This window comes from Triturus cristatus, chromosome 5_2, assembly GCF_964204655.1.
Source record: "Triturus cristatus chromosome 5_2, aTriCri1.1, whole genome shotgun sequence".
NCBI classification, from domain to species: Eukaryota; Metazoa; Chordata; class Amphibia; order Caudata; family Salamandridae; genus Triturus; species Triturus cristatus.
This window is the reverse complement of record NC_140588.1, coordinates 812,216,009-812,360,187: the sequence shown is the minus strand read 5'-3', so window position 1 is coordinate 812,360,187 and position 144,179 is coordinate 812,216,009.

The following is a 144,179-nucleotide window of genomic DNA, read 5'->3' as shown; positions in this document are numbered from 1 at the left end:
CTCCACGGATTACATCCGAAATTGGTGCAATTTTTGACAGGGGGGGGTGATATGCATGGAATACCTCAGCAGAGATGTTATGAGGCTACAAAGTGCAGTATTGCATACAAAGTTTGGACAGTTTTGTGCCCGGTGATAAAAGGGTGAGCTGTGAGCTTACATTGCTAGATGCGCCTACATTTAAACTATGCAGTAGACTTTGTACCTTTGCTTGTTTTAAGACAGGAAGTGAGGTGGTGTGTTTTTGACAAGTAACCCTGCTTTCTTTCAGGCAGGCTCCTCCACTCCGAGCTGGCACATTGCACTTCTAGACAAGGTACCGTTGGGAGGCACGAGAGGGTGGGAAACTCGATACCTGCTTTCGAAATGGCGTGTCATCACTAAACACAAAGCGTTTCTTACGCAGTTTGTTTTTCAATACATTCCCTACAAGACCATGGCTTAAAAAGCAAGTGATAGAGCATTTAAACCACATGTATTTGAAAATATCAAGTGATGTTATACCCTTGTCTTCAGTTGTGTAAAACTACTCGGCAGGGTCCAGAGCATTTTCAGTAGATAGCTTGTGCCACGTATGTTATTCCTCGGATTATGTCCGACATAGTAGGACAGAAGTGGGTGGGAAGCATTTATGGTAGCTTCTCAGTGACGTCACGTATGTTCCACTTTTCTTCCTTCACACCTCAGTAGGTTGTACACATTTATAAAATGCTTCTTTCTAACAAAGAACCTTTTGGGTGACCAGTAGCAAACTCCCAGAGGTCGCTAGAATTGCCTTTTTTTTAATTAGTTTTCAGCAGACTCTCAATTAACATTTAAAATTGACACCTTTGCGTGCTTTGCAGGTAGGTTTGATGAATATCACTTGAAACGTACAGCAAATTCCGCTTGCAATGTCTAGCTTGAAATGCTTAGCGACAAGGATTGTTATATGTCGATCATTCAGGCGCACACAATATCTCCTATGCATCTTAGAGTCCTTTGTGCCGATTGGCGATTTGATAGTTGTTGGGCGTCGCAAAGGTGTAGGGTCCTCCGTTGAACTTTAACCTGTGAAGTCTCGTGCTTCTGAGAAAAAGATTGCTGTTTCATGAGATTGCAGATACACTTCTTCGGACACTCTTTTTGTGATAACTTTATGGCCTCTTAGCTTTTACTTTCCTTCGTCTGTGTTACTGTTTCACAGTGTGAGTTACCATTGGATGCTGCATGCTCTGAAGTCTTTCTTTGAGGAATAGATTCCCGAGTTTATCCTGAACAATGTATAGGAGATTTGGGATAGCAAGCAGAATGGGTATTAAGATTTTGTGGTGTCTGTAGTTTACCTCTGTTTTGTTTTTGCCATTTTTATCTTTATATAATTTCGCTTGCATGTATTGTAGAACTCTGAAATGTCATGCCACCACTTAAGAGAGTCCTTTTTATTTTATTTTATTTTAAAGTCAATTGACTTATAATTATAGACTCTCTGGGGCAGATTTAAAACTTCTGGCGCATCTCTGCAAATCAGCAGGGATGTGCCAGAACAGATGCGTCACGCAATTCCCCCCTTGCGCCACCACAGATGCGTAGCATTTACAATGCGGCGCACCATGGTGCAAGGAGGGGCAGTTGCGTAACACATCTTGTGGCGTACGGGCGGCGCATTGCTGGAGTCGCATCGCAAGTGCGATACAACTCCTGCAATGCACAGGGGCCACCCATACTTAACGTGGTGCGTCACTCCTTACGCCTGCTTCAAGCAGGCGTAAGGATTTGATGTAGCAGCGTTGTAAAACTCAGTGAAATCTTGTAGATTTCACTGCGTCAGTTTTACGGGGCTTTCCTGCGAGGGTACGCCCACCCTGTGACAGAACGCCCACATGAAACCTGCCGCTAAAACAAAGATGTACATCAGTGATAAATCCAAAGTAACGAATTCATAGTGAGTTTTTTTATTTTGCTTTAAGTTGACAAAAATTACCAATCCTTGATAAAAAAAAGATGCCATAAGGCAGCAACCCTACCACAAACCTCACCCTAAAGCAGTGTTTCCCAAGCTTTAACAAGCATTGGCATAGCCAATAGGTCTCGCCTTTGGGACCTTATAAGTGTTTACCCATGCAACAGTTAATGTTGTTGCACCAAGGATATTGTGCTGCATGACTAAATACTTATAAGGTCCCAAAGGCGAGACCTATTGACTATGCCAATGCTTGTTGTTATAAAAGGGAGGGAGGGAGGTGCAATGCTCCCCTCTCCGAGCCTATAGTGGTCCTGAGGACCCCATCCCCTGGAGCCTATGGTGCTGGTTGTTGGGTGCCCTGGGGCCCAGGCACCCAACAAACAGTAAGTCTTGGGCTGCATTAGGAGCACCAGTTCTCCCTCGGCCCCAGCCGGGTCCCCGCACGCGCCCATCCTGGATTCTGTTGGAGCCAGCATTACTCCCACCTGACGTGTAAAGGAAACAAAAGTCTGCTTCCACTCGGTGGGAGCTTCAAAAATACAGACATGCCTTCCCTGCCTGCGTTCCTGCTGCTTTTTTGTGTTGTTTTGTTTCTGCTTTTGTTTGCTCCCACCGGGCAGGAGCAATGTGTTTTTCCCTGTATGCAAGAGCATGGACAGATAAACGAAAGCCTGCTTCAACCCTGTGGGAGAATTTTTAAAGCTTCAGCCAAGTGGAAGCTAACATCCCTGCATGTGTTCCAGCAAGCAAGAAAGGCATGTCTGCTTCCACATGGTGGGAGCTTCAAAAATGCTCCCGCCAGATGGGAGCAGACATATGTTTCCCTAGTGCAGGCAGAAAAATTGATGTGTACCGTGTGTGGGTTTGCCATAACACAGTCATTGAGCTGGCCCTGGGGTCCCCAGGACCTTTATAGGCCTGATAGGGGTGCCCTGTAGCCCCCTCTGCTTTTGAATGCAATTCGGCCCCAGAAGGTGGGATCTTCGGGCCTATTAAGGCTTGGGGATGGGTCTGTGTGCCCCTTCCCTTTTTTAACGGAACTCACCCCAGAGGGATTGTGTCCCAGGGTCTGTTCAGGCTAGGAGAGGGGGGGTCATGCACCCCTCCAATTTAGAATGGTAGTAGACCCTGTGGACTGGAGACCCATGGGCCCAGTGAGGCCTGGGGAGGGGGGATGCACCTCTGTCTCCTTACTTTTCATGACAGCCACCTGGGATGGGGTGTGCAGGGCCTCCTAGAGGATCAAGGAGGTGGATCATGTGCCCCCTCCCCAAAACAATGTTTTGTACCACCCCTGGGCTATGGCCTACACCGAGAGGTGTTTCTAGAGTAGCGCAAGAGCCTGTCTTTTTTTCATTTTGCAGTGGGTTAATGTATCCTTTGCAAATTTGCGGCAATATTGAAAAACAAGAAAACCTCTTGTCTCCAGACAGTGCCACTCTGAGTCCGCCTACCAGGTCCAGCGGGTATTGGTATCCATACCTTGCTCCCTTATGTCTTTTTTTAACCTTTTTTTAGGACTCAGGACTGAGTCCAGAGTCCTAAGTTGGCTGCTGCCACATCTTTGTTCATGCGGTGGCAGTCAAATAGATCACAGCATTAGATTTGTCAGATACCTCAGCAGGAATGGCTAGAGGACTGAGTAGAAGTTTTGCTGCTTGTGAAAAGAATATACATATATGTATAGATATATATGCCAAACCCCAGTTCCTCAATCGTAGAAACAAGGACGGCACTCCAGGCTGTGAGCAAAGGACTAATTTCCAGGCAGAAGTGAATCATCAATGCGTTTTGGCTGTTCAAGCCTTTCTCACGATCCGGCATGTTTGTTTCATTCCGATTTAAATAACCACAGAAATTTAGCAGTTAAAGTTATCTCAAGAAACTATACTCGTGCCCTAAGATAACTATAACTCATGCCGCCACGATGCAGAGTTTTCTCAGCAATAATTCCACTGCAAATGTTGCAGATACATTATCAATGATGCCATTGATGATGTCATGAGTGATGTAATATGTGGGATAATTAGCAGTGTATGGTGAGGGCACAAGTTATAGTTTCCTTAGGAAACGAGTTACAGTTGCTTGAGATAACTATAACTGACGAATTTCTATGGTTTTGTGTGTTTGTAAAATCTGATCCTAATAGCTTCACTGTAACTTTTGATTTTTTCGTGAATTTCTACTGTTTTTAATCCTATTCCCTAACTATAATTTCCCTGTAACCTTTGTTTTTTTCAGCGAATTTCTAGGATTTTTGAAATGTAAACTAATATTTAATTACCATCAGCCCTGGGAGTAGTTTGTGGTGTTTCGCTACGTGGAACTCCAAGTAGTGACAAAAAAACTCAGCAGAGTTCTGCAAGTGCAGTGCAAACTGCCGTTGACGCTGATCATTATGCCACTCGAGTAGAAATTCTACCTGAGTGGCAGCTCGCGCTCACCAACATACAGTTTGTGAGAGCGAGTGGAGAAAAAACTCTGCTGCACTACATGGAGTGGAGTTTTCTGCATTCCGTTAGCTCTGCAGAGTGCAGTGTGCAGAAAAATCCACGAACAGAGCGGAGCTCACTGCCCATGCCTAATTACCATATGTTAATCCAACCAATACCACGCACAGCCTTCATCTGTATGTGTCAGGGCATTGTCCGCAGGTCCTGTGCCTAACCCCCTGCATGTAAGTGCATGTGGCTGTGTGAGTGAGTGTGTGAGTGCCTGTGTGGGTCTGTGAGTGGGTGTGTGAGTGGTTCTCTAGGTCATTGTGTGGCTGTATTAGTGACTGTATGGGTGTGTGAGTGACTGCATGTGTATGTGAGTGGGTGTATGGATGTGTGAGTATGTGTGTGAGTTGGTGTATGGATGTGTTAGTGGGTGAGTGAGTGGTTGTGTGGGGGTGTGAAAGTATGTGAGGGGTGTGTGGGTATGTGAGTAGGTGTATGAGTGGCTGTGTAGGTGTGTGACTGTGTGTGAGTGGTTTTGTGGGTCTGTGAATCAGTGTTTGAATAGATGTGCAAGTGGGTGTGTAAGTGGCTGTGTAGGTCTGTGATTGGGTTTGTAAGTGGTTCTCTGGGTCTCAAAAGTAGATATATTAGTGACTGTATGGATGTGTGATTGGGTGTTTTAGTGGCTGTATGGATATGTGATTTGGTGTGTGAGTGGTTGCGTGAGTGTGTGACTAACTGTGTGGCTGGGCCTGTGAGTGGGTGTACTTTTTAAAATTGGGCTCCCGATCTGTACTGAGCACTGGGGTGGCTCCATGGACCCACACCCCAAAAACGATTTTTGGGGCAATTTCTGGCCTATGAGGGGTCCCTTACAGACGCGTGGTATCAGGGTACCTCTACCCTGACCCCTTCGTTGAAGTACTTCAGTCACTTTTGCCCCTGGGGACCATGTATCAATATCCAACACAGCGGCCGCAACTTTACTTTCAGGTTGTGGCCATCCAATCATGCATTGCTGGGGATGCATGAATCCAGAGATCCACAGCGGTGGATCGCGATTGATCCATGTCCCTAGCTTTACATACATCTTTTTTCTTTAAAAACTCCAAAACTACTAATTGAATTTACACCAAATAACAAAAAGCACTCTTTCTGGATCAAGATGTAGCTTTCTGACACATTTGGTGTGATTCCGTGCAATCGTTCAGGCTGTAGACATGTCTAAAATCCCTGTGGGAAACTGCATGGGGAAAATGTGTTTTGGGTCCCCCTTTTTTGCGGCCCCTGCTTGACGATTCACCCCAAAACGTTTCACACAGCAGCTGAAGTGAGTGGCAAATTAGTTTTTAAAGTTTTGGAAAGATTCATCAAATGGCACCAAGGTTATTATCAAAACAAAAAGCACTTTTCCTATGGAAACTAGATCCTTACTATTACTAACTTCTGGTGACCGCCAGTACGTTTTATAAATATAGTTTCACTGAGAATAGCAAACGTTAAATTGATGTTATAGTTTGGTGATAATGTCAGTTAAAACGTAATGTTTTAAACTAAATAATTGACACAAATTCACCAGATATAGTTAACTAAAGTAATTAAAACCTGAGCCCCCGCCATGCACAGTATTGTCATCAGTGATTTAATTTCATGTGTCATCAGTGATGTTATCAATAGTGTTATAGAACATATCATGAATGGTGTACTAAGCAGTGCATAGTGTGTGTGAGACTTATAGTTACATCAGTTAACTATAAAAGGTGAATTCAATGCTTTGTTCTGGTTTAAAATGTTATGTTTTAACTGACACTATCACCTAACTATAACGTTGTGAGAATGTAGATTATTATATGGTGTGGTTGTGCAACCTTACCATGTAATAATGGCACAAATCTTTATCAGGTCGTGTCAGGTTCGTTTGTAAAACCATAGCTCAGTCCTGAGTAACTGTGACTCAAAGCAGTCAAGCTTGGTCAAAGGAAGAAGTGCAGTGTGTTAGATGTACAGAAACAGTTGAATAAGAAGAAAATGCAACACAATAAAAATCCAAAACCAATTGATAAGAATAGGTTGTATTTCTATCTTTATATAGACATCACAACAACAAAAGTCCACCTGATGGTTCTGTAGATAAGAATGTTTAAAGAGATAATAAATCACAGTTTCAGTAATGCAATATATCTTTTAAATCTACTGCGTCTCGTGGTTTAGGGTTAGGCATGACAACTGACTTGAAAATGGCTATGGAGGCACTCGTGTGGGTGCTAACTCTGACAGGGAATTAGTCACAGGGACCAGTAATGTAAAACAGAACAGTTACTTCTCAAGGAAAGCAGCCTCCAGTCCAGTTCTAAACTCTATGTGCGAACCACCATAGGACTCAATGGAGTGGTTCCCATGTAAGGGATGCAGGATGCTGAAGATGCTCAGCCGATGTCAGTAGTCTTCTTGTGGCCACCCCAAAGTCCTTGAGAAAAGGGGGGGCGACTTTGGCCTCATGAGTTGATGTCCCATGAATTCTTCTTGAGGTCCAGCACAAAACCAGTTTCCCCTGGTCTACTGGTCTCTGGTAACAGCAAAACCACTGGTTCTCTTTAATATACAGTAGCTCCTGTGTTGGGTAACCAAACTGCACTCTGGTGACTCCGAGGTCCAGCAGACTCAGGCACAACTTTTGAGGGTCAGGACTTGGTCTCCAAGGCTACACCTCAATGTCTTGTTCCCTGCGCTGGAGAGTTCAGGGAGGGAACACAAACCTAATCTCCTAACTGTCTTTGGTTTTTACTGATAGTACATTGACGTTAACTAAACACATGTCTATCCTTTTAATATAATGTATACTGCTTGCAGGGCTCAGTAGGTCTGCCTTAAGAGTAACTTATGAATATTTGAAAAGGAGGTTTGGGACCTGTCGTTAGTTTAAATGGCAATGTCTGGTTATCAGTTTTAAACTGCTCTGCCAGCCTGCAATGGCGAGCTGGTAGTCATGATTTTCTTTGTTCCACTCATGGTATACAATGAGTCCTGCAGTCCAACAGGGACACATTAACCTACCTAGGTACCTCTAGTACCAAATATTAGGGGCCTATAAATTAACTTATGCCAATTGGGGGTAGATCAAATATACATATAGCTTCTAGGGTCAGAGCACTTGTCTGTTTGGCAGGACTCAGTTCGCCCTCAGTGTTGAAAAACCAGCATCAATCTAAAAGTTAAGGGGTGATCATGCAAAAAGAGGAATTTCTTCACAAATATCACTTTAACCTTTGTTATTTCAGTGAATTTATGGGTTTTGTTTAAATGTAAAGTAAGATATTATTACCAGATATGATAATTGCGTCACTAAGCTTTGTTTTGTTTTCCAGTGAAGTTCTGAGGTTTTTTTCTAAACTTAAACAATATAGAGAGATGCCGTTTTAAGTTAGGCAGACCTACTGGCTTTGTTAAAGGGTCAAATCACCATAATATAAAAGGCTGGCCTATTCACTTTAGCAAGAGGTCAGAACATCAGCCTATAGAAAGCAGACCTATTTGCTTTGTCAAAAAGTCACCAAAATCATTTATCAATAGCCATTATCCAAAGTAATGCTTATACATACACACAAGGCATAAGAAGTATTATCACACAAAAATATTTAAAATAAAGTATTTTTATTTAAAAGAATATGTTTTTAACATAGAACCAAACACAATAAGTCCCTGGACTCCAACTCAAGAGTATACTGCTCCAGTTCACAGTGCTTCAAAAAATTGGTAAGCTGTCCTGGGGTCATGCTTTCAATGACACAAGAGACTTCTGATTTTTTTTTTAACTTTCTTGGGGGGTTGCTGTGCTCCTTTCACTCCCCCACAATACTTTTGAAAATTGTAGGTGGTGTCCCAGCCCCACCTCGTGGTACTATGGCAACTATAATGTTTTAGAAACAGACCAAGCAGGGCATATGTGGCGATCCCAGAAAGGAGCAGTGAATACTTTATTAGCAGTCTCACCACATCGATAGTGAAGCGGTAAGGCTGTTTTTTTTAGCCAACATTTTTTTCAAATGATCATGGGGAGGCCACTCACTCCTGGGCATTCACAACATAAAAAATCTTTGGGAACTGCTGACGGAGATGCATAGCTCCGCTGGCTCCTCCGCCAGCCTTCACCGAGCCCGACGGGAGCAGGTTTTGTTTCTGCGCCCACTGGGAGCGAGCACAGCTATGTTCCCTGCTCGTAGAGCAAAGGCAGGCAATTAGGTTTGTGTTCCCTGCCTGCAATCTCCTGTCTAGGGAACAAGACATTGTCCATATGGCCGTTCTCTGTCTCTGGGAGGGCTGCCCAGGCCTCCTCTACAAATAACACATTGGGCCCTGGAGAATATGGTCCCTAGGGCCTTTAAATGGCCCAGAAAGGGGGCCATGACCCTGTTGAATTAACTTTTTATTGCAGTGACCCCCCACGGTCCTGGCCTTCCCTGGAGGGCTTCAAACTGAAAAGGGCAGGAGCAACTTTTATTTTCTTAATAATTTTTCTTTTACCACAGTACCTTTACAAAAAATTAAATCAGTTTTTGGTTGAGGGTATAGCAGGCCAGCGTTCCTGCTATCCGAAGACCCAAAAGTACTTGCACCACATCCTCTGGCCAGGTGTGGGCAGAGGCTTTAAATTAAGGGTAGTGAGCAGCACAGGTTCACTCCAAGACTAATGTAGTACGTGTGTACAGTATTATCACATGGGGACACCGGAATACCAACAACACCCCATCACCACACTGGCGATGAGAGCGGGACGACCCCTGCGCACCCCTATCACCAAGTACATGGAGAGCAGTGTCCTAACGATTCCCTGTTGCAACGTGGGCTTGAATCTGCGGCATTCAACACCGCCGCACGAGGTGCAGCGAAGGCCTGATGCAGAGTGCAGCTGTCGTGCTACCGAAAGGACTGCACCTGGAGCGGGCATCCTCTCCCTACCGAACCCACCTTGGGCCGGCGAGGCAGCTGAATCAAATCCTGGACCAGCACGGGTTAGTGTAAAAGCACAGCAGGGAAAACTCCAGTGAGTGGCGAATAAGCCCCACCCACCGCACATAGAAAAACGTGCACAAAGGCTGTTTCCAGTGCACTGAGGAGCCCGCACAAGACAGAGTGCGATCCGCACACAGCAGGCTTGCCTCATCCAGGCTAACAATAAGTGGCAACTGCAAATAGAAAAAAAACAGACAGTGGAAAGAGAAGAAGGAAAAAAAGTCTGCCAGAGAGAGGGGAAGTCTATCGATACCTTCTACGCAATAAATGTGTGAATTAGCGAGCACATGCACAGAAGACGACCAACTTAAGGAAATCTGGGCCCAATTGATACAAGGGTACAAGAATAAAACCTTATGAAGTCTAATCCTGTGCCAACCAAACATCAGCCTTGACAACGTCCTGATCTTGGCATGGTAACATGACCTGTCGGCAGCCAGGGCCACTGAAATGGACCCGGTCATCAAAAAAACTCTGGAGAAGCCACCAAACATCAAGACCAAACAGGCTGATGCTATTCAGACCAAAGGCAGGGGAGACACGACCAAGGGAATGAGGCCCCAGCAGACCAAGCAAAGATGCAGATATTGTGGCCGCAAAGAAGACCCAATCAGTTACTGCTTGGCACAGGGTCGCACCTGCTCCAATGTAGAATCCAAAGCCACTTTGAGTCAGTTTGCAGGAAGAAGCTTAGGAACAAAGGTCGTACAGTCAACCAAACACCATCCAAGATGGTATGCCAACTGTCTCTCATAAGTGTGACATGGCCAAACAAAGTGAAACCTCCAACAAGACAGAACTACCAACATGAACACTCATCCCCGAAAGAAGGGGAGGAAGAGGAGGTGTTTCTGATGTCCTTAACGAGAGAACTGAGGCGCCGTCAGAGACCACAACCCACCTGCACCATTCGAGTAGCGGGATCAGAAGTCAAAGCCATCATTGACACTTGAACATCAGTCAATGTGATGGGAATGCAGCAATACAACCGCCTCCGACCCAAACCTCAACTGGTGAAATCTCATGCCAATGGGAGACAAACACCACTACCTCTCCAAGGACAAATGTCAGTCCCCGTACGTTTTGAGGACCAGGAGATGATGATGACATTTCACATCAATGACCAGGACGCCCACACGCTGATTGGCAGCTACACAGCAGAGGACCACAACCTAGTTTCTTTCACCAAAAAAGTAAAATCACACCAAGTGGATGACTTGTGGGACAAATTCCCAGAGTTGTTCCGAGGGCTCGGCTTTCTCAAGCACCCCCCAGTGAAATTGCACATCGATCCTTCAGTCGAACCTGTGGCTCTCCGGTATTGCGATGTCCCATTTCATCTGTGATTACTGGTGGAGAAGGAGCTCAAAAGACTCGAGGACCAAGTCATGATAGAAAAAATGCCCACTCCCTGTGTTTTTCCAATGGTGCCTGCTGAGAAACCCGAGCAACACGGAAAAATCAGTCTGTGTATTTACATGTGACTCCCCAACCGTGCCATTAAATGCGAGCGGCATATCACACCTACCATGGACGAGCTCTTAGCATATGTTAATGGCTCTCGCTGGTTCACAAACTGGACCTTAATGCTGGGTACCACCAGCTCCTACTCACAGAAGAAAGCGGTATATAATGACATTTAGTACGCACCTTGGACTGTGGCGATACTAGCGCCTAAACTTCGGCATCTCCTCGGCTGCTGACGTATTTCAGAATGCATAGGTAAACGTTCTCTGGCCTGCCAGGCGTCCTGAATGTCAGTGATGACATACTAATCCATTCACCCACTGCTGCCAAACACCACAGGCACCTAAAAGCTATCCTCAAATGTCTCAAAGAACATGGAGTGATGCTGCACAAAGACAAGTGCTCTTTCTTCCAATGAATTCTTTGGATATGTCTTTAACTAACAAGCGATACAGGTTGACCCTCGTAAGTCACAAACAAACAATCAAACTCCCACCATAGTCCCAGAAGTGAGGAGCTTCTTATGAATGGCCACATATTGCATAAGGTTCATCCCTGACCTGGCAACTCTTGCTGAACCTTTGAGGTCCCTCACGAAGGCAGATGCAAAATGGGCCTGGAGTCATGAGGAAGTAAGCTTCTTCCGGAAAATCAAAGACTCTTCTGGACAACACCACACTCATCTACTTCGATCCGGGTAAGCACACCGAGCTGTTGCTCGATGTCAGTCTGGTGGGACTGGGAGTGATACTAGCTCAAGAACAAGACCCAGGTCAGAGGGCTGAATTAGCATTCACCAGCAAGGCTTTGACACCTACAGTGACACAATACGCTCAGATCGAGCGGGGAGCTTTTGCGATCAAGTTGGCCTGTGGGCATTTCCATCTATACTTGAGGGGCCAACCTTTTAAAGTAATTATGGATCACTGGTCCCTTGTACCTCTCTTCTGAGGGTCAGCTCTTCATCCAACCCTGTGCATTGAGAAGTGGGCCATCCAATTGAAGCACTATCATATAGAGGTTGTGTATCGGCTGGGATCAAAGAACCCCACCAACTTCCTGACTCATTGACTAATGCCCTACAGTATCCCAGAGAGCCCAGGCGATGTGGAGGACTATGTTAGAATGATCACTGATGCAGCTTGTCCCCATTAGGGGTGGGCGGAATTTGCGGAATTAACCTTCGAAAATTATCGCGAGAATGTTTAAAATTATCGCAAACAAGCAGAAATATCGCGAAGATGCGGAAGTTTTTTTCCGGCATGTTCGCGAGATTTTCTGCATGGTTGCGGGTCGCCAACTTACCCATGTGGTTGCTTGCGGGCGCGGCCATCTTGTTTTGAGTTGTTCTCGTGGTTCATGATCGCGAGAAGAAAGACGTGATCGCGCGACGCATGACGTCACTGCGGGCGCGAACTGTCGCGAGACAGCGCAAATGGCTAAAAACAATACAACATCTCATGGAGAACGCGACCGGATCAAGAAAACTTGTCGGCGAACGCAGGGCTTCAGGTAAGGCGATCGCGCGCGCGCGAGAATGTATCATTTTACAGCGCGAGCAAGAAACAAATTATCGCCAAGCTGCGGAAACCGGAATTTTTGACATTTTCGCGCTCTCCGCGGAACGCAAAAATGTCAAATTATCGCAATTTCCGCGAACGGAACGAAATTTTTGCCCAGGCCTAGTCCCCATGCCCGGCAGCTAGATGTCATACAAGAGGCTGCTGAGACAGATCCTGTCCTCACCCGAGTACAAACAGCAGTGCAAGGTGCCACTTGGCAGGATTTCCTTTAAGATGTGAATGACTGGCCAGGTGAAGACAAAGAGAGCCTGACAAAAATGTGGCGGGTGCGCGATGAATTCAGCACTACCCCAGAGGGACTCCTCTTATGTAGGTTCCTTATCATAATCCCAAAAGCACTAAGACACCACGTTACACAACTAGCGCATGGAGGGTACCAAGATGACATGAAGATGAAAACTAGATTACTGTAGAAGTTATGGTTTCCAGGATTGGAAGAGATGGCTGAAGACCTTATTCACAAATGCCTCATATGCCATCTGATGGGCCAACTGACAGGCTAGCCGGAGAGGCCAGCACCAGTAATAACCGAAGAACCCTGCTTGACCCCTTGGGCTAAACTAAGCATAGATTTCGGGAGCTTCCCTGATGGAAGGACAGCCCTTTTCCTGATGGACATGTACTCCAAATACCCCATTGTGGAGGTGACAGATAGATTCACCAGCTTTCGTTCATGTCTCCCCTGTCCTTGAAAAGGTATTTGCCATTTTTGATTCCCTACCAAAATCAAGAGTGACAATCGGCCACCCTTTCCATGGCACGGAATTTGGATAATTTCTCAATAGGTTGGGTATATGCCACCATCGCATCTGCGCCCCCCAGTGGCCATAGGCCAAAGGGGAGGTTGAGAGATTTATGCGGACAATGGACAAGTCACTTTGAATTGCCACCGCTGAGCAAGTGGACACAGAATGACACTTGCAATTGTTCTTGAGAGAATATCAGAGCACTCCCCATTGCGCGACTTAGCAGGCACCATGGACTATAATGTTTAATTGACCACTTTCAGATATGATTCCTACTTGCCCAGGGTGGGCTCCAGCCCCCCATGACATCCAGTGGAACTCAAACACGTCGTGAGCGAAGAAATGCTTGCCAGTCAAACCCGGTGAAATAGGATCCAGACGCTCTAACCCGGTGATCATGTTATCATCAAGGACCGCAAGCCAGGATGGAAGTTCAGGACACCATTCAAGACAGGTGTCTTGACTGTCATCACACGTGACAGAACAATGATTACAGCCAAGAAGGGACAAGAAGTAGTCTTGAGAAAGATATCATGGTTCAAGAAAGTTGACAATTCATCCCAAGAAATCCCTCACAGAGATTATGAAGAGCACACAGAGCGGTCTGAGTATTGAGACGAGAACAGGCTGGGCGATAGACCCCGGAGTCAGAGTCAGGTGGACCACGAGGAATGCCAAAAAGACGATATGCAAGCCAGACTTCAACCCAGTGATCGGCCTACCAGCCCCATCAGTACAATATCCGACTCAACCCTCAGCCCAACCAATGGCTCAAGAACTTTGTGTGTCAATTAAAAGGACTCTGACTTTTAAGACCAAGTTGGGGATGGATTTAGAAGGTCAGCAGGCCTGCTATCCGAGGACCTGGATGTACTTGCACCACATCCTCAAGCCAGGCGCAGCCAGAGGCTCTAAATAAAGGGGAGATAACTGCTCAGGGTTCACTCCGAGGCCAATGTAGTAAATGTGTATTGTGTCATCATTAGGGCCAGGGAGTGGGGCCTACACACTCGGGGCACCGGCATTCCAACAACACAGCAGCACCACAGCGGGAAGGGTCCCTCTTGGACCCCTCCTACAAGGCCTGGGGGTTATGGTGTCCCAAGCCTGCCCCCCTATATATATATAGGGGGGTTTTATATATATATAACTTACTTGCGGTTGCCAGTAGGTAGTTATAGTTAGGACCATGTTTTCATAGGAAAAGCTTTTTTAGATTTGCTTATATCTTTGGAGTTGTTTGAAGACTCTTCACAACATTTTCCCCAAAAAGTGTGATAGTGAGTCTTGCTGTGCATGGAAAGTTTCAGGGTGGTCCGTTGAGGGGGCCAAGGAAAAGGAAGGGGGTACAAAAGTGTGTTTCCCATGTTAATTCCCATAGGAGCTTTGAACATGATTACATCCAAAACGGCTGGACGGAATTACACTGAATTTGGCAGAAAGGCAGATTTGGTTATGCAAATCACTTATTTGGTGGAAATCCATTCAGCAGTTGTTGAGACGTTTAAGGAAATCCAAATGTGAATATCTGTAATCTTGGCTAATTCACGAATGTTAAGGAACCACTCACTCACCCACAGCTACTGACACACCCACTCACTCACCAATACAGTCACTCACACAGCCACTCACACACCCACACACCTCCACACACCAACTCATACACCCATACAGCAACTCAGACAAGCACTCACACACAGATATACACAGTCACACACCAACTCACATAACATATGTTAGAAGTAGTATCACTCATTAGTATTACACCTAGTATACTATTATTAATTTTGTAGTACCTTGGTATATTTGTTTAACACTCATAAACTTTTAGAAAACACTCACACTAAGATGCCATCAGTGATGTCATCAGTGATATAATTTGAGATGTCATGAGTGAAGTCATCAGTGTTGTCACTGAGCATGTCATGAGTGATGTAAATTTGCATATATTCGTAAATATCACAGTGAATTAAAAAAACAAGCTTGTTATAATTTAAATTTCACTTTTTTTAAATGGAGGGGGTCTCCAATGGCTTAATATTACCCCGGGGGCCACCACCCCGGGGCTAATGGTAATATTAGCGGAGAAGGGCGCATGAACCTCCAGGCCTCGCGGACCACCACCTTCCTGGGGCTATAAATAAACAAGCATTTACAATGCAATGGTCTCGGCAATATTATAGGTAGAGCTATTGGTATTGCTCATTATTTTTTTATTATTATTGTATCCCTAAATAAATGGCATTGTCATTTCTATTGGCATTAGCTTTTTTTTGCATATGTGATACCTATTGCATTAGCAGAGAGAGAGTGAGGTAGTGAGATAGAGAGAGAGAGTGAGGTATTGAAATAGAGAGTGAGGTAGTGAGAGAGAGTGAGGTAGATAGAGAGTGAGGTAGTGAAATAGAGAGTGAGGTAGATAGAGAGTGAGGTAGTGAGATAGAGAGAGTGAGGTAGTGAAAGAGTGAGGTAGTGAGGGAGAGGGATGTTGTGAGATAGAGAGGTAGTGAAAGAGAGAGTGAAAGTGAGTTAGTGAGATAGAAAGTGAGGTAGTGAGATAGAGAGTGATTGAGGTAGTGAGTGAGAGAGAGTGAAGTTGTGAGATTGTGAGCTAGAATGTGAGGTAGTGATGTTTTGAGAGAGAGAAGTTGTGAGATAGTGAGGCAGTGAGATAGAGTGGAGTAGTGAGGTAGAGAGTTATGTAGTGAGAGAGAGTGAGGTAGTGAAACAGTGATGTAGTGAGGGAGAGGGATGTTGTGAGGTAGTGAGATGTAAGCAGAGTGGTGTTGTGATGTAGTGAGATAGAGAGAGGTAGTGAAAGACAGTGAAAGTGAGTTAGTGAGATAGAAAGAGTGAGGTAGAGAGATAGAGAGTGAGTGATGTAGTGAGTTAGAGAGAGAGTGAAGTTGTGATATAGAGAGTGAGGTAGTGAGAGAGTGAGGTAGTGATCTTTTTAGAGAGAGAAGTAGTGAGATAGTGAGGTAGTGATATAGAGGGGAGTAGTGATGTATAGAGAGTTATGTAGTGAGAGAGAGTGAGGTAGTGAAACAGTGATGTAGTGAGGGAGAGGGATGTTGTGAGGTAGTGAGATGTAAGCAGAGTGGTGTTGTGATGTAGTGAGATAGAGAGAGGTAGTGAAAGAGACAGTGAAAGTGAGTTAGTGAGATTGAAAGAGTGAGGTAGAGAGATAGAGAGTGAGTGATGTAGTGAGTTAGAGAGAGAGTGAAGTTGTGATATAGAGAGTGAGGTAGTGAGAGAGTGAGGTAGTGATCTTTTTAGAGAGAGAAGTAGTGAGATGGTGAGGTAGTGATATAGAGGGGAGTAGTGATGTATAGAGTTATGTAGTGAGAGAGAGTGAGGTAGATAGAGAGTGAGTGAGGTAGTGAAAGAGTGAGTTAGTGAGTGAGAGGTATTTTCTGACGTAGTGAGATAGAAACAGTGAGTGATGTTGTGAGGTAGTGAGATAGAGAAAGATTGGGGTAGTGAAGGAGAAAGTGAGGTAGTGAGGGATGTTGTGAGGTATTAAGATAGAAACAGAGAGTGATGTAGTGAAGTAGTGAGATAGAGTGAGGTAGTGAAAGAGTGAGTGTAAGTGACAGTGTATTTGAGAGAGAGAGTGAGGTAGTGAGATAGAGAGAGTGAATTAGTGAGTTAGAAAGAGAGAGTGAAGTTGTGAGGTAGTGAGAGAGTGATGTAGTGTGCAGTGATGATGTTTCTTATGAGAGCACCTTGGGATGTGCAGCCTATGAAAACCTCTTGTGCTTGATTTATTACACTATAGTGATGCTGCATGATAATAAGAATCTGGGACTCACGTAGAGTGCAAATGACAAGTGATTTGCCTCATAGTGAACCAGTGGCATTGTCGTCAGGGTGGGGAACATGAATATGTCTAAGTACATGTTTCAAAACTATAACTTTTAATAAATGCCTATCAATTTATTAATATAATCTGATGTACTATAGTTTATGATATTTTTATACAAAGTTTGTTGCATCATTTACATGCAGGACAGCAGTGACAAAGAGAGAAGGCAGGTGTAAAAAAAAAAAAGGTGTAAAGAAGAACCTGCAGAAGTTAAGAAGAAGGGGGTGAAGGGTGGTGGGAGAAAGAGGCATGCAGTGTAATCAAAACCAGGTGGTATTCAGTTAACCAGCCTTTCGAGGGTTCTGGCACCGACTCCTATTGAAAACATCATGCACGCAAGCCAGGGATGGACTGGAACAGAAAATTGACAGTAGAAACCGGCCCAGCAGACCATAAAATCAGCCACACAAACAGCCAAGAACCGACCCACACACTGACCTGTCAGCCCAACCATGTCGAGCGCTGCCTGATTGCCTTGCAGGCCAGTCCGAACCCCGCTCGTATTTTTTTTGGGTAAATTAATTATTCCATCGGCCTGTCTAATAAGCTCACGCTTCCAGTATAGCTCTCTATTTTCTTAGAGCCTTGTCCAGGCAGCTAGTGATGGTGAAGGGCCCTTCAATATATTGAGTTAAACCCCCCACGTGTACTTAAAGCTCCTGAAACAAGGAAAATAATATCCAGGCTATTCAGCTGCAGTGTGTCGTGTGCACACGCAAAGAATCTAGCTGATAAGGGTATCCTTATGGACTGTTGGCACAATACCTTTAAAGTGTCCGATTAAGCCAATAAAAAATATTTTCATAAGTTTTAACACGCATGTTTTTTTCCCTTTCATTTCCTGTCCGTATCCCAGACACGAACAGTCGCAGCGCGCGCTCAAAGAAGGCCCTTCCGTCCCTGTCTGCGCGTTTATGTTTCAGAGAGAGAAGGACCGGGCGACTGGCGTATGACGAACAGCATCCTGACACAGAGGCCTGCCTTCATGCCCGCCTTGTGATGCGCAGACCGGTCAGACAGGCTGGACCTGGCCCCGGGAGGTAACAGGGATGTTGAGCTGGATGTGCGTAGGAGAGGCGGGACGGGTAGGGGTGGGGGTTGCTTTGCATATATTAAATACGCACCTTATCCCACTACCCCCGAGGGCATCCGGGAACATGCGCCGACTGGCAGGGGCATACCAACCGTCCTTCACGAACCTCAGCGAAGAGTTGCCGCCACATAAAGCGCCAGGGAAGGGAAGTACTGCCGGTCACTGCAGCATTCAATAGTGGAAACAGAGTAGGGTTTCTGCAGGTGTTTGGAGAGCTCGCTAGGCTGATCAGCCTCAGACGACTGCACGTGGCTGTGCCGGAGAAAGACAAGCGCATAGAGACTTGGATATGTGATGTTGGCCAGACGATAGCTAAAAAATGGCGGATGGAAGCTGCCTGCAAAACTTTTTCAGCTTCGAGGGCGTGTTCCTGCTGTTCTAAAAAGGGCGTGGCTAAAAAGTGGAAAGAACAGCATGGAACAGGCCCCTGAATCTGAAAAAGACGGAGCCTATTTGGAGGGACGGCTCTCTCCTCCAATGGCTGGCCTCCGTTTAGGAAGCCAGCCAATGGAGGAGAGGCAAAAAGAGAGGCGGGCTAAAGAGCCACTCTCAGAAACATAAGATCTCCGGACTTCCGGTTCTGCCTTCGGCAGACCGGACGGTCCTCGACCTAAAAATGTTGTGGGGGACTGGATGAATCAGTGGGTAGGTTTGTCAGTGCTTATAGGATCAATTAATGGGTGTGTCAGTGGTTGTGTGGGAGTGGGAGTAGGTGTATGAGATGTTCCATGGGGTGTGTGTGGGTGTATGAGAAATTCTGTTGATGATGTCATCAGTGATCTCACTGACCATGTCATTAGTGATATAGTGCATTGCAGAGGCCTAAGTTATAGTTAGCTCAGTTAACAATAATTGCTGAATTTCACTGGTTTTGTACACATGAAATCTGACCTTAACTATGTGGCTGATAAGGAGTGTGGCGGTAACACCACCAGCCCTCACTAGTCAGGAGAACGCCGCTAAGCTGCACCATCCCAAACGAGACATTACATCACCATGTGGCTGACGGTGTTGCAGCAGCGCAGCTGAGGTGGCAGCGTGCTGCAGCTGTACGAGAGAGCCTGAAGTTAATACCAGGTGCACTGCTGCACTGCCAGCAAGTCAGGGGCATCTGTTGACATGTATCATGTTGTGCATGGCAAACAGTGTGCGCAGCGACATAGGTGTAATACCCACAATGGTGCCAAAGCAGGCACCACAGCCATTGATCGTTGATATCCACACCACCACAATCGTGGAACCATAGATCCTGGCATTGGCAGCGGTCCTGCAGTGGTCCACCTGGACGCACTGTAATCCAGTTGCCAGACCACCAGGGTAGCAGGAGGGCAGACAGCCAAATGAGGATGGCGGTCTCTGGACCCCCAAAGTGGTAATTAGAACCTATAATGTCCCTGTAACCTTTGTATTTTTCAGTGAAAAAAAAATATATATATATATCTGTGTGTGTGTGTATTACCTACTTGCGGTCACCAGTAGGTAGTTATAGTTACAACCTAGTTTCCGTAGGAAAAGCATTTATTGATTTGCTAATAACTTTGGCGTCGTTTGACGAATCTTTATGAATTTTTCCAAAAAGTTGCACTTTTTAGGTTAGCTCTTATCCTGAAAGATTGGGGGTGATTTGTCAAGCGGGGGCTGAGAAAAAAGGGGGGGTCCCAAAACACATTTTCCCCATGTTAATTTCCATAGGAAATTTTGCAACGAGCTACAGCCCAAACTGCTGAACGGAATTACCTGACATTTGGCAGAAAGGTAGAGCTTGGTTCAGAAAGCGACCTTTTTTTAAATGGTGTAAATCCATGTAGTAGTTTTGGAGAAATTCAAAAAATAAGAGTCAAAAAATAAATTTCCCATAGGAAACTTTGTGCAAGGCTACAGCTGAAAGTACTGAATGGAATTACCCCAAATTTTCACAAAGGTAGTGCGTGGGTAAGAAAGCAACCTTTTTTTAAATGGTGTAAATCCATTTAGCAGTTGCTGAGAAATTAGAAAAATAAAAGTTTCGATATCTGGGCAGAGCCTAAGTCCCATGCACGAGCTTTACTGTGATTGGCTGTCAACACTCAAAACCAGGAAGTGTTGGCAGCCATCTTGTGGCTTGGTAAAAGCGAGTCGCTAGAAAACAGAGAAACAAAGGTAGAAAAGAAGAGAAGGGGGCAGGGTTGAAACACCCTGACCCCCTAGGCCTGCTCAGGGGGTCCCAGAAGGACCCCCAGGGCCAAAAAAAACAGTAAAAAAAAACAAAAACGGCGCAATTCGCGCTAGGGTCGCAGGTTCCCGTGTTTTATTTTAATGAGACCCTAATGAGAGGTGGGCTAGGTCACGGGGGCATTTCTTAAAAAATAATAGCGGGGGCTCGCTGGGGCTGCGGGGGCCTGCTGAGGCCCCTGCAGTCTCAGGGCTTTACTCATGTTGGGAGGGGGGTTGCGCGGCTCCTCTCCTGGAGCCCTCCATGCACTTATAACTTTGGTGTTGGTTGACAAATCTTATCGAAATTTTCCAAAAAGTTTCAAATTTTCAATCAGCTCCTATCTAGAAAGTGTGGGGGTGATTGGTCAAGAGGGGGCTGAGAAAAAAAGGGGAGTGTCAGAACGTGTTTTCTCTATGCATTTTCCATAGGAAACTTTAGACAAGGCTACAGGTCAAACTGCTGAACGGATTTACGCCAAATTTGGGAGGGAGAAAGGTTGAGGTCCAGAAAGCGCGCTTTTGTTGAAATTGTGTCAATCCGTTCAATAGTTTTTGAGAAATAACAAATTTCACAGATATCGATATTTGAGAATTCCAACATCTGATTGGCTGAGGGGTTACGAGCACGAGTTTGCTGCTCATTGGCTGTGAATGATTGGAACTAGGAAGTGTTGGCAGGCATTTTGTGACTTAGTCCGTCAGCTCATATCTCTCCGTGTAGAAGCCATTGGGTCTATAGTTTTACCTCTGCGAGGCACCTCTACCGACATCACCAGGTTGCGGCTATGCCTTTTGAAGCCAGTCCGTCAGCTCGGAGCTCTATGAGTCAGTCCGTTGGCATGACCCCCTACACTACCCAAACACCACTGCACTACCCTAAACACTAAAACTACTCCCAGCACGACCTCCTATACTACACTATCCTAAAACACTACTTCCAGCATGACCTCCTACACTTTCCAAACACGTCTGCACTGCCCTAAACTCTAAAACACTACCCCAGCACCATCTCCTACACTACACAAACACCAGTGCACTACCTTAAACCATAAAACGCTATCCCCAGCACAACCCCGTACACTACCCAAACACCACTGCACCCTCCTAAACCCTAGAACAGTAACCACAGGATGATCCCCTACACTACAGATACACCACTGCACTACTCCCAGCATGACCTCCTCTACCACTGCCCTATCCAAAAACACTACTTCCAGCACAACCTCCTACACTATCCAAACACCTCTGCAATGCCATAAACTCTAAAACACTACCCCAGCATGATCTCCTACACTACACCAACACCACTGCACTACCGTAAACCGTAAAACTCTATCCGCAGCACCACCCCGTACACTACCCAAACACCACTGAACCATCCTAAAACCTAAAACAGTAACCACAGGACGATCCCCTACACTACAGAAACACCACTGCACTACCCTAAACACTAAAACTACTCCCAGCAGGACCTCCTATACCACTGCACTATCCTAAAACACTACTTCCAGCACGACCTCCTACACTATCCAAATACGTTTGCACTGCCGTAAATTCTAAAACACTACCCCAGCACGATCTCCTACACTACACAAACACCACTGCACTACCCTAAACTGAAAAACGATATCCCCAGCATGACCCCATACACTACTCAAACACCACTGCACCATCCTAAACCCTAAAACAGTAACCACAGGACAATCCCCTACACTACAGAAACCCCACTGCACTACCCTAAACACTAATACTACTCCCAGCAGGACCTCTTATACCACTGCACTATCCTAAAACACTACTTCCAGCACGACCTCCTACACTACCCAAACACCTCTGCACTGCCGTAAACTCTAAAACACTACCCCAAACATGATCTCCTACACTACACAAACACCACTGTACCATCCTAAACCCTAAAACAGTAACCACAGGACGATCCCCTACATTACAGAAACACCACTGCACTGCTGTAAACCCTAAATCTACCACTAGCTCGACCCCTTACACTACCCGAAGAGCACTGCACTACCCTAAACCATAAAACACTAGCTGTCCGTCGGCTCACAGCTTTACATTTGGGAGCCGACGCCCATAGCTCTCTGTGTGCGAACCGAGCCCACGGGCCGCAGGTGTCCCTCTGCGAGGCTGCTCGATGGCCCGCAGGACTCCCTGTGGTAGCCGGATCACAGCTGTCACTCTGCGAACCAATATTGGGAAGATAAGACGGCTCAAAAAAGAGCCTTTGTGTTTATTAGTTGGAACTACATATAAGTGCAGATGCACAGCTTCTGGTTATTCAGAAAAACTCGATTTCCCTGATCTGTGAAGTGTACTTCATCACTTCTGTAAATATCAGCCATATGAAAACGTATGTTGTTGTTGTAGATCGATCCCATTCTATGGTCTCTGAGGTATGCTGAGACAGCTTTGTTGACATTCTTCCTAGATTTTTCAATCTGAGGACAAAATTGGTTTGATAAATTCCACTTCTGTCTTTGGCATATATTGGAATATACAAAGACAGTTTGAGGCAAAAGCAACATCAATTGTCTAAAGGTGTCCTTCATTATCATTTCCAAACCTACCCCAGTCAATGTGCCTAGGTCGTTACCACCACAGTGCACAATCATGAGGTCAGGGTGTTGGAGATGCAAAGAGACTTTAACCAAAGGGAGCAATTGGTGCCACTTTAATCCTCTTTTCAAAACCGTTTAATGTCCACATTTTGTAAACCTAGGTCTAAGTCAATATTTCTCTGTTCTGCATACCTCTTGCACCAGAAAACATAGCTATGTCCTACGATCCACCCAAGCATTTTGAAGCTATAGCTGGAATATATGGATAGATGTCTGTAGCTCATGCAGTCCGTTCGTAGAATAAGAGATATGTTTAAAGATGCAGAACTAGTTTTTAGTCTCATACAAAAGGATAACTGATTGGGTGATCAAAAGCATTGTTTACTAAAAAGTAGGGTGCATATTAGTTTGTCGAAAAGCATCTTTGTCATTGGTTAATAAAACACAGTTCCAACGTGGATTACATATGATAGGATAATATTTGCTCAATTCGACCACACCTACTACTTGCATTTGGAAGGCTCTGTTCGAACTTAAAACAATGGTGAACTTTTGACCTGCAGGTGCTTAAAATGTTCGAGAAAATGTTGGAAAAAAAATCGGTAGGTTTGAAAAAATTATGAACTTTTAACCTGCAGGTGTCATAGAATGTTCTAGAAAGTGTGTTGATAAAATATGTTCAGTCTCATCTGTATATGTTGTTACATTTTTTAAGAAACTGTTAATATGGAAAGTTGAAAAATAACCAATACAGAGAAGTTTTTTCAATATGAAAAAATCAAGGAACTATTCCGATTTGTTCTTTACACGTATTTATGTGTGGAGCAACAAGGAAATTGTGCCATTACTGGATCCATTCTTGATGAGAGCGGTACATTACATGTACTGTTTGACAAAGAAAGAATTACATTTCTTTGTGACTTTTGGAATCTGCATACCAACTACGAACGTAAGTTGAATCATGCTTAGTGTGGAAATAATGGGGAAGGGGTAAGAGTAGAAAATTCATATGTTATTAACTTAACAGACATTGAACAAAAAACAGAAATTTAATGTGCGCAATTTGTGGTCTCATTTTTTATACTGAGAGATAGATTTCAATATCAGTGAAGACTGGTGTGTTACTGGGAGGCTTTGGATTTTGGTGTTGTTATCAAATGGAATTTGTTGGGGAGCGTTTCTTCAGAAGACATTTTTTTGTAAATATGCGAGAAATAAAAAATAAATGAAAATGTTCTGTGTATATTTTCAGTACGATTTTGTTCAGAGTGCTAAAGTAAATGTGATTATTAGTGAAGGTAATTGTCAGAGTGGATCCTACGAATGTTCGAATCGATTGACATCTGCAAATTTTTATTCAAAGTCAAGAGGAATCATCTAGGCCTTGCTGCAGCATGAAATCGAGTTTTGAAATCTGTACAAGAAATTGAATACTTGGCTCTGAATGAACCAGAAAGTACAGATATTCTGAAATCAAATATATTGGATACATACTATCCAAATAGAAGTCCATACCTGGAAAACATATGTCTATATGAAATACTACAACATTATAGTTTTAAAAAAAATGTTACAGAAGAAATAAATGAAGGGAAATACGCTGTAATTGGATATGAAGGATATTTGGTAAAGCATGACAAAGGAAATTTGATTAATCACAGGAAATTAAGTTGTGATACTCCAGATAAAAGAGAGTTTTTCTATTTAGCTCTTCTGCAACTCTTCAAACCTTGGTGGACTGAAATGGAATTACTTGGAGATTTTGATTGCTATGAAGATTCTTTCAATGCATGTAAAGATAGCATTGAATGTACAATGTTTCCAAATTATCTACAAATGTTGAATGATGAGACTAATCAAGAAAGAACTATTGCAGCTGAAATTGCTAGAGATAGTTCTCAAGATTGTCAGAGTTCTGCTCCACAAAGTCAGGATCCACTAGAAGAAGCCATACTTTAAAAATAAGCGGCAATAGCAATGATTGAAGTGGAAACGGTGATGCAGCAAGCACAACAGGAGAATATTGATTTGGAAAATTTGAAAGAACGTTTGAATTCTGAACAGAAAGAAATATATCACCAAGTTGCACAACAGATACAACATGGATTACTGCATGAAAAGAATGATTGCCAATGTACATCATTTAGACCTATTATTATGTACATCAGTGGACAAGCTGGAATGGGAAAAAGTTTCTTGATTAAATGTTTGTCAAGTTATCTACAGAAAACAATGGATTCACATGTATCTTGTGTTGTAACTGCTCCAACTGGGTTAGCAGCACACAACATTAAAGGGATTACATTACATTGTTTACTTATGTTACCAGTAGAACATGAAAATAAGTTGGAATACCACAAGCTATCTGGAGAAGCTTGTTTCGAAGTTTCAAGAGTACTGAAGAAAATGAAACTGCTGGTAATTGATGAAGTAAGCATGGTCTCAAATGTAATGCTTGCGTTTGTACATTTGAGGATGCAGCAGATTTTAAAAACAAATTACGATGTTTTATTTGGAGGAAAACATGTAATTGTATTTGGTAATCTACTAGAACTCAAACCTGTGAAAGACCAACCAGTTTTTAAAACCCTTCTTCATGAAGACACTAAAAAATCTTTGTGAAGTATTGGAAATGTGAACATTTGGAGTTATTTTGAATATAAGGAGCTTATCAGGAACATGCGACAAGCAAATGATGAAGATTATGGAAATATTCTTCAAAATATTAGAATTAGTGTCTTAACAATGGATGGAAAAATGCTTTAGAAAGTCAGCTACTAAGAAACTTGTTTCCAAAAGAAAATATTGCAGCTGAAACAATCTATCGAAGAATTGCAAAAAAAAATCTATAATTTGCCTTATGTCAACACTGAAAGAATGCTCTACATTAAATGAAGAACTATTGAAACTGGAGAATGAACCGATAATGAAAATGGTAGCTATTGATAAAATAGAACATGAAGGAGTAACTGTTCTTTTGTCAGAGAAATTGCAGTTAAAATTAGACTCTTTGGAAAAATCAATATCTAAGACTGGTGGTTTGGAAAAGACCTTATATGTATGTCTATACTGCCGGGTAATATTAAGGCGTAATTTAGATGTTGGGAAAGGATTAGCAAATGGAGCAATGGGGGAAGTTGTTGAATTTGTTAGTTATGCAAATAGAGATGAAATTGAATTTTTGAAGATTAAATTTGATCAGATTGAAGAGGTGAAACAGATTAGACGCTGTTCTGTTAGTTTCTTGCTTGTAAAAGATTTGTATGTTCGTAGAAAAAAAGTTTCCTGCTGGTTTAGCATATGCAGTGACTATTCATAAATCTCAAGGTTTAAGTGTAGACAGTGCTTTGGTAAATATTGGAAGTTCTGTGTTTTAGGAAGGTATGGTATATGTTGCATTATCTCGAGTAAGAACGTTATCTGAATTGTATTTGATTGATTTTGATGAAGAAAAGATTAGTGCAGATGTACATTTTGTAAAAGAGTACAATAGGTTGAGAAGACTCTATGCTCCTAGCTTAGGTGAATATCCTATTTATGAAAAACGTTTAATACGTCCAAAACGAAAATATGAGAAAGATTTTACTGAGGTTGAAAAGAAAAAAAGAATTGAAAAGAATGATGAGTCTGGAAAGAAAATAGAAGGGAACACGGTTGCTAATATTGAAGGATATCAGTTTGAAAATAGTTCAGGTATCAATTGCTATGCTAATGTAATCATCAACGTTGTGTTTTTGTTTAGAAAATCTACAGCATGCAATTATGGAAAAGCGAGAAAAAAGATTTTGTTCTTTGTTACACTATGTTTCTGAGAAGTTGAAAACTGATAAAACGAAAATCCATACTTTTTCTGATTTTTTGGGGGGGTTGTGTGACTATGTGCATAGATGTCTGACTGGGTGATTCACTCGTTGTATGGATTCAAAAGTGCATCTGGGAAGGGATGTATGGGTGAGTTTGAGTGTGTATGGGTGTGTTGGTGAGTGAATGAATGTCTCAGTGGTATATGTGTTTAACTATGTATGTTTTAAGGCAGTATATGTGAGTGTTGGAGTATATAAATGACTATACGTGAGAGTAAGTTATTTGAAGAGTGGGTGTATAAATGAGTGTCTGCTTGTATCAGTGATTGTATAAGACAGTAAGAATTTGTTAGTATCTGCATAAATAAGTGATGTGGTGTGTGTATATATAACGGAGTTGGTGTGTATAAATGTATACTTGAATAAATGGGTATGTAATAGATTATTTGCATGACTGACTAGGGGTGTGAGTAACTCTATGGATGAGTGGTGGAGTGTGACTGTATGTATAGGTGTATGAGTGCATATTATAGTACTGTATTGATGAGTAACTGCATGTAATAGTGACTGGATGTGTGTGTAGACCTAGGAAATAGTGGGTGGTATGTAGTATCTGGCACTGTTGTGTGTATGGTTTCAAAAATGGTAGTCTGTATTTTAGAGTGCGTGTATCAAAGTTTATATTAGGGCATCAGTATGTGCATCAGATTATCGCGTGTATGATGTCATCGGTGACATCATCAGTGATGCCATTTGAGATGTCATCAGTGATGTCATCAGTGATGTCACTGACCATGTCATGAGTGATGTAATATGTGACGTCATCACCAGTGCATTGCAGGCGCACGAGTTATAGTTAGCTCAACTAACTATAACGTGCGAATTTCTCTGGTTTTATATGAGTCAAATGTCCAACTAACTATAACATCCCTGAAACCTTTTTTTTTCAGTGAATTTCTAAGGTTTTTTAAATGCTAATTCCTAATTATAACGTCTGCAAAACCTATGGTTTTTTCAGTGAATTTCAAAGGTTTTTTAAAAGTTAATTTCATATTTTTATCTTTATAAAACCTATATTTTTTCATTTTTGTAAAAAATATTTTGGAACTCTATTATCCTTTTTTTTATTTGAAAAATCATGTAATTTTTTATATCTTCAAAAAAAAGTATGTATATCTTTTTTTTTGTTGAGAAAACTGGACTCCTGTACCGGTAGTGTACCAAGCTCCATCAGCACGCGAATCCTATCCGCCATATTGCTAAACTTGTACAGGATGCGCATTTCGTATCCGATGGATTCGCAGCACCACGTCCTGCCTAGCATCATATACGTATAAGGTCGCACCAGCTGCTAGGTTGGTATGCGATGGGTGCGCGGTACCAACCCATGCGTTACGTCATATACGTATGAGGTCACTTCAGCTGTGCGTTCCGTATGCGACGAGTGCCTGCTGCCAGGCCCTGTGTTACATCATAGACTTATGGTATCGCGCAGGGTACGCCATTCCCTCAATTTTTTTATGCCTCAAAACTATATCTAAATAAGTTTAAAGTGTATATGAGAGCAAGCGATAATCTAAAATATTTTGAACATTTATATATTTCTAACTGTATTAAACTTATATTATGGTAAATATATTTTCTCAAAATCGGGTCGGGTGCGGCCTCCTTGCGCGCTCGTTGCACAATTGCCATGTGACCTTAAAACAAAGCATTTGATTGGTTCATAACATTTCCCATTGTAACAGTTGGAGGATCCCCCCCATTTTAGTCATTCTCTCTACAGCATTTGATGAGATACACCTCTTCTGCTTAGAGAGGTTTTTTGAAAAGTTTTTTGCTGTGTACACATATCTTATAGTACACACAACATGCAACGATCATCTTGATCATCATTCATGCTCTGTACAGCAGCCTTCCACGTGTGATGGCCATGCATCTGAAATGTTACATCAAAAAACAAATTTGTGTTACACCATGCCCCTCGCTTGTGTGTGTGTGCACATTATTGTGCTGCCTTTCGTCCTGGGTATTGGTGGCTCGAAGGGGTATCATCAGCCACGGGTAGAGTGCACATCCTAGATCACATGTGACAAACAATAAAGAGTAATGTGTAGATTTGTGTTGTAGTATGCTCTGTTGTCAGGCTTTACCACTATAGTAGTGTGTCATATGTGAGACTTTCAGATTCACATTTGACATGCATTGCTTGACTGTAATGAGCGTTATCACTGTGTATGACGTAACCTCACTGCTGATCCTCCCTCCATCCGAGCACATTCACATGTGTGCGCTTTGCGATAGCAACACTTTCAATAATACCGCACACCATTGAAATGCGTGTCTGCGCATATCCACAAGCTTGACAACGACATGTGATGTTGTCCATTCAATGTTTTCAGACAGCATCTCATTAGCGATAGTTGCCACCCTCCCGGTACATGCTACATTAATGTAAATTGCGGATTGCGCGACGTCAATACTGCAACAGGGACACACACATAAGTACACTTCCTGTCCATGCAGGAACCTAACAACAACCAGGTCCCCAGAATAATTATTCACACCCCTACGCTGGCATGGCGTACGCAAGCCCAGCCCACTTTGCGTACGTATCAATAGGATAACGACAACGCCACATGTCCTAGTTCTTTCACACTGCTTCAGGTGATATGGTCGCATCCACCTCGTATATCACAATGCGAAATAAAAAAAAGGAATCCATGAGGTGTACACCATCCTCGCAATCAAAACAACACCTGAATTGTGAACCCTGCTGGCCGTCGTGTTTGGACACACACCAATGACAGCAGGTGAACAGTGGGGCCTGGGTGCACAGGGGCTGCAATTGAGTGCGATGAGGTGGGAGGGGTGGGGTGCATCAGCCTGAGTGCGCAGGTGTGAACAAGCGGTGTTGCTGTGCGTAATGATGTGATCTCTGGCCTCATTCAGTCACATCTCTGTCTCATTTTAACCCCTTCGCTGCGGCGGAAATTCCACCGCAGCGCTGGGGGGTGCGGGGGGGCAGCACTGTGGCGCGGTGCTCATGACGGAGCCACTCCGTCATGAGCCACGGTTGGGCTGTGCTCATGACGGAGTGGTTCCGTCATGACTCCGCCCACAGCGCTAATCGCCCGCACAGGCGGGGAATTAGGGCCGCGTGGGCGGCGCGGCCGCCAACGGCCGCAACATGACGGAACCACTCCGTCATGAGCACACGGCAACCGTGGCTCATGACGGCGTGGTTCCGTCATGAGCACGGAACAAGTTAAGGACCTGCTGCACCATACTGTAGGCCTGAGCCAGCGGGCAGCGCTGCCCTACAGACACGTGGTGTTGGCTTTTGGGGCAATGTAGTGAGCTGACTACTAAGTGTACATGCACACAGGTTTGCGCCACTGCATTGTACGCGCACAATATGCTTCTAGCATGCGCTCTGTTCCTTTGTATGTGAACGTTGGCATAACATATTATTATTTAACCTTGTGTTTTCTCGTGCACTGCAACTCCTCTTTGAACCACAATTACGCCTAACAGTTGGTAGATCTTACTTCAAGAAGGAAGGATGCACTCAACTGGTGTTCTCTATTAAGCTTGAAATAAACCTTCATTTACCTCTAGACGTTTCCACCATTATATTATTTCTCCCTTTTCAGACACTGAGTTAGTGGCACCAGATGAAGCCCTGCGCATTCAGACACCTTCCATTGTGGTACCAAGACACCGTCCCCGACCGGAGACCTGCTGTGCCACCTTGAGAGCGGCACCCCGAAGTTGGAGCTCGAACCGGCCACACACCGGTCGTGGCAGGTGAGCAGTGAAGCCTTGGTGTGCAGGAGCTGCAATTGAGCACACTGTGGGGGAAGGGGCTGGGTTGCAGCAGCCTGGGTGCACAGGTGCAGGCAAGCGATGTTGCCGTAGATAATAATGTAATCTCTGGCCTCATTCATATCTCTGTTTCATTTTAATGACTTGCTGGACCACACTCTTTCTCGCGGACCCCAGCCTCCCAGACACACAGGTGACGGGAGGTGAACATTGAGGGCTGGGTGCAGTAGGCCGATGCTCTGTATCCTCCTCCCTCTGTTCTTTTGACTCTCCCTCCCCTTCTCCCTTCCACCCACTCGCTCTCTGTCCCATTCTCACTTTCTTCCTTTCATTCTGACTACCTTTCTTTTTCTCTTGGACATGGCACACATACTTATGTTTCTTTTTTGTCTTGCATATTGTGTACGCTGCTTCCGGAGGAGTCCCACCCACTTATTTCATGTTTTACTGTTGTTTGTTCGAATAAAGTTGCGTTTCCATTTATTTGTGTTGTTTTAATAAAAGTTATTTTTTTTTACCAATAAATAAGTGAGTGTATGGGTCTTCTTTTTCTGACAACACTTGTCTGTAGTTTATTGTGAAAATCGGCAGTTGATAGGAGGTTATGAGGGAAAACATTTGTAATTTTGCGGTGCACCTACCAAATATAAGCCAACAGACTATTACATAAATGAAGCCTAGGTAATACTACAACTGCAAGGCTTCTATGAGTGAATCACTTTATAACACCATGAGTACTGCCCGTATGATTACAGAACCAATAAGGCACTGCGTAGGGCCACCGAGGCTTCAGGGACAGGCGACGCCCACCCTGCATAGTTAAGTAAAGTCCTGGAGGGTGGCTATCCCTGGACTTAAGTTTGCCTCGAAGACCCCTGAACAATTACTAAACAATACCCGGGGAGGTGGCGATCCCCTAGGCTGCGAAACGTGTCTGTGTCCTCCCGCCCCTAATTTACTTGTGAGATTAAGGTCCCCAGTGCTGCAAAGACCCCGCAATATAATAATAGGATTGGCCCCAGAACATTACCCACCAAGGGGCTCCTTTAAATGAACGGGTGAGACCCCGCTTCATTTTTTTTTCTCCATTTTTACCATCCGGATCCGCTTTACTGAAGCGATACAAGGTTTTCCTCCTCTTACTTCAACAAGGCAAACAAGGATTTTCTATCACAGGGTGGAAGCCATGCTCCTGCACTGTAATAGCAAACATAAATGTCACACCCAGGGACATACGATGAATTGCGCCTAGGAGGTGGTGCTCTATAGGGCCATGATGCATTGGTTACTGCATAACTACAGAATTAGTATAAACGCATACTAACACTACTTGCACACATGTTGTACAGCGACCAGAGTGTAGTGGAAGCTGAGGAAGCCCAAAATCCAAACATTTAAATCCTACCAGATCGGATGACATAGTTCCATGAGCCCAAGACCCTGGGATGAGTAGAAACAGCTTCACCAAGAAAACAGGTCTTCAGCAGAACGCAAGGGAGCTCAAAATATTGGTGAGTCCTGCCTTCTTTTTACCTTCTCCCGCTCATCGCCAAATTTATGTAGTGAAGAGGAAGACAGCAGTGGATCCGATTAGTAGATTTATTGCAGGAAAAGAAGACAACTTAAACAGCCTCCAACAGGAGCAGACAGCAAGGCAACCATCTTCTCCAGCTCCGTGTAAAAACTCCCCAAGATTCCCCTCATGACAGCCCTACATTCTAACATTACATACTTACATTCTAGTAGCATTACATACTAACATTCTACTGTTACATACATTGGAATACTACACAGAGCACATGAATTTACAGCAATGAGCTAATGGTTTCATCCACGAGTCTTGAGACCGGTAGGGGTGAGTAGTTCGCTTCCCACTCCCTGTATTGTATAAATGCAAACTAACACTACTTCCAAAGGTATGCTACAGCGCCCAGAGCACATCACTTTACAGCAATGAGCTCACGGTTTAATCCCCGAGTCTTCAGACCAGTAGGGGTGAGTAGTTCGCCTCCCACTCCCTGTATAGTATAGATGCATACTAACACTACTTATACAATTAAATACAGTGGCCAGTATGGACAGCGCCCAGAGCCCATCACTTTACAGCAATCAGCTCTGTATGATCCCCAAGTCTTCACACCGGTAGGCGTAAGTACTTCGCTTCCGACTTCCGGTACAGTATAAACGCACGGTAGACGTCAGTAATTGGCTTCCCACTCCCTGTATGGTATAAACGCCTACTAAAACTACTTGCACAGGTATGCTACAAAGACCAGAGCACATCACTTTACAGCAATGAACTCACGGTTTAGGCTCTCGGTTTCATACCCGAGAGTAGCAGCATCTCATCTCAGCACCAAGTCATTCTGAGCAACACCGCACTTTCAGACTGGTAGGAGTGACTGCTTCGCTTCGCACTCCCCCACAGAGGTTCCAGTGCTCCCATCCTCCTGTTTCCTAGTCTTTTCGCCCTTTTTTCCCCTTACTCATTTCAACGGAATCACAAAATGGCTGCCAACACTTCCTAGTTGCAACTGCTTGCAGCCAATAAGCAGCAAGCTAGTGCTCGTAACACCTCAGCCAATCAGATGGCAGAATTCCCAAATATCGATATCTCCAAATATAGATATTTCGCCAAAACTACTGAACGGATTTACACCAAATAAACAAAAGCATGCTTTCTAGACCAAGACCCTTCTCCCTGCAAAATTTGGGGTAATACCGTTCACCCATTCGACCTGTAGCCTTGTCTAAAGTTTCCGATGGAAATTGCTTGGAGAAAACACGTTTTGGGACCCCCCCTTTTTTCTTGGCCCCCTCTTGACGAATCACCCCCAAACTTTTATCATAGAAGCTGATATGAACAAAGAATTAGTTTCGAACATTTCATGAGGATTCATCAAATTACACCAAAGTTATAAGCAAAACAAAAAATGCTCTTCCTATGGAAACTTGGTCCTAACTATACCTACCTACTGGCAACCACCAACTGGTAATATATATCCAAACACAATTCTCACACAGATATACATTGACGCCAGTGTTAAAGGGATTCCAAGAGCCTTATTTTAGCACAAGAAACAGGCAAGCAGTTTGTCATACGTCTCTGTGTGAGAATTATGGGGGTCATTACGATTATGGGCAGACCATGGCTGTCCCGCAAGTAGAATCACGATGCGACCGCCACTGTGGCGGTTGATTCCTGCACCTTCACAATTTCAGCGGGTGCTGCTGGCTGCAGCACCCGCCACAATCTGAAAAATACATGTAGTGCGTATCCCTGCACTACGTGTCAGGCACCATGCGGTGGCTGCCACTTAGTACAGGGAAATGTATGGGGGTGTGCACTACCACCTCCCCCAACACAAGGGGGGCCCATCACAGGCCCTGAATGCATTCTCCGCCAGCCTTTCAATGGCGGTTTATCCACAACAGAAAGGCTGGCTGCCGGCAGCATCGTAATATGGCAGACGATGCCTGCTGGGCACTGCCACCATTTTACACATGCTGACTGCTCCACCAGGCAACCCGAACGATTGCCTATGGCGGAACGGTGCTGGGCAGTCTTTACGACCACCACTGTACCAGAACGATTCCACCCGCCATCGTAATATGGCGGGGGGGAAATTGCTGACCGATGGCGGTGGGCCCGCCACCTCCAAGCCTTCCATCACAATCAGGCCCTATGTTTGGAATTAATAGTAGGATTCTTTGTTCCCACACGTCCAAGCCGCCCTGCTTGGGTCCGAGTCTCCTAAAATGGAGGAAATAGTCTTGCATTGTTTGAAAAGGAGCCTGAAACGCCTGCCTCCTTCTATATTAAAAAAGGGGGTTGTGTCCAAGTAAAACTGTTGGAGAAAGTGGGCAAGGGTTGCGAGGTGCATATATGGTCATTCTCCTTGCTGGTGTTTTTAGGATCCAACTGCAGCCTACAGATGGAAAATGCAAGTGGAAAATTTGCTTCATGATTTAATTTTGTGTATTTTTCATACATACTGCAGTGTGAGCATTGAGAAAATTATAAGGTTTTATATGCTGCAGTTGAAATTTAAATTAACTTTAATGGTTTGAAAATCCACACGTTGAAATTTGGACACAGTAATTGGCAGACTATAGACATGTGATCTGTGTAACATTCTGAGACGCCTACCTGTGATCAAGACTCGGGAGAGTAGAAACGTGTTTATGGCAAATTAAGATCTATGACAAACTGCTTGCCTGTCTCCTGTGCTAAAGTCTCCTGTGCTAAAATAAAGCACTTAGAATCCCTTTATCACTGAAGTCGACGTATCTCTGTGTGAGAATTGTGTTTGACTTAATAGCAGGATTTTTCATTCCCCCACATTGAAGCCACCCTGCTTGGGTCCGGGGATCCTCAAATGAAGAAAGTTGTGTTAAGGCTCTGTACCTTGTCCACAGTGAAAATTAATTCGACGAAGTATGGCGAGAAGCAAAAGTGGCACTATGGGGGCTTATCTTAATGATTTTATTTTATTTCATATCACCAGTGCATACAGGTGACAGTCTATGTGTTTCGGCGTTTGTCTTCCACAGGACCATAGAGCCCAAGCTTTTGGCTAGTCCTTAAATAGATTTTAGGATCATAGTCCTTTTACAGTGTCAACCATTACAACCAGACTAAACCACACTTGTTTTTGTTGTTTCATTTTGTAAAGTACACTTTGTTAACATACTGCTTAAATAGATTTCTTGCACTTAGGCAGAATTACAGGCAGACATCATAACATTACTTACATTATAACAGTAAAGTACTAAAATCGTATAGTATGTCTATACACACAATCCAAGAAGTTACTATTTTACTGTTTCAAACATTGTGAAAAAGTGAATTACAAGGAAAAAAACCAATACATATCAAGGTAGAATTAACTATGGTCAAAATAGTTGTGTGGGTTTGGGAGGTTTAACTCTGAGAATCAACATATCAAAAGGAATACATTGAAGATTATGTTTACAATAAATGTCAAAGATGATTGAAAAGGCTTATATCAGCCATGTATAGAGGAGTAGAATAGAAACCTCATTTGAATCTTTTGTAGACCATATTTAGAGGATTGTTAGAGGATTTTTAGATTATTTTAGAGGATCTCTAGATGTTATTAGGACTCCCCCATGGCAGTATTATAAGAGCAACATAGATCTATCCTGATAGGTAAAGTGCTAAGTGCATGTTATGCTCGCTATAAAATCTATTTGAAGATCAGTGCCCATTAAGGTTTGTGGTAATGTGCATATCGAGTGTCCGTTGTCAATACCAATGGACATTTGTGCAAATAGCAACATTGAGCTTTAATCATTAATCACATGTCACTGTGAGAAAGATTTTCTAGGGATTTCGATCATAGACGGTAAAAAACCTCCTTATGCACATACCTCATGTATATGTGTATATATCTGTATGGCACCAGTCATTTGGCATGAATAACCAATGGTAATGATTAAAATGCTTTATTCGTTTTCACGAATTTTAAATTAGGTCTATAAATATGGCCCAACCATCGTTTAGCGATTGTACCCCAAACTGATGACTAAAGTGCTAAGTGCATTTTCACGCATTATGTGTTGGAACTGTTGACGTGACCAGTTGAGATTAAGGGTTACATCAGGGTGTCTTTAGCAAAGATATTAACCCAACAATTAATGAGTATAATATGCCTGGGTAGTAGCATAGACGTATATCACTGTAATTTACATTCTCGAGTAAAGTGCTGTGTGCATCCTACAATGGATTACTTCACAAGATATTCTCCTAAAGTGCTAATTCTTCTAAAGTGCTATTGCAAGGGTGTATCACACTGCCAGGAGCCATCAATAAATCAGTAATCTCTTAATTTTCATATTGGATCAGATCAAGACACTTCATTGTATATATCTATGAAGGATACTTCAAAATTGCTAATGCATATGCATACAGTAATGCTCAGAGTCCTCAATAAAATAATAATCCTCTGAGATACTAAAAGCAGACATGAGTTCAATATCCATTATGTCTAAATGGTACTAAACTGGTTGTTGCCAATAATATGTCCAAAGTCCAATAAATAAGAAAGTGCTAAGGTGCAACAGCCAAGTCCAAACTGTTTGACATTTCACTAAGGTGCAAATAAATACATGATTATTAAATCAAAGTTGAGTTGCACATATTACTTTTTTTTCATAACTTAGTAAAGCGAAAATAAATAAGGCTCTCTCAGTGTTTTGTATTCCTGTTGCCTCTAACCTGAGCTATATGATTTCTTCAATTATTTGGGATTTGTTGGATCATAGAGCTTTCAAACCTAGAGAGGGGGAGAAACAAGATAATACAGTTCACAAGTGTACATACAATTCTGCATCTAAGTTGTGTCTCATCAGTATTTCAGTTCCCATTGATACAATAAGTCTGGATTCCATCCCTCTCAGCTGTAGTTCTCTGTCACCTCCTCTTTCACTTTTCTTTATCTGTTTAATCCCAAAGTACTGGAGTAGTTTCGTTCCATCTTAGTGTTCTTTCCAAAAATGCTTGGCAATCGGATAAGAGTAATCTTTGTTTTCAATCGCTCTCAGGTGCTGCAATATCTTAAGTATCACCTTATTGAGGGTGCTGCCAACATATTGTTTCTTGCATGGGCATTGTAGAACATAGATTATAAAGTCAGTATTGCAAGTGATATGCTCTTTTATCTTTTCTAGTTTCCCATTCCGCAATCTGTAATCCTTTTTTATCCCGTGTGCACAAGCCTTACATTTAGCACACTTCCAAAAGCCTGGTTTATGCTTGTCTTGGGAGAAAGGTGACTTCTGGTCAGAATGTTGGTTAAGGAAGCAGCCTTTCTGTATGTTATGCTCGGGTGTTCTAGTAGGTTTACATTCAGAATTCTATCTGGTTTTAGAATACTCCAATATTTTTGCATAATCTTTTTGATTTCTTTATGTTGCTGATTGCAATCAATGCGGTACAAAAGGGGGTGGTGATGGACGGAGCATCAGAACCAATCAAACACTCACACCCAGTCAACAGATCTGGGTTTGATCCATCACCGTTCTTTAGCCCACTCTGCCACCCCAGTCCAGACATGGCCATATGCAAATCAGTCTGACCCTGTGCCTTATGGGAACAGTCCAGCCTGAACTGCCAAGCCATGCCTTCCCTGGACCGGAAACAAGCTTCCTAGGACCGGTTTCTGGCATTTCAGCCGTCTTCAGCCAGGCTTGCTTGAATCCAGTGGCAAAGTGAGCAAGGGACTCACGTCTGAGCACACCCTGCCAACTTATGGCGAACAAAGCGGTACAAAAGGGGGTGGTGATGGACGGAGCATCAGAACCAATCAAACACTCACACCCAGTCAACAGATCTGGGTTTGATCCATCACCGTTCTTTAGCCCACTCTGCCACCCCAGTTCAAACATGTCCATATGCAAATCAGTCTGACCCTGTGCCTCACGGGAACAGTCCAGCCCGAACTGCCAAGCCATGCCTTCCCTGGACCGGAAACAAGCTGCCTAGGACCGGTTTCTGGCATTTCAGCCGTCTTCAGCCAGGCTTGCTTGAATCCAGTGGCAAAGTGAGCAAGGGACTCACGTCTGAGCATACCCTGCCAACTTATGGCGAACAAAGCGGTAAAAAAGGGGGTGGTGATGGACGGAGCATCAGAACCAATCAAACACTCACACCCAGTCAACAGATCTGGGTTTGATCCATCACCGTTCTTTAGCCCACTCTGCCACCCCAGTTCAGACATGGCCATATGCAAATCAGTCTGACCCTGTGCCTCATGGGAACAGTCCAGCCCGAACTGCCAAGCCATGCTTTCACTGGACCGGAAACAAGCTTCCTAGGACCGGTTTCTGGCATTTCAGCCGCAGGAGCAGGAGTGTTTCTCATCCGTTGGCACTCTTCTCGTGCAAGATTGTTCGGATGAAGGGTCCTCATGTGCTTCATCATACTTGCCGTGCCGCACGAGTATTTCTTGTTAGGATCCCCTTGCAGGACTCTTTTGCAAATCTTGCACGTGACCAAGGTGGCATTGGTCTTATTCTGCCCCTCGGGAAAAGTAAAAAATGTCCACACCACTGAAGAAAAACGTTCTTTGGGTGGTGCCTCCTCCAAAAATTCATCCTCAGAAATATGAAGAGATGCAGGTGATGCCTGCTGCCCTGAAGCCATTTTTGGTTGAAAAAAGTTAGAGCTAAGTGTAAACTTAGTCTAAAAAATGTTCTTCTCTCCAAAGAAATGGTCCTCTAAAGAAGGTCAAAGAAGAATGATTGAAATGGGTGGGGTCTTTCAATAGTTAGAAGAGGAAGTGTAATGAACCAATCAAATCTCTTTTTTTGCAGGTCACATGGGATCCGCGCACCCTGCGTGTACGCAGCACACACACAGCGCGCTTCGCGAAATTGAATTTAAAAAAATTATAGGATTAGATGTAAAAATATATTACTTTTAAGACTAGTTCAGAATTTGTCTTCAATTAATATTCACATGAAATACATATATATGCTTTTTTAAATGTTAAATACTTCGCGGGATCCGTGCACCTACCGCGTCATAGACGCAGATGACGCATCGTGAGAGCACGTAAACGTCGCGTAACATACATCGAACGTGTCGCGTATAGGCTGGGAGTCGCGTACCAGTCGCTTTGGAATCGCGCACTAACCACGTACCCAACGCATACCATGCGCGGATGCTATCGCGTAGGGATCGAGAACGGTGCGCATAGGGTGCGCAGATCCAAAAACATTGAAAAAAATATATAAAATAAAGTTTTGAAGATATAGTTAAAAAAATATTTTGAAAAGTATAAAAAAATATGTTTGAAAAACCCATTAAGTTCAAATATTATTTTTTAATTTTTAAAAGAATTAATTGAAAAAATAAGTTTAAAAAATGGTGATAAAAAAGTATTATGTAATTAATGAAATTGACACACTGAATTTGAAAAATATACAAATCCAATCAAAATCATTAAGCATGATATCTTCAGAGATAACTTATAGATAGGAACTAGCATTTAAAAAACCTTTGAAATTCACTGAAAAAAACATAGGTTTCATGCACGTTATAGTTAGGAATTGGCATTTAAAAAACCTTTGAAATTCACTGAAAAAACCAAAGGTTTCAGGGGCATTATAGTTAGGAATTGGCATTTAAAAAACCTTAGAAATTCACTGAAAATACCATAGGTTTCAGGGGTGTTATAGTTAGCTGGACATTTCCTTCGTACAAAACCCTAGAAATTCCCCTGTTATAGTTAGTTCAGCTAACTATAACTCGCGCCCCCGCAATGCACTGCTGATGACGTCACATATTACATCACTCATGACATGATCAGTGACATCACTGATGACATCACTGATGACATCTCAAATGACATCACTGATGACATCACTGATGACATCATCCATGTGATAAATTACTGCATCTTCTCACACCCTAATTTAACCGTTGATACACCAACTCAAAATTTCAGACGTCCATTCTCAAAACCATAGATACTCCAATACCAATAACTACATACCCACTCATTAACTCTTAGGTCTACATACACCTCCACTCACTCACCTGTACAGTCACTCATACTTACAGTCACTCCGTACAAGACTATCATATGCATTTATACACCTACATAGACACTCACACACCACCAATCATCCATAGAGGTACTCTCACACCTAGTCAGTCATGCAAATAATTAATCACACTCCCATTTACTCACCTATGCAGTTATACACGCTCAATTTCACTTACACAGAAAAATAGTACCACATTCTCACGCTCTTATACAATCATTGATACAAGCACACACTCATCCATACAGCCATTCTCACAATCACACACTCTCACATATACCCACTTATATACTCTTACACGCATATATACTGCCTTTCACATATGTAGTTAGTCACACATGTACCGCTGAGATATACATTCAATCCCTAACACACCCATACATACACTCACTCAACCATACAGTTCATCACAGATGCACTCTTAAAACCATGCACCCATAGAATCACGCACTCACACATCTATGCATAGAGTCACACACACCCTACCCACACAAACACTCAGGCACCCATACAGATACTCAGACAACCAATCAATAACCCATATAGACACTCATATAGCTATTCACAAAACCATGCAGCCATGTATACACCTACACACAGACACATACAGACATTCACACAGCTTAGTCACTAGTCTGCAGTAAGAGACATTTAATGACTCACTTATAGAGTCAGTTACGCACCTAGAAAATCATCCAATCACACACTTGTACACCCACTCATTTTTCCACAGGCCTTTCACTATAAATATATAAAACATATTTAAACTTTACAGAAACACACAGTCACTGGATGACGTCGTCAGTGATGTCATCAGTGATGTCATTTGAGATGTCATCAGTGATGTCATCAGTGATGTCACTGACCATGTCATGAGTGATGTAATATGTGACGTCATCAGCAGTGCATTGCGGGGGCACGAGTTATAGTTAGCTGAACTAACTATAACAGGGGAATTTCTAGGGTTTTTTACGAGGGAAATGTCCAGCTAACTATAACACCCCAGAAACCTATGTTTTTTTCAGTGAATTTCTAAGGTTTTTTAAATGCCAATTCCTAACTATAACGCCCCTGAAACCTTTGGTTTTTTCAGTGAATATATATATATATATATATATATATATATATATATATATATATATATTACCTACTGGCGGTCGCCAGTAGGTAGTTATAGTTAGGACCCTTTTTCCATAGGAAAACCTCAACATTCTATTTTGAATAACTTTGGCGCCGGTCGATGAATCCTCGCGAATTTCTCAAAATAGGTGGGGCGCTACGCTCCGCTCCTACCCTGAAAGTCTCGGGGGGATCCGTCAAGCGGGGGCTGAGATAAAAGGGGGGTCCCAAAACGCGTTTTCCTCATGCATTTTTCCATAGGACCTTTAGAACGAGCTACAGCCCGAACGGCTGAACAGAATTACTCGAAATTTGGCAGAGAGGTAGTCCCTAGGTCAAGGAAGTGCCTTTTGTAGGTTTGGTGTAAATCTGTTCAGTAGATTCTGAGAAAATAGCCTTTAAATCAATATATATATCTGAGCCCGCTTACGGTACGCTTACCGTACGCTTACCGTAAGCGTACGGTGGCGTGCGCGAGCGCGATTCTGATTGGCTCTTAGATCTTAGTAAACATTCGAATCGGCAGAAACCAGGAAGCGGCGGCCGCCATTTTGTGTATTTCACTCAGAAAAAAAAGAGTGAAAACAAGAAAAGGGGGGGAATGAGGAGAGTTACAGACCCCCTTACATTTGTGAGGGGGTCAAAGAAGGACTGTAAAGTACAAAGAAAACATTTATTGATTTTAAAAAAAATCACGGGGTACGCGTACGGTAAGCTTACGGTAAGCGTACGGTAGAAAAAAAAAAAAAAAAAAAAATGAAAATCAGATTTAAGTGTTTAGATATTAGGGGGCTCTAAAAAGAGCCGTTGTGTTTATGAAATGATTTTTTAGTGGTACCTACAAGTAAGTACCGATGCAGAGTCTAAGGTTCAAGAGGAAGACTCTGTTCCCTTCATCATTGAAGAGCACACCATCTCCTCTATAAATGTCTTGCATGTCATAACGCAAGTTGTTGTGGTAAATGGCACCCATACCATAGTCACGGAGGAAAGCAGAAACAGATTTGTTGACGTTCTTTCTTGCTTTGTCATCGCACCGCGTGCCCACCGTGCGTGCACGGCACTAACTGCGTAAAGTGGGCGCGCGGTGCGCGAAGCGCACCGCGTGCTCACTGTGCGCGCACGGTGCGCGAAGCGCACCGTGCGCGCACGGAACGAACTGCGTTAAGTGGGCGCGCACGCCACGAATGGCGTAAAGTAACTTAGCATTTAAAAAACCGTACAAATTCACTGAAAAAACCATAGGTTTCACACACGTTATAGTTAGGAATTAGCATTTAAAAAACCTTGCTAATTCACTGAAAAAACCATAGGTTTCACACATGTTATAGTTAGCGGAAATTTTACTGATAAAAAACCAATGAAATTCCCCCGTTATAGTTAGTGCAGGCAACTATAACTCACGCGACCGCAATCTTCTGCTGATGACATATGTGTCTTTATGAAAAAAAAATATTTGTAATATATGTATAGCTAAAAATGTATGGAAGAAGACATGGGCAAATAAGTGTCTAAATACAGTATTAGCATCAGCAGAAGATTGCGGTCGCGTGAGTTATAGTTGCCTGCACTAACTATAACGGGGGAATTTCATTGGTTTTTTATCAGTAAAATTTCCGCTAACTATAACATGTGTGAAACCTATGGTTTTTTCAGTGAATATATATATGAACAAACACCAGAGTTCCCACTGTTGTCACCTCCAATTGTAAAGGCAAAAAAATCGGGAGACGGACTCCAGGATAGGTGCGTGGTTTTCTTCTTTTATTTAAGTAAATAGACGCTTCAGCATGGCGGCATGACGCGTTTCGCCCAACAAGTGGGCTTGATCACATGTATATATAGCATTTATGCCTGAGTTGCTGGTTTCCAAAACAGGTACGGACCACTAAAAGTTTTCAAAATAATAAATCAATCCAAGAAATGGTGGTTACTTCTTAATGCCAGTTTATTAACATCACCGAAGTAAGTGCAGATAAGTGTCCACCCCGGACGCGTTTCGATCGCGATATATATATAGTAACCACTGTCCTGAAACTGATCACAGTCTTGATTCAAAAAAGCAGGTACGGACCACAAATGTGGTAAAGAAATTCTTCTTTATTTGCAGATTTCAAAGTGCGAGTGCATAATCAATCCAAAAGCAAGTGCCCAGCCTTATATGTATATATCTGTATATATTCCAAAACAAAGTTACCCAAAAACGGAAGGGCCCACACAGGTAAATCAAGCTTCAAATCTTTAATGAAGGCTGTTGAGTGAGTGCCCAAGGCATGTCGCAAACAAAGTACAATCCAGCCGCAAGCCGACGCTATTTGTGCCCTTGCACTTCTTCATGGGCTTGGCTGGTCTGGGCGTGCTGCAACAGATTACAAAGCTCCCGGATTACCCCTTAATACCTGCCACTGTAGGTGTGGCCAACTGCTTAGCCTGCTGGTATATGTAGTGCTTTGTTGTTGTACTCCAGTGAGTCTGCAGTACCACCCAAACAGCACCTAAGTCCATGAAACCACAGTGGGTGTTGTGCATCCTTTTGCAACTTCACCGACACCGCCATGCCTCCATTAGTCAGCTCATGTCCCTCCAGCGGTTCAGCCGGTTGGCGTTCACCGAGGGTCTGCTTTCACCGCAGCGGGGCTCCTTCCAAGGAGTAGGCAAGCTGTTCAAATTCCACAACAAAGTTACCCAAAAATAGAAGGGCCAACACAGGTAAGTCAAGCTTCAAATCTTTAATGAAGGCTGTTGAGTGAGTGTCCAAGGCATGTCACAAACAAAGTAAAATCCAGCCACAAGCCAACACGTTTCGTGCCCTTGCACTTCTTCATGGGCTTAGCTGATCTGGGCGTGCTACAACAGATTACAAAGCACCCGGATTACCGCTTAATACCTGCCCCTGTGGGCGTGGCCAACTGATTAGCCTGCTGGTATAAGTAGTGCTTTGTTGTTGTACTCCAATGAGACTGCGGTACCACCCTAACAGTACATAAGTCCATGAAACCACAGTGGGTGTTGTGCATCCATTTGCAACTTCACCGACACCGCCATGCCTCCATTAATCAGCTCCTGTCCCTCCAACGGTTCAGCCGGTTGGCATTCACTGAGGGTCTGCTTTCACCGCAGCGGGGCTCCTTCCAAGGATGTCAATGTCATTTGAGATGTCATCAGTGATGTCATCAGTGATATCACTGACCATGTCATGAATGATGTAATATGTGACTTCATCAGCGGTGCATTGCAGGGCCGCGAGTTATAGTTAGCTGAACCAACTATAATGGCTGAATTTCTCTGGTTTTGTACGAGTGAAGTGTCCAACTAACTATAACGTCCCTGAAATCTATGTTTTTTTTAGTGAATTTCAAAGGTTTTTTAAATGCTCATTTCTAACTATAATGTTTCTGAAACCTATGGCTTTTTCAGTGAATTTCAAAGGTTTTTTAAATGCTATTTTCTAAGTATAATGTTTTAAAAATATTTCTTCCTATTTTTTTAATTGTTAGGAAATTTCTGTATTATTTTCTGGTTTGTAAAAGATAAATATTCATGTAATTTTTTTTAAATAAAAAATTGGAGTCGCGCAACCCATCGTGTACCTGTCTCGATCGGTGCGCGAATTCAAGCCGCCATTTTGGTAAAGTCGTGTAGGACTTGCGCTTCGTAAGCGACGGGTACATGAATTATGACCCCACGTAACATTACACACGGAGTTGCGGACCTTGCGCTGGGTGCACGAATCCGCCGTGATTTTTTGAAACTTTTAAATATATATATATATAACTTTTACATATATATTAAAGCAAGGGATTATTTACTTTTTTATAAAAATGATATCTTTGTAAGTAGAATAAAGATAAATTACTCGTAAATATTTGTTTTTGAATTCGCGATGGGTGCACGCGGGGTGCATGCATGGTGCGCGACTTCAGGTGAGTTTTTCAAATTTAAGAATTTCATTGGTTCATAACTTTTTCATTCTGGAAGTTTCAAGACCCCACCCAATTCTATTCTTCTTTGCAGAACCTCAGCAGAGAGACTGCAGCTTTGATTTCTCTGTACTTTTTTCAATTTTTTTGGTGTTTTTCAAAAACAGCAAGAACAAATGGCTTCTACCAGCATCCCACCACAGGTTCATCCAGGAAGAAGATGATGAACCAGAACCAGTCAAGAAAAGGTTGGAAAGTTTTGTCTGGGCTTACTTCTCCATCCCTTAAGGCCAAAAGAAAGTAAGTGGATGTACGCAAAATTACGTGCACTCTGTGCGAAAGAGCCCTGTTGTATGGGTTGTACAAGAATTATTCATGTGGCACCTCATCGATGGTGAAGCATCTTCAGACTATTCATCCACGAGCGCTTGCACGGGAGCAACACCGTCGTGCATTGGCAAAGCAGGCTGCAGAACAAGCCCAATCTGGAGGACCAAGCACATCATCTGGTTCTCCAACTGGCATGACAACCAGCATCAAACCTGAATTTGCGAGACTGAAGCAGAGTTGTATAAATGCAACAAAGTTCTCTTCATTGGAGAACAATCAGTGGATGCAATTGTGTTTGCAATCTCAAACCACTTTTGTTAATTTTTGTTTTTTGTTTTAGCAATGTTACTAATTGCAAAATGTTGTGAAAGTTTTCACAGTTTATTCTGTTTATTTTTGTTTCATTTTTGAAAAAACACCCCAACAAATTAAAAAAGTTAGAAAATCACAAAAAAATATAAAATAACAAAAGAAGAAAAAAGCAGTTCTTGTTACAACTACGTATTCTGGTTAAAAAAGATAAATTTGTATGTGCTATATGAACTGCACGGATAATATCTGCATGATTACATGGGTGCATGAATACTGCCTGAATGAGTAGATAATTGCTTGGTTCATATAAAAGTGATTGGATGAGTGCATAGGTACTGAGTAGATGGTTGCAAGATTGCATAAGTATTGCATGAGTGATTGCATGAGTACTACCTGGGTGATTGCATGAGTGCATTAGTAGTACGCAGGTGCTTGCTTGAGAGTATGGGTAGTGCCTGCATAATTGGATGAGTACATGGGTAATATCTGAGTATTGCATGAGTGCATGGGTAGTGCATAAGTGATTGCAGCAGTGCATGGGTAGTGCCTGAGTTATTGCATGAGTGTATGGATAGTGCCTGGATGATTGGATAAGTGCAAGGATAGTACAGTGTTATTTAATAAGTGCATGGGTGATTGCAGCAGTGCATAAGTAGTGTCTGGGTTATTGCAAGAGTGGATCATTTGTGCCTGGGTGATTAGTGAAGTGCATTGGTAATGCCTGTTTGATTTTGTAACTACATGCGTAATGCTTTCATGAGTTTTTAAATTCATGGCTAATTGCAGAAAGTTTGCATGAGTGCAGAGGAAATGTATGGGTGATTGGAAAAGGGGAAGGGTAGTGCATGGTGAATTTATAAGTGCTTGGATATTGGCGGAGTGATTGTATAAGTACATAGTACTGACTGGGTGATTGGAGGAGTGCATGGGGAGTGACAGGGTGATTGCTGGACTGCATGGGTACTACCTGGGGATTGGAAGGAGCGAATGAGTAGTGTGTGGGTGGTTAGAGGACTACATGGGTAGTGCTCAGGGGATTGTAGCAGTGCATGAGTTAGTGCCTGGGTCATTGCATAAGTACATGGGTAGTGACTGGATCATTAGAGTGCTGCAAGGAGAGTGCATGGTGAATTTATAAGTGCTTGGGTTGGGGCAGAGTGATTGGATAAGTACATGGTGCTGGCTGGGTGATTGGAAGCGTGCACAGGGAGTGACAGGGGGATTGCTGGAGTGCATAGGAAGTGCTCTGGGGATTGTAGCACTGCATGAGTTAGTCCCTGGGTCATTGCATGAGTACATGGATAGTGACTGGATGATTAGAGTGCTTGGATAAGTACATGGTGCTGGCTGGGTGGTTGGAGGAGTGCATAGGTAATGACACAGAGATTACTGGACTGCATAGGTAGTACTCAAGGGATTGTGGAAGTGCATGTTTTAGTGCCTGGGTAATTCCATGAGTACATGGGTAGTGACTGGATGATTAGAGTGCTGCAAGGAGAGTACATGGTGAATTTATAAGTGCTTAGGGTTTGGCGGAGTGACTGAATAAGAATATGGGGCTGGCTGGGTGATTGAAGGAGTGCATAGGTAGTGACAGGGAGATTGCTGGACTGCATGGGTAGTGCTCAGGGGATTGTAGCAGTGCATGAGTTAGTGCCTGGATCATTGCATGAGTACATGGGTACTGACTGGATGATTAGAGTACTGCAAGGAGAGTGCATGGTGAATTTATAAGTGCTTGGGTTTTGGTGGAGTGATTGGATAAGTACATGATGTTGACTGGGTGATTGGAGTAGTGCATAGGCAGTGTCAGGGAGATGCATGGATTGTATGGGTAGTGCTCAGGAGATTGTAGCAGTGCATGTGTTAGTGCCTGGGTCATTGCCTGACTACATGTGTATTGACTGGATAATTAGAGTGCTACAAGGAGAGTGCATGGTGATTTTATAAGTGCTTGAGTGATTGAATAAGTACATGATGCTGAATGGGTGTTTGAAAAAGTGCACAGGGAGTGACAGGGGGATTGTTGGGGTGCATAGGTAGTGCTCTGGTGATTGTAATACTGCATGAGTTAGTGCATTTTTTCATTGTATGGGTACATGAGTAGTGACTGGATGATTAGAGTACTGCAAAGAGAGTGCATGGTGAATTTAGAAGTGCTTAGGTTTAGGCAGAGTGATTGCATAAGGACATGGGGCTGTCTGGGTGATTGGAGGAGTGCATAGGTAGTGAGAGGTGGATTGCTGGACTGCATGGGTGCTACCTGGTTAAGTGGAGGAGTAAATCAGTAGTGTATAGGTGGTTAGAGGTCTGCATGGGTAGTGCATAGGGGATTGTAGAAGTGCATGTGTTAGTACCTGGATCATTGCATAAGTACAAGGGAATTGACTGGATGATTAGAGTACTGCAAGGAGAGAGCATTGTGATTTTATAAGTGCTTGGATTTTGGTGCAGTGATTGGATAAGTACATGACGCTAGATGGGTGATTGAAGGAGTGCATGGGTAGTGACAGGGAAATTGCTGGAGTGCATGGCTACTACCTGGCTAATTGCATGAGTGAATCAGTAGTGTGTAGGTGATTAGAGATCTGCATGGGTAGTACACAGGGGTTTCAGACACTGCATGTGTTAGTGCCTGAGTCATTGCATGAGTACATGGGTACTGACTGGATGATTAGAGTACTGCAAGGAGAGAGCACGGCAAATTTATAAGTGCTTGGATTTTGGCAGAGTGATTGAATAAGTACATGGTGGTGACTGAGTGATTGGAGGGGTGCTTAGGTAGTGACAGGGAGATTGCTGGAGTGCATGGGTAGTGCTCAGTGGAGTGTTGCAGTGGTTGTGTTAGTACCTGGGTCATTGCATGAGTACATGTGTATTGACTGGATGATTAGAGTACTGCAAGGAGAGTGCATGGTGAATTTATAAGTGCTTGGGTTTTGGTTGAGTGATTGGATAAGTACATGGTGCTGGCTGGGTGATTGGAAGAGTGCACAGGGAGTGACTGGGGGATTTCTGGACTGTATGGTTAGTGTTCTGGGGATTGTAGCAGTGCATGAGTTAGTGCCTGGGTCATTGCATGAACACATGGGTAGTGACTGGATGATTAGAGTACTGGAAGGTTACTGCATGGGAAATGTATAAGTTCTTGGGTTTTGGCGGAGTGATTGGATAAGTACATGGTGCTGTCTGGGTGATTGGAAGAGTGCACAGGGAGTGGCTGGGGGATTGGTGGACTGTATGGGTAGTTCTCTGAGGATTGTAGCAGTACATGTGTTAGTGCCTGGGTCATTGCATGAGTACATGGGTAGTGACTGGATGATTAGAATGGTGCAAGGAGAGTGCATGGTATATTTTTAAGTGCTTGAGTTTTGGCAGAGTGATTGGATAAGTACATGATGCTGAATGTGTGATTGGATGAGTGCACAGGGAGTGACAGGGAGATTGCTGGATTGCATAGGTACTTCCTGGGTATTTGGGGGAGTGAATCAGCAGTGTCTAAGTGGTTAGGAGACGGCATCGGTAGTGCAGAGGTGAATGTAGTAGTGCATGGGTAGTGTTTGGGTTACTTAATCTTACCTTTTCGATAGTAGATATGAAAGTCTTTGAAAACTATTTTTTCAGCTGCTTTTATAATCTAAATTTTAAAAGCTTTCAAACTTTAGATTTTTGGTCTGTAAAAGAAAAGAAAAAATACAGTTATAATATATAATATTATAGTTTAAAGTACACAACATAATTATACAATTACATAACATATTCAGTTTGCCTTTTTGCTGTTCTCAGAATCTATTGAATTTCACCATAGACAGAGATTTCAATGTTGTTCATCATGTTACAGCAGGCAAAGAAATACAATCAATAAGATTGTTAAAAAGAAAAAACCTGTGTTCAAAATATTTACAGCAAACCCAACTATCTGTTCGCATTTCCTAAAATAAACATCCTCAAAACATTGCATATAATAGAATGATGAAATATATAAAATGCTTCTTTCTAAAACAATTTTCTAAATACAATACCAAAGAACAGAAATGATAATTGAATCAGCAATTCTTGATATCTTTCCTATAGTCTAAATGAAGTTCTTGAAATCATTTGCAGTGAGAATACCAAAAATAAACATCTTAATTCATATTGACATCTTCCCAATAGGCCGAATGATGTTTCTGAAATCGTTTGTATTGAAAATATCCACAATAATCTCATTAATTCAAATTGACATATTCCCAATAGACCGAGTAATGTTCTCAGAACTTTGGAATCAAAAATATTAGGTATGAACTTGGTAATTCATTAGGCAACCGATATTTGAAAAGCAAATGGGCATCATTACAATGTGTCCATCCTTAATTGCATTTTTAATACATAGTGTAGTGTCCAGATGTTGTAGAAGGTCCATTGTGGAAAATAATTGCTACTGCTGTGAAAGTTCTTCCTGATATTGATAGTTGACTTGCCAAAATTTTATAATTAAAGTGTCCAATTTTCTTCCATCTGCTCTACAACTTTGTATCATTAAAATGATATATTGTCCAAATATTTCTAAAAATAATGTTGATAACATTTCTGATTTGCAGTGACTACACTCCATATTTTGATTAGCTGATTTAATTAATTTGTTAAAAGACACTGTTTTACAATCTGGTATTGTCAAATATATGAATCTTTCAGTGTCTATGTTAGTGGTAGACGTAAATGTACAATATTCACATTTATGTTCCCATCTGTAACGAACTCCAAACAGATTTTCAATTTGTATTCCATCATCTTCTAATACTGCAAGCATAAACATAAGAAATTCCTGAGCATCTTGCTGTACATTCTGTGTAAATTGCGATGAACCAGAACATATATTCAGAAGATTCCAAATGCCAGAAACACTTTGGATTTTAGTTATATCAGTTCTCAAGTTTTCAAAAATAGAATGCAACAAAACCTTTTTTCTCGATTCTCCATAATTTATTGTTGGAGATTTTCTAGAAAAAATATGACGTTCATAACTACATTAGCATAGCAGTTGATACCTGACCTATTTTCTAACTGATATCACACAATCTCCTCAACAGTGTCCTTTTTCTTTTTCTTCGGAATCTCAACATTCTCTTGATTTTTTTTCTTCTTTCCAACCTCACAACAGAGTTTCTCATATGTTCATTTTTGACATACTACACGCTTATCATATACAGGATATTCAACTAAGTTGGGAGCATACAGTCTTCTTAACCAATTATACTCTCTTATAAAATTTGCATCTGCACTAATCTTTCTCTCATCAAAATCAATCAAATACAATCCAGATAAATTTCTGACTCGGGACAATGCAACATATGCCATTCCCTCTTTAAACACGGTACTTCCAATGTTTACCAAGCACTGTCTACACTTAAACCTTGAGATTTCTGAATGGTCACTGCATATGCTAAGGAAAGAGGAAACTGTTTTCTACGAACATGCAAATCTTTAAAAAGCAAAAACGTCCAATCTGATTTACTTCTTCAATCTGATCAAATTTAATCTTCAAAAATTCAGTTCCATCTCTATTTTGATAATTAACAAAATCGACAACTTTTCTCATTGCTCCATTTACTAAACCTTTTTCAACATTCAAATTACGCCATAAAACTACCCAACAGTTTTCACATACATATATATTATTTTCTAAACAAGCAGTCTTAGATATAGATTTTTCCAATGAATCCAATTTTGTTTTTAATTTTTCTGTCAAAATAATGGCAATTCCTCCGTGCTCTATTTTATCAATGGCTTCCATTTTTAGTATTTGTTTTTTTCCAGCTTTTAAAGTTCTTCATTGAATATAGAACACTCTCATACGGTTGGCATTGGGCAGATTATAGATTTATTTTCTCCAATTTTCTTTACCATGTCTGTCAATACACCAATTTTTATATCTTGGAGAATGCTTCCATGATCTTCATCTCTTGCCTGTCACATATTTTTAATAAGTTCTTTGTATTCAAAATATGACCAAATGTTGACATTTCCAATACTTCCCAAAGATATTCTGGTGTCCTCATGCACAAGTGTTTTAAAAACTGGTTGCCCTTTTAAGGGAGTAAGTTGCAGTAGATCGCCAAAAACTATCACATGTGTTCCTCCAAATAACACATTCGTATTCTGTTTTTAAAATTTGCTGCATTCTTAAATGCACAAAGGCAAGCATTAAGTTTGAGACCCTGCTCATCTCATCAATAATCAGAAGTTTCTTTTTCTTTAGTACTCTTGAAACTTCATAACAAGCTTCTCCAGAAAGCTTGCGATATTTCAACTTGTTTTCATTTTCAACAGGTAGCATTAGTAAACGATGAAATGTAATCCCTTTAATGTTGTGTGCTGCTAACCCAGTTGGAGCAGTTACAGCACAAAATAAATGTGATTCACTGGTTTACTGTAAATAACTGGTCAAAACTTTAATTAAGAAACTTTTTCCTGTACCAGCTTGACCACTGATATACATTTGAATAGGTTTAAAAGATGTGCAATTGCATTCTGTTTTTTCATGAAGTAAATGGTCAATCTGTTGTGTCACTTGCTGATATTTTTTTCTGTTGAATATTTAGTTGCTCTTCCACATTTCCTTAGTCCATAATATCGTGTTGAGCTTGATGCATTGCTGTTTCAACTTCACTCATGGCTATTGCTGCTTCATTTTTAAGAATTGGTTGTCCTATTGGATCTTCACTCAGTAGAGCAGAATTTTGACTATCTGTCTCTAGTAATCTCAACTGCAATACTAGCTTCCTATTCAATTTCTTCATTCAACTTTGGAGATAATTTGGAAAAACTGTGCATTCAATGCTATCTTTACATGCATTAAAAGAATCTTCATAGCAAGTAATTCTATTTCAGTACGCCAAGGCTTGAAGAGTTGCAGAAGTGCTAAATAGTAAAATTCCTTTTTATCAGGCGTATCACAACTCAGTTTCCTGTGATTAATCAGATTTCCTTTACTATGTTTCACCAAACATCCTTCTGAACCAATCACTGCATATTTTTCTTCATTTATGTTCTCTGTAATATTTCTCTTAAAGCTGTAATATTGCAGTACTTCATAGAGACATATGCTTTCAAGATGGGGGCTTCTATTTGGATAGTACGTATCCAAAATGTTTGCTTTAACAATATCTGTGCTTTCTGGTTCATTTAATGCTAAATATTAGATTTATTGTACAGATTTAAGTACTCAATTTTGTCTTGCAGCAAGACCTAAACTAACCCAAATGATTCCTCTTGACTTTGAGAATAAACTTGCAGAGGAAAACCAATCTGATCATTCGTAGGATCCAATCTCTCGATGGGACAGCTTCTTCAAACTAAAGCTGTACAATTTCTTACTAAGAGTCTTCTCTTGGGAGATTTCTTCCCACATATCTTTCAACTCTGTCTTTTCAGATTTTGTTATGTATGACGTTGCATACCGAGCATCAGCAATGGAATTATCTGCAACATACTGGATATCCATATTAGCATTCCACATCGACAAAATAACTGGATTATAATCATTAATATACTTTGATTGTTCACTTCTTTTTAAATTGTAAGTATTTTGGGAGATTTTCTAGTGATGGTATGTCTCACTGCTGACATGAAACTGTTGACTCTTCCTTTGGCTATTACTCGGCGTGGATATCCAAATTGACATTTTGTATAAAACATTTCCTTTGACTTGTATTTCCGTCGACAGTATTTGCCACATCGATGAGTTTGGAAACGAAAAACTTGCTGTCTTAAGGTATTTTCTTCTCTTGTTTTTGGTATAGCACATGTAACATAGCCTTCAATAAAAGATAAAACAGTCTCATCCGAATCAGTTCCGAATTTGGGTGCATCCTTGATCCATAAAAGCCTATGTATATGAGGATCACCTCTTCCTAGGTACTCCTTTCTCCAAAAGAAATCAATACCTTCTCCAAGAGGTGGGTTGTTTTTATTTCAGATAAAAGACATCATAGCTTGAAACCTATGATTAAAATATCTGCACACATTTACAGGATCCAAGGAACACAGTTCTCCAGGTGTCTTGAATTCAATGTTTTTAATATTTGATTTTGCTTCTCGAATAAACTCAAGTAAATCGTCCCCTGCATATTCAGCACAGCTTAGTGTAACAAACGACGTAGGGGTTCCTAAGTCCTTTAATATACATTTAAGTTCTCCATGATGACGATACCAATACTCATTAGTACCACGTTAACACGCCATCAAATTAATCAATTGAGATTCTACATGATTGTCTCTCTGTTGTACTTTGTCCATGAATTCCGTTGCAGACACATGTTGAAGATGAACTCCTGTTTTTAATATGTGGTTGACTGCATATCAATGTCCAGACAAGTCACTTTCAAACAAGAGATGAAATATATAAGGAATACATTGTCAAAATCTTGGATCTTCTGAGTACAATGTTGTTGTTCGATATTCTGAAGCTGGAATCTGTACTGGTCGTTCGTCATATCGTCCACCTTTTCCAGTGGGAAAGATCTGTGGGAAACAACGAGCTTCCAAACTTTTTTCCCAAACACTCATGGGAGTCCCCTTCGCTTTCTTCATTTGGAATAATTCAATAGTATTTCCAATCATGTCTTTGGAATGTTAAGGTTGTACACTATAATGTTCATAAATTTCTTCTGTTTTGGAGATGTCCACTTTTTCAATTTGGCCACTTGAAATTTCGCTATCATCTCCTAAAACTATTTCTTCTTCTTCCACATACACATTTTTATAGTAAACATTGTTTTTTATGAGATATAACATCGCCTTTTGCACTTTGCTGACATCTACTAATTCTTGCCATATTTTCTGACCCTTTGTAGGAACTCCATTAACTAGAAAAACTACAGGTTCAGTTTCCTCTTTCTCTACACTAATAGTTTCAATATTTTTCCTTAAATCTAAAGGTAAATACACAACTCTTCCTTTTAATCCTCTTTGTAAATATGTGGGAGGCAACTTACCTGTTTTACGCTCCATACGAACAATAGCCTAAAACGGGTGCACAGATTGAATCAGAATGGACTCATAAGTATTTAAATCTACTTGTTCTGGAGGAATAGCTACCAACTCTAGGTTATTATGTAGAGCTCTTGCTGGCATTTTGTTGTCCTCTAATTTTGTATATCAATATTTACAAATACGTTGATCACTACCCAAATCAAAGCAATCTTCTACCAACAAATAAGTTGCAAATTCCTTCCACTTATCACTGTTTTATTTTTCACTTTTTAAATACAGATCAACATTCCTAGTTTGATTTCTATAGTGAGTTTGGCAACAACAAATACAAACATAGTTTGGTCTTTCACAACAAATTACCTTAAACTTCGTAATTTCTTCTTCAAACTTCTCAGTACTACTATCTTCCATGTCTTCTTCAACACCTACTTCTATCAAACACTCACTTTCTCTACACTCTTGTTCAGGACCAAAGTAACAGAACTCTATTTCATCACAAACTTTTTTTACATCTGATACTGACCCATGCAAAAGAGCACTGTTTAAGTCACTTAAAATTATTGCTGGACTTTTTGTATAGTACAATCTTCTTACTAACTTCCGCATTTGAGACTGATGTACTGCTAACATTCTCAAATGGTGAAAAACACTTTTGCACACTTTTCTAGAAAGAAAAGCCAGCGAATGACCTTGCAAACCAGTATTTTTTCTCACTTTACAAGGATCTAGTCCTTGCAGCATCTTAATCTTTTGTTTAACACTTTTTTTAGTATACTCTCGGAAGAAATTGCGTAAAATATCAATAGACACCTGCCGTATACTATAAATACAACTACAATCCCAAGTATACACTGGGGCTTTCATACGTTTCCCCAGAACTTCATCAGCTATCACTTCTTCTACATTTCTAGGAACCATCTTTTCTTTTTCAATTGCACAACCTTTCTTCACTTCATAAGCACGACAACTGGTATCAACTGCCTGAACTAATGTATTGGTTTGAAAATAGCTCTCTTCATTAAAAAAAGGCTCTGACCTTGAAGTGTGCTTCCATTCACCCAAACAAAATATCACAAAAGTTAGTTCTGTTAATTAGTCTCTTCTTTTTACCTTTGTCCTTCATAAAATGCATTGGTTTATCTAATAAACGCATTCTCTTTAAAACTAAAATAAAAAATGTCATTTTTAATTCAAAAGCCTTTTCAACAATAGTTTCAATCTGTTTTATCTTTTTATAAAATGCTGATTTTTTTTATATTTCTTTCCATCTTTTAATAAATTTTGTACTACTCGATTGTGAAACATTTGTTTCCTTATTTCATTAAATTGATTCTTTCTTCTTGTACCATAGATTGTTTTTTCAGAACGTGATTTGCCATTAATTTGTCCTTTTTTTATTTCATTCTTCTATGTTCTAGAGGTATTCTTTTTATTTTCTATATTGTCAAAGCCCTTTCTAGTCCTTGAAAATCTTTTAATAAATTCTCTTGTTATCTTACCGCAAACATTTTTCTTTTTTCCCACATGTTGTAGCTGATCTAATTGTTGCTGTTGTCTTTTCTTGAAATAGTATTTGTTCTTTTCTTCTTTTCTCTTTTGTGTTTTTTTCATCATGGTAAGTCTTTCTGAATGATGATGAAGAATATCTGAAAAAATGTAAAATAAATTTAATATTATTCATATAATTATATAGAAATATACTATTCTATTACTAAAGAAACACATGTTCTACATAAAAACAAATTAAATGCTTTCTTTTGAAATCACATGGGTTTTCCTGCACTACATGGGTACTTCCTGGGTAATTGGAGGTGTGAATGAGTAGTGTTTAGGTGCTTAGAGGATTGCATGGATACTGCACAGTGGATTGAAGCACTGCATGTGTTAGGGCCTGGGTCATTGCTTGAGTACATGGGTAGTAACAGGATGATTGGAGTACTGCAAGGAGAGTGCATGGTGAATTTATAAGTGTTTGGCTTTTGCTGGAATGACTCGATAAACACATGTTGCTGGCTGGGTGATTGGAGGTGTACATGAGTAGTGACAGGGCGATGGATGGACTGCATGGGTAGTGCACAAAGGATTGCAGCAGTGCATGAGTTAGTGCCTGGGTCATTGCATGAGAACATGAGTTGTGACTGGATGATTAGAGTGCCGCAAGGAGAGTGCATGGTGATTTTATAAGTGCTTGAGTTTTGGTAGAATGATTGGATAAGTACATGATGCTGGATGGGTGATTGGAGGAGTGCATGGGTAGTGACAGGGAGATTGCTGGAGTGCATGGTTACTACCTGGGTAATTGCAGGACTGAATCAGTACTTTGTAGATGGTTAGAGGTCTGCATGGGTAGTGCACAGGGGATTGTAGCACTGCATGTGTTAGTGCCTGGGTCATTGCATAAGTACATGGGTATTGACTGGAGGATGAGAGTACTGTAAGGAGAGTAAATGGTGAATGTATAAGTGCTTGGGTTTTGGTGGAGACATTGGATAAGTACATGATGCTGGATGGGTGATTGGAGGAGTGCATGGGTAGTGACAGGGAGATTGCTGGAGTGCATGGTTACTACCTGGGTAATTGCAGGACTGAATCAGTACTTTGTAGATGGTTAGAGGTCTGCATGGGTAGTGCACAGGGGATTGTAGCATTGCATGTGTTAGTGCCTGTGTCATTCCATGAGTACATGGGTAGTGATTGGATGATTAGAGTGCTGCAAGGAGAGTGCATGGTGAATTTATAAGTGCTTGGGTTTTGGCGGAGTAGTTGGATAAGTACATGGTGCTGGGTGGGTGATTGGAGGAGTGCATGAATAGTGACAGGGACATTGCTGGACTGCATGGGTAGGGCTCGGGATTGTAGTAGTGCATGAGTTAGTGCCTGGGTCATTGCATGAGTACATGGGTAGTGACTGAATCATTAGAGTGCTGCAAAGAGAGTGTATGGTGAATTTATGTGTGTGGGTTTTGGCAGAGTGATTGGATAAGTACATGGTGCTGGCTGGGTGATTGGAAGAGTGCACAGGGAGTGACAGGGGGATATGCTGGAGTGCATATGTAGTGCACTGGGGATTGTAGCACTGCATGACTTAGTGCCTGGGTCATTGCATGAGTACATGGATAGTAACTGGATGATTAGAGTACTGTAAGGAGAGTACATGTTGAATTTATAAGTGCTTGGGTTTTGGCGGAGAGATTGGATAAGTACATGTGCTGGCTGGGTGACTGGAGGAGTGCATAGGTAGTGACAGGAAGATTACTGGACTGCATAGGTAGTAATCAAGGGATTGTAGCAGTACATGTGTTGGTGCCTGGGTCATTCCATGAGTACATGGGTAGTGACTGGATGATTAGAGTGCTGCAAGGAGAGTGTGTGGTTAATTTATAAGTGTTTGGGTTTTGACACAGTGATTGGATAAGTACATGGTGCTGTCTTGCTGATTGAAAGAGTGCACAGTGAGTGACAGGGGGATTGCTGGACTGCATGGGTAGTGCTCTGGGGATTGCAGCACTGCATGAGTTAGTGCCTGGGTCATTGTATGAGTACATGGGTAGTGACTGGATGATTAGAGTGCTGCAAGGAGAGTGAATGGTGAATTTATAAGTGTTTGGGTTTTGGCGGAGTGATTGGATAAGTACATGGTGCTGGCTGGGTGATTGGAAGAGTGCACAGGGAGTGACAGTGGTACTGCTGAACTACATGGGTAGTGCTCAGGTGAATGTAGCAGTGCATGTGTTAGTGTCTGGGCCATTGCATGTGTACATGGGTAGTGACTGGATGATTAGAGTACTGTAAGGAGAGTGCATGGTGAATTTATAAGTGCTTGGGTTTTGGCGGAGTGATTGGATAAGTAAATGGAGCTGGCTGGGTGATTGGAGGAGTACATAGGTAGTGACGGGGAGATTGCTGGACTGCTTGGGTAGTGCTCAAGGGATTGTAGCAGTGCATGAGTTAGTGCCTGGATCATTGCATGAGTACATGGTTAGTGACTGGTTGATTAGAGTACTGCAAGGAGACTGCATGGTGAATTTATAATTACTTGGGTTTTGGCGGATTGATTGAATTAGTATATGGGGCTGGCTGGGTGATTGGAGGAGTGCATTGATAGTGAAAGGGAGATTGCTGGACTGCATGGGTAGTACTCAGGGGATAGTAGCAGGTCATGAGTTAGTGCCTGGGTCATTGCCTTAGTACATGGGTAGTGACTGGATGATTAGAGTACTGCAAGGAGAGTGCAAGGTGAATTTATAAGTGCTTGGGTTTAAGCGGAGGTATTGCATAAGGACATGTTGCTGTCTGGGTGATTGAGGGAGTGCATAGGTAGTGACAGGGAGATTAGTGGACTGCTTAGGTATTGCTCAGGGGATTGTATCAGTGCATGAGTTAGTGCGTGGGTCATTGCATGAGTGCCTTGGTAGTGCTTGGATAATAACTGGGTGATTGCAGAATATGGAATCAGTCAATCATTACTCATGGAGTTTTTTAAAATCACATATTCACTACCTTTGCTCTCCTGTAATCGATTAGGCACCTCTTAATAGTTCACTAAGCATGCATATAACAGTATAAATAGAATCTGAACACATAGATGAGTCATAACATACTATCTAGTTAAGTAGATAAGTACAACATGCCAGAAAGGGCAATATGTGATTGTTTACTTTTGATTTAAATCTTGACCATTCAATCTACAAATATGCGACACCATTAAACTATACCTCTCGACAGACTGAAAGATGGGTAATTAACAACACCTTTTATGAGCATTTTTAAAACCACACTTTTATTGTACATCTTCACCTTTGTCCCTAAAATTATGTGGCATCATTCAACTATACCTTTGCTCAGACTACAAAAAGAAGCTTAATTAACAGCACCTTATTTCACCATTCTATCTTAAAATATATGGCATCATTTAACTTTACCTTCTGTAAAAACTAATAACAAAAAACCTAATTATTAACACCTTATATGATCATCTTTCATATAGCACAGTTGTGCTACATCTTTACCAAAGTATCTATCATTATGCAGTATCATTCAACTATACCTTTGTAGAAAGGAAAAAATGAAGGCTAATAAACTACACCTTATATGAACTTCTTTCAAACAACACATTTGTACTACATCTTCAACCAACTATCTAAAAATATCCAGCATCATTCAACTATTACCTTTGAACAGACTTAAAAAACAAGCTTAATTAATAACATCAGTAATCATCTTATTACTGTACAGACTATTTTTAAACAATATTCAAGTACAATGAAACTAATTCCAATATACATCTCTACATTTAATAATATATTTCAAACAACACGGTATTAGAATAATGTCAAATCTTTTTTAAATAAACCTCATAAATGTATATCTCACCTTGCAAATAAATGTGTTGAATGAAAAATCTCACACACCCAGACAGGATTTTCTTTTACACACAGTCAATATAATGCACCAGACTCAGCAAGGTTAAACCAGTAATGGCATGGTTTCCCTCTCTTTTTCCATACAAATACGATAAGCAACAAATGACATTGCTTCCCAGACTTTTTTAAAATCTAAAACACATTTTCATTGGTTACAGATAATAACCCTTATCAACTGACTTCTTCACCCATTCTGCTCAATGCCAGTTTCCATAGCAACAGGTCATGCAACATTTAACTTAACTGACAGGTCACAAGTTCACCATATTTCCAAGTTCACCACACAGTGTTACAAATGAAAACAGCAGGTGTGGTTGGCTTTGCAAAACATGACGTTATTCTTACTACTGTAACTTTCAAACATTTTTTACTAACCAATAAGAAACTTGCTCTTTAAACAAAGTAAAATGCACCCTATTTTTGAATGTACCATTTTCTTCAACAGCCAATCAATTCTCTTCTTTCTTAAAAACAGCATCTTCTCCACCATTTTAGATACCTCTCATTCTACCAACTGACTACCTCAGCTACAGATATCTTTTGATTGCCTAGAGACATCCCTTCAAGATGCTTTCTGTGTGGTTTGTTGGGCACAGCTAAGTATTCTGGCTCAAAAGGTATGCTGAACACAGAGGTATTGACAAAGACCTAGCATCGCAAAATGTAGACATTAAATGGATTGGACAGAGAGGATTAGTCACCAATTGATGCCTTTCGTTAAAACCTTTTTGCATCTCCAAGCCCCTGACCTCATGATTGTGCACTGTGGTGGCAATGACCTAATCATATTGACTGGGGTAGGTCTGGAATTGCTAATTAAGGACGCCTTTGCAGAATTGATGTTGCTTTTCCCTCAAACTGACTTTGTATACTCTAACATAAGCCAAAGACAGTAATGGAAGTGGCCCAATCAATTTTGTCCTCAGATTGAGAAAGGTAGAAAAAATGTCAATAAAGCTGTTTCTGATTACCTCAGAGACCATAGGATGTGCTCCATCTATGACAACAATCTTCGTTTCAATATGAATGGCATCTACAGAAGTGATGGAGTACACTTCACTGATCAAGGCAACAGAGTGTTTCTCAGCAACCTGAAGCTCTGCATCCACACATACATGTAGCTACAACAATCTCCCAATACAAACAAGGGCTCTTTTTAGAGCCACTCAATAACCCAACATATAACCTAGGTTTATATAAAAAAAAGTAATTATTTTTGCTTGGAGTCGCGCACCCAGCACGACCACAGGAGCCGTGCACCCCTCGCATTCACACCAGGGGGCCGTGCTGGGAGTAACGCACCCCTTGTGTTCACACCATGGGCCACACTGGGAGCCGTGCACCCCTCTTGTTCACACCAGGGGGCTGCGCTGAGATCAGCGCACCCATCGTGTATACACTAGGGGCGGCGCTGGGAGTCACGCACCCATCGAGTTTACTCCAAGGGCCGCGCTGAGGGCCGCACTAGGGTCGCGACTCCAAACTTTTGCAGAAAAAAACATTTACTACTATTAATTTATAATCGCCCCGGGGACCCATCCCCCGGGGCATAGCTTCACAGTTGGGAACCGTGGGGGGAGCCTCAATGCCCCCACAGTCCCACTGGCTCCCCCCCTCCTGTGGGAGCCGACATTGCTTTTCCACAATTTGAGCTGCTGACATGCAGCTCTCCTTGTGGAAAAACAATCCAGCTTTGCTTCATTGAAGCGAGAGCAGGTTTCCCAGCTCCCGCTTCCATGAAGCAATGCAGGAGTTTGCTATTTCAGGGGGGGCCCCGTGCTCCTGCCATAGCAAACAGCAGTGTCCCAGGGGTGAGCACCCTGGGACACTGCAGGAGCCAACCCTGGCCCCCCTCCCTACATTTGAAAGCCCTGGGGAGGTGGTGGTCCCCGGGGGTCTGCAACAAACCCCCATATTTAAATATTAAATGCCCCAGGGAGGTGGTGGTCCCCAGAGCTGCAGGGAGCCGTAGTGCCCCCACACATTAATTTGTGAGTGGCCCAGGACCTGGCCCACCCGGAGGCTTTTTGAAAACAAGAATCTGTGCTTCTTTTTTTATTTTCTCGGCAGGAGTCGCGACCCCCACGCGACTTCTGCCTTTTTTTTTTGTAATTTTTTTTTTTTTCCTGGGGGTCCTTGTGGGACCCCCTGAGCAGGTCTAGGGGGTCAGGGTGTTTCTACCCTGCCCCCTTTTCTTCATTTTACACTTTGTTTTACTGTTTTCGTGTGACTCTGGTCTATCGAGTCAAAAGATAGCTGCCAATAGTTCCTGATTTGGAGTGTTGGCAGCCAATCTGAGTGCAGCTCGTGCCCGGGAGGGTTCGCGAACCCACCGTGGCCATAGATTTCGAAACTTTTTCTTTTTCTTTTTTCTCAGGAACTATTGAATGGATTTACACCATTTCTAAATTTGGTGTAATTTCGTTCAGCAGTTCGGGCTGTAGCTTTGTCTAAAGTTCCTATGGAAATTAATACGGGGAAACACGTTTTGGGACCACCCTTTTTTCTCAACCCTCGCGTGACGAATCACACCGAAACTTTTAAAACAGGAGCTGACCGGAGTGCCCCACTAGTTTTGAAAATTTCGTGAAGATTTGTCAAATGGCGCCAAAGATATTGGGAAAAGAAAAAACACTTTCCCTATATAAACTAGGTCCTAACTATAAATACCTACTGGCGACCGCCAGTAGGTTATATGTATATTTATATATTCACTGAAAAAACCATAGGTTTCAGGCACGTTATAATTAGAAATTAGTATTTAAAAAACCTTAGAAATTCACTGTGATGTCAGTGATGTCACTGACCATGTCATGAATGATGTAAATATGTGACGTCATCAGCAGTGCATTGCGTGGGCGCGAGTTATAGTTAGCTGAACTAACTATAACGGTGGAATTTTGATTGTTTTGTATGAGTGAAATGTCCAACTAACTATAACATGCCTGAAACCTATTGTTTTTTCAGTGAATTTTAAAGGTTTTGTTTAATGCTCATTTCTATTTATAACGTGCCTGAAACCTATGGCTTTTTCAGTGAATTTCAATGTTTTTTTTAATGCTAACTTCTAATTATAATGTTCATTTAACCTATAGTTTTTTCCGACACCCAAGAAGGACACAACATCCACCGCCACAACCCTCAGGACCTCCCGCCCATACCACCCCCTCCCTACTACCACCAAGGCAGTGCAGAACAGGACAGCAAACCCTCCAAAAATGGCATGGTCCCTCAGCCATATAATAGCTCAATGTTGGGAAATGTGGCAATCATTTTTTCAGTAAATTTGAATGTTTTTTTTAAATACAAATTTCTAACTTTAATGTTCCTGAGACTTATGTTTTTTTGTGAATTTCAAAGGTTATTTAAATACTAATTTCTAATTATAATGTTCATAACACCTATGTTTTTCTCAGTAATTTTGAGGGGAAAAAATTGGATATTTTGTAACTTTAATATCCTAAAAATAGTTTTTGTAATTTTTTGGTTTTGTTATTTAAACTATATAATGTCTTCTTGTTTTTTAAATATTAAACAACTACATACAGTATGACCCTTGACCCTTTACAGGCAGGTCGCTCCCCACGCCGCACAGCACCACCTGCGTGTCCGAGTCCTGAGCCCCAGCTGCCGCTGCTGATGGAGTTCGAGGCCCTGCTCCACCCACAGGCTACCACCTGCGCCTCATCCCTGGTGGCCAGTGGTAGGCCGTAGGTTTAGCTCTTTTTTGTATTGTAATTGTACTGTAATTGTTTTTATCTGCTTCCTTTGGTTTTATCTTTTTCCTTTCCCTCTTGTACTTTCACTGTGCCCTGCGCCCTTTTGCCTTCTGTTTCCCTCGCCATTCATCCCTCCCATTTTTCCCGCCTCTGCATCCCCTGCGGCCCCGTCCCCCACTCGCCCCCCCCACTGTAATTGTAATTGTAATTGTAATGTGATTGTTTTTATCTGCTTCCTTTGGTTTTATCGTTTTTCCTTTCACTCTTGTACTTTTACTGTGCCCTGTGCCCTGTGTCCTTTGCCTTCTGTTTCCCTTGCTGATCCTCCCTCCCATTTTTCCCCCCCGCTCGCCCATTCGTCCGCTCCCATCCACCTCCCAGCTGCTCCTCCTTCCCACCTCCACTTCTTATGGTGGCCGCGCGCAGCGGGCGCGCCGCCGGTGCGCCGAAGGCACGCCTAAGGCAAGCCCGTCTGCACCTGTCTGCACCTGGACCGTGCCCAGTGCCAGAACCCCTGGCTCTCGCAAACACCACGATGCCCATCTCGGCTACGATGCCAGCGCCGTCCACACACTCAACACCGGACGATCAAACACCTTCTTCCTGGCCGCCCCGAAGTGCACCCAAGGACCCTTCTCCTGCCAGAGCTGCAGCTTCACCAGCCTCTGAGCCACCAAGCCACCCACCGAGAAAGGACGCAACCACCTCAGATGCATACTAATCAACACCCGCTCCGCCAGGAAACACTCCATCGAACTCTGGGACCTACTCGACTCAACCTCCCCAGACGTCGCCTTCCTGACGGAGACCTGGTTGAACCCCTCCTCGGCATCCAACATCGCCATAGGGATGTATGACGTTACAACGCACACTTTTACAATGCATGCACTTACAACGCATTTTTTACAACGCATAATCCATTACAACGCATGACATTACAACGCAGGACACTACAACGCATTTTAAAAAAATACCTTTACAACGCATTACCATTACAACGCATACTACCTTTACAACGCATACCATTACAACGCATAATATTAAATTACATTTAAGGTAAGTATTAGATAGTATAGGGGTAAAAATTACTATTCTAACTCCAGGAGGTGCAACAGTAGGGTAAGTGTTGGATAGTGTAGGGGTAAAAATTACTATTCTAACTCCAGGGGGTGCAACAGTAGGGTAAGTGTTGGATAGTATAGGGGTAAAAATTACTATTCTAACTCCAGGGGGTGCAACAGTAGGGTAAGTGTCGGATAGTGTAGGGGTAAAAATTACTATTCTAACTCCAGGGGGTGCATCAGTAGGGTAAGTGTTGGATAGTATAGGGGTAGAAATTACTATTCTAACTCCAGGGGGTGCATCAGTAGGGTAAGTGTTGGATAGTATAGGGGTAAAAATTACTATTCTAACTCCAGGGGGTGCATCAGTAGGGTAAGTGTTGGATAGTATAGGGGTAAAAATTACTATTCTAACTCCAGGGGGTGCATCAGTAGGGTAAGTGTTGGATAGTATAGGGGTAAAAATTACTATTCTAACTCCAGGGGGTGCATCAGTAGGGTAAGTGTTGGATAGTATAGGGGTAAAAATTACTATTCTAACTCCAGGGGTGCATCAGTAGGGTAAGTGTTGGATAGTATGGGGGTACAAATTACTATTCTAACTCCAGGGGGTGCATCAGTAGGGTAAGTGTTGGATAGTATAGGGGTAAAAATTACTATTCTGACTCCAGGGGGTGCAACAGTAGGGTAAATGTTGGATAGTGTAGGGGTAAAAATTACTATTCTAACTCCAGGGGGTGCAACAGTAGGGTAAGTGTTGGATAGTGTAGGGGTAAAAATTACTATTCTAACTCCAGGGGGTGCATCAGTAGGGTAAGTGTTGGATAGTATAGTGTAATATTATGCGTTGTAATGGTATGCGTTGTAATGGTAGTATGCGTTGTAATGGAATGCGTTGTAAAGGTAGTTTTTAAAAATGCGTTGTAGTGTCATGCGTTGTAATGTCATGCGTTGTAATGGATTATGCGTTGTAAAAAATGCGTTGTAATGGTAGTGCGTTGTAAAAGTTGCGTTGTAAAGGTTGTTCCCCTCGCCATAGCCATCCCTGACGGCTACAAGATCACCCGCAGGGACCGCACCAACGGAACAGGAGGAGGAAACGCCATTGTCCACAGGAACACCCTCAGAGTCTCGACCAGCACCGACGACACCCTCAGCACCTCTGAACACCTGCACTTCCAGATCCACACTGATCCCAAAACCACCTTCATAGGTACCCTCATCTACAGACCCCCTGGACCATGGCCACATTTCAGCGACGCCATCGCCGACTTCGTCAGCACGCACGCCCTCGCCTCCTCGGGGACCAGAACATCCACCTCGAGAACAACAACAACACCAACTGCACCACCTTGATTGACAACCTCGCCAACCTTGGGCTCAGACAGCTCGTCACAACACCTACCCACTCAGCCACACGCTTGACCCCATCTCCGCAAGCTCCCAAGTCTCCTTCAGCCACACCACCGAACTCCACTGGACTGACCATTCCTGCATTGCATCCACTTCACCTTCCGAAAACCCACAATGCACCACCACACTCAACAGATCCCTCTCCGATGCTGGAGCAAAGTCACCGAAGACCAGCTAAATACCACCCTCGCCCGAAGCCAACCCAATCGACCTCACCGACCCCGACACCGCCGCCCGCAACCTTAGACAGTGGATTGACGACTGCGCTAACACCCTCACCCCGCTCAGACACACCAACAAGAAAGCCAGTTGGTTCACCACGGACCTCCAGGCATCCAAGCAAACCTGCCGAAAACTAGAGAAGAAATGGCACTGCAAACAGACGCCAGACAGCTACGCAGCCCACAAGAACACCATCCGCAGACACCATCACCTCATTAGATCTGCCAAAAGGACCTCCTTCAAAGACTGCCTAGACAACAACGCACACAAGAGCAAGGAGCTCTTCAACATCGTGAAGGAGCTCTCCAACCCCAGCTCCAACACCAACGACATCCCACCTTCACAAGACCTATGCGACCCCCTCGCCAGCTTCTTCCATCTCAAGAACGCAGACATCCACAACAGCTTCAACACCCTGACCACACCGACAATCACCGAGACCTCCGACCTCACAGCCACCACCCCACCGATCCCCTGCTCACCTGGACTGACATAAACGACGACGACACCATCAAAATCATGAACACCATCCACTCCGGCTCTCCGTCAGACCCCTGCCCACAAAACATCTTCAACAAAGCCAGCTCCACCATTGCACCCCATCTCTGCAAGGCCATCAACATCTCCTTCAAGACCGCGACCTTCCTGGAAAGCTGGAAGCACGCCGAGATCAACGCCTTACTTAAAAAACCCAAGGCGGATCCAAAGGACCTCAAGAACTTCTGACTCATCTCCCTACACCCGTTTCCAGCAAAGGTCATCGAGAAGACCGCCAACAGACAACTGACCCACTACCTCAAGGAGAACAGCATCCTGGATCCGTCCCTGTCTGGGTTCCGCAGCAACCACAGCACTGAAACTGCCCTCATCGCTGCCACTGATGACATCAGGATCCTACTGGACAATGGCGAAACTGCAGCCCTCATCCTCCTGGACCTGTCAGCTGCCTTCGACACTGTCTGCCACCGCACCCTGCGCACACGCCTCCACAACACTGGGATCCATGGCAAAGCACTGGACTGGACCACCTCCTTCCTCTCCAGAGAAACCCAGAGTGTCCGCCTCCCGAGATCATCTGCGGCGTACCCCAAGGATCATCCCTCAGCTCGATATTGTTCAACATCTACATGGCACCACTCACTCACGTCGCCAGAGTGCACAACCTCAACATCATCTCCTACGCTGACGACACCCAGATGATCCTCTCCCTCACCAAGGACCCCCTCACCGCCAAAACCAACCTTCACGAAAGAATGAAAGCCGCTGCAAAGTGGATGAAGATCAGCTGCCTGAAGCTGAACACAGACAAGACAGAAGTCCTCATCCTTAGCTCCACTCCCTCAGAGTGGGCCGACTCCTGGTGGCCAACCGCACTGGGAGCAGCACCTACACCCACCCACCACGCACGCAACTTAGGGTTCATCCTCAAGTCAACACTCTCCATGACCAAGCAAGTCAACACCGTCTCGTCCTCCTGCTTCAACAACCCTCACATGCTCCGCAAGATCTACAGGTGAATCCCCACCGAAACAAGAAGAACGGTCACACAGACCCTCGTCAGCAGCAGGCTAGATTACGGCAATGCCCTCTATGCAGGAGCCTCGGCCAAACTCCTGAAACGACTACAACGCATACAGAACGCATCCGCACGCTTGATCCTCGACATCCCTCACTGCAGCCACATCACACCTCACCTAAAAGACCTACACTTGCTTCCTGTCAACAAGAGGATCACCTTCAAGCTCCTCACCCATGCACACAAGGCACTCCACAACACTGGACCGACATACCTCAACAGACGACTCACCTTCTGCACCCTGAACCGCCAGCTCTGCTCCGCCGACCTCGCCCTCGCCACCGTCCCCCGCATCCGAACAGCGAACACCGGCGGCAGATCATTCTCCCACCTCGCCGTCAAAACCTGGAACACCCTCCCCATCCTTCTACGGCAGACCCAGTACCTACTCACCTTCAGGAGGCTACTCAAGACCTGGTTTCGAGCAGTAGCAGCACCCATCCCCTCAGCGCCTTGAGACCCTGACGGGTGAGTAGTGTGCTTTACAAATGTCATGATTGATTGATTGATTGAAAGGGAGCCCAGCCCAAGGCCACATCTGAAGACCAACACATGTCATAGACCTACTGATCAAGCAGCTCCGACACCCAAGAATGCCACAACACCCACCACCACCCCCAGGTGCCCCCCTCTACCACCGAGGCAGTGCAGAACAAGACAGTGAACTTTCTGAAAACGGCATGGCCACTCAGTCACACAATAGCTGAATATTGGGACAGGTGTGAACAAACTATATGTGAAGGAAGCAATTCACCCATGAATAACAATTCACAGAATGCAAAGTGTAGCGGTGATGTGCTGGACACATCTCAGTATGCAGAACACACACCTTTCCATCTGCACAAATACTACTGGTGCTTGTAGTGTTGTGGACAGTGGACCCAACCATGTTACGTCAAACACTAGGGAAGATCTCAGTCATGTAGCTATGTCGTCCCGCCTTGTAAGCATAAGCGTAACTTGAGTGGGCTACTCCGACGTAAGCCACTTCAGCGTAGGAGTGTGAATAAATAGGCCGGAGCTCTGGGCATGGTTCACTTGTGATCTGTGAAGACCAACGACTGTGCCAGAGCGGCGGGCCTCACCCTGCCATGAGGCTGCCGCCATGACCGCGTGTCTCCTCGACACAGGCCCCCTGCAAACCCAGCAGCACAGCACCACAGACTTATGTCTGTACAGACTACTGCCTTCGATCTACACTGCGGACAGCAAGCATCACAATTCACATGGAGTAGCGATTGCAGATGACACAGTCCAGTACACAAGATACATTGCTCCCAGTGTGAACCTCTCGGACCATGCATCATCGCAGGGTGCACACGCGCTTCAGGTGCCACTAATTCAGTGGACCACAAGTCAATGCCACGTGGCCTTATTGAGGCAGAATTCAATAGACAAAAGACGTTGGTCCAAGTGCGCCCCCCCCGGACCACTCATCATCACAGGGTACGTACACGCTGAGCACCATAAGTCATCGCAAGGAAGAGTGAACAGTTTTATGTCAGCAGTGAGGCATACTATCACTCAAAAATCGAATTGAGGCTGAATTCAATAGACAAAAGACATTTGTCTGAGTGCGGCCCACCCGGACCACGCATCATCGCAGGGTACGTACACGCTCAGCGCCAAAGGTACTTCTAACTCACTGCACCACAAGTCATCACCACGTGGCCTTATTGAGGCAGAATTCAATGCATGCCGCAACACATGGTGCCACTAACCCTGTTCAACACAAGCCGGTGGCACGTGGTGCCACTAACCATGTTGAACACAAGTCACGACACGTGGTGCCACTAACCCTGTTCAACACAAGCTGCAACACGTGGTGCCACTAACCCTGTTCAACACAAGCCGATGCCACATGTGGAACTGTGTCCTGAGTCCTGAATGGCAGTGACCCCAAGTCCGTGGCAGCAACCACAGCACCAGACTCCCTTTGGAGGAGGAAACGCCATTGTCCACAGGAACACCCTCAGAGTCTCGACCAGCACCGACGACACCCTCAGCACCTCTGAACACCTGCACTTCCAGATCCACACTGATCCCAAAACCACCTTCATAGGTACCCTCATCTACAGACCCCCTGGACCATGGCCACATTTCAGCGACGCCATCGCCGACTTCGTCAGCACGCACGCCCTCGCCTCCTCGGGGACCAGAACATCCACCTCGAGAACAACAACAACACCAACTGCACCACCTTGATTGACAACCTCGCCAACCTTGGGCTCAGACAGCTCGTCACAACACCTACCCACTCAGCCACACGCTTGACCCCATCTCCGCAAGCTCCCAAGTCTCCTTCAGCCACACCACCGAACTCCACTGGACTGACCATTCCTGCATTGCATCCACTTCACCTTCCGAAAACCCACAATGCACCACCACACTCAACAGATCCCTCTCCGATGCTGGAGCAAAGTCACCGAAGACCAGCTAAATACCACCCTCGCCCGAAGCCAACCCAATCGACCTCACCGACCCCGACACCGCCGCCCGCAACCTTAGACAGTGGATTGACGACTGCGCTAACACCCTCACCCCGCTCAGACACACCAACAAGAAAGCCAGTTGGTTCACCACGGACCTCCAGGCATCCAAGCAAACCTACCGAAAACTAGAGAAGAAATGGCACTGCAAACAGACGCCAGACAGCTACGCAGCCCACAAGAACACCATCCGCAGACACCATCACCTCATTAGATCTGCCAAAAGGACCTCCTTCAAAGACTGCCTAGACAACAACGCACACAAGAGCAAGGAGCTCTTCAACATCGTGAAGGAGCTCTCCAACCCCAGCTCCAACACCAACGACATCCCACCTTCACAAGACCTATGCGACCCCCTCGCCAGCTTCTTCCATCTCAAGAACGCAGACATCCACAACAGCTTCAACACCCTGACCACACCGACAATCACCGAGACCTCCGACCTCACAGCCACCACCCCACCGATCCCCTGCTCACCTGGACTGACATAAACGACGACGACACCATCAAAATCATGAACACCATCCACTCCGGCTCTCCGTCAGACCCCTGCCCACAAAACATCTTCAACAAAGCCAGCTCCACCATTGCACCCCATCTCTGCAAGGCCATCAACATCTCCTTCAAGACCGCGACCTTCCTGGAAAGCTGGAAGCACGCCGAGATCAACGCCTTACTTAAAAAACCCAAGGCGGATCCAAAGGACCTCAAGAACTTCTGACTCATCTCCCTACACCCGTTTCCAGCAAAGGTCATCGAGAAGACCGCCAACAGACAACTGACCCACTACCTCAAGGAGAACAGCATCCTGGATCCGTCCCTGTCTGGGTTCCGCAGCAACCACAGCACTGAAACTGCCCTCATCGCTGCCACTGATGACATCAGGATCCTACTGGACAATGGCGAAACTGCAGCCCTCATCCTCCTGGACCTGTCAGCTGCCTTCGACACTGTCTGCCACCGCACCCTGCGCACACGCCTCCACAACACTGGGATCCATGGCAAAGCACTGGACTGGACCACCTCCTTCCTCTCCAGAGAAACCCAGAGTGTCCGCCTCCCGAGATCATCTGCGGCGTACCCCAAGGATCATCCCTCAGCTCGATATTGTTCAACATCTACATGGCACCACTCACTCACGTCGCCAGAGTGCACAACCTCAACATCATCTCCTACGCTGACGACACCCAGATGATCCTCTCCCTCACCAAGGACCCCCTCACCGCCAAAACCAACCTTCACGAAAGAATGAAAGCCGCTGCAAAGTGGATGAAGATCAGCTGCCTGAAGCTGAACACAGACAAGACAGAAGTCCTCATCCTTAGCTCCACTCCCTCAGAGTGGGCCGACTCCTGGTGGCCAACCGCACTGGGAGCAGCACCTACACCCACCCACCACGCACGCAACTTAGGGTTCATCCTCAAGTCAACACTCTCCATGACCAAGCAAGTCAACACCGTCTCGTCCTCCTGCTTCAACAACCCTCACATGCTCCGCAAGATCTACAGGTGAATCCCCACCGAAACAAGAAGAACGGTCACACAGACCCTCGTCAGCAGCAGGCTAGATTACGGCAATGCCCTCTATGCAGGAGCCTCGGCCAAACTCCTGAAACGACTACAACGCATACAGAACGCATCCGCACGCTTGATCCTCGACATCCCTCACTGCAGCCACATCACACCTCACCTAAAAGACCTACACTTGCTTCCTGTCAACAAGAGGATCACCTTCAAGCTCCTCACCCATGCACACAAGGCACTCCACAACACTGGACCGACATACCTCAACAGACGACTCACCTTCTGCACCCTGAACCGCCAGCTCTGCTCCGCCGACCTCGCCCTCGCCACCGTCCCCCGCATCCGAACAGCGAACACCGGCGGCAGATCATTCTCCCACCTCGCCGTCAAAACCTGGAACACCCTCCCCATCCTTCTACGGCAGACCCAGTACCTACTCACCTTCAGGAGGCTACTCAAGACCTGGTTTCGAGCAGTAGCAGCACCCATCCCCTCAGCGCCTTGAGACCCTGACGGGTGAGTAGTGTGCTTTACAAATGTCATGATTGATTGATTGATTGAAAGGGAGCCCAGCCCAAGGCCACATCTGAAGACCAACACATGTCATAGACCTACTGATCAAGCAGCTCCGACACCCAAGAATGCCACAACACCCACCACCACCCCCAGGTGCCCCCCTCTACCACCGAGGCAGTGCAGAACAAGACAGTGAACTTTCTGAAAACGGCATGGCCACTCAGTCACACAATAGCTGAATATTGGGACAGGTGTGAACAAACTATATGTGAAGGAAGCAATTCACCCATGAATAACAATTCACAGAATGCAAAGTGTAGCGGTGATGTGCTGGACACATCTCAGTATGCAGAACACACACCTTTCCATCTGCACAAATACTACTGGTGCTTGTAGTGTTGTGGACAGTGGACCCAACCATGTTACGTCAAACACTAGGGAAGATCTCAGTCATGTAGCTATGTCGTCCCGCCTTGTAAGCATAAGCGTAACTTGAGTGGGCTACTCCGACGTAAGCCACTTCAGCGTAGGAGTGTGAATAAATAGGCCGGAGCTCTGGGCATGGTTCACTTGTGATCTGTGAAGACCAACGACTGTGCCAGAGCGGCGGGCCTCACCCTGCCATGAGGCTGCCGCCATGACCGCGTGTCTCCTCGACACAGGCCCCCTGCAAACCCAGCAGCACAGCACCACAGACTTATGTCTGTACAGACTACTGCCTTCGATCTACACTGCGGACAGCAAGCATCACAATTCACATGGAGTAGCGATTGCAGATGACACAGTCCAGTACACAAGATACATTGCTCCCAGTGTGAACCTCTCGGACCATGCATCATCGCAGGGTGCACACGCGCTTCAGGTGCCACTAATTCAGTGGACCACAAGTCAATGCCACGTGGCCTTATTGAGGCAGAATTCAATAGACAAAAGACGTTGGTCCAAGTGCGCCCCCCCCGGACCACTCATCATCACAGGGTACGTACACGCTGAGCACCATAAGTCATCGCAAGGAAGAGTGAACAGTTTTATGTCAGCAGTGAGGCATACTATCACTCAAAAATCGAATTGAGGCTGAATTCAATAGACAAAAGACATTTGTCTGAGTGCGGCCCACCCGGACCACGCATCATCGCAGGGTACGTACACGCTCAGCGCCAAAGGTACTTCTAACTCACTGCACCACAAGTCATCACCACGTGGCCTTATTGAGGCAGAATTCAATGCATGCCGCAACACATGGTGCCACTAACCCTGTTCAACACAAGCCGGTGGCACGTGGTGCCACTAACCATGTTGAACACAAGTCACGACACGTGGTGCCACTAACCCTGTTCAACACAAGCTGCAACACGTGGTGCCACTAACCCTGTTCAACACAAGCCGATGCCACATGTGGAACTGTGTCCTGAGTCCTGAATGGCAGTGACCCCAAGTCCGTGGCAGCAACCACAGCACCAGACTCCCTTTGGAGGAGGAAACGCCATTGTCCACAGGAACACCCTCAGAGTCTCGACCAGCACCGACGACACCCTCAGCACCTCTGAACACCTGCACTTCCAGATCCACACTGATCCCAAAACCACCTTCATAGGTACCCTCATCTACAGACCCCCTGGACCATGGCCACATTTTAGCGACGCCATCGCCGACTTCGTCAGCACGCACGCCCTCGCCTCCTCGGGGACCAGAACATCCACCTCGAGAACAACAACAACACCAACTGCACCACCTTGATTGACAACCTCGCCAACCTTGGGCTCAGACAGCTCGTCACAACACCTACCCACTCAGCCACACGCTTGACCCCATCTCCGCAAGCTCCCAAGTCTCCTTCAGCCACACCACCGAACTCCACTGGACTGACCATTCCTGCATTGCATCCACTTCACCTTCCGAAAACCCACAATGCACCACCACACTCAACAGATCCCTCTCCGATGCTGGAGCAAAGTCACCGAAGACCAGCTAAATACCACCCTCGCCCGAAGCCAACCCAATCGACCTCACCGACCCCGACACCGCCGCCCGCAACCTTAGACAGTGGATTGACGACTGCGCTAACACCCTCACCCCGCTCAGACACACCAACAAGAAAGCCAGTTGGTTCACCACGGACCTCCAGGCATCCAAGCAAACCTGCCGAAAACTAGAGAAGAAATGGCACTGCAAACAGACGCCAGACAGCTACGCAGCCCACAAGAACACCATCCGCAGACACCATCACCTCATTAGATCTGCCAAAAGGACCTCCTTCAAAGACTGCCTAGACAACAACGCACACAAGAGCAAGGAGCTCTTCAACATCGTGAAGGAGCTCTCCAACCCCAGCTCCAACACCAACGACATCCCACCTTCACAAGACCTATGCGACCCCCTCGCCAGCTTCTTCCATCTCAAGAACGCAGACATCCACAACAGCTTCAACACCCTGACCACACCGACAATCACCGAGACCTCCGACCTCACAGCCACCACCCCACCGATCCCCTGCTCACCTGGACTGACATAAACGACGACGACACCATCAAAATCATGAACACCATCCACTCCGGCTCTCCGTCAGACCCCTGCCCACAAAACATCTTCAACAAAGCCAGCTCCACCATTGCACCCCATCTCTGCAAGGCCATCAACATCTCCTTCAAGACCGCGACCTTCCTGGAAAGCTGGAAGCACGCCGAGATCAACGCCTTACTTAAAAAACCCAAGGCGGATCCAAAGGACCTCAAGAACTTCTGACTCATCTCCCTACACCCGTTTCCAGCAAAGGTCATCGAGAAGACCGCCAACAGACAACTGACCCACTACCTCAAGGAGAACAGCATCCTGGATCCGTCCCTGTCTGGGTTCCGCAGCAACCACAGCACTGAAACTGCCCTCATCGCTGCCACTGATGACATCAGGATCCTACTGGACAATGGCGAAACTGCAGCCCTCATCCTCCTGGACCTGTCAGCTGCCTTCGACACTGTCTGCCACCGCACCCTGCGCACACGCCTCCACAACACTGGGATCCATGGCAAAGCACTGGACTGGACCACCTCCTTCCTCTCCAGAGAAACCCAGAGTGTCCGCCTCCCGAGATCATCTGCGGCGTACCCCAAGGATCATCCCTCAGCTCGATATTGTTCAACATCTACATGGCACCACTCACTCACGTCGCCAGAGTGCACAACCTCAACATCATCTCCTACGCTGACGACACCCAGATGATCCTCTCCCTCACCAAGGACCCCCTCACCGCCAAAACCAACCTTCACGAAAGAATGAAAGCCGCTGCAAAGTGGATGAAGATCAGCTGCCTGAAGCTGAACACAGACAAGACAGAAGTCCTCATCCTTAGCTCCACTCCCTCAGAGTGGGCCGACTCCTGGTGGCCAACCGCACTGGGAGCAGCACCTACACCCACCCACCACGCACGCAACTTAGGGTTCATCCTCAAGTCAACACTCTCCATGACCAAGCAAGTCAACACCGTCTCGTCCTCCTGCTTCAACAACCCTCACATGCTCCGCAAGATCTACAGGTGAATCCCCACCGAAACAAGAAGAACGGTCACACAGACCCTCGTCAGCAGCAGGCTAGATTACGGCAATGCCCTCTATGCAGGAGCCTCGGCCAAACTCCTGAAACGACTACAACGCATACAGAACGCATCCGCACGCTTGATCCTCGACATCCCTCACTGCAGCCACATCACACCTCACCTAAAAGACCTACACTTGCTTCCTGTCAACAAGAGGATCACCTTCAAGCTCCTCACCCATGCACACAAGGCACTCCACAACACTGGACCGACATACCTCAACAGACGACTCACCTTCTGCACCCTGAACCGCCAGCTCTGCTCCGCCGACCTCGCCCTCGCCACCGTCCCCCGCATCCGAACAGCGAACACCGGCGGCAGATCATTCTCCCACCTCGCCGTCAAAACCTGGAACACCCTCCCCATCCTTCTACGGCAGACCCAGTACCTACTCACCTTCAGGAGGCTACTCAAGACCTGGTTTCGAGCAGTAGCAGCACCCATCCCCTCAGCGCCTTGAGACCCTGACGGGTGAGTAGTGTGCTTTACAAATGTCATGATTGATTGATTGATTGAAAGGGAGCCCAGCCCAAGGCCACATCTGAAGACCAACACATGTCATAGACCTACTGATCAAGCAGCTCCGACACCCAAGAATGCCACAACACCCACCACCACCCCCAGGTGCCCCCCTCTACCACCGAGGCAGTGCAGAACAAGACAGTGAACTTTCTGAAAACGGCATGGCCACTCAGTCACACAATAGCTGAATATTGGGACAGGTGTGAACAAACTATATGTGAAGGAAGCAATTCACCCATGAATAACAATTCACAGAATGCAAAGTGTAGCGGTGATGTGCTGGACACATCTCAGTATGCAGAACACACACCTTTCCATCTGCACAAATACTACTGGTGCTTGTAGTGTTGTGGACAGTGGACCCAACCATGTTACGTCAAACACTAGGGAAGATCTCAGTCATGTAGCTATGTCGTCCCGCCTTGTAAGCATAAGCGTAACTTGAGTGGGCTACTCCGACGTAAGCCACTTCAGCGTAGGAGTGTGAATAAATAGGCCGGAGCTCTGGGCATGGTTCACTTGTGATCTGTGAAGACCAACGACTGTGCCAGAGCGGCGGGCCTCACCCTGCCATGAGGCTGCCGCCATGACCGCGTGTCTCCTCGACACAGGCCCCCTGAAAACCCAGCAGCACAGCACCACAGACTTATGTCTGTACAGACTACTGCCTTCGATCTACACTGCGGACAGCAAGCATCACAATTCACATGGAGTAGCGATTGCAGATGACACAGTCCAGTACACAAGATACATTGCTCCCAGTGTGAACCTCTCGGACCATGCATCATCGCAGGGTGCACACGCGCTTCAGGTGCCACTAATTCAGTGGACCACAAGTCAATGCCACGTGGCCTTATTGAGGCAGAATTCAATAGACAAAAGACGTTGGTCCAAGTGCGCCCCCCCCGGACCACTCATCATCACAGGGTACGTACACGCTGAGCACCATAAGTCATCGCAAGGAAGAGTGAGCAGTTTTATGTCAGCAGTGAGGCATACTATCACTCAAAAATCGAATTGAGGCTGAATTCAATAGACAAAAGACATTTGTCTGAGTGCGGCCCACCCGGACCACGCATCATCGCAGGGTACGTACACGCTCAGCGCCAAAGGTACTTCTAACTCACTGCACCACAAGTCATCACCACGTGGCCTTATTGAGGCAGAATTCAATGCATGCCGCAACACATGGTGCCACTAACCCTGTTCAACACAAGCCGGTGGCACGTGGTGCCACTAACCATGTTGAACACAAGTCACGACACGTGGTGCCACTAACCCTGTTCAACACAAGCTGCAACACGTGGTGCCACTAACCCTGTTCAACACAAGCCGATGCCACATGTGGAACTGTGTCCTGAGTCCTGAATGGCAGTGACCCCAAGTCCGTGGCAGCAACCACAGCACCAGACTCCCTTTGATCAGTTAGGAATATTTCCATATGCAAGGCCGGCGACACGTGGTGCCACTAACACTGTACAACACAAGGTGCGATACGTGGTGCCACTAACCCTGTTCAATACCAGCCGATCCCACATGTGGAACTGTGACCTGAGTCCTGAATCTCAGTGACCCCCAACTTCGTGGCAGCGACAACAGCACCAGACTCCCTTCAGTTTTATTTGTTGTTGTTGTTTTGTTTAAATAAAACGTTTTATGTGTAAATCTATACATGACTAAGATTCTTGTTTGTCCAACCGCTCAGGGACAATTCCGGGCCCAAGAAGGTTGTTGGGGGTATGTTGGTAATGTGGGAAGAGGGTGCGTTACCTGCTGATGTGGTGAGAGGCAGCATGAAAGGGGTATCAGACAGAACTCCGGTATGTTTTCAAAAATGCCTAGGACAGATGCCAGCTGACGGACTGAATCACAAAATGGCTTTTCAATGCTTATGTAGTGTGACTTATGAACAGTTCGCACCCAGGCTCGCAGAGGGACAACTGCGGCCTGTCCGCTCGACTCACAGATGCAGTACTACGAGTAAGGGTGGGCGGAAATTGCATAATCGCATTACGCAAATCTTCGCGAAAACACAAACAATCTACGCGAACATGCGGAAATATCGCGAAGACACAGAAGTTTTTGTCCCGCCTGTTCGCGATGTTTTTTTGCGTGATCGGGTTGGAAAAGTGTCGCCAACTTGCCCATGCAGTCGCTAATGGGCGCAGCCATCTTGTTTTCACTTGTCCCACCTGCTCCCATGCTATTTCCTGTTCCGGGTCGGGCAATGCATGTTCACGCTTGTTTGCGATAGGTATTTCCTGTTCGGGAACGCATATTGCGTGTTTGCGATGCTTTTTACGTGCTCGGGGGAAAATATCTCACAAACTTGCCCATGCGGTCGCAATGGGCACGGCCATCTTGTTTTTCACTCTATGCTATGGTTCTGGGGCCTGCTTTTCAATCCTCCATCTATCTTTTCAATACATTTCTGCAAACTTTTTTTTGATCTTTTTTATTTATTATCTCTCTCTCCAGTTTCCTGATTCTATATTTTTTGTTTTTGTCTACTTTTTGTGTGTTTTTTAACTACTTTTTTCACCCTTTTTCTATTACCTGCTGTTTCCATTCCTTTTACTTACTTTTTTAATTTTTACCTTTTCTTTTCCGCCCCCCGCTTACCCCAGAACCATGGCAAAGGGCCACAGGGGGTATCGCAGCCTGAGCCGCGACCGCCTTCGTGCAGAAGGCGGCACACACAAGGGGTGCAGGCACGGGCCTTATTTGGGGAGGTGGAGTTGGCCGCACTGGTTTGTTTTGTGCAGCGTAACCTCCCCTTAACCCTGGCAGCAGGCGGCAGGCCTGGGTCCGGGTACGGGCTCCGGGAGCGTCGGCAGCGGAGGGGAAAGGTGCACCGGGCAGTGTTTCGCTGCTCGGGTGTGCAGCGCAGCCAGAACCGGTGGTCCGATGTCCTTGACCGGGAGCAGGACCTGCTGAACCTGCTAGGACTGGAGGTCCCGGGTCTTGGTGAGTAGCTATTTAATTATTACTATTTTGTGTTTGTTCTTCTGCTCTGTGTTATATATTGCGAATATATTTTTTTTCCGACTAGCTAGACTGCTGCTCCTTACATTACAGGTAATTTACATTTAAAAGTCTTCTGTGATTGTTATGACACAGGTGCTATGCGCTACTAATCTTGTTATTTGCAACTTTGCGTTTGCTCTCGTTTTGCGTGATTATGTAAGAGTTTATTTTAGAAAACTTAAGTTAGGTAATGCTAGAGTGACTCTAGTCCTTCCTTTCTCCTGTCACTAAGAGATAGGGGTGGATTGATTCTTAGGTTTAGTTACTTATTATAAGTTTGCAATTTTTTGGTGGTCTGCGACGCGTGACGCCCCCTCTGTTACGTCACGTGCTGCTGAGTGCTACTAGTGCTTACCCCAGTCCTTAGTAGAACCTTTTGTAGTTTGTTCAGTGAGTGGTAATAGGCTTAGCACTAGCAGATCATCTGCATCAACCAACCAACAATTTTGTGTATGCAAAAATGCAGGCATATGTCCTCCATTTATGCATTTCTGAGGACTAAAAGAAATGGAAATGCTTACTTAATGTACAGTTGGCACGCCTGGAATAGGTGGGCTAGGTCAGGTGGTACGTACTACTTAGGCTTAGTTAGTATTCTGGAATCAGAATGGAACACTGGATTGGTGTAGATAAATAATAACTAGTCGGTCCGCGAATCCCCAGATACTACTTGTCGACCAGATTAGATAGGTCAATTTCATTGCAATTGTTGTTTACACAAATTTTTTTTGACAGTCTTATAAAAATATTTTATTTGTTTCACACCAATCATCAATGTTTGTCTCTTTCTTTCTTATATCTTTCATGTTCAGCACCCAGGGGCAAGAAGACGGGGGCAGAGTCGGCGGGAGCAGTTCCAGTCGGACAGGAGGACCAGAACGAGGGCTCTTCTGCTGGCCCCAGTAAGTCTTTCAGTTTTTAATATTAATAATTCTCATTCAGTAACTTTTACCGCAACGTATTTTTTTTCCCGAACTATTGTTTCCGTTTCCTAATGCTATTTTTTACCACCAATTACCCTTCAATCTAGACTATCTGTTTCTAAATTCTTGTTATCCCTGCCTCTAACTGCCTCTGCTATGACTCTCTGTACTACTACTATTAGTCTGTCTGTAGCTAAGCATGCCCAGTTGGCCACTCTTTATTTAAAAGTCAGATTCACCAGTAGCTCTAGCCGTTGAGTCCAGTCCTTTGGGTTGTCCTCTTGTACTCCTTCTATTCTTCTTAATCTTTGAGGCTTTATTAATCTTGATCTTTTTCGACAATTCCCACCAACAAAATGCCCAACCAGATTTTACTATTTGTTTGATAGGATAGGACATACTACTACTGTTGTAGGGATTTTCCACATACAGAACATTGCACAAGAAAATAAGATGTTGGTGATGGGTGGTTGGACCTTCCTCACACTCACACCTCAATCAGAACAGAACCCACCACAATCCCCTGCCCGACTAGTTATAATAGTGTTTGTTTCATTACTATTATCTCTCCGACCCCCCCCAAGATACCCAATGAGTAGACAACCCAGAACATAACACTCCCGACCCCTCAGTCGTGGAAGCAATGCACATGCACAGTTTGCACACCCTTCTTTTCGCTCGCTCACTCGTCCATCCACACCAAATACCACCAAGTCTATGTAAGTTCCAACATTTTATTTGCAACTGACAACAAGCTCTGTACGTTGTTCTATAATGCAGCACCAACAGCAAAATGCATAAGATTAAAACTATAAACATTGTTACGCTTAGTTAGACTTACAACAACTACAAGTCCATAGAACGAATAAAAAAAATGTGAAATCATGATTGATAATAAGTGAACAGTGGTGGAAGCGCCACCATCCCCTTTGTAGGAATAGGAATATAGCTTATATAAAATTATAAATGAAGATCACTGAGCAAATTCTGTGGACCCCTCACCTTAGAAGAAGCTAGTACTGGTTACATCATAAGCTCTGCAAAGCTCTGGTTCGTGGAAGGGAATCTTCCATCTGTTAGGAGCGAAATGGTGCGCGTTAGTATATTGAAAGCATTTCTCAGTCGTGGCAAAAAGTGTAGCATTTTTGGATAAGCAATATGGGCTAACACCAGAACTCCATAACAAAGTGGCTTGTTTTGTGCGCTTAGACAGTAGCAGTATGAGGTCATGTGGGCTCAAACGCGTCACTCTTTATACAACAAGCTGCGAGGTAACGACGCGTGTGCTAAAATAAAAGACACAAAGGTAAAATGGTAGCATGGCTCGAGCTAACTAAGCAAAGACTAGAATGACCCTAGGGACCATTTAACTACTAGTGTCTACTCTACTACTGCCTGATTTGTACTAGTGATGTATGTTGTGTATGTATGTATTACTATTAACTCATTTTTAGGTCTCGCTGAGACAGCGAAAGCTGTCTCTTTGAGACATTTTGTAAGTGGGTTTTCAAAGTGCTTCCCCTGGCATAGAGCTACAGTGCACGAGGCGTGCACGCGCGCAAAGCAGCCATATGGCTTCACGTCGCTCTCCCTCGTAGCCCCTCTCCGCCCCCTTCCCTGCTGCTATTTCACACCAGTTTTCATCAGAACTCCTGCTTCTCTCCCCCACCCCCCCACCATTGCGTCTCGTGCGTCCAATGCTTCTTCATTCTCCCCGCCCCCCCATTGCGTTTTGTGCGGCCAATGCTTGTTCATTCTGTTTCATGTAACACGTACTGGGAAATTCTGCTCCGCTGGCTGCGAGCCAATTCCTTAACCACTGGGAGTCGAGTCCCCCTCCCATCAGTGGGCCCCTCCCCTCCACGGCGCCTTGCCTGACGTACTTTGCGGGGCGCACTAGGCTCCCGCACAGACTTTCCATTCTGGCTCCAGTGGTAGTGCTATTGTCTGCTTCCCTCTCCTTCACCGAGTCGTGGATTAGAGCATAAGAACATATGGGCTTCGCCTCACCGACAAAAAAATATAATCAGATTTAAATTTGTCTTCACGGTGACTTTATATCAAGACCCAACGTCCGCTGCTATCGCCAGGTCCAGGTTAGAAAAGAGACGCTAAAAAAATACCATAGTTTTAACTGTGTTTGCTTTGCGCGCGTAGCTTTTCTGCACGTCTTGAACATATATTTTCTTGAACCGCCGAGGAGAGCACACCTCCTTACCTTAGCCGTTTGAGACCACATAATTACTCATTCGCTGCTACTTATAATAACGGGGTTTTGTTTACCGCTTAATAGGACACTCCTACGCTTTCTAGGCACTATAAATACTGGGTATATTTATGACCCTTTTTTTACCTACCTCGCAAGGACTGAGGTTCCATTAGCATGTAAATCAATATTAATTGGTCTTCTGCCTGGGCCGGAACGCTCCCGGCTGCACTGCCGATTTTGGTGCAGGAAACCAGGGTTCGAGCCTCGAGGTCGCGTCCACATTCTGTGATCCTGGACAAATCACTTCATCTCCCTGTGCCTGAATGTGTAATGTAAATACGGTGCTCATGTACAGCGCTCCAATACCTTTGGGTCGAGTTCGCGCTATATAAAAGATGCAGAAAAAATAAATGACACAATGTGACCAGTTCGAAAAGCTTTGCTGTTTTTCCATGGGGTTCTCGCAGTCCTGATGGGACAGGGCCCTCTCACAAAGGTTATAAGCGAGAACTTACAACGAAGTCCTGTGCTTGATACTGTCTTCAATGTGAGCGAGAATGGCTTGGATTCGCCATCAGGTCAGAGTCGGATACCAAATTACAGGTTCTACTAGTGGGACGAAGAAACTCCAGATATTCGAATGGATGACGACTTGTGCTTAAAGGCAGGAACATTTATTTTGCTCTAATTTTATAACTTTTGTGCTGATCCAAGTAAACTTGGAGATCGAACAGTAAATTAGCCCTTAATAGAAGTCAGTGGCTGGTCGCCACAGTGTAAGGGGGAGGGGCGGGCGTGTGCTTGTAAGAGACCACAGAAAAACATAAGTGCACAAAGACAATGGACGTTCCAGAGTATGTGGCAGGCCCACTGGTGTAAGATTATGCGGTTAAGTTACGTTGGCACCACATGTGTGTGTTTTAAGACCACAATCATCTCGAAGTACAAACGCAAAGTATTCACTGTTGACTCTGAGGCATGCTTGAAGGGTACATGCGCATCACAATATGTGGAGGTTACATGGCTGCTACAGGCCTTGTGGTATTTACAGGCCTTTGCTGCAGAGCAGCGGGAGTAACAGACAAGAGCCGTGCGCAGTCTGCAGCCAGGACACCTTGTATAGCCGGCCTGTCTAGGACTCAAGGCAACCACTTAACTCTTCCTCCTGTCCCTGATAAAGTCACCAATCACCAGAGTCGCTCTGTCAGCCCTGCGCGAGGTGACGTGCACGAAACGTCCACCGCAACCTCCTAAATTAGCAATTAGGCGATGCAAGTCTATCTATCCTGCATACAACTTGAAGCCCAGACATGAGCATCCTTCAAAAAAGAAGTAAAAATGCATCTAATTAACAAATTCACATCCTAAGACTTTAAATCATACATGACTGTTAGCAACATAATCCTATCTACCACTGTCTACCTCTTTTGTATTGAATGTCGATTATTGAATGTATGTATATTACCCCCCAACCATCTAACGTTTCTGAACGGTGTAATGCAAAGCACTCTGATACCCTCTAGGATCATGTTCGCGCTATATAAAGCTTTATAAACTGTATAGGAGAGGTTGACAAATCAATATTGTCACACAAATGCATATTATACCTCCTTCAACCATTTCGGAATTCCTTGCCAAAACTTTTGTGTTGCATGTTAAAATGAATATATACTGTGCTTAGTGCTGCTGAGTCAGCTGCAAGAACCACTGACAATTACTGAAGTACGAGTTTGTACTCATCGCAAAAAGCATGTGTGTGTTGAGCATTAAGCGGAGCGTTGTGTTTTGCTAGTGTAATATTACTTAAGCAATGCTTCCAAATGCTTCCAAACATACACAGACACAGTGGGTGGCGGGAGATCATTACGCACAGTCTTCTTCATAACAATGCCTTGGCGTTTGAGGACCTCTGCGCCGGTTTCTGACTCCTATTTTTACTTCTACTGTTTGTTTGAACCATTCTCCGGTCCAGTTATCCACAGGTAGCCTTCTGGCTGCAAAGGAGCTATAACACGATGCTGCCATGCTCCTCAGCGTCAAACTCCGCTGTATATGAATGCATGTTTTGTACATGTCCAGTTATGGTATTTTGGTAGTCTTGAAGTCTTTGAAGTGAAAGTAGGCTGCTAGGCCACTGCAGAGGTCAGGTATGGACAGCTTAGAAAACATTGCAAGAATGCATAAACACAAATCCAATTGCATTCTGTGTAATTAGCTCTCACTGTTCACAAGCTGCTAATCGCACAGCAGCAGACAGTCTTTCAATCTCAGGTTATTTCAGAATTCATGGTATTTAACGCTCGAGGGTTCAGCCAAGGGTAGCGGGGCCGTTCAGCTGTGGGTTGCTGATTCGTAACTAACTCTGGGTTGGCCATCCTTGGAAGGCTGAGAGTGTCTTGCCAAGACTGGAACTCATGATACGCCGATGTCAGCAGTGAGCGTTTAACTCCTTGGATAAACTGGCTGTCAGGTGCAGAACACTTTGTGTAACAAGTCAAGAAAGGTGCATCTCACTCCCAGAATGCATTGCTTATTCGGTAAAGGCCCCTGACATGGAATAATCTGGTGAGGCTGCCTTTTTAATCACTTGTGATGATTTGATGCACACACTAGTGACTATTGTGAGAAAACTAAAATTCACTTTGCTCGCTTATGCAGTGTTCTAATTGTAAACGTCCTTTGTCCGTAATTAGTAAAATATATTTCACATTTGTATTCCCTTTTCTCTTCATAGAGTACTCTTATTTAAATGTTTTCCCTTCTGCTGCCACCTTGTGGCAGTATTGAATATTATTACTCTTGCCTGGATTGTAAAGGTATACCCGTAGAAGTGCAGGTAAGTGCTGGAAAAGCAGGCCGGATGTTTGTGAATAGCCACAAATGTGTCTCACTCACCCTTTTCCACTGCATTGCCTTTAACTCGGTGTTGGCATTACCCTGAGAAGGCTCGTCTACTCATCTTAGTGTCACGTACAAATGTAAAGGTTGCCCGTACATTGTGTGACATGTTTTTGCCTAATCACCCGATCACGAACTTTTTAAATGTAGACATTCCACCACTGGGACAGGCAGATAGAAGTTGCCAGCATTGACAGGACAAAAAACAACCTCAAGACATTATTTATTGTTAATACTTTTTTAATATGGTCATTCAGTTGTACATAATGCTTTCTTGGTCATAATCAAGGTAACTAAAATGCTTTTGACACTTCTTTATTATAACTTTTCAGCATGATGCAGACTTCTGACAGCACAGCTTAAAGACACAGGCAAAGTCAATATCTCTAGCTAAACACTTATAAGGTCCCAATGGCGAGACCTATTGGCTATGCCAATGCTTGTTCAATCTTGCTAGTGAAAAATAGGGGGAGGTGGATATGACACCTAAAAAATGTGTAATGTTTTTTCAAGGCGCACTACCAACCACCAGTGCTGGGGCCAGCGGTGAAGGCGACACGGCTGCTGACGGAGGAGAGGAGGAGGCGGCAGTTGCAGGAGGAGCTGCAGGGGTGAGCCAGCAGCAGTGGCGGGCGGTGGTAAGTTAGATTCCTAATCCTTACTTATTGACATTACACTCACTGCAAAGGTGTACTGTATAATACTGTACAGTTGACTTTCTAAGTAAGAAGTTGTTGTGAACGGTTGAAGACACCCTTTACTTAGCGTTAGGAAAAGCATTAGTGGCGGGAGTGTTGAGTAACCAATGGCCTCTTCTATCTGATTTCAACTCAGCTGTGAAAGTTTTATGGAGAAGACTAAAAGTCAGATCAGATGACCTTGATGGATGGGTTGAACGAAAAGGGAAAGAAGAGTGGAAAGAAGAAGGACGGGTGAGATTTAATATTTATGACTGGCAGAGAAGGATTTGTGGGATGCATGCAGCATGCATTGGTGGCTGATAGGAATCAGATGCATGGTTGGTTGAATGCCTGAAACTCCCACACATGTTAAAGTCCAAGAAAGTGGGAGGATAGATTGTACATACCACAAATGTTATGTATTGTGCATGCTAGTGCTACCGTGACACTATGTGTAGAAATAATTTGTCTTACTGCTTTGCTAAGAGTATATTTTACAATAGTCTTGTTTTTTCTCCTTCATATATAGCTGCCCCTTCCAAGGGGAAACCTGACTGGAAGGAGTTGGCAGCCAAAGGCCCGGCGCCGGAAACTGGAGGCCATACTGACTGAATATCGTGGTTGGTGGTTCTGGAAGAGGAGGAGGAGGAGGAGGCGACAGCAGCTGCAGCCTCCTCCAATGCCCCGGGCCCCAGCCACCGCCCTCCAGCGGTACGACGCCACTGTCTGGCAGCCGCCCGCCGCCGTCCCTCCATCAGTGCTGCCCCACCCCCTGTGGATGCAACTGCCGCGCATTAAAGTGACGTGCTGCCCACCTGGAGGAGCGAGTTTGTGTCCTCCTGGAAAAAGCCTGCCAAACTTAGACCCTGTTTATTGCCCCTTTTTTAATTATTCTTGGGGTGGGTGGGAATCGGGAATTGGGTTTTCTCTTTTGGACAATTGGACATTTTCTTTACGGACAGTGGTTGGGGTTAGGGAGAGGGGTGGGTCAGGTGTGGGATTTTTTTTACATAGTTTATTTTTGTTAGGGTATTAAATAATATATTTCTACGCAGGTTTACATACGATGTTGTTAATGTTTTCTGGGTGGGGTTACTGTTTTACATCACACTGTATCCTTCTTTCCTTGCTGGTGCAGGGCCGCCCACACCCAGTGTTTGATTTTAATAATTGGATGACAGAAACAGATAGATGCGGCACCCCTCACTGAGTGACTTGTCCTACTAGTACTGTCAGTCTCTTCTACTCTAGGCACTCTGCAACTGGACTCAAAGGGGTGTGTGAAATTGAATTAATGAAAACATGTCCATTATTAATTATGCCTCCCCCAAACTTCTCTTACCTTTGCTTGATGTTTAACTTTGGCACAGCGATGACTGCATGGTGATGATGGTTTTCTTTCCTAACATGCCATGGTTGTGGTGGTGGTAGTAGTAGTAGTAGACACTGGCAGCAGCATTTGCAAAAAAAGAATATGAGACAGTCAGTAGCCGGAGAGAGACTCTTTGAGGAGTAGTAGAAGGAAGTACAGCACAGAACTTACTGCCAAACAATAATATGCCATAATACCACAAAACATAATGGTGTTGGGGATAGCCTAGTAGTACACAGAGTTATGAACTCTAGTTGTGTCGAGTCACTTGACTAGTCCTACAGTACACTGGACACAAGCGTAACTGTTAGTGCTGTGTAGGAGGATGACAACAAATGAAATCCATTAATCCAATCAATACCGGGAATTAATGCTGATGTATTAGGTTCCTTTGGTAAAATAATTACCTCACAAATACACGGCTCATGGGTGGGCAAGCAGAAGAAGATCCCCGCCCTGCCTTGAAATTGAAGTACTGTTGCTTTTGCCACATCCGCCCCAGCAAGCGTGTGATAAATTATTGGTGTACATTTAATGTAGTCATACCTCAATAAGTCACACAGCCCGGGAGAAGGTTAGGGTTTGTTGAATGGTTGGGAAGGGGGGTTTGGAGAAAGGTTTGAGAAAGAAAAACAGTACGCATGGACAAACATCAAACGACAGAATCTTTGTAGACTACCATATCCATATCAATATGTTAAGGGTGAAAAAGGAAATGCATGCATGATGATGATAAGGAGAGACCTGGATTACATACAGTTTGTGTTCAGTGTTACCGGGCATACTTTTACAGATAGCAAAGAAAATTTTAAAATATCTATAGGGATGGATTATAGATAGAGAGCAAACCTAATGATAATAATAGTAATAACAACAAGAACACACTGTTGTAATGATTGTAGACAAACAAATGAATCAAATTATTTAAAAGATGATGAAAGTTGATACTGTTACTGTGTTATCCTGGTCAAATGATGAGTTGAATCTCGGCATTCCTCTTGGTCCTCCCTTCCATGGATGCTCCGTCCATAAATCTTGGGTGACGCCACTGCCTGCCTGGCAGATGTAGATTCATTGGTAAGGTAAGTGTGCATTGTTTTCCCAAGTATAGCACAGGGTAAGGCCCGGCCTGCAATTGTAGATGCAAAAGCAAAAGGGATATTTTGATTGAAATCAAGTTGAAAAAAATGGACAAGTCATGGTGTAGTGCAACAAGAACACTTTCCGAGGCAGCATGGATGCATCATCTCTACTCTAGCCTGTTTCCAGCATTAACCTACAAAACCAACAGGACAGAGCAGGCCCACGGTGACGGCATCCTTTGCACATCCTCCATTTAGAGTACATTTTTTGAAAGAGTTGGACAAGGCACCTTTTATGCCACTCATGAACGGCCTGACTTATTCCATCAATCAACTCCAATCCGTGTACTGAGTGACTGTGAAGATACTATGTCACTGTGGTCATCATGATGGTGTTGTTCAACTCAGTCTGCGTGTACCGAGTGAGTCCCCTTCCTATATTCAAAAATGCAATGTATCGGCCTGCAGTAGAAGTACAAATTTGTTATTAAAAATACAAGAAGGAAAAAGGGACTTGAGTTACTTTTAGTGTGTACATTATTACATAAAGTACACAATGAAGTAACTTCATTCACAACAAACTATGTATAAATAATAAACAGTAGCAACATATATATCCTTTAATCCCAATTTTCCAGATTTTACCATCTTTACGGGCTCCCTGCTTTGAAAAACATAAAAGAATCGTTATTCATCCTTTGACCAACCGATCTTAACTGAATGAATAAACACCCATTAAGGTATTAACCATTGCTGCTCAAACAAAATCAATAAGATATACAGCTGTATACGCACAAAGATATAACTATGCGTTCTATATTGTTAGGTGTTCATCTATCGGAAAAACACCTTTTTAACCTCCTGGAACTCCAGCATCTCCCTCCTGGAGCACAGGTAGATATACAACCAGAGAACAGACCTTTCGTAACACCCAACGATTTAGAAAGACTTAGAACATATCCACTCTTTTTATGTTCTTTTTCTTTTCTTTTCTTTCTTAAAACCCTGAATAGTCTGAATAATAACTAAATGAATCTCTTTAAATGTTAAAATGTATCTTTGTATCAGGGGTACTTCTCATATCGCCTCTATCATTTCTCTTCGATTTGATTCAGTTAAATATCTGCTCAAACAAAGAAAACATTATCAGAATTTTTGAATGAAGGCATACCCTATACACATTGAATTGTATATCCTAGTCAGACTAAAGATATGTTAAATTCAATAACGAAATCTGCATTATGTTTATATGTAAATAAGCAGTGTCGAAATATTGTTTAGATTCTTTTTCTTTTAATTACAGGAATTGTGGCTTTTTTCCTGACGAAGGCGTTAACTACGCCGAAACGCGCGTCGAATAGTATATAGTTGTGCCACAGCATTTGTTTACTTTTTATTTTTATGTAGACCACAACCTATTTTATTGTTTGTAATGATTTTACTATGTGTTTATATATAATAAAACTGTTTTTATCTGTGAATGTACTAAACAATTACAATTAAAAAACAATAATAATTTCCTTTTTTCGTTTCACTGCTTAAATTGTTCTGACTTTTGGATATAAAATTAATTTCTGTTATCATTTATAAGAATTGCCTAGGTTGTTACCTTTCAAATATACTGGAGGACCTAGTGCCTTTCTTTTGGCCCATTTTCTTCAGAGGTCAGACAGGACGCAGGTGCACAAGTTGCAGAGAAGTTTGTGGTCACAGTTGGCTGTGATGTGGTGCGCAGCAGGACTTCGGTCTGGCAGTACAACGTATGATGTTGATAGTTACCTCCTCCTCTGTCTTTTTGTGCACCTAAAAGCAAATAAGCCAGGAGAAGAACATCAGTGAAATTTTGCATTTGTTGTTGTGGTTCAATTACTACTAGTACAAACAAAAAAATATACTACTTACTGAATACAGTCTACACACACTACGCTCACAGGAAGGATAGGAAAGAATAACAACAGCCACAAAAATACAAATGTAATGGAAGGGAGCTACTGCTGGCAAAGGGGATGGATGGAAGCAGTAAGCCAATAGGAAAACCATGCAGGCCCACATTAACTCCCACCAGAAAAGGCCACCAGCCACATGGACACCCGCAGCAAGCAACAAGCAGGAGGCTTGGGAATCAATGAACTGCCAAAAGGCCTATAAAAGAAGCTAGGCAAAAGATGCATGCTAAATCACACTGCTGAGCCTTTTTAATGCAATAAAATGCAAAAACGAAAATCCACAGGGCAAAACAAGGTCTGCAGGGTGCACACCAGCACCCTAGGCACACACAACAAAGGCATTTCTTTAACACACCCTCAAAAACAGAAATCCCCCCAAAAACACATTTTCCAACTCAATCCAATGCAATCCATGCCCTAAATGATGTTTAAATTCAACAGAACACAAAGATAAACACTTGTTTAATGCACCTGCTCTGAGCCTACTGGATGAAGGCAGGCCCGTGGGCAGACAAGGCCACACAAACTTGAAGGCCTAGGCTTCAAAATGGCCTCCAGCCACATGGCCAGGCCCACCCAACTATAAGAAACAGAAGACAGGCAATGCAGGCCTTTTGCAAAAACCACACTGCCTGCCTTCAAAATGGCCGCCAGCCTCATGACCAGGCCCACAACAAGAAACCTAGGCCACAAAGGAATACCATGCAGGCCTATATATGGCAAAAGCAGCACACTAATAACTCCCACCAGAAAAGGCCCCCAGCCACATGGACACTCTCAAATCACAAGCTGGAGGCCTGGGAAACAATGAACTGCCAAAAGGCCTATAAAGAATCCAGGCAAAAGATGCATCTAAACCACACTGCTGAGCCTTTTTAATGCAATAAAATGCAAAAAACAAAAAGCCACAGGGCAAAACAAGGTCTGCAGGGTGCACACCAACACACCAGGCACACACAATAATGGCATTTCTTTAACACACCCCCAAAAACAGAAATACCCCCCAAAAACACATTTTCCAACTCAATCCAATGCCATCCATGCCCTAAATGATGTTTGAAAAACAGACACAACACCAACTTACTTGCAAAATATCAAATACAAAAGTCCTCAAATCCAATGATAATGATGCAGCAGACACAAAGAGTGATCTTTCCAGCTGAAATCCAAAGGCAGAATGAACAGGAGATGGACAAAGCACTGGGAGGAGCCTGATGGACAGGAACAGGAAATTGGAGACTCTGTGGCACTTCCTCCCTCTCCCCCCAAAAGTTTTTTTTTTAAAAGGACTCCTTGCACAGAAAAGGACAGCCAAATGTCAATCAGAGGAGTTTTTTCCATCCAAATCATAATTTAGAGAAGGTTTTATGCAGCTAGAGTTAATATTCTTCTCCAAATCGAACATTTGGCGTGTTCGCGATCGCGACCTTCACCACACTTCCGCCGGATGTCGATGGTGCGTCCAAAATTATGTGTTTGCGATCTCATGCTCTTTGTCGCGGTGGAGATTGACGTATTTGCGACCTCACGCTATCTCTCGCAGTGGAAAATGACGTGTTCGCAATCGCAGACTCTCGTGGTGTCTGATGGCGTGGAGAATGACGTGATCGTGAACTCTCACTGTATAGCGTCTATCAACATTTCGTGAAGCACGCGAACGGATTGGAAAACTCGTCGGCGAACCCAGGGATCCTGGTAAGGCGATCGCGCGTACGAGAACACATTTTCAAAGCGCGAACATGAAAAAAATCTTTGCAACAAGGCAAATAGCAGAAATGTTGGCATTTTCGCGCTCTCCCCGGAATGCGAAAATGTCAAAATAACGCAATTGCGCGAGCGGAACGGAATTTGAAGCCCACCCTTAACTACGAGCCATCCGCTCCCAAAGGAACAGCAGTGTAGTAGCTCGCAGAGGTACAGGCACAGCAGCACACTAGCTCGCACAGGAGGAGAGCTGCGAGCTGATGGACTGGCTTCTAACGGCATAGCTGCGAAGTGGTGATGTTGGGCAGAGGGAGTGTGAAAGGGTTATCTCGACCAGATAGAGCTCTGGTATATTAAATTGCCCCTGGTACGTTTCTTTTATGTTTTCACTCGATGAGAGAAAGCGTGCTTTCTGGACCAAGACCTTTCTCCCTACCATATTTGGCATAATTCCGTTTATCAGTTTGACCGGAAGCCTTGTCTAAAGTTTCCTATGGAAAATCCATTGAGAAAACACGTTTTCACCCCCCCCACATAGCTACCTGTCACAGGCGTACTCGCTGTTGGTGTGCAGGTCAGTGGTCTAGTTGTCAACATGTCACGGGAACTCCCTGAGGGCAGTTTTGCACACACACCATACTCATCCGGCACATGCGTCACAGGCCATGTGACCACGCAAATATAATCGATCGACAACGTCACATCCTTTATTGCCGGTGGTGACTGGATGGCGGACACGGGTCTCAATCATAAAGACTCCATGAAAAGTTGCGCAGAGGGTTAGTCGCACCCTAAGCTGTATTGCCGTCAGGGGCCTACTACCACGTGGCTCGGACTTGAGTTGCACAGGGTTAGTGCCACCTAAAAATAATGTGGCCGTCAGGGGCCTACCACCACGTGGCATGGACTTGAGTTGCACAGGGTTAGACGCACCCTAAGTTGTATGGCCGTCAGCGGCCTACCACCACGTGGTGCTGACTTGCGTTGCACAGGGTTAGTGGCACCAAAAGCTGATGTGGTCTCCGCCATGGTTGACTCAGGACTCAGCGACATGTGTGGGATCTGCTGGGCCGCGGAGCGGGTCCGCATAATGTGTACCAAGCCATGGTGGCGGAACCCCGCCCTGGAGTTTTCACAGGCACGTGGAGTGCCTACTGGTAGACACTCTGGTGGCAGCAGGTAATTATTTGGTCATGGATGCGCAGGGGTGGCAGTGTCTCTCTCTCTCTCTCTCTCTCTCTCTCTCTCTCTCTCTCACTTCTCTCTTTTCACTCTCTCTCTCACTCTCTTGATTCCTTTCCTTCTATCTCTCTCACTCTCTCTCCCTTCTCCCTTTCTCACACCCTTTCTTTCCTTCCCTCTCTTTTTCTCTCTGGCTTTTTTTTCCTTCTCTCTTTCTCTGTGTCTCACTCCTTTGATATGCACATTACACACATCCTTATTTTGTGCTTTATTTTCCAGGCTGTGTCGTCACAATGATGGACCTGACAGGAGTCTTCCGCCTTGTTGTTTTGTGTTGAGTTTGTTAAATTTAGTTTATCCTCTGTATGTATGTAAACGGAAAAATAAAGTTTGGAAAAAAACAAAAAAACAAAGTTTTTGGTTGTTTCTTCAGTGCTGTGTGACTCTTTCTCGTTCTTATTACTGTTATTTGGTGGTGTCCACCATGGTGTTAAATTTTGGGGCAGTTATCGCGGGAATACTGGTGATGTCTGCAATTTGCACCAGCTTCTGAATAGTGTGTTAGATTTATCTCAACTTTAGTTGCATTAAAGTGCTGATAATGAGATGCAGAGTAGGTGTTACCATGCAAAAACACACAAGGTGCACCTTTGCGATTTATTCTAAATACAAAAATCCTGTATTTAATTGCACTGTTGTAGTGGGTGCATTTACAGTGTACACACAAAATCAATGAAGACATCTCATTGTATTTATATTGATTGGGAATAGTGGGTCAGGTGCAGGATCTTGATGGGACACACTGCCCAGATTTTCTGTACACGAAAAAACCACTTCACAACTTTCATAATGAAAGGCAAAAACTGCGATGCGAAACAAATTGCGGCGATAAGCCGCGTTAGCACCAGGGATTTTACACCTGGTTTCTGCTGGTGTTAAGCAGAACGACTACTTGCAGCATGAAAAGGAACACAGCCAAGAGCCACACCCAAAAACCCACAGGTGCCATAGAGTCAATGAGCATGATGCACGGATACCCATGAGGGCCACAACACTCATCACAACAACCTCAGGACCACCAACGCCCCCTGAACCTGCATCTGATCAAGTGTGTCCGTGTGGTCATTGTGTTTGTATGATGGGCACGGGCCCTGCAACATCACAGAGTGCTGTCTTCAGCAGACGTTACCAGGACACATCAGCCTGGACATGTAGCTATGCACACATCCTCCTGCATGCACAAGCGGCATGTGCTGGTCCAGCGTACACAGGTCAGTGCAGGGGTGTGCCTATTCAGCAAGGGGAACAGGGTGTCTCGGACATGTCCGTGTGGAAGAAGTGTTGTAAGTGTGTCTCTGTGTTCTGGTGTGGCCGCCACAAGGGCCGCAGCAGTCGATGTTGTAAAGTGCATGCACCAGCTCCAAACGGCAGTGTCGCGGTGTGATTGGAATGCCGCAGGACATGCGCGAATTGGCATTACAAAGGTGTGCCGTAGGAATGTATGGGATACAACAGCGCAGCGCACAAAAGTGTGAGGGCTCGTGGGAGGGAGGAGATGCTGTTTGGCAACATAACACACAGTGAACCCGCCCATGTGCCATGAGCTGGGCATCTCATCCATGATGACCAGGGTCACAGACATCCCAAAACACCCATGACCGGGCCTTTGTATACATCCTGAATAAATGCAGCTGGGGAAGTTACTGTAGGGATGAAAGGTTCTTTGTCTGAGCTATCTTGTGCTAACAAATCTGCTGCTGTGAGAAGGAACTTGCAAGTGGCCAGCCCCCCCTGACAGATACGATAATATTTGCATCCATCTTCCACACTACGCACTGCCCGATTTGAGGATGAGTACACATCCCACACTCAAAAGTCCTTCGTCATAGTTAGCGTGCGTGAAATGGCCTTCACACGTACTCCCACCACACCCCTGCCCTGCACCCATTGCACACAGACCTGGCTCATTGCACCAAGCTGTGCCATTTCATCCACAAGACTGACACACGGCAAACCAGTGCAGTTACAAGCAGAACTACTGACGCAATGGGAGGGCATCCCGAACACATGGTTGACTCAATTCACGCCCACCTATACCTTGCACGTCTGCTGCATGTCCTGGTTGCAATGCCTTTTGCAGTGCTGTGGATCACTTACCGGCTGATCTTCCGCAATGCGGACGTCACCTGCGTTCAACCTGTATTGCAATGTCGCACGTGCCTATCCGAGTGGTGCATGGACGTGTGCCTCTCCAACGTGTGGGTAGCTGACATGGATTACGAAGGGTGAGTGCGCCCCCTGTTGGCCCATGACCAGAAGTGTCATAGTGATGCCCATTTATGGCATGCATGGATGTTTGGCATGCATGCTGGGAACTGGGCCTGGGAGATTGCACATGTCGTAGTATGCAGTGAGCAAATTGACCCACTTCACGATTCTGCTTTGTTGCACATTCAGTACAGTGGTTGGAGTCAGCACATCGGTCCCGGTCAGCTGATGTATTACGTCAACGACATGTCAAATATTGTGGCTAACCATCACTCATTAAAGATAGTGGCTTACGCAGGTGCACTCGCGTTCATGGATGAGTGACAAGGTACCTGTAACCACGACTCGATGTGCCACATTGCACATGTCCCGCCGCATCAGTGCACGTTGTGCTTCTGGTCACATGTCCCAAGATGACAGTGGACATGGCTACATTGGCGTCGACTCATGTCCAAGGTGCGGACAACCAACGCTGCTTGACACTGATGTGTGTTGGTGATGGACTACCCTGAGGTGAATATGGACGTTTTCCTACGTTCCTTATTCAGGCATGCTGCTGCATTTGTCTGCATATCGTGTCCCTACTCTTGGCCATACTGACACACACTTTTTTTTATAAAGTTTCCACATTTTCACTTGTCTCCAAATGTGTTGTCTTCATTTGTATGCCAATGTGTGTGTCACGGACACTCTGGCTGCCTGCCATATGTTAATTGCTACCCCATCCGGACTGTGGATTTGTACTTATGCGTTCTCATGTGTCTGTTTCGTACTGACGCTTTACGACGTTTATTCGCCACAGGCGAGTCCATTTGTTTCCTGTGTTCGATTGTGCAAATGTTTGTGTTTGGACAACATTGTGTTGGATGTTGGTGTGCTCTGCTTCCTATGTGTGTGTGCTGCATTGTGTGTGAGATGTCCCTTCATGTGAGGTTTTGTTCACCCTTCTCTCTTTCAGGCAGTGTGGTTTTCACTTCTGTGCTTCTTCAGTGGTGTGATGTTGGCAGGTTGTGTGACTTGTGCTCCTTGTTAGTGTGTTTCATTTTAGCCAGAGTTTGTCTGTAGTTGTGCTGTACTTAAGTGTGCATGTGTGCCATTGTGCCCATCTCCCCCGCCCCCCACAACCTGCTTGTTCCTCTTCCTGGTTCTGTTGTGTCAATACATGTAAAGAACAAAGTAGAATAGTTCCTTAATTCTTTTAGATTGCAAAACTTCTCTATTGGTTATTTTAGAATTTTCCATATAAACAGTTTTTTTAATATTCAAGGACACATAGAAGTCAGAAGTGCAACGTATTCTATCAACACACTTTCTAGAACATTCTATAACACGTGCAGGTTAAAAGTTCATCAATTTTTTTTAAACCTAACCATATTTTTTTGCAGCATGTTCTCGAACATTTAACGGCACGTGCAGGTTAAAATTTCACAATTGTTTTAAGTTCGAACAGTGCCTTCCAAATGCAAGTAGCAGGTGTGGATGAGTTGACCAAATTTTATCCCATGATATGTACTGCACGTTTAAACTGTTTTTCTTAACCAATCACAAAGATGCTTTTCCACAAAACGAATGTTTATTTATTTATTCATCTTGAAAGTTTTAAATAGCGCGAGCTTGACCACTGGGGGTATCAGAGCGCTTTACAGATTATGCATTACCAGGCTTTTAAAAAACAATGCTTTTCATCTCCCAATCAGTTATCGTTTTGAATGAGAAAAAAAAGTAGTTCCCCACCTTTAAACATATCTCTTATTCTACGAACGGATTGCATGAGCTACAGACATCTATCCATACTTCCCAGCCATACTTTCAAAATGCAAGTGTGGATCGTAGGACATAGCTATGTTTTCTGGTGCAAGAGGTATGCAGAACAGAGACGTATTGACTTAGACCTAGGTTTACAAAATGTGGACATTAAATGGTTTGGACAGAGAGGATTGAAGTGGCACCTATTGTTGCCTTTGGTTAAAACCTGTTTACATCTCCAACACCCTAACCTCATGATTGTGCACTGTGGTGGAAACAACCTAGGCACATTGACTGGTGTAGGTTTGGAAATGCTAACGAAAGACACCTTTCGACAATTGATGTTGCTTTTGCCTCAAACTGTCTTTGTATATTCCAATATATGCCAAAGACAGAAGTGGAAATGGTCAAACCAATTTTGTCCTCAGATTGACAAATCTTGGAAGAATGTCAACAAAGCTGTGTCTGCATACCTCAGAGACCATAGAATGGGGTTGATCTACAACAACAACATACGTTTTGATATGGCTGATATCTACAGAAGTGATGGAGTACACTTCACAGATCAGAGAAATCGAGTTTTTCTGAATAACCATAGCTGTGCATCTGCACTTATATGTAGCTCCAACTAATAAACACAAGGGCTCTTTTTAGAGCCGCCTTATATTACCAATATAGGTTCGCAGAGTGACAGCAGGGATTCCGGCTAGTACAGGGAAACCTGCGGGCAGTCGTGCAGGCTCGCAGAGGAAGAGCTGCGGCCCGTCGGCTCTGCTCACACAGGGAGAGCTACGGGCTGTCGGCTCGCAAACGCACACCAGCATGCTGGCTCACAGAGGGAGAGCTTGGGTCCAACTCGCAAAGGGACACCAATGGGTCAACGGCCCTGCTAGCAGAGACACACCTATCACCTAATGGACTGGCTCACCCATGTACAGCTAAGGACACGACGGCTCACAGACCTGCGAACCGACGGACTGGTACTGTTTTATGCTTTAGGGTAGTACAGTGGTGTTTGTGTACTGTAGGGGGTTCGTGCTGGAGGTAGCGTTCTTGGGTTTAAGGTAGTGCAGTGGTGTTTGGGTAGTGTAAGAATCATGCTGGAGGTAGTGTTTTAGAGTTTACGACAATGCAGAAATGTTTGGGTAGTGTAAGGTGTCATAATGGGAGTACTGTTTTGGGGTTTAGGGTAGTGCAGTGGTGTTTGTGTAGTGTAGGGGTCATGCTGGGAGTAGTGTTTTAGGGTGTACAGCAGTGCAGTGGTGTTTGGGTACTGTAGGGGGTCATGCTGGGAGTAGTGTTTTAGGGTTTACAGCAGTGCAGTGGTGCTTGTTTAGTGTAGGGGTCGTGCTGGGAGTAGTGTTTTAGGATTTCGGGTACCACAGTGGTGTTTGTGTAGTGTGGGAAGTCATGCAGCGAGTACTGTTTTAGGATTTAGAGTAGTGCAGTGGTGTTTGTGTACTGTTTGGGGGTTCATGCTGGGGGTAACATTTTAGGGTTTAAGGTAGTGCGGTGGTGTGTGGGTAGAGTAAGAATCGTGCTGGAGGTGGTGTTGTAGAGTTTACGAAAATGTAGTGTTGTTTGGTTAGTGGAAGGGGTCATGCTGGGAGTAGTGTTTTAGGGTTTAGGGTAGTGCAGTGGTGTTTGTGTAGTGTAGGGGGTCGTCCTCAGAGTAGTATTTTTGTGTTTACAGTACTGTAGTGGTGTTTGTGTACTCTAGGGGGTCATGCTGGGGTAGACTTTTAGGGTTTAGGGTAGTGCAGTGGTGTTTGTTTAGTGTAGGGGGTCATGTTGGGAGTAGTGTTTTAGGGTTTTGGGTAGTCTCGTGGTGTTTGGGTAGTGTAGGGGGTCGTGCTGAGGATAGTGTTTTAGGATTTAGGGTACTGCAGTGATGTTTACGTAGTGTAGGGGTCCTGCTAGGGGTGGTGTTTTAGGGTTTATGACAATGTAGTGGTGTTTAGGTAGTGTACAAAACAACAAACCAACGATTAACCAATAGCACTGCATCTAACATACATGGTGAACTAGAGGCTAAACATAACGATACGGCATTGGCCGACACGGGTCACAGGGTACAATGGTGAGGAAATAAAAAAAAGGCAGACAGGCTAAGCAATGGAAGCAGAACCAAGACGTTACCCCGCGTTCGTGCAATTATCGGCGTGATTTAGGTAAGATTACAAGCGGAGAGATATCGGGTCGGATTACATTCCGTTCCATAGAGAGATTGGGTAATGGATAATAAGAGGGAAAGTAATCCTTTTAATCCCTTCGTTCTAGGCAAAAAGACGAGGAAACATTTATTCACAACGGTCCCGCTTAAAAGCCTTACGCAATTTCAGTCGAGGATCTTAAAGATACCACAGACAACGCGGGGGAAGATTAGTGCAACACAATAAAGGTAGGAATGCACTAGTTCTTTTCCAGACGCGATATATAGAAGGCATCATGTACCGTTTCCGTATTAGTAAAGCTGCAAATAACTGGACGTAGGAGCAAGGAGGGTGATACTTGAAGTGGAAGATTAAGAAGTAGATAAGTCCTTTTTTTCTCCCATTTTCAGATCACGGGGTGAAAGGCACACGAAGAATTTTATACAAGCCTGATCCCTGACATCTTCTTACCAGTATGAAAAGATGAAGTTCGGACCACAAAAATAATGTGGGCATAAGAAACAAGACTAACTGTGTAAGTAGACAATTATCTTTCTGGCAAACAACATCGATACCAGGGAAAAGGTGCATAACTATAGACAATCTCTAGAATTAGTCAAGAGGCACATAGTATTCAAAAATTGGCGCTTCACAGAAACAAATAGCGTCCAGCATAATATGGAATTCTGGGCATAGTTTCCCATAAGGCTAATCCCAGAAGAGTCAATAAAGCGACAGTCTCTAGGGTAAACGGTCTTTTTCAAATAAATATATATAATAATATCTCTTTCTGTAAACAGGAAAGAAGCACAGAATACAAATTACAGAGAAAACATCTATCTAAGGTCTTGAGGAAGATAGTGGCATACAACATAGCCTATCGAAACGCGTCGACGCTTATGGAAAACACACAATCCACAGAAACGGATATATGCTTATAGGGACAAAGGACTTTAAACATCCCAGAAGCGGTCAATGTCCAGTAGTGGTTTGGATGTGTGATTATATGACAAAGTGTATTGTCTTGTTTTGTTGTGTTTTCTCAGTTATGCTGGCTCATAACGAGGGGTGTGTAATGTAACAAATTGTTCTGTTTATATCTTTGGATTAATTTGTAATATCAAATGAACATTTTTAACCTTTTTTTTTCTGTTTTTGCTCAAATTGAATACATTATTGGAATTATTATTTCTGCGTCGATTAAAGTTAAGTAGGGATTAGAATAGATTGAGTTTTTAATGGTATTGTATAATATGCTCTGACAATTAATAAATGGTAAAGAAAATTTCTTTTAAATCATGAGAGTGTGAGAAATTATGTTTCTGAATCACATTGGTTTGAACATATGGTCAAGGGACTGCTAGTTGACACTTGTAAAAGTATCCTATTCCCTTGATTTCTTAAGGGATCTCTCTCTTCTTTCTTAAAATTGTGTAGCACAACCAGTGGGTTGGAGAGGGCCTAGTGTTCTAGGTTTAACTAAAATTAGACAATTGGAATCCAGTATGGACAAATTAAAAACCTTTGGATTCTCTGAGGACCAATTTAATAGGCTAATTAGCCTGAATCCTCGTACTGGCAACACGAATGCCTTGAAAAATTTGAGTCATGACCAACTCATAAAAATTCTGAATTTAAAAAAGAAACTGATCCGCACGGAATTACACGCGGAATTTCTAATAGAATACCTTAAGGCGGGGGTGATCCCGATTGGCCTACAAGTAAGAAATGAGCCCGGACTCTTTACCGAGAATCCCAAATTTTTAGAGACGTGGACACACATAGCGAATCGGTGTAGCCGTGACTGGCTTATTTTGATTATTGAGACAGCCCAAGAACTATTAGAAATAGAGAAAAAATTAATCGATGACTCAGAGACCCAACTCAGACAAAACAACAGTCTGGAAGAGGCAAAGAAAAAATTAGAAGAACTGGAAAGTGAAGCCAATAGTTACAGAGAGTATCTCACTAACAAAAAAACGAAAAAATTAAGAAAAGATGTAGAGAGATATAATGAGGAAACAGTGTATCCTTACTTAGGGAAAGAATATTATAAACAGAGACAAGATCAAAGATGGGAACGACCCCAACAAACGAGACCGGTATACTCCAGAGGGGGTAACAAACGAGTCACATTCTCGGAAACATCAGGTTCCAGCAGTGAGGAAGAAAGAGAGGTTGAGCACAACAATAGAACTATACCCACATCAGAGAGGGAACCTTTTTTAGGCAGGCGCCAAAATCGGGGACAGAGAGGGTTCAGAAATTTCAACCGACAAGACCCCCCGAGATACCATCAACCTCAAAATGCGGGACAGGAATACTTGACAACCAGAAACAGACAGTACTGGAGGTAGAGGAATTGCCCATTATAAATCTGTCCAAAAAAACACTAACGAAAGGTGAAATAGAGATCTTACAAAAAGGGTTTAGTTTTGCACCCATGGCCCCTCACAACACATACGAACTTGAGAGCGATTTAAAGCAGTTCTTCAGAAAGATAAGGCTCAATCGTTTCTTTGAAGATAAACAATATGTACAACCACCGAATATCTCAGGCCTTAAACCCAAATCCACTTTTACCCCGCATTTGGCACAGGTAGACAAGAATGTGGAAATCTTTGAACGGGTTGTGGAATTGGAGATTAAAACCATGAGAAATAACATGCTGAGATATAACAACAACAACTTGACAAAAATCCAGAAAACGTCCCTAAAATCATTACAAGAATGTGATGATATTATAATTAAACCCGCCGATAAAGGCGGAGGGGTTGTCATTTTTGATTCTTCTGATTACGACAATAGAATGAGGGAACTTTTAGATGTGAAGGAACATTATCGACCAATTCACTCAACAGCAATAGACAAACTCAAGAAGGAAGTGTCTGCTCTCCTAAAACAGGGGCGCGATGAAGGGTGGATCTGTGAAAATGAATATAAATATCTATTAAACATGCACCCAACAACACCAGCAATATACGGCCTACCGAAAATCCACAAAAATATTAACAACCCCCCGATGAGGCCTATAGTGAGTAGTATAGGCTCAATACTAGAACCATTGAGCAGATACGCAGACCATTTCCTTAAACCCATAGTACAAAAACAAAGATCCTATATTAAGGATACAGCTCACGCAATCTCTATATTCGAAGGGCAGAGCTTCAATGGGGTGACCCAAATCCTGGTCACCCTTGACATTGAAGCATTATACACCAACATTCCCCAGAACGATACCATCAGGGTAATCTCTGATATTTTGGATGAAGAAGATCTGGAAGGGGCAAATAAGCACTTCATCATATCATGTATTGAAATGGTGCTTAAAAATAACATTTTTCTGTTTAAGGAGGATACTTATATCCAGGTTAAAGGGACCAGCATGGGGGCTACCTGTGCTCCCAGCCTGGCATGCCTCTATGTGGGGAACTTTGAAGAGAAACATATATTCAATGAGATGGCCCCCTATTACGAAAATATACTAGGGTGGCACCGTTTCATAGATGATATCATTTTCATCTGGAACGGAGCCACCCAGGATCTCGAATCCTTCCTGGAATGGATTAATTTAGGTGATCCCAACCTTAAATTCACGGCACATTTTAGTAATTCCCATGTTGATTTTTTAGATATTAGAATCAAGAATGTGGCCAATGTCCTGCAGATGGAGCTTTTTACCAAACCAACTGACAAAAACACACTTTTAGCGTATGACAGCAACCACCCAAAATCCCAAAAAGACAATATTCCCTTCGGGGAATTCCTGAGATTGCGACGAAACTGCACTACATTAGATGATTTTTATCATCATGCAGAGGTTCTAACGAATAAGCTGAAAGCTAGAGGATACCCAAAAAAACTAATAAAACACTCACTTAAAAGAGCGAGATTTTACAACAGAGACAGTCTATTAGAAATCAATAAAAAGAGAAATGATAAGGCAACCAATAGAATAGTGTTTGTTTCTCAATTTTCCAATATGAGCAACAAAATAAAAAACATAGTCAACAGAAATTGGAAAATTTTAAACCATGAGACAAACAAGACACTGGAGAAACCTCTATTTTCATTCAGACGCAACAAGACTATTCGTAATTCCCTAGTAAAGACCTATAAACAAACTAACAACACTCAAAGGAGCCTGACAGGTGAGGTAGTCAAGGGCAACTACAAATGCGGAACCTGCTCGATTTGCCCTCAATGCCTGGAAACGAAAAATATAATGCACAACAACAAACAGATATGGGCCAAATCTCTCAATAATTGTCGCAGCAAGAATGTCATCTATCTCCTTATATGCCCCTGCGGCCTAGGTTACGTAGGGGAGACAGGTAGAGAAATCCGCACCCGCCTGTTAGAGCACAAATCAGCAATCAGAAACAAGAAACCCAATGCTCCGTTAACTGAACATTTTGAACAAATGAAACACGAATGCAATGAGTTTAAATGGTACATTTTAGAGAAGATCAGAATAGACAGGCGTGGTGGTGACTTAGACACTAGAAGGAAACAACGAGAACAGTGGTTCATGTGTCACCTTAACACGGTGGACAGAGGCCTGAACTCAAAAGAAGACTGGATGAGCATCATTTCTAGATAATGGATGCTCCCCTAATCATAGTCAGGCAGACAGTGTCAGTCATCCCAACACAGAAGTTAGCTGAAATAGTGGTTTAATTTAACGTCAACATTCAATAACAAAATATGGTCCTACTCTTAATAAAACTGTAAATAAAGCTAGAGTACTAGAATTATTTATATAGCAGATCTCTCAAAATTAACTTGAAACTTGGGACTTGTGTACCACTACATAATCTGATGGCAGCATTATGCGTGCACCAAATGCAAAGGATTTAAGAGATACAGGAAATACATACATAGTGTCTGTCATCACCGCTAACATAGCTAACAAGGTAATGGTAGTTCAAACAGCCTTTAATCCAATTGCAGCATTCAATAATAAAAAGTGGTCCTATTCCTAACAAAATTATAAATATAGCTATAGCATTAGAATTATTAGCTTAAACGATGAATTACAACAATTAGCATTGGGTGTATTACATAATACAGTATACATCGTAATGATGTGTGAAAACTATGTGAGCAGTGAAAATAATAAAGTTATACGCACAAAAAAACAACAAACCAACGATTAACCAATAGCACTGCATCTAACATACATGGTGAACTAGAGGCTAAACATAACGATACGGCATTGGCCGACACGGGTCACAGGGTACAATGGTGAGGAAATAAAAAAAAGGCAGACAGGCTAAGCAATGGAAGCAGAACCAAGACGTTACCCCGCGTTCGTGCAATTATCGGCGTGATTTAGGTAAGATTACAAGCGGAGAGATATCGGGTCGGATTACATTCCGTTCCATAGAGAGATTGGGTAATGGATAATAAGAGGGAAAGTAATCCTTTTAATCCCTTCGTTCTAGGCAAAAAGACGAGGAAACATTTATTCACAACGGTCCTGCTTAAAAGCCTTACGCAATTTCAGTCGAGGATCTTAAAGATACCACAGACAACGCGGGGGAAGATTAGTGCAACACAATAAAGGTAGGAATGCACTAGTTCTTTTCCAGACGCGATATATAGAAGGCATCATGTACCGTTTCCGTATTAGTAAAGCTGCAAATAACTGGACGTAGGAGCAAGGAGGGTGATACTTGAAGTGGAAGATTAAGAAGTAGATAAGTCCTTTTTTTCTCCCATTTTCAGATCACGGGGTGAAAGGCACACGAAGAATTTTATACAAGCCTGATCCCTGACATCTTCTTACCAGTATGAAAAGATGAAGTTCGGACCACAAAAATAATGTGGGCATAAGAAACAAGACTAACTGTGTAAGTAGACAATTATCTTTCTGGCAAACAACATCGATACCAGGGAAAAGGTGCATAACTATAGACAATCTCTAGAATTAGTCAAGAGGCACATAGTATTCAAAAATTGGCGCTTCACAGAAACAAATAGCGTCCAGCATAATATGGAATTCTGGGCATAGTTTCCCATAAGGCTAATCCCAGAAGAGTCAATAAAGCGACAGTCTCTAGGGTAAACGGTCTTTTTCAAATAAATATATATAATAATATCTCTTTCTGTAAACAGGAAAGAAGCACAGAATACAAATTACAGAGAAAACATCTATCTAAGGTCTTGAGGAAGATAGTGGCATACAACATAGCCTATCGAAACGCGTCGACGCTTATGGAAAACACACAATCCACAGAAACGGATATATGCTTATAGGGACAAAGGACTTTAAACATCCCAGAAGCGGTCAATGTCCAGTAGTGGTTTGGATGTGTGATTATATGACAAAGTGTATTGTCTTGTTTTGTTGTGTTTTCTCAGTTATGCTGGCTCATAACGAGGGGTGTGTAATGTAACAAATTGTTCTGTTTATATCTTTGGATTAATTTGTAATATCAAATGAACATTTTTAACCTTTTTTTTTCTGTTTTTGCTCAAATTGAATACATTATTGGAATTATTATTTCTGCGTCGATTAAAGTTAAGTAGGGATTAGAATAGATTGAGTTTTTAATGGTATTGTATAATATGCTCTGACAATTAATAAATGGTAAAGAAAATTTCTTTTAAATCATGAGAGTGTGAGAAATTATGTTTCTGAATCACATTGGTTTGAACATATGGTCAAGGGACTGCTAGTTGACACTTGATCTACAACAACAACATACGTTTTGATATGGCTGATATCTACAGAAGTGATGGAGTACACTTCACAGATCAGAGAAATCGAGTTTTTCTGAATAACCATAGCTGTGCATCTGCACTTATATGTAGCTCCAACTAATAAACACAAGGGCTCTTTTTAGAGCCGCCTTATATTACCAATATAGGTTCGCAGAGTGACAGCAGGGATTCCGGCTAGTACAGGGAAACCTGCGGGCAGTCGTGCAGGCTCGCAGAGGAAGAGCTGTGGCCCGTCGGCTCTGCTCACACAGGGAGAGCTACGGGCTGTCGGCTCGCAAACGCACACCAGCATGCTGGCTCACAGAGGGAGAGCTTGGGTCCAACTCGCAAAGGGACACCAATGGGTCAACGGCCCTGCTAGCAGAGACACACCTATCACCTAATGGACTGGCTCACCCATGTACAGCTAAGGACACGACGGCTCACAGACCTGCGAACCGACGGACTGGTACTGTTTTATGCTTTAGGGTAGTACAGTGGTGTTTGTGTACTGTAGGGGGTTCGTGCTGGAGGTAGCGTTCTTGGGTTTAAGGTAGTGCAGTGGTGTTTGGGTAGTGTAAGAATCATGCTGGAGGTAGTGTTTTAGAGTTTACGACAATGCAGAAATGTTTGGGTAGTGTAAGGTGTCATAATGGGAGTACTGTTGTGGGGTTTAGGGTAGTGCAGTGGTGTTTGTGTAGTGTAGGGGTCATGCTGGGAGTAGTGTTTTAGGGTGTACAGCAGTGCAGTGGTGTTTGGGTACTGTAGGGGGTCATGCTGGGAGTAGTGTTTTAGGGTTTACAGCAGTGCAGTGGTGCTTGTTTAGTGTAGGGGTCGTGCTGGGAGTAGTGTTTTAGGATTTCGGGTACCACAGTGGTGTTTGTGTAGTGTGGGAAGTCATGCAGCGAGTACTGTTTTAGGATTTAGAGTAGTGCAGTGGTGTTTGTGTACTGTTTGGGGGTTCATGCTGGGGGTAACATTTTAGGGTTTAAGGTAGTGCGGTGGTGTGTGGGTAGAGTAAGAATCGTGCTGGAGGTGGTGTTGTAGAGTTTACGAAAATGTAGTGTTGTTTGGTTAGTGGAAGGGGTCATGCTGGGAGTAGTGTTTTAGGGTTTAGGGTAGTGCAGTGGTGTTTGTGTAGTGTAGGGGGTCGTCCTCAGAGTAGTATTTTTGTGTTTACAGTACTGTAGTGGTGTTTGTGTACTCTAGGGGGTCATGCTGGGGTAGACTTTTAGGGTTTAGGGTAGTGCAGTGGTGTTTGTTTAGTGTAGGGGGTCATGTTTGGAGTAGTGTTTTAGGGTTTTGGGTAGTCTCGTGGTGTTTGGGTAGTGTAGGGGGTCGTGCTGAGGATAGTGTTTTAGGATTTAGGGTACTGCAGTGATGTTTACGTAGTGTAGGGGTCCTGCTAGGGGTGGTGTTTTAGGGTTTATGACAATGTAGTGGTGTTTAGGTAGTGTAGGGGGTTGTGCTGGGGGTAGTATTTTAGGGTTGATTGTAGTACAATGGTGTTTGGGTAGGGGTCGTGCAGGGGGTAGATTTAGGATTTAGGATAGTGCAGTGGTGTTTGAGTTGTGTAGGGGATCATGCTGGGGGTAGTGTTTAGAGTTTACGATAGTGCTGTGGTGTTCGGGTAGTCTTTGGGTAGTGTAGAGGATTTTACCGACAGACTGACTCACAGAGCTCCGAGCCGACGGACGGGCTTCTAAAGGCATAGCCGCGACCTGGTGATATGAAGAGAGGCAGCGTGAAAGGCATATCTCACACAGACACAGATGCCAGTGTTGCCTCGCAGAGGTAAAACTACGAACCCGATGGCTTCTACATGGAGAGATGCGAGCTAACGGAGTAAATCACAAAATGGCTGCCAACAGTTCCTGGTTTCAACTATTCACAGCCAATAAGCCGCAAGCTGGTGCTTATAACCCCTCAGCCAATCACATGTCAGAATTCTCAAATATCTATATCTGTAAAATTTGATATTTCTCAAAAACTACTGAACGGATTAAAAGCGTGCTTTCTGGACCATCACCTTTCTCCCTGCCAAATTTGGCGTAATTCTGTTCAGCAGTTTCACCTGTAGTCTTCTGTAAAGTTTTGTATGGAAATTGCATGGAGAAAACACATTTTAGGACCCTCTTTTTTCTCAGCCCCTCCTACACCATTCACCCCCAAACTTTCAATATAAGAGCTAAGCAAAAAAATTGTTTTTTTTTGCATAATTTCATAAAGATTCATCAAACGACGCCAAAGTTACAAGCACAAAGAAGGCTCCAGAAGGGGGGCCGTGCAAGCTCCCTCCCAACATGAGTGAAGCTCACCCCAGCGCACCCCCGCTACCCACTGCGAGCACTTGCTATTATTTTTTAAGAAATACCCCCGGAACCTAGCCCACCCAAGGGCCTCATTAAAATGAAACACAACAACCCGCAACCCCAGCGCATAATTTTGCCGATTTTTTATTTTTTAAAAAATGATTTTTTGGCCTCTGGTGGTCCTTCTGGGACCCCCTGAGCAGGCCTAGGGGGTCAGGGTTTTTCTACCCTGCCCCCTTCTCTTGTTTTATACCTTTTTTTCTCCATTTTTGGGTGACTCGCTTCTACCGAGCCACAAGATGGCTGCCAACAATTCCTGGTTTGGACTACTAGGAGCCAATCACAGTGAAGCTCACGCACGCAACTTAGGCTCTGCCCAGATATCAAAACTTTGATTTTTCTAATTTCTCAGCAACTACTGAACGGATTTACACAATTTTTAAAAAGGTCGCTTTCTGACCCAAACACTACCTTTCTGCCAAATTTGGAGTAATTGCGTTGAGTAGTTTGGGCTGCAGTCTTACACAAAGTTTCCTATGGGTAATTGATTTTTTGACTCTTAATTTTTGAATTTTTCAAAAACTACTCAATGGATTTACACAATTTAAATAAAGGTCGCTTTCTGAACTAAGCTCTACCTTTATGCCAAATTTGGGGTAATTCCGTTAAGCAGTTTTGGCTGTAGCTCGTCGCAAACATTCCTATGGAAATTAACATGGAAAAAATGAGTTTTGGGATCCCCTTTTTTCTCATCCCCCGCTTGATGAATCACCCCCAAACTTTCTGAATAGGAGCTGACCTGGATTGAATTTTTTGGGGGAGAATTTCAGGAAGATTCGTCAAACGACACCAAAGTTATTAGTAAATCAAAAAATGCTTTTCCTATGGAAACTAGCTTCTAACTATAACTACCTACTGGCGACCACCAGTAGGTAATATATATATATCCAAACACACTCCTTCTCATTCCGCCATTGCCTTAAGGGTGAAGAAAGAGCACAGACCACCGAAGTTCGTCATTCTGCAATATTTATTTGTGCTCCCATAAGATTGCAGCATCCATGACGCGTTTTGTCCCTCACAGGGGAATTGATCACATGACGTGCATTCAGCTAAGATAGTTCTTTAAATATTGTGTTGTTTTAACTTTTTTGCTTTTTTTTAACCACATGACAATTATTTAAAGTGAGCAGTGCATTTAAACAACAGGATTATCGTAGACACGGAAGAGGTGTTGCTTACCCCCACTGGTTTTCTTAAGCAACTTTAAATACAACACTATCAATAAATGCTAATGCATTAATTATCTCATTGTCGATTTAATATTACCAGTGCATAAAATTCATGAATGGATAATTAAATAGATGCATATGTAACAAATTCTATTAAATATATAAATACCATTCAATAAATAATTAAACGAAACATTCATTGTTGATTTTGTCTTATCTCGGTATGAATACCTAAAATCAATCATAAATAAATGGACTGGATATATCAAACCTAGCAAAAACCATACAGTAGAAATACATTGCCCTGTATTTTTTGTGTCTTTAGAATATACCTGTTTCTATGTGCACAAAGTGTGTGAAAAAAGTGACTTGTGCACATTTTAAAAAAAAACCTCTGTGCAAACTGTGCTGAGCTGGATAAAAATTAGGGATAAGATAGGCAGCTTTAATACAGTCTAGGAAATCTAAAAAAATCTAAAAAATCTAAAAGATATGTGTGTATAAAGGATTATTGATTGTCACACAATTGGGGTAATTGGTCTAAAAAAAGAGGAGAAATGTTCGTGTTTGCAAGAACTATATAGATTGAAAAAGGAAGTGATCAACATAGTGAAATACAAGATTCCTAAAGGACATAATGAAAGTAAGCCATTCTTTGAAAGCAATGTATTAACATGTACAAACGCACCAATCATAAAATAAGGAAGAACTCATAATGCTGTGTAAATTATATATGCATGTTTTGAAATGTCAGATAAGAGCAGTACATAAAGGGCACTCAGCCGAAATAATGTGATGAGAATATACATCCATCAAATATACTTTTACAATGATCCACTGTTTAAACTTGTTAACATTGGTCATGTGATTTGGGTAACAAATCAAATGTGTAATTTGCCATTACAAAATGACAGTTGCCATTTAAAAGTATTTACTGCCTAATCATTGTATCATTTTTTGAACATGCTATTAATTAACGCAAGTTCAATTGAATTTAATTTAATAACGTTTAGTGAAATTCAAAGTGGATAAACTACCATACCCAGAGTGCATCAAAAACAGCACCAACATGCACCAGTATATAAAGCGGAAATCAAAGTAGGACCAATGTAACATTCTACCGTGATCAGGAACTACGGTTCGAAACGTGTAGGAAAGAACACGACTTGAAATAAAAAACAACTTCTAAGCTAAGAGGAGTGCCGCGTCTTCATTTTTCTTGAAGAACGATTAATTTACGAGACCTCGTCCTGGTCTCGACGCGAGCACCAACTGTAAAAGTGCTCCCACTGTGACAGGACTTTTGAGATAGGATATAAATATATATATATATATATACATATATATATATATATATATACATATATATATGTGTATCAACAAAGTGCCCAAAAGCTTTAGGAAGGCACTCAGCTTGAAGTCGACCATCCAGTCTGCCTTTTTTCTTTCCTCAACCACCCAAGAGATAGTTTTCTGCCAAACGCGTTTCAATGCATAAGCATCTTAATCATAGGCTGCACACAATTTCGGATGGAAAAGGCTCACTTTTATTTTCATTTGCGCTTGCGTTTAAATAATTACCCTGAGTGGGCGTATGCTTAGTACAGTCATTTTGGTGCATGCTGGGCATTATAGTTCCCTTCTTGAGCCACAATATTCCCTAAGTGGGTTACTTGCCGTAATTGTAACTTAAAAGCACATTAAGTCCTTCGTAGGACGCCGGGCATCTTGGAAACTCACTTTTCTCTAGACTTCAAGCTCTGCATGGCAGATGAACAGTTCTTCACCGCAGCCTCTCCTTCTTTGTTCATTCATGGAGATGGTGCTCCTCCCATGACGAGGGTCGCCGTCATTATTCTGTATCAACAAAGTGCCTGAAAGCTTTAGGAATGGCTGATATCTACAGAAGTGATGGAGTACACTTCACAGATCAGGGAAATCGAGTTTTTCTGAATAACCATAGCTGTGCATCTGCACTTATATGTAGCTCCATCTAATAAACACAAGGGCTCTTTTTAGAGCCGCCTTATATTCCCAATATAGGTTCGCAGAGTGACAGCAGGGATTCCAGCTAGTACAGGGAGACCTGCGGGCCGTCGTGCAGGCTCGCAGAGGAAGAGCTGCGGCACGTCGGCTCTGCTCACACAGGGAGAGCTACGGGCTGTCGGCTCGCAAACGCACACCAGCATGCTGGCTCGCAGAGGGAGAGCTTGGGTCCAACTCGCAAAGGGACACCAATGGGTCAACGGCCCTGCTAGCAGAGACACACCTATCACCTAATGGACTGGCTCACCCATGTACAGCTAAGGACACGACGGCTCACAGACCTGCGAACCGACGGACTGGTACTGTTTTATGCTTTAGGGTAGTACAGTGGTGTTTGTGTACTGTAGGGGGTTCGTGCTGGAGGTAGCGTTCTTGGGTTTAAGGTAGTGCAGTGGTGTTTGGGTAGTGTAAGAATCGTGCTGGAGGTAGTGTTTTAGAGTTTACGTTATTCTGTATCAACAAAGTGCCTGAAAGCTTTAGGAAGGCACTCAGCTTGAAGTCGACCATCCGGTCTGCAGCTTTTCTTTCCTCGACCACCCATGAGGTAGTTTTCTGCCTGACGCGTTTCAATGCATAAGCATCTTAATCATAGGCTGCACACAATTTCGTCTGGAAAAGGCTCACTTTTATTTTCATTTGCGCATGCGTTTAAATAATTACCCTGAGTGGGCGTATGCTTAGTGCAGTCATTTTGGTGCATTCTGGGCATTATAGTTCGCCGTTGAGAAGCTTGTGATCGAATAAAGTGGCCTCCCTGCTTACCCCTATTGTGGCCTCTGCTCTTTTCTTGATGGAGTGTATTGTGATATATATATATATACACATACACCACCAATCCCGCTTTATGGACAAAAACGGGTCTGACACATGCTTGGGTTGCACTTGAGATTTAATTGCACCATACAGCACTGTTACAATATTGCGATGTCCTCTCTCACAGCTCCTGGCAGACGCGTTTGGGCGGATGCCTTTATCAATGCCGGTTGTGTGCTGGAAAGTCCAGAAATAAAAGACTTTTGTGGGCAATTCTTTAAAAAGCCAGGTGAGTAATCCCATTGGACCATAGATGTAACCACAGAGAGAGGACTGGGAAAGTTCCATAAGTAAGTACTTTTTCCCTCTCTGAGTCCAAGGGTCCTCCAGTGCGCCGATCACGCTTAAGGAACAGTAGACACTAGAATCGCGAGCCAGGTACAGTGACCCGCTCGTGCATACATTTGTGCACTGACTTAGTCAGCCTTCAAGCGCTCTGTTCCTTTTACGTTGCGCGATCCATGGTGGATTTCATCGCCGGAGTGCAACTCATCAACAGTCCATCTGTTGCTCTTTCCCCAGTGCCTACACCAATATCCAAGCTGGGGGGGGTGCCGCATACATATATATTACCTACTGGCATTTGCCAGTAAGTAGTTATAGTTAGGACCTATTATCCAGAGGAAAATCGTAACATTCTTTTCCCAATAACTTTGGCGTCGGTTGACAAATCTTCGCGACATTTTCAAAACTCGTGGGGTGCTCTGGTCAGCTCCTATTTTAAAAGTTTCGGGGTGATTCGGCAAGCGGAGGCTGAGAAAAAAGGAGGTCCCAAAATGTGTTTTCTCCATGTTAATTCCCATAGGAAACTTTAGACACAGCCTGAAATGCTGAACTGAATTACACCAAATTTGGTGAAAAGGTAACCCTTGGTTCAGAAAGATCCTTTTGTTAAATGATGTAAATCCGTTCAGTAGTTCATGAGAAATTAGAAAAAGAAAACGTTTCAATATCTGGGCGGAGTCTAATGACACATCTCATCGTTAGATCTGATTGGCTGTCAGCACTTCATTCTGGAATTGCTGGCAGCCATCTTGGGACCAATATACATGATAGTACCCCATTGAAATGCATTGTAGTGAATCGAAGATTTTGAGGGTTACCAAAAGGAGAAATATAAAGGGTGATAACAGACTTAAGTTACATTAGAATTCATTTGTTGATGGTACCACACTAATTTCAGGAATTGTGGTGTGTTCTAAGGTGATTTTTACCCTGTGAAAACCTTCTGCTGGGATATCACAAATCATGTTTGAGAAAAAACTGAAGTTAAAATGAGAGCATATTTTCTGTAAATTCACATTATCTTTCTCAGTCATGTGAGAATGAAGTCTGTCATTCTCAGTAAAATCCAACAAGGGCAGAGACTGTCAGTTGATACCTTTTTGTTCTACTGCAGCTTCCCAGAGTGTTCTAAAGAACAACTAAAGCGCTAACAGCCTTACTTATGACACAAGTATGGCACACCTGAAGCCATCTTGATTGGAATAAACTGGTAACACTTAAAACATTTAATTGAAAAAGGAACAAAATGTTGGGGTTCATTTTGTCATAGAAATGATGGTTAGTGCTGTAGAAAGAAAAATTAGGACATGTTTCAAGTGTGATCTCAAATATCTTTCTGTTATCTTTCCACAGGAGCAGCCTGTCAGTTGATGCCTTTGTGTTCTACTGCAGATTCCCAGAGTGTTCTAAAGAACAACTAGAGCACTAACGGTTTTACTTATGACAAAATTATGGCACACCTGAAGCCATCTTGATTGGAATAAACTGGTAACTCTTAAAACATTTAATTTAAAAAGGAACAACATGAGGGGGTTCATTTTGTCATAGAAATTATGGTTAGTGCTGTAGAAAGAAAAATTAGGACATGTTTTAAGTGAGATCTCAAATATCTTCCTGTTATATTTCAACAGGAGCAGCCTGTCAGTTGATGCCTTTGTGTTCTACTGCAGCTTCTCAGACTATGATAAAAAACAACTAGAATGCTAAAAGTCTTAATTATGACAAAATTGTGGCACACCTGAAACCATCTTGATTGGAATAAACTTGTAACTCTTAGAACATTTTATTCAAAAAGGAACGAAATGAGGTGGTTAATTTTGTCATAGAAATTACGGTTAGTGCTGTAGAAAGAAAAATTAGGACATGTTTCAAGTGTGATATCAATTATCTTCCTGTTATATTTCAACAGGAGCAGCCTGTCTGTTGATGCCTTTGTGTTCTACTGCAGCTTCCCAGAGTGTTCTAAGGAACAACTAGAGCACTAACTGTCTTACTTATGACAAAATTATGGCACACCTGAAGCCATCTTGATTGGAATAAACTGGTAACAATTAAAACATTTAATTTAAAAAGGAACAAAATGAGGGGGTTCATTTTGCCATAGAAATTATGGTTAGTGTTGTAGAAAGAAAAATTAGGACATGTTTTAAGTGAGATCTCAAATATCGTCCTGCTATATTTCAACAGGAGCAGCCTGTCAGTTGATGCCTTTGTGTTCTACTGCAGCTTCCCAGAGTGTTCTAAAGAACAACTAGAGAGCTAACTGTCTTACTTATGACATAATTATTTCACACCTGAAGCCATCTTGATTGGAATAGACTGGTAACACTTAAAACATTTAATTTAAAAAGGAACAAAATGAGGGGGTTCATGTTGCCATAGAAATTCTAGTTAGTGCTGCAGAAAGAAATTTGAGGGCATGTTTTAAGTGATATTTCAAATCCTCTTCTATTTCATTAGAAAATTCTGACATGCAGACTGAATCAATCACTTTCAATACCAGCAGTAGATTACAGTTAACTCCCTGGTGAGCAGTAGCTTTACTACAGTGATCTATTGAACAACTAGAGTGCTAACATTCTGAATTTATGGCAAATGTGTGACACATCTGAATGCCTTCTTGATGGAATCAAAGTAAAAAACTAAAGGCATTTCCTACTGAGGAGACTGCAGTAAATGAGGAAATTAGGAAACTTCATAACAAATAAGTGTCCCAAGATGGCCACCAGAGAAAAAAGAGCCCAAATGTAGCACAAATATCACCCAGATGTAGCCCACATATAGCCCAATGACAGACGTGTGCAAAACACTTTTTAATTTTAGTTTTTCTGCAGTTTTATATAGTGCAGACTGGTCAGGTATTGGAGCGTTACATCTTACTTGGACCCCTTATTGCGTATTTTGCACGAAGTACATGAGATTGATCTTGCGAAACATTGAACTTTACGATTCTGTTAACCTGAAGTTGCTCTGAACCGGCTTTGTAACACCCGGTTTTACCTACTGGTTTTAATTAATGCTCACTGTATTGTATTAGGAAAGAGGATTTACTGTTTTTATGTACACTTTTATGATCTATGTTTCTAAATCAGATCGAATAAAGTGTAATGAATTCTACGGCAGGATGGAGGCGAGGATTATGCATATCTTTCCTCACTTTATTTGCATAGCAGTTCAAAGAAAATGCAACACAACAATCATTAAACAAAAGACTACACAACCCATGAACCATTAGGAGGTTAGTCTCTAAGGCAACTATAGTCCAACCATATCACAGTCCATCGTATATAATATCGTGACGTCCCTTCCGCTTCCTCTTTCTTCACTGCTCGTCAGTTAAGTGCATTCCTTACATTCTTGGCTTAATCTGACAATGTTGCTGTTTGTATAACGGTTTCTTGTGCACGTTATTAGCATTATTGCCTTGGAATTGTTTCATATTCCCTGTGCAGCAGGCTCTTGCCCGAGATCGTTCTCCCCCTCGCAGTTTCTCCCGCTGTGCGCTCTGCGCGCGGTGAGATCCTGTCAGGCGTGTCTGGTCCGAGCGAGGCAGCTTCGTCGAGCGCTTCCGCTGGTCTTTACGCGCGTTTGGGAATCTGGTCACTCCTTTAGTGTCTGCTTGATTCCAGACCAACCCTAGCCTAATTTTGACACCGCCACGTGGTGATTTCCGTCTCAGTCTATTCTTATAACAGCTTCGGGGAAAGCCCAGCTGTTGGAGCACCGGCGAGGGGGCTGCCTTAAGTATTTTAAGGGTATTTGTTCTGTGGTCACACCCCCTGCTATCATGTCTTCTCCAGAAGACCATTTTTACTCCTCCTACCAGGAAGTGGAGGAAGAATGGCCCCCCAACTTCTCCCTCCAGCAGTGGACCAAGCCCTCTCTCTGGCTATTTCTAGGGCGCTGGCTCCTCTTAGGGATCAGGTTGATAAACTGGCAAAAAGCATCCCTGGGGTGTTCAGTGACCCAGATCTGGTGGTGGCAGGTCCCAGTAGCTCCCAGATGGGGAATAAAAGGGCCGTTAAGCATAATGCAGGGCACTTGGAAGGATTTGATAAACTTATGGAGACCTTCCTCAAGAATGCGCGAATGCTAAAACATGCACCCTGCCGGGAGGAGGAGGAGTCCGGAGAAATTGCGACGCTGTCACCTCTATTGTAGACCTCGATGGCGGGTTTCCCTTAGAGAAAGAGGGTGTATCGGAGGACGATTTCTCCTCCCATGAGGATAAGGACTCGAGGCGTCCCTGGCATCCAGAGTCCCACTCCTCTCAGTACCGGGTTGGGGATGGGGTCCACTCGGACATGTTCGAGTCTACCCAAATTTACCATCCTAAGTCGGCGTAGTGGACCCTTGACACCAAAGTGGCAGAGTATGTGGTGGGGAAAATCCATGAACCCCTTGAAAGGGAGGTCAGGAATAGTATGAGGGGAGAATGCCCCAGGCCCTCACTGAAATTGACGAGAAACTATGTACCTTTTTCGCCAAATATATGAGGGATCCCAAGAAAGGAATTGATAGGTCTTGGACGTGGTAGGGCCCTTGACCGAAATTATTCAATTGGCGGAGCGTTCAAAAGAGTCAGGATCCCCTTTGTCCACGGATATTGTGGCTGGTTGGACGCACTACCCTAAACCCTAAAACACTACCCCCTCCACTACCCAAACACCACTGCACTACCCTAAACCCTAAAATACTACCCCCAGCACGACACCCTACACTAACTAAACATAACTGCACTACTCTAAACCCTAAAACACTACCACCAGCACGACTCCCTACACTACCCAAACACCACTGCACTACCCTAAACCCTATATCTACCCCAGCACAACCCACTACACTACACAAACACCACTACACTACCCTAAACCCTAACACACTAGTCCCAGTACGACCCCCTTCACTACACAAACACCACTGCACTACCCTAAACACTAAATCTACCCCCAGCATGACCCCCTACACTACACAAACACCACTGCACTACCCTAAACCCTAAAACACTACCCCCAGCACGGCCCCTTCACTACCTAAACACAAGTGCACTACCCTAAACCCTAAAACACTACTCCCAGCACGACCCCCTTCACTACCCAAACTCCACTGCATGATGCTAAACCCTAAACCACGACCCCCTACCCTACACAAGCACCACTGCACTACCCTAAACCCTAAAACACTAGAACCTAGCACGACCCCCTATAGTACACAAACACCACTGCACTACCCTAAACCCTAAAGGACTACCCCCTACACTACACACACACCACTGCACTACCTTATCCCTAAAACACTACCCCCAGCACTACCCCCACACTACACAAACACCACTGCACTACCCTAAACCCTAAAACACTACCCCAGCACTACCCCCTACACTACCCAAACACCACTGCACTACCATAAACCCTAACACACTACCCCCAGCACAACCCCCTACACTACACAAACACCACTGCACTACCCTAAACCCTAAAACACTACCCCAGCACGACTCCCTACACTACCCAAACACCACTGCACTACCCTAAACCATAAAACACTACCCCCAGCACGACCCCCTGCACTACCCTAAACCCTAAGACACTACCACCAGCATGACCCCCTATACTACTGCACTACCATAGACCCTAAAACCTTAACCCAGCACGACCCCCTACACTACCCAAACCCTACTGCACTACCCTTAACCCTAAAACACTACCCCCAGCACGACCCCCTACACTACCCAAACACCACTGCACTACCCTAAACCCTAGAAAAAAAAAACACCCCATGCCCAATCCCCCTTACCTCTCACTCCTCGTGGTTCCTCTCTCCTTGTGGTTCCTGATTCACGTCGTCTCTGAGGAGTGGTGCACGTCGTTGTGAGGAAACGGAACAGCCTCTGTTTCCTTACAACAACGTGGATCTTCTACATGTACAAAATTTGTTGTAAAGGCATGCGTGGTAAATGACCATGCGTTCTAAAAAAATGTGTAGTAATGACTTCGTGATGTACAACGCATGCGTGTTAATGCATTCATCTTAATGATATCGCGAAGTAAAAAAGTTGTTGTAACGGCTGTTTACCGATCGAAGCTGGCCCCTGTTCTTCAGTGAGACATTTATTTGATTAATTAGGAGGAAGGAATGTGTTTTTTTTTACTGAAAAGTGCATTCCCGGCTGTTGTATTGTGAAAGTGTCCGCGTGGCCTGGTTTCACTTCTGGTGAGAAAGTGGAAGAGTCTGTTTGGATCTAAAGGAGTTCTGTTGTTGGACGGGGTCGGCGCGACACGTCATCAGAAAACATAGCTAATGGAAAGCGTCTTCCCTGAAGTGTAGAGCAGTGCTATGAGAGGTCAACGAGTGTGCGTCCCACCACAGTATGACCGTACCGCGTGAACCATGTGCCGCCTCCAGTGTACGGGAGGCAGAAGCGGCATCGCAGGTCCTCTTGAAGACTGTTCTAGCACTAATTCTACATTTTGGTACTACGGGATTTTAACTTTGTTGTTCTTGCCAGATACAAAGAGAAGATCCTGTGTTATTCAGTGCCCTTGTTACTTTTTTTGTGGGTTGTGGTGCTTGTCACTTCGCTACCCAGCCGGTGCACACAACTGGGCACCCAACCTCGTGTGCCATCTGCCTGACCTCTGCACTCGGATCACTGGTTTCGCTTTCTGGAGTGGCAACATAAACAGTTGCTCCCAAAGGACTAGCCTGAACACTTAGGTGAATATCCCCTGCACCAGCATTCCACGAAAATTATTTCCTAGCTCTCCCACGTCGACGTCATAATAGAACGGCTCCGCTCGCAACACCGAATGACGTCATCGGAGCCGTAAGAGGACCTCGTCGGCGAGCTGACCTCAGTTCCACCCATTTTTTCTGTGCCACCGAGGCAAACAGGCGGACCGAGACATTTTCACATGTATACATAGTATAATAAACATATATATATATTCACTGAAAAAAACATCGGTTTCAGGCACGTTATAGTTAGAAATTAGCATTTAAAAAACCTTAGAAATTCACTGAAAAAAACATAGGTTTCAGGGGCGTTATAGTTAGTTGGACATTTCACTCATACAAAACCATAGAAATTCCCCCTTTACCCTTTATAGTTAGTTGAGCTAACTATAACTCGCGTGTCCACAATGCACTGCTGATGAAGTCACATGTTACATCACTCATGACATGGTCAGTGACATCACTCATGACATCACTGATGACATCTCAAATGACATTACTGATGACATCATCCAGTGAATGTGTGTTTTTCTGAAAATTAAATGTTTTATATATGTATATCTCAAGGTCGATGGAAGAATAAATGGGTATATAAGTGTCTAAATGGATGATTTTCGTTTGTAAAATTGATTGTATAAATTACTGATTAAGTGTATCTTAGTGAATATATGGGTTAGTGAGTAATATTTAATTATGTAAATATCTGTATCAGTCTCTCACTTTGTGTATAAGTGGCTGCATGGGTTGGTGAGTAGCTACATGAGTGTCTATGTGGGTTATTAGTTGCTTTTTTAAGTATCAGTATGAGTGTCTGAGTGTCTATATGGTTCGGTGGGGGGTATTACTTAGTGCATAGATGCATGAATGAGTGACTCACTGTTTGTATGTGTTGAAGACAGCATGTGTGCAGGACTGTATAGGTGGATGAGTGTGTTAATGGGTGTGTTAGTGAGTGAATGACTGTCTCAATAGTGTCTTTATGAGTAACTACATATATTTTAAGCTAGTATATGTGAGTATTGGTGTATATAAGTGGGTATATGTGAGAGTTCTTGTACAAATAAGTAGGTGTTTCTATAGGTGATTGTTTAAGAGAGTAAGTATGTGTAAGTTTCTGTAGAAGTAAGTGTGGTAGTGTGTGTATAACTGTATATGCAAGTAAATGGATGTTCGATACTTTGTTTGCATGTGTGACTATGTGTGTGAGTAACTATGGATGAGTGGTGGTGTGTAACAGGATGTATAAGTGTATGAGTACATATGATGAGTGAATACATGTATGAGTGACTGTATAGGGTCTGTTGGTGAATGAGTGGATGTGTGTGTAGATCTTGGAATTACTGAATAGGTGTGTTGTAAATGGTATTGGTATGTCCATTGTTTTGAAAATGTTAGTTTGTATTTTTGAGTGTGTGTATCAAAGGTTATATTAGGGTGAGAGGAGGTCTGCCACTCTATCACAAGGATGATGTCATCAGTGATGTCATTTGAGATGTCATCAGTGATGTCATGAGTGATGTCACTGACAATGTCATGAGTGATATATTATGTGATGTCATCAGCTGTGCATTGCGGGCGCGTGTGTTATAGTTAGCTGAACTAACTATAACGGGGGAATTTCTATGGTTTTGTACGAGTGAAATGTCCAACTAACTATAACGCCCCTGAAACCTATGGTTTTTTCAGTGAATAGTTATATATATATATATATATATATATATATATATATATATATATATATATATATATATATATATATATATATATATATATATATATATAAAAAATACCCTTTCAGGCATAGAGTGACGAATAAATTATGCAAAAAAGAAGCAGAGAACTCTGGGTAGTTCTCAAGTTTAGGTGGAAAGCAGCTCCTGTATGGAGCACTCTCAACACCAGCGACACTCTAGATCTGCTCACCTCAAATGTCTGTTTTTCTATCAAAATGTTTAAGCATAGGATTAGCACAGTGCCATCCACGCCGAGATAGAAAAGGACAAAGTCTTTTGCCATTTGTACAGCAAAGTCTTTAATCATAGGACTAGCACAGTGCTGTCCTTGCCGAGCTGTAAAATGACAAAAGCCAATTACCACTCCAGACACAGTATTACAGCTTTGAATTGGTAAAATACCAATCAAGCCAACCTGAAATGAGTAAAAGCAACCCCTGACACAGTGTTTCACTCTAATTAGAGCTCTTCAGAGAGGTAAAGCTTTGTCCACACACAAGGGAGCACCCAGTATAAGTAAAAAAAATACCCTTTCAGGCATTGAGTGACGAATAAATTATGCAAAAAAGAAGCAGAGAACTCTGGGTAGTTCTCAAGTTTAGGTGGAAAGCAGCTCCTGTATGGAGCACTCTCAACACCAGCGACACTCTAGATCTGCTCACCTCAAATGTCTGTTTTTCTATCAAAATGTTTAAGCATAGGATTAGCACAGTGCCATCCACGACGAGATAGAAAAGGACAAAGTCTTTTGCCATTTGTACAGCAAAGTCTTTAAGCATAGGACTAGCACAGTGCTGTTCTTGCCGAGCTGTAAAATGACAAAAGCCAATTACCACTCCAGGCACAGTATTACAGCTTTGAATTGGTAAAATACCAATCAAGCCAACCTGAAATGAGTAAAAGCAACCCCTGACTCAGTGTTTCGCTCTAATTAGAGCTCTTCAGAGAGGTATAGCTTTGTTCACACACAAGGGAGCACCCAGTATAAGTAAAAAAAATACCCTTTCAGGCATAGAGTGACGAATAAATTATGCAAAAAAGAAGCAGAGAACTCTGCGCAGTTCTCAAGTTTAGGTGGAAAGCAGCTCCTGTATGGAGCACTCTCAACACCAGCGACACTCTAGATCTGCTCACCTCAAATGTCTGTTTTTCTATCAAAATGATTAAGCATAGGATTAGCACAGTGCCATCCACGCCGAGATAGAAAAGGACTGGGGGCCCGATTCACAGAACTAACTTAAGACAAAATCCTAAACTTACTACCATTTTGGTATTCACAGAAGGCACTTACTCATTTTGGTATTCACAGAAGGCACTTACTCATTTCGGTATTCACAGAAGTTAGGAGTCCTAACTTTAGGACTCCTAAATGCCTTCTGTGAATACCGAAAGTCTTAAAATTAGGATTTTTCTCAGTTTAGTAGTAGTATAGTCAGGACTCCTAACTTTAGGACTCCTAAATGCCTTCTGTGAATACCGAAAGTCTTAAAATTAGGATTTTTCTCAATTTAGTAGTCCTAAGTTTAGGACTCCTAACTTTAGGACTCCTAAATGCCTTCTGTGAATACCGAAAGTCTTAAAATTAGGATTTTTCTCAGTTTTGTAGTAGTATAGTTAGGACTCCTAACTTTAGGACTCCTAAATGCCTTCAGTGAATACCGAAAGTCTTAAAATTAGGATTTTTCTCAATTTAGTAATCCTAAATTTAGGACTCCTATATTTAGGACTCCTAAATGCCTTCTGTGAATACCGAAAGTCTTAAAATTAGGATTTTTCTCAGTTTAGTAGTAGTATAGTTAGGACTCCTAACTTTAGGACTCCTAAATGCCTTCTGTGAATACCGAAAGTCTTAAAATTAGGATTGTTCTCAATTTAGTAGTCCTAAGTTTAGACTTAGGACTACTAAATTGAGAAAAATCCTAATTTTAAGACTTTCAGTATTCACAGAAGGCATTTAGGAGTCCTAAAGTTAGGAGTCCTAACTATACTACTACTAAACTGAGAAAAATCCTAATTTTAAGACTTTCGGTATTCACAGAAGGCATTTAGGAGTCCTCAAGTTAGGACTCCTAACTTCTGTGAATACCGAAATGAGTAGGTGCCTTCTGTGAATACCAAAATGAGTAAGTGCCTTCTGTGAATACCAAAATGGTAGTAAGTTTAGGATTTTGTCTTAAGTTAGTTCTGTGAATCGGGCCCAAAGTCTTTTGCCATTTGTACAGCAAAGTCTTTAAGCATAGGACTAGCACAATGCTGTCCTTGCCGAGCTGTAAAATGACAAAAGCCAATTACCACTCCAGGCACAGTATTACAGCTTTGAATTGGTAAAATACCAATCAAGCCAACCTGAAATGAGTAAAATCAACCCCTGACACAGTGTTTCGCTCTAATTAGAGCTCTTCAGAGAGGTATAGCTTTGTCCACACACAAGGGAGCACCCAGTATAAGTCAAAAAAATACCCTTTCAGGCATAGAGTGACGAATAAATTATGCAAAAAAGAAGCAGAGAACTCTGGGTAGTTCTCAAGTTTAGGTGGAAAGCAGCTCCTGTATGGAGCACTCTCAACACCAGCGACACTCTAGATCTGCTCACCTCAAATGTCTGTTTTTCTATCAAAATGTTTAAGCATAGGATTAGCACAGTGCCATCCACGCCGAGATAGAAAAGGACAAAGTCTTTTGCTATTTGTACAGCAAAGTCTTTAAGCATAGGACTAGCACAGTGCTGTCCTTGCCGAGCTGTAAAATGACAAAAGCCAATTACCACTCCAGACACAGTATTACAGCTTTGAATTGGTAAAATACCAATCAAGCCAACCTGAAATGAGTAAAAGCAACCCCTGACACAGTGTTTCACTCTAATTAGAGCTCTTCAGAGAGGTAAAGCTTTGTCCACACACAAGGGAGCACCCAGTATAAGTAAAAAAAATACCCTTTCAGGCATTGAGTGACGAATAAATTATGCAAAAAAGAAGCAGAGAACTCTGGGTAGTTCTCAAGTTTAGGTGGAAAGCAGCTCCTGTATGGAGCACTCTCAACACCAGCGACACTCTAGATCTGCTCACCTCAAATGTCTGTTTTTCTATCAAAATGTTTAAGCATAGGATTAGCACAGTGCCATCCACGCCGAGATAGAAAAGGACAAAGTCTTTTGCCATTTGTACAGCAAAGTCTTTAAGCATAGGTCTAGCACAGTGCTGTCCTTGCCGAGCTGTAAAATGACAAAAGCCAATTACCACTCCAGGCACAGTATTACAGCTTTGAATTGGTAAAATACCGATCAAGCCAACCTGAAATGAGTAAAAGCAACCTCTGACACAGTGTTTCGCTCTAATTAGAGCTCTTCAGAGAGGTATAGCTTTGTCCACACACAAGGGAGCACCCAGTATAAGTAAAAAAAATACCCTTTCAGGCATAGAGTGACGAATAAATTATGCAAAAAAGAAGCAGAGAACTCTGGGTAGTTCTCAAGTTTAGGTGGAAAGCAGCTCCTGTATGGAGCACTCTCAACACCAGCGACACTCTAGATCTGCTCACCTCAAATGTCTGTTTTTCTATCAAAATGTTTAAGCATAGGATTAGCACAGTGCCATCCACGCCGAGATAGAAAAGGACAAAGTCTTTTGCCATTTGTACAGCAAAGTCTTTAAGCATAGGACTAGCACAGTGCTGTCCTTGCCGAGCTGTAAAATGACAAAAGCCAATTACCACTCCAGGCACAGTATTACAGCTTTGAATTGGTAAAATACCAATCAAGCCAACCTGAAATTAGTAAAAGCAACCCCTGACACAGTGTTTCGCTCTAATGAGATCTCTTCAGAGAGGTATAGCTTTGTCCACACACAAGGGAGCACCCAGTATAAGTCAAAAAAATACCCTTTCAGGCATAGAGTGACGAATAAATTATGCAAAAAAGAAGCAGAGAACTCTGGGTAGTTCTCAAGTTTTGGTGGAAAGCAGCTCCTGTATGGAGCACTCTCAACACCAGCGACACTCTAGATCTGCTCACCTCAAATGTCTGTTTTTCTATCAAAATGTTTAAGCATAGGATAAGCACAGTGCCATCCACGCCGAGATAGAAAAGGACAAAGTCTTTTGCCATTTGTACAGCAAAGTCTTTAAGCATAGGACTAGCACAGTGCTGTTCTTGCCGAGCTGTAAAATGACAAAAGCCAATTACCACTCCAGGCACAGTATTACAGCTTTGAATTGGTAAAATACCAATCAAGCCAACCTGAAATGAGTAAAAGCAACCCCTGACACAGTGTTTCGCTCTAATTAGAGCTCTTCAGAGAGGTATAGCTTTGTCCACACACAAGGGAGCACCCAATATAAGTCAAAAAAATACCCTTTCAGGCATAGAGTGACGAATAAATTATGCAAAAAAGAAGCAGAGAACTCTGGGTAGTTCTCAAGTTTAGGTGGAAAGCAGCTCGTGTATGGAGCATTCTCAACACCAGCGACACTCTAGATCTGCTCACCTCAAATGTCTGTTTTTCTATCAAAATGTTTAAGCATAGGATTAGCACATTAGCTATACCTCTCTGAAGAGCTCTAATTAGAGCGAAACACTGTGTCAGGGGTTGCTTTTACTCATTTCAGGTTGCATGATTAAGGCAGGTGATACCGAAACGCGTAGCAATGGAGTGAGAGCATTAAAACTTGTGAATTCAGTGAAGTCGTCGGTGTCGGTGTCCTTTCTTATGGCGAAGATCGGAGTTGGTGTTTGATATATATATATATATATATATATATTCACTTAAAAAACCATAGGTTTCACACATGTTATAGTTAGCTGGACATTTCACTCGTAAAAAACCAATGAAATTCCCCCGTTATTGTTAGTGCAGGCAACTATAACTCACGCGACCGCAATCCTCTGCTGATGACTTCAGATATTACATCACTGTATTTAGACACTTATTTACCCATGTCTTCTTCCATTAATCTTTAGCTATACATATATTACAAATATTTATTTTTCATGAAGACACATATGTCATCAGTGATGTAATATCTGATGTCATCAGCAGAGGATTGTGGTTGCGTGAGTTATAGTTGCCTGCACTAACTATAACGGGGGAATTTCATTGGTTTTTTACGAGTGAAATGTCCAGCTAACTATAACATGTGTGAAACCTATGGTTTTTTAAGTGAATTTGCAAGGTTTTTTAAATGCTAATTCGTAACTATAACGTGTGTCAAACCTACGTTTTTTTCAGTGAATTTGTACGGTTTTTTAAATGCTAAGTTACGAATTTATTAATTATTTTTTTTTTCAGGTTTTTCACCGTGCGCGCACGTTGCGCTTCGCGCACCGTGCGCGCGCTGTGGGCACTCGGTGCGCTTCACGCACAGAACACCCACGTTTCCGGCGTGCACGCACCGTGCGCGCACCTCGCGATTTAAAAAAAAAAAAGAAATTGTTTTTTTCGCCCTTGGGGGTCCTTCAGTGACCCCCTGACCAAGGCTAGGGGGTCAGGAACTGTCCACTCTGCCCCCTTTTCACGTTCTCCACCTTTTTTTTTCACCCCCTCAGACTGCGAGAGACAAAATGGCGGCCGACACTTCCTGGTTTCGACCGATTCGAATGTTTACCGACATCTAACAACCAATCAGAATTGCGCTCGCGCACGGCAGGGTGCGCGCACAGTGCTATTTTCTCAGGAAATACTGAACAGATTTACACCAGACCTGCAAAAGGCACTTCCTTGACCTTATGGTTACCTCTCTGCCAAATTTCACGTAATTCTGTTCAGCTGTTCGGGCTGTAGCTGCGACTAAAGGTCCTATGGAAAAATGCATGGGGAAAACGCGTTTTGGGACCCCCCCTTTTTCTCGGACCCCGCTTGCCGAATCACCCCGAGACTTTCAGGGTAGGATCTGAACAGAGCGCCCCATTAGTTTTGAAAATTTCGCGAGGATTCGTCAACCGGCGCCAAAGTTATTCAAAATAGAATTTTGAGATTTCCTATGGAAACTAGGTTGTAACTATAACTATCTACTGGCGAGCGCCAGTAGTTATTATATATATATATATATATATATATATATATATATATATATATATATATATATATATATATATATATATATATATATATATATATATATATATATTCACTGAAAAAACCATGGGTTTCACACACGTTATAGTTAGGAATTAGCATTTAAAAAACCTTGCAAATTCACTGAAAAAACCATAGGTTTAACATACGTTATAGTTAGCTGGACATTTCACTCGTAAAAAATCAATGAAATTCCCCCGTTATAGTTAGTTCAGCTAACTATAACTCGCGCACCCGCAATCCACTGCTGATGACGTCACATATTACATCACTCATGACATGGTCAGTGACATCACTGATGACATCACTGATGACATCTCAAATGACATCACTGATGACATCACTGATGACATCATCCAGTGAATGTGTGTTTTTCTGAAAATTAAATATGTTTTATATATGTATATCTCAAGGTCGATGGAAGAATAAATGGGTATATAAGTGTCTAAATGGATGATTTGTTTTTGAAAAATTGATTGTGTAACTGACTGATTAAGTGTATCATAGTGAATACATGGCTTAGTGAGTAATGTTTAAATATGTAAATATCTGTATCAGTCTCTCACTTTGTGTATAAGTGGCTGCATGGGTTGGTGAGTAGCTACATGGGTGTCTATATAGGTTATTAGTTGGTTTTTTGAGTATCAGTCTGAGTGTCTGCATGGTTCGGTGGGGGGTATTACGTAGTGCATAGTTGCATGAATGAGTGACTCACTGTTTGTATGTGTTGAAGACAGCATGTGTGCAGGACTGTATGGGTGGATGAGTGTGTGTATGGGTGTGTTAGTGAGTGAATGACTGTCTCAATAGTGTCTTTATGAGTAACTACATATGTTTTAAACTAGTATATGTGACTATTGGTGTATATAAGTGAGTATATGTGAGAGTGAGAGATTGAAAGAGTTCCTGTATAAATAAGTATGTGTTTCTATAAGTGATTGTTTAAAAGACTAAGTATGTGTAAGTTTCCGTAGAAGTAAGTGTGGGGGTGTGTGTATAACTGTATATGCAAGTAAATGTATGTTTGATTCTTTATTAGCATGAGTGACTATGTGTGTGAGTAACTCTATGGATGAGTGGCATTGTGTAACAGGATGTATAGGTGTATGAGTACATATGATGAGTGAATACATGTATGAGTGACTGTATAGGACTGTTGGTGAATGAGTGGATGTGTATGTGGATCTTAGAATTACTGAAGAGGTTGTTGTAACTGGTATTGGTATGTCCATTGTTTTGAAAAGTTTAGTCTCTATTTTTGAATGTGTGTATCAAAGGTTATATTAGGGTGAGAGGAGGTCTGCCACTCTATCACAAGGATGATGTCATCAGTTATGTCATCAGTGATGTCATTTGAGTTGTCATCATTGATGTCATTAGTGATGTCACTGACCATGTCATGAGTGATGTAATATGTGACGTCATCAGCAGTGGATTGCGGGTGAGCGAGTTATAGTTAGCTGAACTAACTATAACGGGGGAATTTCATTGTTTTTTTACGAGTGAAATGTCCAGCTAACTATAACGTATGTTAAACCTATGTTTTTTTCAGTGAATTTGCAAGGTTTTTTAAATGCTAATTCCTAACTATAACGTGTGTGAAACCCATGGTTTTTCAGTGAATTTGTATGGTTTTTTAAATGCTAATTCTTAAATTTAACGTGTGTGAAATATTTCGTTTTTTTTTTTACTTTGCAAGGTTTTTTACACCTTTTTTTTTTACTTTTTTTCCCCTTTAAACACTATGCTAAAATTTAATGCATTCTGCAATATATAAAGTTTCACCTTTTTTAAAAAAAAAGGTAAGATATAGTTGTATAACATAGTGAAACTCTTTAACAAACTTTAAAAAAAAAAAAAAAAAATGTTACCGTGCGCGTACGGTAAGCTTACCGTAAGCGCACGGTTCGCTTTATGTACATAATATTTCTACTCTGTTTGCGTATGGTTACGCAATTTGCGTAGGCGTCCGTACTTCCTACGCGACACGTAAGCGCATGCTTTACACGCGCGCGCGCACGTTACGCGGAAGTGTTCGAGTGTGCCTGTTATGCGCATGCGCGCGTGCGCGTGTCTTTCGTATGCGCATTCGTACACTTACCGTACGCGCTCGGTAAGCTTAACGTGCGTGTACGGTTGATCATGTGATCAAGAAACAACACTTTTGATTGGTTTAAACTACTTTCAGTTCTAGAACCTTCCTACACCACACCCATTCCCCTCATTACTGCTTGTGACCCCTTAGGAGAAGGAGCTGAATTGTCTTTGAGATACGATGGCAGAACAGCAGTCCTCTTCTGAGAGTGAGCCTGGTAGCAGCATCATCAGAGAGAGAAGGAGGAAACAAAAGACTTCTTTTGTATGGGAATATTTTACCTATCCAGAGGGGCAGAAAAAGATAAATGCTCCTTTAGTCACCTGCTCACTTTGTGAGCGTGTCTTATCTAGAGGGAATCCAAGGAAGAAGTATTCCTTTGGTAATCACTCTATGGTTAGACACATTAAGGATAAACATCCCAGGACTTATGCTCGACATACTGGAGAAACATCTCTAGTAAGTCACCCGAGCACACCCGCAGAAGCTCAGCCGAGTACATCTTCGGCAGTTCAGCTGAGCCCTTCCTCTGCGGTGGGAGCATCACCCTCTTCTGCTCCTCTGGATATAAACCCTCGTTTTGGGAGGGTTTCAATGAGGTGCACAAGATGTCATGGCCTAATTGTTCATGCGGAGACCAGTGTTTCCCTAATAAACAATAGGATAGACCAGCACATCTGTGTTTCTTATTAGTATTCCCATTCTTTCTTTCCTCTTTCAATTTATGAACACAACGGTTCTTTTAAGAGCCAACCTTACCTCTTAACTTTTTTTAAAAAATTGTAATCATTTTTTTTTTTTTTTTTTTACTGTACGCGTACGGTACGAGCATTTTTTTTTTAAAACAAAAAAATTTTAATCACCCTACAAGGTCCTTGAGGGACTACTACAGAAATGAGAAAAGCATAGAGAAGAGTAGTGAAAAAAAGTGAGCATTAAAGTAAATGTTTGATAATTCCAGAAATTTCACACTTACCTGCCAATCAAAATAACTTAATTAAAAATAAGTGATTTATTTAACTTTCTATAAAGAAGTTTACTTTTCATATTTTTCCTTTCTCAATCTGTAAAATAAGAAAAAAGTATTAATATTTAACAATACATTTTAGAATACAGTGCACATATTTTCATATTTCAACAAACATTTTTTTGCCCTTTATTTGCTGTTTTCAGAATATATTGCATTTCACTGTAAATCGTAAAAGCAATTGCATTTATCACTTAACAGCGGGCAAAAAAAAAAAACAATCTGAAAGATTGTTTAAAAAAAGCCCAGAATCTCTTCTCACTAAAACATACCGTAATAGAAATGTAACATTTGCAATAAAAATCTCACCAAAGAACAATAACTAATTCCAATAAATATCGTCTGAAAATTCTGTTGCATAAGCATAATCACCAAAATAATTTGTGTCAAAGAAGTCTACAATGCAAATTATTACCTTTCCTATAGGCCAAATGGTAATTTTTAAAATATTTTTTGATGACATTTCCAATGGTAATCCAATTAAATTGCAATAATGTTTTGAACAGATGTTGCAAGTTCTGTCTAAAATGTTGGTTTCAGAAAAATTAAATAGTAATTTGCTAAATCAAAAGGCAAACGTTGCTTGAAAACCAATTGAGAATCATTACACAGTGCCCAGCCTTTTTCACATTTAAGAAAAACTGTGTAATGACCAGAAGTTACAATAGGCCCATCATGGAAAACTATTGCAACTGTGACAAAAGTTTTTCCAGAAATTGATAATTGCTGTCCTGTAAATTTCTTTATTAAAGTGTCCAATTTTGTTCCATCAGCTCTACAACGTTGCATCATTAAAATTACATACTGTCCATATTTATTGTAAAAGTAAGGTTGAAAACATGTCAGATTTACATTCACAACATTCCATGCTATGATTGGCATCTTTAACTAATTTACTAAAAGTCACTGATTTAGTCTCTGGCAATGTTAAATAGATAAACCTTTCTGAATCAACATTAGAGCTGCATGTTTAGAAACAGTTTTCACAACTATGTTCCCATTTATAACAGAGACCAAACAAATTTTCAATTTCTATCTCTTCATCTTCAAGTACCAAAAGGATGTACATCAAGAATTCCTGTGCATCTTGCTGGACATTTTGAGAAAACTGTGTTCGTCCTGAACATGCATCTAATAGATTTCTAATTTCAGTCGCACTTTCTATTTTAGCTTTATCAACACTCAGCTTCTCATAAAGAAGACTTAGCACAGAACAGAATCTTTTTCATGATTTTCTATTATCTGCTCTTGCAAACTTTCAAGATAAAATACAACATTCAGCACTACATTTGCGTAGCAGTTGACACCAGAGCTATTTTCAAAATGGCAACCAACAACCTCTTCAACATTGTCCTTTTTCTTTTTGCTTGCAATCACATGACTCTCTTTTTGTTTCCTCTTCTCTACATCCTCATTACAGATATTCTCAAATCTCCTTTTCTGAGAAACAACACGTTTCTCCAACACAGGATACTGACCTAAATGAGGAGCATAGGTTCTTCTTAATCTATTATACTCCTTTACACAATTTGCATCTGCACTAACTTTTGAGTCATCAAAGTCTATCATGAATAAACCAGATAATGTTTTCACTTGTGACAAAGCAACATATGCCATACCTTCTTTGAACACAGTAGATCCAATGTTTACAAATGCACTATCAACAGTTAATCCTTGACACTTGTGAATAGTTACAGCATATGCTAGAGAAAATGGAAACTGCTTCCTACGTACATATAAGTCTTTCACAAGCAAAAAACGAACTGAATGACTAATGTCTTTTACCTCTTCAATCTGATCAAATTTTATTTTTAAAAACGCAATTCCTTCTTTTTTCTGGTAGTTAACAAAACCCACAACTTTACCCATAGCTCCATTTACTAAACCTTTTTCAACATCCAAATTTCTCCTTAAAAATACTCGACAGTTCATGCAAAGATATAGATTTTTTTCTAATCCAGCTGTTTGCGAAATGTTCTTCTCTAGAGAATCCAATTTATTTTTCAGTTCGCCTGTTAATGTAATAGTTATTCTTTCATGTTGGATTTTGTCCACTGCTTCCATTTTCTTAATCTCTTCCTTTTCCAATTTCAAAAGTTCCTCATTGAATATTGAGCATTCACGTAGTGTTGGCATTAAGCAGATTACAGTATTTTTTTCTGCAATGTTCTTGTATATTTTCTCTGCAACTATTTCTTCACTTGGAAATAAATTATGTAGCAACCGACTCTGTAATGCTTTTCTGCCAACTTCTGTGAGTAGTCCAATTCTGATATCTTTCAGAATACTTCCATATTCTTCATCGTTTGCTTGCCTCATATTGGTAGTGAGTTCTTTGTACTCAAAGAATGACCAAATATTCGCATTACCAATGCTTCCTAATGACTTCTTCGTGTCCTCATGTGTCACAGTATTAAACACTGGTTGTCCTTTAACTGGAGTAAGCTGTAGAAGATCCCCAAAAACTATAACATGTTTTCCACCAAATAACACGTCATAGTCTCTCTTTAGAATTTGCTGCATTCTTAAATGCACAAAGGCAAGCATTAAGTTTGATACCATGCTTACCTCATCAATAATGAGAACTTGCATCTTCTTCAACACTCTTGAAACTTCGAAGCATGCTTCGCCAGTTAGCTTGTGATATTCTATTTTGTTCTCATGCTCCACTGATAACATTAGCAAGCGATGGAGAGTAATTCCTTTAATGTTATATGCTGCTAACCCAGTTGGAGCAGTAACAACACAAGATAAAGTTGAAGCAGTTTTTTGCTGTAGGTAGCTTCTGATGACTTTAATTAAGAAACTGTTCCCAGTTCCAGCTTGTCCACTCACATACAACCTAATTGGTTCAAATGATGTGCATGTGCACTCTTTATTTTCATGTAGTAATCCGTGATCAATTTTTTTTCTGACTTCTTCATAAATTTGTTGTTGCTCTTCATTCAGTTGTTGTTCCAAATTTGGTAAGTCTATTAAATCTTCCTGAGCTTGATTCATAGCCGTTTCCACTTCAGTCATGGCTATTGCAGCTTCATTTTCTAAGATTGGCTGTCCTAGTGGATCTTGACTGAGCGTTCCAGAACTTTGGCTGTCTTGAGAACTGTCTTTAGCTACTTCAGCTGCAATTGTAGCTTCCTGTTCAATTTCTTCGTTTAACATTTGGACATAATTCCTGAAAATACTGCATTCAATGGTATCTTTACATGCATTAAATGAATCCTCATAGCTTTGAAATTCTCCAAGTAGGTCGTCCTCTGAACGCCATGGTTTAAACAGCTGTAAAAGTGCCAAGTAGTAAAATTCCTTTTTGTCAGTAGTGTCACAACTCAGCTTCCTGTGATTAATCAAACTTCCTTTTGTTTGCTTCACCAAACATCCTTCCTCACCAATGACTTTATATTTTCCATTGTTGATGTCTTCTGTGGCTTTCCGTGAAGAAATGTAGTTCTGCAGCACTTCATAGAGACACATGTTTTCAAGATGATGACTTCTTTTTGGATAATATGTGTCCAACATGTTTGTTTTCAAAATATCTGTGCTTTCTGGGTCGTTCTCGGCCAAATATTCAATTTCTCCAACAGATTTCAGTACCCGATTTCACATTCCTGCAAGGCCTAAACTGACCCAAATTATTCTTCTTGATTTCGAGTACAGACTTGCAGATGATAACCTATCTGAACATTCGTAGGATCCAATTTCTCGATGTGATAACATCTTTAAACTGAAACTGTACAGCTTCTTACTGACAGTCTTCTCGTGAGAAATCTCTTCCCACATTTCCTTTAATTCCGTTTTCTCAGATTTAGTGATGTAAGATGTGACATACCGAGCAACAGCAATAGAATTGTCTGCCACATACTGAATATCCATGTTTGCATTCCACATGGATAAAATGACTGGGTTGTAATCATTTATATATTTTGACTCTTCTTTTCTTCTTAGGTTGTACGTATTTTTGGGAGATTTTCTTGTAATAGTATGTCGCACAGCTGACATAAAACTGTTGACTCTTCCTTTTGAAAGAACAGGTCTAGGAAATCCAAATCGACATTTTGTGTAGAATTTATCTTTGGTCTTGTACTTCCGTCAACAGTATTTTCCACACCGATGACTTTGGAAACGTAAAACTTGCTCTTTTAACTTTTTCTCTTCTGTGCTTTTAGGTATAGCACATGTTGCATATTCTTCAATGAAAGATAACACTGCTTCATCAGCATCTGTTCCAAATTTTGGAACATCCTTGATCCACAACAGCATATGAATATGAGGAGCACCTCTTGCTTGGTACTCTTTTCTCCAAAAGAAATCCACAACTTCTCCAAGAGGTGGATTTTTTTTATTGCAGATGAAGGACATCATAGCCTCAAATCTATGATTGAAATATCTGCAAACATTAACCGGATCCAATGAGCACAATTCTCCTGCTGTCTTGTATTCAATGTTTTTAATGTTTGAATTTGCCTCTCGTAGAAAATCCAGTAAATCATCCCAAGCGTACTCGGCACAGCTTAGGGTTAGGAACCATGTAGGAGTTCCTAAATTCTGTAACATACATTTCAATTCTCCATGGCGTCGGTACCAATATTCATTTGTCCCACGCTGACAAGCCATCAGATGGATCAATTGTGATTCCAAATGATCATCTCGCTGCTTCACTTTGTTCATAAAATCCTTAGCAGACACATTATGTAGATGTGTTCCACTTTTTAAAATGTGATTTACTGCATAAGATAGTGCAGACAAGTCACTTTCAAATAAATGATGGAACAAATAAGGAATACTTTGATGAAATCTGGGATCTTCTGCATATAATCTTGTAGTCCGATACTCCGAAGCAGGAATCTGTACTGGACGTTCATCATATCGTCTACCTTCTCCTGTAGGAAACAGCTGGGGAAAACAACGAGCTTCCAAACTCTCCTCCCATACACTTACGGGAGTTCCTTTGGCTTTTTTCATCTGAAATAGATCAATGGTGTTTGCCATAACTTCTTTTCAATGACGAGGATGTATGCTGAAATGTTAATAAATTTCTTCTTCTTTTGACTTGTCCACTTTTTCAATTTGCCCAGTTGGTGTGTCTGTGTCTCCTACTAAATCTTCTTCATCTTCATCAATATAAATTGATTCATACCATTTATTATTCCTTTTCAAATATAAATTTGCTCTTTGTACTTTCCGTACATCTACCAGCTCCTGCCAAATTTTCTTACTCTTTGTAGGTACACCATTAACCAGAATAACTAATGGTTCAGTTTCCAAAGTATCTGTATCAATAGTTTCCATATTTTTTTTCAAATCCAACGGCAAATAGACAACTCTTCCTTTTAAACCTCTCTGTAAATCTGAAGGAGGTAATTTGCCTGTTTTTGGCTCCATACGTACTATGGTCTGGAACGGATGAACACATTGAATGAGTATAGACTCATACGTATTTAAATCAGAAAGTTCTGCAGGAACTGCAATCAATTCTAAATTATTATGTACAGCTCTAGCTGGCATTTTATTTTCTTCTAACTTGTTGTAACAGTATTTACAAATACGATGATCTTCACCCAAATCAAAACAATTTTCAAGAAATATATATGTTGCAAAATTCTTCCACTTATAATTATCTTCTTCTTCACTTTTTTTGTAGAGATCAACATTCCTTGTTTGGATTTTATAATGGCTTCTCCGGCAACAAATACAAGTAATATTTGGTCTTTCATTAGAGATGATAGCAAATTTTGTTATTTGATCTTCAAATTTCTTATTTACGGAGGGTTCTACATTCTCTTCCACATTTTCCTCAATAACTGTGTCATTCCCTGCATTTTCTTGTTCCGGACCAAAGTAACTTAACTGAATTTCATCAGTAACCTTCTCAACATCTGATACAGTTCCACGGAACAGAGCCTTATTCAACTCATTTAACTTTAGTGCTGGACTTTTAGCAAAATACAATCTTCTCACAAATTTTCTAATTTCAGTATGATGAACTGCCAGCATCCTAAAATGGTGAAAAACACTTTGACAAACTTTTCTAGATAGACAAGCCAGAGAGTGTCCTTGCAAACCAGTATTCTCTCTCACTCTGCATGGATCTAGTCCTTGAAGAACCTTAATCTTCTGTTTAACACTCTATTTACTATATTCTCTTAAAAACTCATGTAATTTATCAATAGATTCCTGTCGCAAAGTACAAATACTACTACAATTCCAAGTATACACTGGGGCTTTAGGACGTCTCCCCATAACCTCATACGCAATCACTTCTTACTCATTTCTTGGAACCATTTTCTCCTTTTCCATTATACAACCATCTTTTACTTCATAAGCTCGTCCAGTGGTGTCAACTGCATGCAGCAAACTATTACTTTGAAGATAACTCTCTTCATTAAAAAATGGTTCAGTACTTGAACTATACATCCATTCTCCTAAAAACACTTTACAAAAGTTATTTCTTTTCACTACTCTTTTCGTTTTGCTTTGTGACTTCATTACATTGACTATTTTTTCTAATGTACGCATCCTGTTCAAAATTAAAATGAATAGTTTTCTTTTTAATTCTAAAGCCTTAGCTACAATGGCTTCAATATCTTTTTTTCTCTTGTAAAATTTAGCTCTTTTCTTATATTTTTTCACATCCTTTAGCAAATTGGACATCACTCTTCTCTGAAACATTTTCCTACGGATCTCTTTAAATGCTGATTTTCTTTTCAAGTCAATTTTAATTGCTTCTGCTTGTACATTAGCATTTAGTAAATTCTCACTATTGTCCTGTTGTTTTCTACTTGAAACAGTTTTTCCAATGGGGACATTTTTTAAATTTTTCCTTTTTTTGAATACATTTTTAAAGAATTCCTTTGTCTGCTTACCAGAAGACTTTTTTCTTTTTCCCAACATGAGCATCTTCAACTAACTTGGGTCCTCCAGTTGTCTTCAAATATACATGTTTTTTCTGTTGTTTTCGCTTTCTTAATTTTATAGGCATCTTATATTTCCTTCACTGCTCTGCAGCAATACCTGAAAGAAACTAAAAAAAAATACCTTTTTGTAATTTAAATATATTACTATATTTGTTATGATCTTTTCTAATCTTATAACACTATCTATTCCTTTCCTACAAGTAAAAAACACAACAAAACCAACACGAATTTAATCTCTAAGAACAATTCCTGTGTGCACACAGACTCTTGGTGTGATTCTAGGCAGAACACGATATTTCATTTGCAATTCAAAAGCACACTTACTTTTTTTTTTGCAACTGTTAATTACTCTTACAGTCTGACACTTCTTTATAGTTTAGAGAGGCAGAAAAGAGCACATGTCCAATCAGCTTTTTCAAAGCATGTACATGTGTAACCTGGCTGACTGACTACACTCCAGCAAAGATAATGAGCCTTGGTGATGTTCAATGCATTAGCGTTCCTACTCCTACCTAAAACACCACACAGTGCTGATTAGTAAGCATGAGTGTACAGGAAAACAGCTAGCTCTCTGCTAAGAGTGTGGTTCTGGAGACTGTCTACTGTCAGGTGCAAGAGAGTCTTGAATGGACCCTTACATAACTGCTTAAACACTGTAAACATGTATGTAAGACTACATGTGTGGTAAGGGTTAATATGAGTTTTTTGTATGTAGCAACTACATGACCCATTGCAAGAGTGGAAGAAAAATCTACCATGTTGATTTCAAATATGATAGCATTTGCCTCTTATTTGAGAAACTGTTTTGGGCTGAATGCTAACCATCACATTTCCAGAAAACAAGCTTCCACTTTCATACGAATGCAATTCTAAATGAAGCAGAGTATCACAAAATGGATCTCTGAGAACAATTCCTCTGTGCTCACAGACTCATGCTGTGATTTTAGGCAGAAAATGAAATTTGCTTGCCAATTTCAAAGTACACTTACTACTGTTTTTTTCTGCAAGTGTTAAGTACTCTAACAGTCTGATACATTTTCATTACAGTTTTCAGATACAGATAACAGCACATGTGCAAACAGCTTTTTGAGACCCTGAACATGTGTGACCTTGGTGACTGACTACACTCCAGCAAAAGAAATCAGCCTTAGTGATGTTAAATGTATTAGCGTTGCTCACTGCTACCTGAAACACCACTCACTTGTGAATACTAAGCATGATTCTACAGGATAAACTACTGGGTGTGTGCTAAGAGTCTGCTTATGCAGACTGTGTATTTTCAGTTACAAGAGACATATGCATGGATACATCCAAAAAGAACCAGAGTGACACGAAATACATCTCTGACAACAATTCCTGTGTGCTCACAGACTCATGCTGTGATTCTAGGCAGAAAATGAAATTTACTTGCCAATTTCAAAGCACACTTACTACTGTTTTCTGTGATTTTAGGCAGAAAATTAAATTTGCTTGCCAATTTCACAGCACACTTACTACTGTTTTTTTCTGCAAGTGTTAAGTACTCTAACAGTCGCATACATTTTCATTACAGTTTTCAGATACAGAAAACAGCACATGTGCAAACAGCTTTTTGAGACCATGAACATGTGTGACCTAGGTGACTGACTACACTCCAGCAAAAGAAATCAGCCTTACTGATGTATAATGTATTAGCGTTACTCACTGCTACCTGAAACACCACTCACTTGTGAATACTAACCATGATTCTACCGGATAAACTGCTGGGTGTGTGCTAAGAGTCTGCTTCTGCAGACTGTGTATTTTCAGTTACAAGAGACATATGCATGGATACATCCAAAAAGACCCAGAGTGACACGAAATACATCTCTGACAACAATTCCTGTGTGCTCACAGACTCATGCTGTGATTCTAGGCAGAAAATGAAATTTGCTTGCCAATTTCAAAGCACACTTACTACTGTCTTTTTCTGCAAGTGTTAAGTACTCTAACAGTCTGATACATTTTCATTACAGTTTTCAGAAACAGAAAAGAGCACATGTGCAAACAGCTTTTTGAGACCATGAACATGTGTGACCTTGGTGACTGACTACACTCCAGCAAAAGAAATCAGCCTTAGAATGTTGAATGTATTAGCGTTACTCACTGCTACCTGAAACACCACTCACTTGTGAATACTAAGCATGATTCTACAGGATAAACTACTGGGTGTGTGCTAAGAGTCTGCTTATGCAGACTGTGTATTTTCAGTTACAAGAGACATATGCATGGATACTTCCAAAAAGAACCAGAGTGACACGAAATACATCTCTGACAACAATTCCTCTGTGCTCACAGACTCATGCTGTGATTCTAGGCAGAAAATGAAATTTGCTTGCCAATTTCAAAGCACACTTACTACTGTTTTTTTCTGCAAGTGTTAAGTACTCTAACAGTCTGATACATTTTCATTACAGTTTTCAGATACAGATAACAGCACATGTGCAAACAGCTTTTTGAGACCATGAACATGTGTGACCTTGGTGACTGACTACACTCCAGCAAAAGAAATCAGCCTTAGTGATGTTGAATGTATTAGCGTTACTCACTGCTACCTGAAACACCACTCACTTGTGAATACTAAGCATGATTCTACAGGATAAACTACTGGGTGTGTGCTAAGAGTCTGCTTATGCAGACTGTGTATTTTCAGTTACAAGAGACATATGCATGGATACATCCAAAAAGACCCAGAGTGACAAGAAATACATCTCTGTCAACAATTCCTGTGTGCTCACAGACTCATGCTGTGATTCTAGGCAGAAAATGAAATTTGCTTGCCAATTTCAAAGCACACTTACTACTGTTTTTTTCTGCAAGTGTTAAGTACTCTAACAGTCTGATACATTTTCATTACAGTTTTCAGAAACAGAAAAGAGCACATGTGCAAACAGCTTTTTGAGACTATGAACATGTGTGACCTTGGTGACTAACTACACTCCAGCAAAAGAAATCAGCCTTAGTGATGTTGAATGTATTAGCGTTACTCACTGCTACCTGAAACACCACTCACTTGTGAATACTCAGCATGATTCCACAGGATAAACTACTGGGTGTGTGCTAAGAGTCTGCTTATGCAGACTGTGTATTTTCATTTGCAAGAGACATGTTCATGCATGCATCCATAACAGCTTAAACATTGTAGTAATGTATGTAAAAGTACATGTGTGGCAAGGTTTAATTGCAGTTTTGTATATGTATGACCAAGCTCAGCAATTGCATGATTAGAAGCAAAATCTGCGATATCAATTTCAAATGTGTTAGCATTTGCCTCCCATTTGTGTCTTACTGATTTATGCTGAATGGAAACCATCATATTTACAAAAAGAAAGCTGCCCCTTTCCTACAAATGCCATTCTTACAGAACCGGACCATCACTATTAAAATCTCTAACAACAATTCCTGTGTGCACACAGACTCATGGGTTGATTCTAGGCACAAAACAGTATTCCTCAGTGATACCAGTACACCTTAACTTATGGTAAAAACACACTCCATAATATTTAACTAGTTAAAGACAGTTAAATATCTCCCAAACCACAAAATGTAAAACATAACTTTTAAAGAAGAATCACAATTCTAATATTTATATCAAAAATCACCACATACATCCCCTCTCAAAATCATAACTCACCTTTAAAATTAGTTAGTTGAGAAAGAAATGTGGCACTCAAACAGCAGACTATCAGAGTCAGAATATCAGAGCTCTACACCTCTCTCCTCTCTCCAGAACCAGTAAATGGCAATGTTTCCCTCTCTTTTTCCACACATATACATGTTAATTACAAATCTCAGTGCTTCCCACTTTTTTTCAAATGAAATCACACATTTCTATTGGTTGAAAACTTCAACCCTTTTCCAAATGTACCCTTCCCCCAACTTGACTTCTGCCTGCTACCATAGCAACAGCTCATGGAACACTGCTGTGAGGAGAGAGGTCAGAAGTTCAGCACACAATGTTTCAAATCCAAAGAGCAAGAGTGCTTCACCTGTCCAACCTAACAGCAAATCCAAACTAATCTTCTGTGGGAACACAATTTTCTGAACCAATACAAAACATGCTTCTAAAAATCTACACATAGAGTCTACTTTTTACTGTAAAAAGATTTGAATCAGCCAATGAGTTCTTTTTATTTAAAAAAAATATGTATGCCACCATTTTACAACTGTCTTTCATTTCATATTGCCATTCTACTGAAAGACACCTTCTGAGTGCATCCAGATCTCCTTGAAAGATGTTCACAGTGTGGATTGTAGGTCACAGCTATGTCTTCTGGAGTGAAAAATATGCAGAAAAAAGAGGTATGGTGAGAGACCTTGCTTTGCCAAATGTAGACATTAAATGGATTGGTCAGAGAGGGTTAAAGTGGCACCAATTATTGCCTTTGGTGAAAACCTTTCAAAATCTCCCACAGCCTAACCTTATTATTGTGCACTGTGGTGGTAATGACCTAGGCACTTTAACTGGTGTAGGTCTGGAAATGCTTATTAAGGACACCTTTGTACAATTGATGTCACTTTTTCCTCAATCTGCCTTTGTATATTCTAACATATGCCAAAGGCAAAAGTGGAACTGGTCCAACCAATTTTGTCCGCAGATTGACAAAGCAAGAAAGCACGTCAACAAATCTATTTCTGCTTTCCTCAGAGACTATGGTATGGGTTCTATATACCACAACAACTTGCGTTACAACATGCAAGGCATTTATAGAGGAGACGGTGTACATTTCACTGATGAAGGCAACAGAGTCTTCCTCTTGAACTTTAGACTCTGCATCGGTACTTACTTATAGGTACCAAAAAACACATCATAAACACAACGGCTCTTTTTAGAGCCCCCTAATATCTTAACACTTAAATTTGTTTTTTACTTCTATTTTTTTTATTGTGTTTTTTTTCTACCGTACGCGTACGGTAAGCTTACCGTACGCGCACCACGCGACTTTTAAAAAAAAGATTTAAATTTCTTTTTCATACTTTTATGACCTTCTTGGACCCCCTGACAAACGCTAGGGGGTCTGCAACTCTCTTTGTTGCCCCCTTTCCATGTTCTCCTCCTTTGTTTATCAGTGTGAGACACACAAAATGGAGGCCGACACTTCCTGATTTCGACCGATTCGAATGTTTACAGTCATGTAACCACCAATCAGAATTAAGCTCGCGCACTGCAGCGTGCGCGTACGGTAAGCTTACCGTACGCGCTCGGAGCGCACCTATAGATATATATATTGATTTAAATGCTATTTTCTCAGCAAATACTGAACACATTTACACCAGACCTACAAAAGGCACATCCCTGACCTGAGGACTACCTCTCTGCCAAATTTCAAGTAATTCTGTTCAGCCGTTCGTGCTGTAGCTTGGACAAAAGGTAATATGGAAAAATGCATAGGGAAAACACATTTTGGGACCCCCCTTTTTCTCAGCCCCCACTTAACGAATCCCCCCGAGACTTTCAGGGTAGGAGCGGAGCGCCCCACCTATTTTGAAAATTTCGCCAGGATTCGTCAATCGGCGCCAAAGTTATTCAAAATAGAATAGAATGTTGCGGATTTCCTATGGAAACACGGTCCTAACTATAACTACCTATATATATATGAGAAAATCCAGAAACAATGGTAAAGAATCCAATGTTAATGTAGCACAAGCCACAACAGTCAATACCAATGCCTCCACGTCTGACCTCAGCTCCCATTTGAGCGATACTGATTCTAATACTAGTGGTGATTCCTCCTGTATCAACAGAGAAGATTTAGGTCATTTAACTTATGCTGAGGAAATTGATTTTTTAGCAGAAGACCGGAAAAAATCACTCAGATCTCGGAACACCTCTACACAACCAAACAGAAAAGATATCGCCGTAGAAGAGAAAGGCGCAAATGCATCAAGAGGCAGAGGAAGGGGGCAGCAGAGAAAGAGATGGCAACAACGTTAACATCTGCTAACCGTACCATCATTAATTTAACGGACGTCGAGCTCAATACTGCAGAAAAACAGTTATTAGCTTTAGGGCTTAGTTTCTGCCCTGAAAGCAACTTCAATTACAGCGAAACAAGAGTCGACGTTTTCAAATTTATTCGAAAACTTAAATTAACCAAATATTATACTATCAAAAAACAAGTCAACACCAACGATGCCAATAAAGAAAAATCAAAAAAAGAAAAACCAAA